Here is a 123,381-nt window from a genome sequence, read left to right as displayed (position 1 = left end):
ATGATAAGATTAGTTGGGGAGAGAGTAGAGCAACCCTCGAGCTTTTGGGTGGGAAGAAAAAGGAGCCATGGTTCTAAGAGTAACAAGAAAGATAGCTTTTTAATGGAGGGAGATTGAGTTTAAGAAGCTTTTAATGGAGGGACAAAGGTAGCATTTGAATGTATAGTAAAGTCACTATCTCTCAGTACGTGACAACTACAATGTCTCTTGGCAATGGGTCCAAATATTGAGCCGCCAACTTTGTAAAAAGAAGAAGTTACCTTCTACTGATTTTAGATTTTTTGTTTCTTATTTCTTATTTCTTATTTTATTTCATGTCCTTTCTAGGTTACATAGAATTGCTGCTTAGGACGTGCATTTTATCTCTCTCTTCAATATGGCCCTCAAAAGACCTCCAAAATCTCCTAATGATAGCCAATGGCTGCTATTGGATCTTCTTTGGTTGTTGCTATCACAGGAGCCACAACTTAATCCATGCTTATCAAAATGTTAAGCACTACAAATGGGCTCTAGGCATCTCAACACGTAGCGCATCATGTGAAGCAATGTCCGTGAAGGTTGCACGCCAAAGAAAATTTCCACTAGAACTATCCTTGTCACAAGAGTCTCAAGACGATGCCTCTAAAAACTCCACCAAGTTGACCCCATGCTCTTCGCACGCTCACTGTTTAAAAATGCTATTGCCAAACTCTACTCAGAAGCTCCCCAACTCGACTAGTGTTTTGAAACGCTGCAGCGAGTGCTGCTCAGTAGGGCACTGAGGGCCTATTGTTCTAAAACACTGCATGAACGATGCTTAGCTGGGCACCGAGTCAATTGCTAGGAAACACTTAGTGAGCTGAGCAAGAAACTGTAGCAGAAGATGCCTTGTTTTTTGAGATGCTACCTTGTAAGTCCAAGCTTTCCTTCAAGTGTTTTATAGTAATAATGCTCCACAACCCAAAACGTAGCCACCCAAGCTTCTTCTCTTCAACGCGTGCTGTTACCTCCATCTTGCTTTGATACTATTTCAAAGTCAACGATGCGGAAGCATAGAGCCAAGGAAAAATAAGAGAGAGAGAGAGAGAGAGAGAGAGAGAGAGAGAGAGAGAGAGAGAGAGAGAGAGAGAGAGAGAGAGAGAGAGATTTTGTTTTTCTCCACATTTTGTAATTGGTGACTTCTTTTCTGCTATATTGCCATCTCCTCATTCATGCTAATGGGGCCTACATTTACTTATGCCTTTCTTTCTTGGAAAATTTGAATAATGCGTGTTTGCAAATGTAAGTAGCCCTAATATTAGGTTTGAAAGGCGAATATACTTTTTATTTGGATGGCCTTTAAGAAACTTCCCTTTTCTTTCTACTCAAATTTGAAGGGCATACAACTATTCTTTCAAATCTGCTACATTTCTTTTGAAGGGTAGAATTTTCCTAGCCTTGCTGTAGAACGGTGTTGGAGCCTTCTAATTTAAGGCTAGGTTTAGACTCGGGGGCGACAAAGGGAGGAGAAGGGGCGTGAATCCTGGCTGGTGTGTGCAGATTGGGTAGAAGAATCGAGCTTCCTTTTCGGACCCCTGCAATTGCCCCCTCTCGGAAAGAAAGCCACTACTGTGCGCTTTATCAACGTAGAATGCGAATTGCCTAGTAAAAGCCTACCACGCCATTGTTAAGCTGCAATCCATTGGTTGGAAGAGGTTTCTTGCTACTAGTGTATACTTGCAATCTCCATCTAGTGTGAACCAAGGAAGTTGAGGTAGTAAAAGCAGAGTGCATTGCTGGCGGGCTAACCTGCACATAAGCACCTCCAAACAGGCAGGCCTAGTGATTTTATCGAAGATTTTATGGTCAGCTAGTAAAAGTCATTACTACAGCGATTAAAAAGAACCAAAAATATTGTCAGAATTGAGAATTGTAGAGAGTCGAGACCTGCTCGCAACCACAATGTGTGCAGGAATGAGATACAGTTCCTAAGTTTGTGAGGGCAGCAGAAACGACGCCGAAGCTGTGACCTTGTCAGCCTGTAGCTCACAGTGCCGTGGACGAAGAATTGTCCCCAGATAAGATGACCGCTACTTATCGAGGGAAATCTTGCGATCGACAGTTCGCGTAGTATCGAAGCGTGCAGGCGACAAAGCACAAGCTTTTTTCCCGAGTGAAATTTGCAATAGTGTTCCATCCTTTATTTTGTTTGCTGCACGAATTGAGCTCAATATTGGGATAGTCTGGAAAACAGTTTTGAGGTTAGGGCCTCTTAAATCTGCGATGTATCTTATCCTCTGCGTTCCCTAAGCAAACTGCAACTTCAGGGGTTTTCTGTCGTCTTGGATGCAGCAGACAGCCGTTTTTCAGGCAATGTCTCAGCCTCGAGTCACTATAACTGTTGGACAAGGCGGCCAGGTTTCAAATATGCCCTTCTCCTTTGCATGCATTTCACGCAAAACAGGTGGCAACGCCAAAACAAATACTGTCCACTCTTGCTCTCCTTGCCCTTGGTTCATGGGTGGATTGCCAGAATCTGCACTATCAGAGACTGCATCACACATGCGTTATATTTTATTGGCTTTACAATGGATGCCATTTTTCTAACTTTTAAAATTAATTATGTCTGTACAGAGGTCGGCAACCATTTCATCAAGTAAATTGTACTCAGATCATCCAAGAGGCCCAATGGCGGGCAGGAAAAGGTCCGTGAAAGACCGCCTCGGTAGCAGCTCTAAAAATGTTCCATGTAATGGTCATTTAATGACCAGTAAACGGTACACATCTATTGCTCTCTCAAGGCTTATATCCTAGCTATGATGTTTTCAAAAGCATCTTTTGTCAAAATTGACATTGTATATTCTTTCCTTTCATGTCTCAGAAGATGTACTCGATGTTTGATGTCATATTAACAAGCATGGAAATTGAATGGGTTACCAGCATTTTGCCATAGATGTGAGAAGTTTTGGTTGAAAGGACACACCTTTGTCAATGTAGCATCTTGCACAATGTGTGAATCTGATGAAAAGCTCTTTCTCACACTTAGGTTGATTACAACTGAGCACAACCCTAGGGAATTTTGGTTGCTGTCCATATATACTTTCCTTGTTTTATGGGGTTGCTGGGGCTTGGGGGGGGGGGGTGCGCTACCTATCATCAACTCTTGTTGTTGTCTCTTATTTCTTCCTATGTACTTTTGCTTGTCATTTCTTCTCTAACTTTATTGTTCTTCAAGTTGTAAATAGTATTGTAATATTAAGCCCATTACGTTGTATTGTGCGCTCAATCCAAGATTAGGGATAGAGTTTTCATTGAAGGAGGTGGTGACAACGGCACGGTGTCGTGGTTGGAGTCTTTGTAGGAGATATGTCTAATATGGCTCGAGGGTAGCACCTTTGCGAGAGGTCACCAATCCCAGTACTATCCCTACACACGCGCTTATCTGTGAGGTTTCCACAAGTTGGTCTAGCAATCTAGATCCCAAAAACTTAAGGTGTTAGGAACCTTCAATGTAGCCAATTTATGCACGCCTCATAGTTAAGTGCCACTTATAGGTCACAAGTTGGCGTACCCCAACAACTGCCTCCTTAAGCCAAGCTTGGGAGTTTCTTCGTCATTATTTTACTATGAGTTTTTAGTTTGCACCAACTGTGGGTTTTATGTTTACTCCACGACCAAGGGTTTTAGGCTCTATCATAATTTGGTGCTACGTGGAGAACCTCCCTTCAAACTAGGGTGGAGGTAAGGTAGCTACCAACATGAGGTTTTTGCTGTACACTCCAACCTTGGGTTTATAAGGTTTACCCATCGTCCTTTGGCTCTGGTACGAGTTAATATGGCATGGGGGCAACACCTTCTTGCGAGATCGCCCATGTCTGTACTAGTTTTGCATATATGCGCTTAACCGCAAGATTTCCACAAACTGGGCTATCCATTTAGACCCCAAAACCTTAAGGTGTCAAGGATCTCCTTAACCCAACAAGGTCATCAGCCATCATGAGATGTGTCAAAGTCAAGGATGCGGAAGCGTAGAGCAATGGGAGAATACACGAGAGAGATTTTGCTGAACCAACCAACCTTGGCAAAGAATTGATACATAATACAATGGGGGCTAAGTGTGGTTATATAGCCACCTCAGTAAATTGCCCTACCCAGACTTTGACAAATAAGTAAAACAAATACCTAATGCCAAAATAAATAATGGGGCAATTCACTTGAGATGCCATAAACTTTAACACCCTCTTTGCAGCTCATAGTGGACTTAAATAGTGAGACCAAGTCGATGAAAAAGCTACCATGGACACTCCAGTAGTACGTCTACTATCGGATTTGCTACCCTCAACTTTTTACCTTAGAAGAATGCAATCCTGAGCATCAATTGCCTTTTAGGAAATTGAACTGTAGACCACATTACTTTTCCATAGTCCGAACCAAAACAATGGATCGTTGTACTCATCCATAGTGTTTTAGATACATCTGATTGGTTCCTTGCCAGATGCCTTGAACTCTGACCCACGGGTTCAAACACCGATAACTTGAACTTCATCACAAGGGTCCAAACTATTTATAGGGAGCATTGCTTGCCCCTCTTTGCCACTCACAAGCCTCTCTCTGGCTGAAGCTAATGACAACAATTGCTTCTTGACTAGAAATCTTGTGTTGTGGCCACTGTGGTCGCCACCGTGTATGCCATGCCGTCTGTCAAATCTTTATCACCGTTATCTCTGTCCAGCTTGCCTTTGCCTTTGTCCTTTTGCGAGTTCGTGCTTTTGTCTTCGGCTTCAAACTCCCGAGCCAAACAAAGCGTCAGGTTGTCAGACCTCGTGGCTACTAAGGCAACTAACGGAGTATTGGTATTACCGTCCTTGTTAAGCTTGCCTTTGCCTTTGTCCTCTAGCGAACTCGTGCATTTGCTTTTGGCCTCACAATCTCGAGCCCAACAATTTGTCGGTTTCCTTGAGAACTTGGTGCGTGCATAGGCCGCTACTGGGAATTGGTCGATCCGCTTTCCATAGCCCATAGGTGGTGTTGGTCATCAATGTCGCTAGTGCTCGAGCAATAGAAGATCTGGAAATGAAAAAATTCTTTCCTTCTTGCACTCAAAAGGGTCGGAAAGAAACGCCCAAGCCGCTCCTCAAAACACTTCTCTAGCTCTTGCAAGCCACCTTCCCAAAACCGATCACAAAAAGGAACTCCTATGTTTCCCTTCTCACAACTCCAACACCCCAAGCACATCTACCCTCAACGTTTTAAAACGCTAGCAGCATGCTAGAGGTACTACCACCAAGGAAGAAGAAAAAAGGAGAGGGAGCTGTTATGTCCTGCTTACAGGAGAGAGGATTTGGCTAAGACACCGTCGGGATGGGCGTCCGATGTCCGGGCGAACGTAGTGTGAACCCGGTCAGTGTGGCTGGTCACTTTTTTAAAAGGGGGGCCAAGGTCTCATTAGCAGAGCACTAGCAGAGTGCTAGACTCTAGTGGTTAGCCCGTGAGGCTAGGAGTGGGCGAGGTCACCTCGAGGAGGTGAGGCCGGGTGGTATGGGACGCTCGGTCTTACAGGTGCACGCCAGCGTTCGAGCGCCTGCGTCCTCGGACGCTCGCCCTAGCACAGGGGTGCAACTGGATGGTGGCTATGGTCGGGTGGTTCGTCCGACGCGTATCTATAGGCGGTCTGTGTAGCTAGGAGATCCTCTTTGAATGTTCGTTTCATGGTATTAGAGCCGGCTTGGCTATATGAAGGACCACGTGCACACCTATGGGTCGGATAACCTCGGTTTGTCTAATTTTTAGTGACTAACTATTGAAATTATTTGTTTTCTTCTTGTAAGCATGTGTGCAGGTGAATATTAGCGTTCTATAAAAATCAGCAATTTGACAGATGGGAATGCTGAAAATCAGGGTTTTTTAATTGATTTTGCTGATTTTCATCGAAAATCAGTGAATAATTTATTGCTTTTGCAATAAATCAGCATACAATCTCTTATTTGATATTTTTCTGCTCTCCTCTGTGCGAAGTGCGCGCACACACACAGAGTACGTCTCTCTGCTGGTGGCTGCACCAATGCAGCGACGAAGAGAAATTGATTGCAACAAATCGATAGCAGAAGGAAACGTTGGCTTTCCGGCGTGAAGCCTTTGCAATGTTGGCTCCTACCTTGAGCGTATGGCGTGCGTTGGGCACGAGCGTACACACGCACACACGTGAGCGTTATTTTTCCACGCGTCATCCTTCTTTCTCTATGTGGGCCTCTCTTTGCTCGATTTTTTTCACGCTGGAACTTGGCCTTGCGTTGAGTTTTTTTTTAACACATTACAAGTAGCCCTTTTATTTTATTTAAGGGCCTGGACACTTTGGGGTTTTTTAAACAAAGCGTGAAATCTGCAGATTTATTAAAAGGCTCACTTACAGAGAGTGGCAAAACTGTGCAGAGAACTTATTTTCAAGCCTCCTGCTTCTCTTCGGAACCTCCTCTCTCTCTCATCTGCTTGCCCGCAGCGCTTCCGTCGCCATCTGTTCTGTTAGGTGCAGCGGAAGGATTGTTTGCGCTTTGCTCAAGATGAGTGCTCCGAGCTGTGCTCAAGGTTCCTTTTGTTCTTATGGAAGGGAGAGCCTTCCGTACTTAATGGAAAGTGCTATGATCACAAACAAAGTGAATGGACACTGTGTGTGCAAGTGTATGAGACTGAGAGATAGAGAGAGAAGAGAGATACGACCAGAGACGTTGTAAAACCCTCCTCCAAAGGCCCCACTCTTGTCGGCGAGAGTGGTCTACTATTGATTGCACAATCTGGTACAAATGGTATGCATGAGACTGATGCAAGTCTAGGTTATGTCGACAATGACGACGGTGATGACGAAGTCGACCTAAGGGCTGAAATCTGCAATCTTTCTACTGCTGTCCAAAAACGCTATGGCTGAAATCTGCAAATGTTCTATCTGCTGAATTCTCACTCTATGTCGGTGACGATGTCGATGACGAGGATGCGACGACGATGCGCTGAAAACGCAGATGCTGAAATCTGCGTTTGCCGGGCTGAAACTGTAAACCTGGCGGAAACTGACCGTGCGACGAGGAACTGCTGCGGGAAGGTGAGATCTGCGAGGTTCGGGACTTGATCTGCGGGTGCTAACTGCTGAAAACTGAAAACGCCGATGTTCCTTGACTTTTCGTCGCGGTAAAGGTGCAAAACGCCGGGGCTGATCTGCAACCATAAACACTAGGGCTGAATTTTGGTCCTTCTGTCGCCGGGATTCTGCAAATGCAAAAACGCTAGGCCGATCTGCTGTGTCTAACTGTTGCCGGGTTGATCTGCCATGCAAAACGCTGGGGCTGATCTGCAATGGAGAAAACGCCAGGCTGTCCTTGGCTGAAAACGCTAAGTCTCCTGCCCGAGGGGGGGTTCTGCTGAGAAGTTGCCTATTGAGCGTGGAGCTCCTGCTGCCTCTTCTGCCATTTAGTGCTAGTCTAGGTTTGCTTATTTACAAACTTACTCAATTTTCCCTACCTACTTTCCAACAAAAGTCACTTAAAAATAATTAGCGAAAAATGTCAAAAATAGGGAAAATAGGCTAAATGCACTGGAAAATTCCCCTGAAGGATTCTGATGGATTCTGATGGGAATGCTTATGATCATGTTGTGTGCAACCAGAGGATATGCATCTACACTAAGTGACTGGGTATGCAGATCTGCGAACAGACTGACAAAAGTGCCAGATCACTACTAAATCTAGGCTGACTGGAGTGAGATCATGCTGTAGCTTGTCCACGGACACATAGGGTTGGATGTGTCACGTGACATCCCTTCCTTTTCAAAGTGAGTTACTGGTACCGAACTGTATGGCGTCGAGGGAGATCGCCAATAGCATCCGGAATCCTGGAAGGGACTCTTCGTCGGCCCACTCTGATGTGCGGGTCATGCGGTACTTGAACTTCATAAAGGTCTGCAATACCTTCTTCTTTGGGCCGTGCCGAAAGCGACACAAAGTCTCCTGTGGCTCCTTCAATGCTTCAACTTCGTCGAGAGTCATGCTTCTTTCTTCAAGAATCTCCATGGCTGAAAATTCTTGAAACCATTTCCAACACAAAACCATGAACATACCCATTCCATGTAAAGTAAGTGGAAAAAATCTTGTCTTCCTGGAAGACTGTGCATGCAATGTAGATGAACAAATAGACGGAATGCCAAACGGTTCACCACACACATGCAAACAATGAGATCGAATCTTGTCTTTCTGATCTATATCAATCAACTCTGGCAAAACACAATGGAAATGCCGATGCTTGGTGCTCATACTTTCATGTGCTCTTTCTAATACTGTGTCATGCCAAGGAAGAGACATGGAATGTGATGTCCTTGAATGCATACTTTTCAGCTTTTCATGAACAATCCGCATACATTCGTGCTCATTCATGAGTGAAACGTGCTCAACGTACAATATGTCATGCCTAGTAAAAGGGATCACATAAAGACGCTTACTAAAATACAGGAAACGATCACGAATGAAACACTTGAACAATGGGCGCGTATGAATCATGCGAACACATAATACTTCCTGTAAGGGCTCTTTGGACCTAGGCTCGAGAGCCAAGATCGCTTCTTCTTGAATGATCGAATCGTCCTGTGGGGGTTCTTTGGACCTCGACTCGAAAGCCAAGATCGGTTCTTCGTGATTGATCGAATCTACAACGAGGTTAGCTTCGCTAGAAAAAGCATCCATTAACACATCATCCTTGTGAACAATCACATCATCTTCATGCAACTCATCATGCTTGTGCGAAATAACATCTTGATCATGCAAATCATCATGCTTGTGAGAACTCACATCTTGATCATGCAAGTCATCATGCTCATCATTATCATTCAAATCATCATGCTTATCATTGTCATTCAAATCATCATGCTTGTCAGTCAAATCATCATGCTTCTCAGAATCATGCAAATCCTGTGTGCCATGCTTTGGAGAAGAAGAGACTGAGAGAGTCTCCTTTCCCCAAATCTCTTGCATCTGTGCCTGAACTTGAGAATAGAGTCGCCATAACTCTTTGTTTTGTTGGTCGCTCTGTTCTTGTATTGCTTTGGCTTCCTGCCTTGCTGCTTCTCTTTCTGCTCTTCTTTCTGCGTGTCTGCGTTCCATTTCTGCTTTTCTTTCTGCGTGTCTTGCTTCGCGTTCTAACTTCCTTTCCATAAACATCTGGTCCAAAGCCTCCATAGGAGTTAGTGCAATTCTTGACGTAGATGGGGAAGGGGGAGGGTCGGAACAACCTCTTGGTGGGGAAAATTCTTCTTCGCCTCTCTCATGCTCATCACCTCTAAGCGAAGTATCCATTCCGCTTCGAGTGATGACCATTCTGAAGTCGTGGGTTCTTGTGGGTTCTTAAGTTCACGAGGAACTTGGGTTCTTGAGGGTCTTGGGGTCTTGAGGTTCTTGAGGTTTTCTTTCGCTTGCAAACCGTGTTTGAGAAGGATCTTCTCTTCACCCGAGTTCTACTCCTTTCCGCGGGCGCACCCCTTTGCGGCCTTGCGCTCACACCAAGGTTGCTTTTTCCCACCTCACGTCGATTGGCTGGCTGCTAAGCGCACGGTCATCTCTCAATGAGTGAAAAGAGACACAAGGGGAGGCTGGACAAGCCCTTCTTTCCTTGGATTCCTGTCACTCTTCAAAAACACGATTAGGAATCGACACGCCCAAGCGAACTTGGGTTCGTGCGACCGCAACATGCAAAAAAAATTATTGTGATTCTTGTGGTTCTTTCCTTGAGTGATACACAACACTGCCAAAGCTCTGATACCAATGTTAGGTGCCGCGGAATGATTGTTTGCACTTTGCTCAAGATGAGTGCTCCGAACTGTGCTCAAGGTTCCTTTTGTTCTTATGGAAGGGAGAGCCTTCCGTTCTTAAATGAAAGTGCTATGATCACAAACAAAGTGAATGGACACTGTGCGTGCAAGTGTATGAGACTGAGAGATAGAGAGAGAAGAGAGATACGACACCAGAGACGTTGTAAAACCCTCCTCCGAAGGCCCCACTCTTGTCGGCGAGAGTGGTCTACTATTGATTGCACAATCTGGTACAAATGGTATGCATGAGACTGATGCAAGTCTAGGCTATGTCGACGATGACGACGGTGATGACGAAGCCGACCTAAGGGCTGAAATCTGCAATCTTTCTACTGCTGTCCAAAAACGCTATGGGCTGAAATCTGCAAATGTTCTATCTGCTGAATTCTGACTCTATGTCGGTGACGATGTCGATGACGAGGATGCGACGACGATGCGCTGAAAACGCAGATGCTGAAATCTGCGTTTGCCGGGCTGAAACTATAAACCTGGCGGAAACTGACCGTGCGGCGAGGAACTGCTGCGGGAAGGTGAGATCTACGAGGTTCGGGACTTGATCTGCGGGTGCTAACTGCTGAAAACTGAAAACGCCGATGTTCCTTGACTTTTCGTCGCGGTAAAGGTGCAAAACACCGGGGCTGATCTGCAACCATAAACACTAGGGCTGAATTTTGGTCCTTCTGTCGCCGGGATTCTGCAAATGCAAAAACGCTAGGCCGATCTGCTGTGTCTAACTGTTGCCGGGTTGATCTGCCATGCAAAACGCTTGGGCTGATCTGCAATGGAGAAAACGCCAGGCTGTCCTTGGCTGAAAACGCTAAGTCTCCTGCCCGAGGGGGGGTTCTGCTGAGAAGTTGCCTATTGAGCGTGGAGCTCCTGCTGCCTCTTCTGCCATTTAGTGCTAGTCTAGGTTTGCTTATTTACAAACTTACTCAATTTTCCCTACCTACTTTCCAACAAAAGTCACTTAAAAATAATTAGCAAAAAATGTCAAAAATAGGAAAAATAGGCTAAATGCACTGGAAAATTCCCCTGAAGGATTCTGATGGATTCTGATGGGAATGCTTATGATCATGCTGTGTGCAACCAGAGGATATGCATCTACACTAAGTGACTGGGTATGCAGATCTGCGAACAGACTGACAAAAGTGCCAGATCACTACTAAATCTAGGCTGACTGGAGTGAGATCATGCTGTAGCTTGTCCACGGACACATAGGGTTGGATGTGTCACGTGACATGCTCGCCTCTAGATGCTCACGCCGACGTGCCTAGCTTCCTAGAGTTCTACTTTTTGACATTGAAAAGTGCAGAAAAGGTCCGTTTTCACGTTAAATTTCCAAATTTTCATCGCATTTCGCCATGGATTCCTCCAACTCGGATGCATAGCATGACGACGCACTAGGTAACATTCAAATTCCGTTCATGCACGCTCAGTACACATGGATTGCAAGTGCTCTGGAAATCGTAAATGTTCAAACGAACATTGGCTTGTTCTCTCTCGAAGGGGCCGTGCAAGGGTTTAACGTCCGTCTTGTTGCTCTCGAAAATATGTCTCAGTCGACGAGTGTGCGTATTTCCGAGAACGATGTCCATCTCCAACAATTGCATGAAGAGTGGGGCGCCCAAACTAAGAGGAGGCTGAAGTCTTCATTGTGAACTATTGTGTGAGTGAGTAGTGGGTGCAGGTGATCACAACTTTAATGGAAAGCTTGCCTTGTCCCTTGCTCTATGTAGCACGATGATTCTGCTCGTGCATCTCTACTTCCCTTTGAATACAAAATCTTGATGCCCTGCTCAAGGGCTTTTCATCTTTACGTACAACTGTGTGGGTTCATGCGCAATTACCGAGGCAACAGCCGGATTAGCTAATTGCTGATCCCCCGCAAATACTGGTGAATTCGGAGAGATTTCACGCGAGAAATCTCGTCCGATTCAAAGGGCAAGTAGCCCTACAGGTGCAGGAGCTGGAGGGCTTGCTACGGATGTGATCGGCATGCGAAGCGGAGCCCGAAACAGTAAATTACAGCCTGCTGTATATTTTTGCAGGTTTAGGGTTTCGGCCCTAATTGATCCCTAATACCCCCAAGAGCTTTGGGGAAGCGAGGGGATTGCTATAGAGGTGTTTTGGTGCATTTTCCGGGCAGAAAACAGAGAAGTCAGTGTGCTGCAGATTCTCGCTAAGTTTGGGAAGGTCCGTATGTGGTGGGAAAGTCACCTTTTGCATAAGGATTTTGTCCGCGAAGCCTCCTATTGTGGTTATGTTGCCGAAATCGGGCTAGAGTGGGCCAATTTCAGCCCGGTAAAAGTGGGACAGCTAGTAGGAACTTGCAGGTGTTCTCCCAAGTTTTTATAAGAATAAAGAAATACCGAAAGGGGCGCCAGTCTTTGGGGCCTACAGGGTGCCACTGTCTGCTTGGAAGCACTCTAGCTCCCAGGCCGTGCTTTGTGTGAAGTGTTTATTCCAGGCAGATTTATTTGTGAAGTTTCTTTGTGTCGTTAAGTCAAGTAAAGTTTATCAAGTAATGTTCTGGGTGAAAGCTAAAGTCCACCGCCGTAGGGGCCGGTTTCATGGTTCTGTTGCCGGGACAAAATCACTTTTTCCTCAAAGAGCGAGCCTTAGTTGGTTTGCGGCGAAGACATAGAGCATAGGAACTCGGAATCACACTATGACTGACAGGATAAACGATGCCAGGGAAGAGGGTTCCTCTTCATAGCACAGACAGGTTGTTCGTCGAGTTTTTCAGCGTGGTGATTCACGGCCACCCCTGTCTGTACCTATAGTTGATTTGAATTCTCCACAAGGTCAAGGGTTTATGATTGGGCAACTAGAAGAGGATGTGTTCAAGACAGAGTTGGTTGCTGCTGTGAATGTGTTTTCTCGATTGGTGCAAAATCCTAGGTTAATGGAATTTCAACAAGCGCCACTAGTGTCACAACAGACAAGGCAACTATCTCATGCAGTAGAGCATGTTGAGGCTCAAGCCCAGGTCCCTTGTGCCTCTCAGTAGGGCAGGGAGCACTCTCATGTTGTGGAGTCAGTGGGGCTCCAAGACAACTTCCTTCTGTCCATGAACATGTGGTGAGGATGCCTATTCCACAGTCTTTACCAGTTCAACCAACCACCTTTCAGAGTCCAAATGTTGCATTAAATAGACCCAGAACTAGTTTCCGGGCCATGTAACAGGTTTTTCCACCTGCCACGGTACATCTGGGTCTTTCAGGGGTGGATCAATGTTTCAAAGCATGGCTGGTTATGTGCCTAGAAACTGGCATTATATGCCAGGAACAATGTTTGGGGTATGCAAGGCATGCTGCCAAGCAGCAAGGGTTTCAGTGCAACCAGGGCCAGGTTGGGGTGCCACAGGGCAATTTTGGCATGGCTGGTTTTTTCGACCAACAGGCACATATGGCACCAGTGACGCAGAATGTCAATGGCCAAGGGGCGTCGATGATCCCGATCACAATGCCCATGTTGCAGACAATTCCCTATGACAATTTGGCAGCACTAGAAAAGCCAAAACCATACAACGAAGGTGGTGCAGCTGTAAAGTTTGACAATTTGATACAGCTTATGCAGGGGTGGATTTTATAGAGGTCTCCAAGGTCATGAAAGCTGCCACCTTTTTGAAAGAAAATGCGCGTTCATGGTGGACGACACTATTGATGCAAGGACATGCACCCACCACATGGGTATACTTCAAGAAAATGTTTGCATCTGCACGGCTGTCAAACGAATTTGAAGCCGATGTCATGATGGATTGGCACCAACTCATTGTGGCTACTTGCAAGAGCCTAGAGCAGTACAATTGGAGGCTTTGTAAAGCATTGCTCTCAGTAACCTCCTACAGATTTGTGCCATTGACAGAGCAGATTGAGAAGTATTGTTGTGGGCTGCCTAAAGGGCTTAGAAACTACTATATAAAGAACAGAGTGGTCACCCTTACTCAGTTTATGGAAGTTTCCAACACTGGTCATGCCTTGTTGACAGAGGGTTTTAGGGCAACGTGAAAGGGGTCAACAAAGAAAAATTCAGCAACGAAGCCCTTTGCGAAAGTGACTTCTGAAGCGTCCCAGGGGTCAGAAAAGGCAGATAAAGGTAAGGACTAAGCCGAATCTTCCGAAGGACATGTGAAAAGAAAGAATAGTTAAGAGACGGGTTGCAAAACGCTATTTGGTGAAGTTCAAGAACTATCCACCTATGGATGCAAAGTGGATGGAAAAGTGTGAACTTCTAGAGTCATCGAATGTATTGCAGCTTTACCTTCAGGCTCTTTGGTTACAATCTACGTATGCTCCAATTCAACGTGTTCACAAGAGGGGGAATTGATGGAGCTAGCACACCAAATGTACATACGGATTCAATGCAATAGTAGTGTACATCACTCTTCAAGTGTTAAGGTACAATGTTCACTTCTATGATAGATAGAAATGACAAAAGTATGAAGGTCTCATTAAGTCATTTGTATCCATGCATCATGACCTTTCTTGCGGATACATGTGATGATAAAAGGGTGCTAAATCGCACTAAATCATCTATGGCATGTATATCTGGCTTATTGAGGACGTTCGCGATTTCAAGAGGGAGGTGTGTCACGAGGCTGTGACAACCACTAACCTTAGTTGTTGGTTTCTTTCCCTTGATTTTTATTTAATTTTTGGGACCCTCTTTCTGCAGTCACAAATTGCCGGACATTGTGTGGCCAGTTTGAAATGTCCGACGGCCGAGAGTTTCACGTGCAGCCGAGAGTTTCTGTCACAAGACGGGCACCACGTGCCAATAGAAAAGAACAAACTGAACACACTTCTGTTTAGAACAGACTTTTATAACTTCAATAACAACTGAACTGAGAGAGAGAGACGACACGCGATACGGAGTGGCGAAATTCCACCCTAGAGAGTATTGGCCCCAAACCTTGGCGCCCCTTTCGGTATTTCTTTATATTGCATCAACACAGTACAAGCCGGTACTCCAGACTCTACACCTTCTCTAGGAAGCATGCCAGAGAATGAGCCCTAACCTCTTATTTAAAGGCCCTTGGCCTAAAAAGCAATTACAGTGAAAAGCCTTCAAACTCAAAAGCTTTTGGTCCAAAAAGCAATGCCAAAAGCTGCCAGCGTAATTTACGGAAATCCGTATAGCCTGCCACGTCAGCAGCCAACGTATTTTTCGAAAATATGCCACGTCATCAGCAGCTACGCAATTTTCGAAAATCTGTTGCTGCTTCTTTTTAGGTGCAACGGAATTAATGTTTGCGCTTTGCTCAAGATGAGTGCTCCGAACTGTGCTCAAGGTTCCTTTTTGTTCTTATGGAAGGGAGAGCCTTCCGTTCTTAATGAGAGAATGCTATGATCACAAACATAGTGAATGGACACTAAGCGTGCAAGTGTATGAGACTGAGAGATAGAGAGAGAAGAGAAATACGACACCAGAGACAATGTAAAACCCTCCTCCGAAGGCCCCACTCTCGTTGGCGAGAGTGGTCTACGATTGATTGCACAAACTGGTACAATGGGAATGCATGTGACTGATGCAAGTGTAGGATATGTCGATGATGACGACGGGGATGAAGACACCGACCTAAGGGCTGAAATCTGCAATCTTTTATCTGCTGTCCAAAAACGCTATGGGCTGAAATCTGCTGTAAGTCCAAAAACGCTGATTTTGGGCCTGTTTCTGTAGGTCTTTGTCGCTGAAAATCTGCAGGTTTTAGGGCTGAAAACTGAGGTTCTTAAGGGCTGAAACTGCTGGTCTTTCTGGGCTGAATCTGCTACTCTCTTAGGGCTGAATTTGATGGTCTTTCTACTGCTGAAAATCGCCAGGGCTGAAGGTGGGACCAAAAATGCTAGAGGTTGGAATCTGTAAAACGCTAGGGGTTGGGTTCTGCTGGCGATCCTTGCTTGAAAGAAAAACGCTAGGGCTGCTTGGTTTCCCGCGGTGCGCCAATGGCTGATGTTGATGCAGAAAACGCTAATGCCGAGTCTTACTTGGAGGGGAGACCACCAAGTTCTTGCTTGAGAAGTTGCCTGCTGAGGTTGGCTCCTGTTGCCTCTTCTGCCATTTAGTGCTAGTCTAGGTTTGCTTATATACAAACTTACTCAATTTTGCCCTACCTACTTTCCAACAAAAGTCACTTAAAAATAATAAGTGAAAAATGTCAAAAATAGGTAAAATAGGCTAAATGCACTGGAAAACTCCCCTGATGGAATCTGATGGATTCTGATGGGAATACTGATGATCATGCTGTGTGCAACCAGAGGATATGCATCTACACTAAGTGACTGGTTATGCATGGTCTGCGAACAGACTCACAAAAGTGCCAGATCACTTCTAAATCTAGACTGATTGGACCGACTGAACCCTTATCGTGCTGTAGCTTGTCCACGGACACATAGGGTTGGATGTGTCACGTGACATCCCCTCCTTTTCAAAGTGAGGTACTGGTACTGAATTGTATGGCGTCGAGGGAGATCGCCAATAGCATCCGGAATGTTGGAAGGGACTCTTCGCCGGCCCACTTTGATGTGTGGGTCGTGCGGTACTTGAACTTCATAAAGGTCTGCAATGCTTGCTTCTTTGGGCCGCGCCGAAAGCGACTTAGTTTGCAGTGGCTCCTTCAATGCTTCAACTTCGTCTAGAGTCATTCTTCTTTCTTCTTCAAGAATCTCCATGGCTGAAAATTCTTGAACCCATTTCCAACACAAAACCATGAACATACCCATTCCATGTAAAGTGAGTGAAAAAAATCGTGTTTTCCTCAAAGACTGTGCATGCAATGTAGATGAACAAATAGACAGAGTGCCAAACCGTTCACCACACACATGCAAACAATGAGATCGAATCTCTCTTATGATCTAGAGCAATCAACTTTGGCAATTCACAACGGAAATGCCCATGCTTGGTGCTCATACTTTCATGTGCTTTTTCTACAAACGTGTCATGCCAAGGAAGAGACATGAAATGTGACTTCCTTGAATGCATACTTTTCAGCTTTTCATGAACAATCCGTATACATTCGTGTTCAATCATGAGTGAAACGTGCTCAACGTACAATATGTCATGCCTAGGAAAAGGGATCACATAAAGACGCTGACTAAAATACAGGAAACGATCACGAATGAAACACTCGAACAATGCGTGCGTATCAATCATGCGAACACATGATACTTCCTGTGAGGGTTCTTTGGACCTCGACTTGAAAGCCAAGATTGGTTCTTCGTGATTGATCGAATCTACAACGAGGTTAGCTTCGCTAGAAAAAGCATTCACTAACTCATCCTTCTTGTGAACAACCACATCTTCTTCATGCAAATCATCATGCTTGTGAGAAATCACATCTTGACCATGCAAATCATCATGCTTGTCATTGTCATCCAAATCATCATGCTTATCATTATCATTCAAATCATCATGCAAATCATTGGCATTCAAATGATCATCATGCTTATCATCATGCAAATCCTGTGTGTAATGCTTTGGAGAAGAAGAGACTGAGAGAGTCTCCTTCTCCTGAATCCTTTCTATCTTGTTCTGCATATTAGCAATGAGAGAGGGAGAATGAACAATGTTTTCTCCACGAATGACAATGGGAGAATCACTTTTGGCATAGAGAGTGAAAGTGTTAACCTCCCAATCAATGAGAGGGTTAAGATCACGAAACCATCGACTGCCCAAAATCATATCACATCATGAGAGAGGAGAGACAAAAAATCTTCTAGTGAAGGCAGCTTGTTGAATTGTAAACAACACACCTAGACACTCTTGCGTAATGAGAGAGTCCATACCGGGAACAAAGCCGGAGACCTCGAGAGGAGATTTCTGACTAACTTCTAGGCGGGTTCTCTCAACAAGAGAGGGACTAATCACATCATGCATACTACCTGGGTCAAACAATATGACAAAACACTGCCTCGACACCTGACCATAACATTTAATGAGAGAATCATCAATGGGAGGGTCAAGAGAAACTTGGGGCACACTCGTGTTATCATTAATTGCATTGACAGAGGAAGTGGGTTCTGTGGATTCTTTAGATTCATTTGATTCAAGCTTAAGACATGTTCTTTTTATGTGACCCTTAATGTGACAATGAAAACAATGACCTTCCTTAGAATAAGTGCTTTGCTCTTCCGACGTGATGTATCCTCCTACAATTCCTTGTGCTACCTTTTCATATGGAGTAAGCTTAGGTCTATCAATTGTGTTAGCCTTACCCTTAGGTTCATTGGAAGAAATCTTTTCTGAGAGACTATTGGAAGATTGGTTAGAAGAGTTACCATTCTTACCAGTCTTACCGTTCTTACCGTTCTGAGGGTTCTGAGAAGTCTGCGAGGTACTTGTGGAAGTCTTGTTCTCCTTGGGCTTTCCCTTGTTGTGCTTCATCTCTTGTGCGAGAGCAATCGCTACCGCCTGGTTGAGATCGATTGGGTCGAAGACTTCTACATCAAACTTGATATAGTCATCTAATCCAAAAAGGGATGCCTCTTTGCGTTCATCATCCGACTTGCGTAATTGGGTACCTAGCTGCAAAACACGATTAGAAAAAGACATAACCGGCATACCATTTTGCTTGAGAGCGCGCCAATCGTCCTTCAATCTTGCGAGGTAGTGAGGTGGCATAAACCGCGCCTTGAGCTTGTCTTGGAAATCAGCCCAATTGAAGGAAAGGGACATGAATTCGTCGGCTTCCTCTAGGTATGCGGCTAACTGTGTCTCTTGCCATGCGTGGTACCAATTGATGGCATCACCGGCAAGGTACATGGCTGCCGTCAAAACTTTGCTATTTCCTGTCTTCTTGGTTGTCGCAAAATAAGCATTAAATTGATGCAACCAAGAATGAATAACTGTAGCATCCATCTTATCATCATACTTACTGAAAGTCACTTTCTCTGTGACTAGATGGTTGGAATCCGCATCGTGGCTTGCGCCACTTGAGGAACTCCCACAATCTTTGGCTGGTTCGGACTTCGAGGCAAGTACTTGTCGAACCAATTCTTGAGTGCGTAGTTCTCTTTGAGCCTCACGCTCGACCTCCAAGGCCACTCTTTGAGCTTCACGCTCGGCCTTTCTTTCTGCTTTTCTTTCGTTTCGTTCATCGCGCTCGCGTTCTAAAGCAATGCGATTTGCTTCTTGTTGTGCGGCAATTCCTTCGTTTCTTTCTTCGCGCTCGCGGTCCTTGGCTTCCTGTTGTTCTGCTTTTCTTGCTAGTTGTGCCAACGCAACTCGATTTGTTTCTTGTTGTTGTGCCATCATCTCCAACATCGACTTGACCATCACCTCCATAGAAGTCTGTACAACTCGTGGCGTAGATGGCGAAGGAGGAGGGTCGGAAAAATCTCTTGGTGGGGAGAACTCTTCGTCGCCTCTCTCATGCTCACCACCTGTATGCGAAGTATTCATTCCGCTTTGGGTGATGACCATGCACTAGGGTCTTGGGTTCTTGAGGTTCTTGAGGGTCTTGAGGTTTTCTTTCGCTTGCAATCTGTGTTTGAGAAGGATCTTCTCTTCACCCAAGTTGTACTCCTTTCCGCGGGCGCACCCCTTGGCGGCTTTGCGCTCACACCAAGGTTGCTTTTTCCCACCTCACGTCGATTGGCCGGCCGCTAAGTGCACGGTCAGCTCTCAATGAGTGAAAAGAGACACAAGGGGAGGCCGCACAAGCCCTTCTTTCTTGGGATTCCTGTTACTCTTCAAAAACATGATTAGGAATCGACACGCCTAAGCGAACTTGGGTTCGTGCGACTGCAACAAGCAAAAAAAATTCTTGTGATTCTTGTGGTTCTTTCCTTGAGTGATACAAAACACTGCCAAAGCTCTGATACCAATGTTAGGTGCAGCGGAATGAATGTTTGCGCTTTGCTAAAGATGAGTGCTCCGAATTGTGCTCAAGGTTCCTTTTTGTTCTTATGGAAGGGAGAGCCTTCCGTTCTTAATGAGAGAATGTTATGATCACAAACAAAGTGAATGGACACTATGCGTGCAAGTGTATGAGACTAAGAGATAGAGAGAGAAGAGAAATACGACACCAGAGACGACGTAAAACCCTCCTCCGAAGGCCCCACTCTCGTTGGCGAGAGTGGTCTACGATTGATTGCACAAAACTGGTACAATGGGAATGCACGTGACTGATGCAAGTCTAGGCTATGTCGATGATGACGACGGGGATGACGACACCGACCTAAGGGCTGAAATCTGCAATCTTTTATCTGCTGTCCAAAAACGCTATGGGCTGAAATCTGCTGCAAGTACAAAAACGCTGATTTTGGGGCTGTTTCTGTAGGTCTTTGTCGCTGAAAATCTGCAGGTTTTAGGGCTGAAAACTGAGGTTCTTAAGGGCTGAAACTCCTGGTCTTTCCGGGCTGAATCTGCTACTCTCTTAGGGCTGAATTTGATTGTCTTTCTACTGCTGAAAATCGCGAGGGCTGAAGGCTGTAAAGGCTGAGATCTGTAGCGGTTGAGGTGGGGACAAAAAACGCTAGAGGCTGGAACCTGTAAAACGCTAGGGGCTGGGTTCTGCTGGCGATCCTTGCTTGAAAGAAAAACGCTAGGGCTGCTGGGTTTCCCGCGTTGAAGCTTGGAGATGGAAACGCCAATGGCTGATGTTGATGTAGAAAATGCTAATACCGAGTCTTCCTTGGAGGGGAGACCACCAAGTTCTTGCTTGAGAAGTTGCCTGCTGAGCTTGGCTCCTGTTGCCTCTTCTACCATTTAGTGCTAGTTTAGGTTTGCTTATATACAAACTTACTCAATTTGCCCTACCTACTTTCTAACAAAAGTCACTTAAAAATAATAAGTGAAAAATGTCAAAAATAGGTAAAATAGGCTAAATGCACTGGAAAACTCCCCTGATGGAATCTGATGGATTCTGATGGGAATACTGATGATCATGCTGTGTGCAACCAGAGGATATGCATCTACACGAAGTGACTGGGCATGCACGGTCTGCGGACAGACTCACAAAAGTACCATATCACTTCTAAATCTAAACTGCCTGGACCGACTGAACCCTCATCGTGCTGTAGCTTGTCCACGGACACATAGGGTTGGATGTGTCATGTGACACTTCTTCTGTTGCTTTTGCTTCTTCTAGGGTTTAGGTCCCTCGACCGGTAGCTCCGTTGTTCACTAGGTCGACACGTCAGCAGTTTGTTACATCTCCCCTTCTTGAAAGAGAGTAATCGTCCGCGATTATAGCATATCTGCAAAACAACTCAAGTTAGCTCAAAAAATTTCCGAGGGTCATTCCAAGGGACAATCAGTCTGCTCTTTTTGTTAAGGAGGTAGCTTCTCCTTTCGGCTCTTTTGATGAAGGAGTTAGCTTCTCCTTTCAGCTCTTTTGATCAAGAAGTTAGCTTCTCCTTTCGTCCAGATTGGAACTCTTGATTTTTCGGCGTAGTAAAATTAGCCATCACACCCAGACCGTACTGATCTTCCACGGGTGTCTTGATGCACTAAAATTACATACCCAGGCAATCTCCTCCCAATTAGGGAATAATGTACTTGGACATCAAGCTCTTTTGATCAAGAAGTTAGCTTCTCCTTTCGTCCAGATTGGAACTCTTGATTTTTCGGCGTAGTAAAATTAGCCATCACACCCAGACCGTACTGATCTTCCACGGGTGTCTTGATGCACTAAAATTACATACCCAGGCAATCTCATCCAATTAGGAATATTTAGTAATTGGCACATCACAATGCAACACAAATGCTTACATATGTATGTTACAAAACACAACAAACAGCGCTGCTGAGCACTCCCCCGAGACAAACAGTCTGCGGTATGAAGCTACTCAATGACTACCTCGTCACTCCCCCCGTAAATAACCTAAAAAGGTCCGAGGCATGAGCTCAGAGGACTGTACAACCAAACGCTCCCCAGACCGCAGTCTGCGTCGCTTAGAGGTTCAAGCATACAAGAGAACGCTCCCCAGGCATCGGCGTGCGTCGTTCCGAGGTTTTCAAACATACAACCAAACGCTCCCAAGGCATCAGCCTGTGTCGTTCCATATCAAAACAGTATTTCTCACTTCTCCACCCAGGAGTACAATCACCAATCAATGAAACCAGTATTAAAAACCAGAGCCAAACAATTCAAATCGGCACCAAGGCTGGTACAAAACAGATACCATCCATTTCAAACAAATTCCAAACAGGATCACCAAACAAGTTCTCAAACAGAACTAAAACGAAATTCAAACTTAAAAAGCAATCTCGACATCAGCCGAGCTCGAAAAGTCGATTGCCTTTCCATCCTGAAACCTGCTCAAAAAATTAGGGTTAGATTTCTTCCATAAGGTTGTAGCCGAGCACAGCATGGTCCATCAGCTCTTGGACAAACAATGTTCCTCTGGCGGCGATGGTAGTCCCAAGATAGCAATCGCGCCGAATCTCCAAGGTCATCTGCTTGTGAAGAGACATCTACTGAGAGATGTCGAGAAATTTCAAGTTGTAATCTGCTAGGGTTTCCATGGCAAGCATTTCAGGATACCCCATTCTGCCAGAAGGCGCACTCCCAAGGAAGATGCCAGAAACCATATAACTTCGGGCAAAATTTTTCTTGAAAGTTTGCCAAGTTCTTGAAAGTGTGCGGCTTGGTAGCTATCAACATCTGCATGGTACTGTCTTCGAGAAAAACAGCAGCTCGAAACAAATCTTGGATCCCTCTCTTGCAAGTGATCTTAATGGCTTATGCCCTGTAAGACATGAGTGGTGAAGACGGGAGCGCGCCCGATGCGCGATGAAGTAAGGGTGGGAGTCGCTAATAAGCCCGGGTTGGAGGGCGAAGATACCTCGAATAAATTCCAATAGAGTGGCTAATAAGCCCGGGTTGGAGGGCGAAGACACCTCGAATAAATTCCAATGGAGTGGCTAATAAGCCCGCGTTGGAGGGCGAAGATACCTCGAATAAATTCCAATAAGCCCGGGTTGGAGGGCGAAGATACCTTGAATAAATTCCATAAGTCTCTAGTTTGTTGGAGGGCGAAGATACCTCGAATAAATTTCCATAAGTCTCTGGTTTGTTCTGTCTGCTCTTTTGTGGGACCAATATGCTTTCAAAAAAGCACACGCCTGATGCTCTGATACCACTGTTACAAGACGGGCACCATGTGCCAATAGAAAAGAATAGACTGAATAGACGTTTAGCACTTCAATAACAACTGAACTGAGAGAGAAACGACACGCGACACGGAGTGGCGGAATTCCATCCCAAAGAGTATTGGCCCCAAACCTTGGCGCCCCTTTCGGGATTTCTTTATATTGCATCAACACAGTACAAGCCGTACTCCATACTCTGCACCTTCTCCAGGAAGCATGCCAGAGAACGACCCCTAATCTCATATTTAAAGGCCCTTGGCCTAAATAGCAATTACAGTGAAAAGCCTTCAAACTCAAAAGCTTCTGGTCCAAAAAGCAATGCCAAAAGCTGCCAGCGTAATGTACGGAAATCTGTACAGCCTGCCACGTCATCAGCCAGCACACAACGCGGAAATCCGTACAGCTTGCCACGTCAACAGCCAACGTATTTTTTGAAAATCTGCCACGTCATCAACAGCTACGTAGTTTTCGGGAAATCTGTTGTTGCTTCTTCTGTTGCTTCTGCTTCTTCTAGGGTTTAGGCCCCTCGGCCGGCAGCTCCGTTCTTCAGTAAGTCAACACATCAGCAGTTTGTTACAGTTTCACCCCACGCGACACTTATAAGTTGGTGGGTACTAGGAAATTAACTCAAAAGAGGCAAAGTGGACACTTGGCGGCTCCATACCATTTTGCCAAACTCAGCATGAAGAGGGGGCCCCCAAGCTGAGAGAGGAGGCTGAAATTTCTTCATTGTGAACTATTGTGTGAGTGAGTAGTGGGTGCAAGTGATCACAACTTTAATGGAAAGCTTGCCTTCTCCCTTGCTCTATGTAGCATGATGATTCCGCTCTCGTGCATCTCTCTCCCCTTTGAATACAGAATCATGATGCCCCGCTCGAGGGCTTTTCATGTGTATGTATAGTTGTGTGGGTTCATTCGTGATTGCCGAGGCAAGAGCCTCTTCCTTGCAGGTACAGGTGAATTCGAAGAGATTTCACGCGAGAAATCTCGTCCGATTCAAAGGGCAAGTAGCCCTACAGGTGCGGGAGCTCGAGGGCTTGCTACGGATGCAACCGCATGCGAATGGAGCCGGAAACAGTAAATTACAGCCTTCTGTGTATTTTTGCAGGTTTAGGGTTTCGGTCCTAATTGATCCCTAATACCCCCAGGAGCTTCAGGGAAGCGATGGGATCGCTATACAGGTGTGTTGGTGCATTTTCAGGGCAGAAAACAGAGAATTCAGTGTGCTGCAGGTTCTTGCCAGGTTTGGGAAAGTGCTCGTATGCGTCGGGAAAGTCACCTTTTGCATGGGGATTTTGTTCGTAAAGCCTCCTACTGCGGTTATGTTGCCGAAATCGGGCTAGAGTGGTCTAATTTCAGCTTGGTAAAAGCGGGACAGCTCGTAGGAACTTGCGGGTTTTCTCCCAAGTTTTTATAAGAATAAAGAAATACGGAAAGGGGCGCCAATCTTTGGGGCCTACAGGGTGTCACTGTCTGCTTGGAAGCACTCTAGCTCCCAGGCTGTGCTTTGTGTTAAGTGTTAATTCAAGTCACAGGTTTATTTGTGAAGTTTCTCTGTGTCGTTAAGTCAAGTAAAGTTTATCAAGTAAAGATTTAGGCGAAAGTTAAAGTCCACCTCCCTAGGGGCCGGTTTCACCAAACCTCTTCAAGGATGCCAGCTTTCAAGAGTGTGTGGGGTGAACGATTGCAAACATGAACTACAGTTTTAAGTGCCTATCCCCAAAAACCTTGAGGAAGATTAGCGGTGGAAAACATGCATCGACCCTCTCACACAACGTCCTGTTATATCGCTCAGCCACACCATTAGACGAGGGATTATAAGGGGCTGATAGCTCCCTCTTGATACCATTTTCTTGGCAAAACTTAACAAATTCAGCGGATGCGAACTCACCCCCATTGGCTGTACACAAGCATTTCAACTTTCTACCTGTTTGGATAGTCACAAATGCATGAAAAGTTTTCAAAGAAGCAAACGTATCACTTATATTCAGTAAATAAACCCATATTTTCCTAGAGAAATCATCAACAAAGGAAACAAAATACGTAGCACCACCCATACTCTTTACAGGCGTGCTACACACATCAGAATGTACAAGATCAAAATGATTAGATTTGCGAGAGACACCGGAGCAATAGGAATTTTTCACTTGCTTTCCATATTGGCATTCATTACAAAAATCAAGCTTTAAGCCTTAAGTATTAACACAAGAGAAAAGAATATCAAGTCCTTTCTTGCTCATATGGGCCTAATCTTTTGTGCCAAAGACTAAAGTTCCAAGTGAGACCCAATCTCTACTATAGCAACAAACTTGCCTGGTAAGGCTTTGCAATGCAAGAAGTAAGTGTGCCTCTTCTTTGTGTCCTTAAATTTGCAAAGCACCTTTTGTGAGCTTCCAAGTACCACCATTGAAAATGGTGTTATAACCATGCATATCAAGTTGCACCAACAACGGTGCCTGCAAAAACAGAACCCGCGGTTTCTTTCTACATTTTCTCCCCATTTTTTGGGTGTCGTCTTGCACTCCTCCTCCTCACAAGCTTTAGATCTGTTGTTGCAAAGCTCTTAGGGCTTGGGATATCCACTCACATACTCCCCTGCATCAACAAGGTAAGATTCTTTTTGAAGTTTATGTTAGATTTGTTCGTTTTTGTGTGTATGTGTGTGTGTGTCAAAATGTGTGTGTTTTTTTTGCATATTTGGCGACATTTTCTCAAGTGTTTTTTGCTCACATAGGCTGCATGTGAGTGCCCTATCCTTCTCTTCTCGTGCGCGCACGCACACACTCACACACATAATCACACACATGCACATAAACACACAATGTAATGGAAATGGCCTATGAACTTTGAGAATAGCGTAATTAAGAGAATTAGAGTGAGCATTTTTGTGAGATTACTTTGAGAACATAGAGCGTGAAATTAATTGATGGTAGCAACATAAACATAGTACTTAATTAACCTGGCATGAATAATAATTTTGCAAGAGAGAGTAATAGAGAACATGACAATAGTTGAGGACCCGATTACTTGGAGCCGGTCCCCCCTCCAAAAGGCGTTTGTATTATAGATTCTCCCATCAAGAGAGACTTGGTACAATACAATCTATGTGTTCCTTGTGACCTAGGTGATGCAATGAAGATGGAAAGCTTCATGCATGTGCCTATTCCATCAATCGTGCAAGCATGATTATTTCCAAGATAGACTTTACCATAACTGCCCACATCAAAAGTGGAAAAATCTTTAGTCTTTGAGTTATCTAGAGCCTTTGTCTTGAACTTTTTCTTCTTATGAAACCGTTTTGCTTAGACTAGTAAATCCCATGTTATTGCATCATTCAAAGGAATGTGGCTTAATCAGGTTGATTGCAACAAGAGAGTGAGCTTCAAATCTTTCATGTGACGCAAGACTTCTGGTTGAAAAACTTCCAATAACTTCGAAACATTTGGCAAAGAGGAAATCTTCTTAAGGCATTCTTCAAAGGGGGTAACTTCAACTTTACTAATCATTGGAGAGGATTTTTGATTGAGACTGCAATCATCTTCCAATAATCAATCCCAAAATTCTTCAGAATCATCTTCAAAAACTATCATGTCATGACTTACAATTGGTACATCATTGTCCATCAAAGAATCAAAGAAAGCATAACAGAATCTGTGACTATATCTTTATCTTTATCTGGTAACAAAGTATCACTTGGAACAACTTTTTGCACGAAATCATCTTTGTTTTCATCAATTGATTCAAGAGAAGTTAATGAATTAAAAATTCATCAACAATAGTTTTTGCATCCGCATCAGAAATCATATCCATTGTATCATGCTGTTTGACTTGTACACGTGAGGCTTGAATCATTTGTTTCACATGATAAAGCCCGTGTAAAATCAATTCACGTCCATCATTGAACGAGACCTTTAAAGCTAATAGCTGGATCATATTGGAACAACCAATGCTGACCAAGAACCATGTCATAGTAAGATAAAGGCATGACTTCAAAATCCAGTTGTTTTGCATAATTTTGAACACCAAACTGCAACTGTTGAACTGTCTCATCACAAGTTAAAAAATGATCCATCTTCTAACTCCACATCATATAAGTGAAACGTCTTCTGAGTTGGCAAACCATTGTGTCCAACTATTTGAGTGCTGTTGCTTGCTGCTTGAACTGAGAATTTTGGCTATAGCATTCTCTATGATCGTGCTATGAATTTGGCTCAGGCGGTGGAGAGAGGACCGGACAGGAAAACTGCATTAGCAAGTTCAAACGCCTTGTGAATAGAGTGCTGGAATTTGTCTCAAGAAGGTGTGTGTTTGCCATCAGCAACCCGTCATTGCCACCAAACAAACAGTGTGTCTCTCAAGAGAGTACTAGCAAGTGCTACCTTTTCGCTCTCTACTAAATCCGTGTTGGACAAGTAGACTTCCATTTTGAACAGCTATTGGTTCAACATGTGCTTGTCGGGGCGACCATTGTAAGGCTATAGCAACTTAACATCCAATTTCTTCTTTGTGTGTAGTACTAAATTTTTTATAAAGAAGTTCACGAATGTCTACCTCAGCAATTGGGTCCAATTTTTCGTGTTCGTCCATAGAAGCTTTGAAAGAGTAGCATGGGGAGTCCGAGAAGCTGCATGGTGAGTCTGTGAAGAAGTTTGCGTCTGCAACTGCTCCAAGCAAGTATTGATTAATGTGAGGCTTATTGAAAGTACTGCTAACTTCTCTTTGAGAACTGCTATCGAGTTCTCGGGTGGAATAGAGTCGTTGCTATCTTTTGATTCGGCCATGCTGATTGCTTAGAGAACGTAATTGTTTTTCGGAATAAGCTCATGAAGGGGTACTTTGAGAGTGTCTGGACATCCCCTGTCCACGAGTGCATCAATTTAAATCTTCGTAATTCTTTGATGAACTATCAATTGATTCCCTTGGTTCTTCGAAACTCTCTGATGAACTATTAGTTGGTTCCCTTGGTTCTTTCTCAGGACATTCCCAGAAGACATGTCCTTGTTCATGGCAGCCATAACACTTGCCCTCTTTGAACTACTCATCATGCTGCTCTTCTGTCAATTTATGATTCTACTTTCCCTTGGAAGACTCTTGCTTCGTTGAGCTAACTTGCCCGTAGGATTGGTTAGGGTGCTGGCATGTCCCATAAGTCTCTGAATGCGGACTTTACTTCAGGCAATACTTTCGAATCTCTTTTGGGAGGCCGCAACAAAATCGCTCAACCTACTACTTAAAAGTGATCTTTTAAAAAGAAGATACCGAGAAAACCAAACCTAGAGCAATCGCCCTCAAATATGTTAAGAGTTCAGGCATCTCTCTGGATTTGTATAGTCGGTCCCAGTTGCTCCCAAGGACAGGTGTTAGGGAGTGAGGGTTGTTTTGTGGCTGTGCCCGGCGAGTGTGAGATTGTCTTCTCATGTTAGGTTGTGTTTAGCCATGTGTAGCTTGGGTCTTGGCTTGGTTCCATGGCCAGTTAGGCTCTTGTAGGCACATAGGAATTTTTCCGTGCTTCCCAGGTGCTCCCAAATGCCCTGTGGCCCCCCTTCAACAATTTTCTCTATTTTGTTGGTCGTGGGGGGGCAGATGTTGGGTCGGGCAGCGTGGGCCAAAGCCTATATAGGCAGGCAGGGGGGGTCTCACATCATTGCGATTTAGGCTCAGTAGGGTGGACGCCCTCCCTTGGGGCACCCCAGAGGGCTTGCGATTAGAGACCAGCCCTAGAGTTTTGACTTGGCTGGCAGGCAGCGAGTGTGAGGGAGCCCTAGCGTTTTTGGGTAGCCTCCCATGGTTGCGTTTTTGGGCAACCAGCGTTGAGCAGAGGACGGGGAGGTGTGCAGTAGGATGGGCAGCTGGTCAGACACGCAGTTGCCCTTCCACATCTGCTGCAATCTTTTCCCTATGCACCCGGAGCGGCAGTGCTAGATCGTGTGATCCTCAGGGCATTTCTACCTTTGTCAAGAGGAGATCTATACTTACCGTCCTCGTGCTTGTTCACTGGTTTCCCAGTTATTGCTAGTGGTTTCGTGTGTAGGAGTAGTTGGCAGTCTCAGAAGCAATTGCAATTGAATGTACCCAGCGAGCCTATCCATTGGGCATGATAGTTCTATGCCAGACCACCCTTGGTCACTTGTATGAGGCGCTTGTTATTAGCATGGAGAGCCTCTCTCTCTCTCTCTCTCTCTCTCTCTCTCTCTCTCTCCAGCACAGCCCGTTGCCTCAGCTTCAGGCCCATCTGCAGGCTCAGCCCGTCGCCCACAGTCGGCCAGCAGTCCCTCGTCGTCGACCACTGTCAGCCAGCAGCCCCCTCGTCGTCGACCACTGTCAGCCAGCAGCCCCCTTTCGGCAGCATCCCAGTTCGTCAATTTTCTAGCAGCCGGGGAGACTTACCTTTACCTTTAGTGTACCCCCCAAGGGGGGAGGGGGGGATCCTAATTGTTTAGGGTTTGATACGACACCCCCCCTTGCTCAGGAATATGGCCCTAAAACCAAAAACATCTGCAGCAATGGTCTCGAACCCAACCTCCGTCTCACCCCTAATCAAGCCCCAAAACCCATGGGAGATTTTCATCATGGGAGAATCGATAAAATTGCAGAAGGAGGTCTCAACCCTTAGGACGGAATTGACACACAAGGAAACAAAGATTGCTAGTGTCAAGAAACAAGGATTGCAGGCCTTGAAGCTCAATTGCAGGACATCAAGAACAAGCAGGAGATTCAAGAAGCGGCCCAAGAAGCAACTCAGAAATTACAGGAAACACAACAAGAAAGCACGAAAACTCAGGTAAAATCTGAGAATTTTGTCGGTGAAGTACTATCAGTTCTGAAAGAAAATGAAAGGGCCAAAAGCCTCGAAAATGATGTTCGAATTGGGGGTTTGTCAGAAGGTTGGTCTGTAGGTACCAACACAGACGAGCAGCTTGAGGGATACATCTTGGATATAGACATTATTAAGGAAAGACTTAAAAAAGTGGTACCTTTTATCGACCTTGGTGATCCCTTTGACATCCAAATTAAGGGGAAACAGGCCAGAGTTCGATATTATGACATGAATGATAAGATCAAGGTAATGAAGCAGACTAAATCACTACAAGGCACATCTGTATGGATTTTTGATGAGTTGACACCACTACAATTAAATAATAGAGTCGGGGAACTAGGAAAGGTCATAGAAGCAAGGAAGCAAGGCAAGTGGGCGGTCTATAGAGGAGGAAAAGCTATCATCAGAGATTTCAAGGGTCCACCCTCTCTTTCAAAGACATGAACTTGATACTTATGCACATCTAGTCACGTTTATGCACATGGTGATATTACCATTGTAACATGTAACTCTCATGAGTCATGAGAGCTTTGAAGTTAGTTTCTTTTATTCCACATGCACTTTTCTTCAAATGATACCACGAAGTAGATTGTAACCAAAGATGTTTTTTGATCTGTCCTATAGGTCAGTTTTGGCCTTGACAGGACGTTAATATATCTTTCTTTCTTTCTTTCTTTCTCTCTCATTCTCAAATGTCCTCTCTTTCTACCTCAGTGATCTCTCTTCTCCACAAGGGACTTTTCTTGTATGTGGCATTGCAGATGTTCTAGATTGGAGTCGAGGTGTCGATCGGATCACGAGCCAATTCTTGTCTTCATTGCATCTTCTGCTGCCTCCTTTGACAGATTACGCCTACAAAACAGACAAAGGAAAAAAACTAGCTCAATAGATACTGACTGAAGTGTCCAGGCACTAGATTACACACATCTAGCAAGAGCACCCAATCTTCTTCCTTCAGCTGCAAGTCGCGTCGAATCTTGTCGGTTGCCTTCTTATGCCGTACTTGAGACTTCTCAAGAGCCTCTTGCGCCTTCACAAAAGAAATATCCAGATCTAGATCATACTGATCCGCTTCAAAAATCTTATCGTGGGTCTGGGGAACTCTGGGATCTCTACTGATTCCATGTGTCCTTTCTTTCCTTTTACCCTGGGACTTGTGGGTAGCTTCGCTAGCTTCCCCTGTCCCCCCTAGACACGTCAATCTCAATCATCGGAACCTTGAGACACACTATCATCTGATGCCCTTTCTCCGGAATCCTCTGATGAACTTGCATGTGGTTCCCTTAGTTCGTCCGAACCTTCGAATGTGCCACCATGTGATTCTCCAAAATCCTGCGATGAGCTATCATCCAGTTCTCGTGATTCATTCTTTTCACTCGCAGTCTCTTGCCCTGTTGAGGTGGATACTATTCTGTCCGTAGGATAAGTCAATGAGCCGGCATGCGTTCCAAATCGTTCCTTAGCATGTTGCATAAGTCTCTGAATAGAGTCAGACTTCTCGTTTAGATAATAGTCTCGAGTTTTTTTTAGCAAACCACAAGAAAACCGCTCAATCTGGTCTTTCAAAGTAATCTTCCGAAACAAAGACACTAGCAAATAAGTATCCCAAAACCTCCGGCAGTAGTCATCCAGAAGTGCTTGATTGGTGGAGTCTGGTGAAACCGGCCCGTAGGGCGGTAGGCGTTGGCTTTCACCCGAAACTCTTTACTTTAGACACACACACAGAGCACTTTGCAAAGGTAACCTGTAACGGGGATTAACACCTAAGTACACACGGCTCGGAAGCTAGAATGCTTCGAGCAGACGCCGACAACCTGTAGGCCTCAAAATTGGCGCCCCTTTTGGTATTTCTTTATTCTTTAACAGAGGGAATAAAACCTGTGATCTCCTACAAGCTGCCCCGCACAATCTAGGCTAAGAAACACCTGTTCTGGCCCGATTTCGGCAGCATGACTGTACTAGGACGTTTCATAGTCAGTATCCCCACGCAAAGACGCATACGGACACTTTGCAAAACCTGGGGAGAATCTGCAGCACGCTGAATTCTCTGTTTTCTGCCCCGAAAATGCGCCAGTACACCTGTACAGCGGTCCCCTCGCGTCCCCGAACCTCCTGGGAGTATTAGGGTCCGTTTAGGGCCGAAACCCTAAACCTGCAAAAATACACAGCAGGCTGTAATTCCCTGTTTTGGGCTCCGTTTCGCGTGCCGGTCGCATCTGTAGCAAGACCTCGAGCTCCCGGATCTGTAGGCTACTCGCCCTTTGAATCGGATGAGATTTCTGGTGTGAAACCTCTCCGAATTCACCTGTACTTGCGGGGGATTAGCCGCTAGCTAATCGAGTACCTGTGCAAGAGGCTCTTGCCTCGGCAATCGCGCATGAACCCACATAACTGTACATTGGTCAAATGAAAAGCCCACTAGTGGGGCATAATATACTACTCGTAGGGGAGAGAGAGAGAGAGAGCAGTGCGTAGCGTGTAGGGCATCACTCCTGGCACCACACTGTACATAAGAGGGAAAGGAAGCACTCCATAGCCTGTGACAGACACTAAATGAGGCCTCTCCCAACATCAAAAATCAGCGCCCTTTTTTCTGTAGGAGGAAAGTGCATGAAAATCACTTGGCGCATTTACAAGCATTTTCCCCTTTCGGGTTCGCCGCTTAAAAATCTCCTGACCGGTTGCCCAGTTGACTTCGCGGCAGAGTTGTAAAGTGTTCCCCTAGTCATACTGGAGGTAATGATGCGGACACATTTCACGGCCCAAAATAGCAATTCCCTAAATTTTAGGAAACGATTCTGTTGGGCTCCCTGTGGTCATCTGACCATCTATCCTCATTGGGACCGCATCCAAAAGTGCAATGTGGCCCAACTGTCGGATACTTTCTGTTGGTAGTCATACCTTGACTTTAGGCCTTTATTGAGTTCACTTCCTAGTATCCACCAACTTGCTAAGTGCGATGGGGGGACCTACATGATCTTGCTCTGAGCCTAGACATCCTCTTACCATACGAATTCCAGTGCCGACCACTATCCATCTGCAGATGAAACTACCGTTCACGTTGGCCATACAATGTCCGACCGTTTGCTACTTCAAGCAAAAATAAAACAAAACCCATTGGAAAGAAACCAACAACTAAAGTTAGCAGTTGCCACGTCCTCGTGACATAGTTAACAGTTGCCACGTCCCCGTGACATACCTCCCTCTTGAAATCGCAAACGTCCTCGATTGCATACCATAAATACACGCCACTGATGATCTTGTGCTATTAACACTCTTTTATATCTCATGTATCCGCAAGAAAGGTCATACCACATAGATACACATGACTTAATGAGGCCTTCATACTTTTTTCATTTCCATCTATTACACCGAATTCATATGTACATTTGATGTACTAGCTGTATCATTACCCCTCCTTTGCACACGTTGGGTTGGGGCATAAGTAGGCTGTAACCCAAAGGCTTCAAGGTAAAGCTGCAATACATTTGGTGACTTTGACAGTTCATGCTCTTCCATCCACTTTGCATCCATAGGCAGATAGTTCTTGAACTTCACCAAATAGCGTCTTGCAACTTGTCCTTTAACTTTTCTGTCCTTATGTGCAAAAACTTGCTCAGGTACCAGGATCTCATCAAGTTCCTCAACTTCTGGTTGATCCTCATCTGGCATATCTTCTGGCACATCACCCATGAAGGGTCTTAGAAGACTCACGTGAAACGCATTATGAATCTTCTATGCATCAGGCAATTTCAGCCTATAAGCCACATCGCTGATCTTGTCAAGCACTTGAAAAGGCCCATAGTAACGCATGCTGAGCTTAGGAAACAGCCGTTCCTTGCCCTTCATCTTCTTTAACCTTGCCGTTTCGAACCTTAACAGAACCCAATCACCAGGTGATAACAGCAATTCACGACGGTGACGATCAGCAGCCTTTTTCTGCTTTGCCTGAGTCTTCTCCAAGGCAACTTTAATCTTCTTATACATCTCATCCATGTTCTCAACATATCGATCTGCCTCAAAGATCTTGTCCTTTGTATGCAAAATGGGAGGAACCTTTTTGCCGCCTTCAACAATCTCAAAAGCTGCTTTGCCAGTAGACAAATGCACCGTATTATTGTACGCATACTCAAGCATAGGCAAATACTGTTCCTACTTGCCCTTATTATCTGACACATAGCATTTCAGCAGATCTAAGACGATAGAATTAGCCTCTTCTGATTGTCCATCAATTTGTGGATGAAACGAAGACGAGAACTTGAGTGTAGTGCCTATGTTCTCAAACAATCCTCTCCAGAACAAACTGGTCATACGAGGATCACGATCACTGATAATCGATTGTGGCATACCATGGTACCTAAACACATTGTACATGAACAAGCGTGCCATCTGATCAGATTTTATCTTCTTCCTGACAGGGATAAAATGGGCCTGCTTGCTGAACCTGCAGATAATGGTCCATATATCATCACTCCCTGTTGGCGTCCTTGAAAGATCAAAGATAAAGTCCATAGCAATGCTTTCCCATGGCCTATCCGGAATCGGCAGTGGTTGTAACAACCCTGGTGCCTTTTGCCTGTCAAACGTGACCTTTTGGCAAACTATGCATGCTCGCACAAAGGCATCCACATCTCTCCTCAAGGTAGGCCAATAGAAGAATGTCTCTACCGCTTTAACTGTTGCATCAATGCCACGATGCCCTGCATACGGTGGGACATGACTCTCTTCTATGACCTAATGTCGCAGTGGCCTAGTGACACAAAGTCTGCCATGCGTCATCATAAAACCATCTCTGAGGAGGTAGTGCTCGTGATGTTGCCCCTCTTGTAACTGTTCAAAGATCCTTGCAAAATCTTCATCAGCAGTATACCGTTCCTTCATGTCATCTAACTCATGATGATAAGGAATTGACACAGCTGAAATTTGTGGCTTTCTTGATAACGCATCAACCACAACATTCTTCTTGCCTTCCACACGCATAATGTGGAAGTGGAACATGGAAAGAATGTTTACCCATCGCATATGCTTTTCGGACAACTTTGACCGTGTCAAGAAGTATCGCAAGGTCTGATGATCTGTTTGGACAACAAAATCAACACCTAAGAGGTAGTGCTTCCAGCTAGAAAGCGCATGAATCACGGCCAAGAGCTCTTTCTCATAGACTTGCATAGTCCTCTCTGGCCCTTGCAAAATTTGGCTTTCATAAGCTACTACCCGTCCATCTTGCATTAGCACTGCTCCGATGCTACTGCCACTCGCGTCACACTGGACCACAAATGACTTCCTGAGATCTGGCAAAACAATAACTGGATCTGAAGTCAACTTTTCCTTTAAGAGACTAAAAACTGAAATCTCTTTTTGGGTCCATTTGAAAGTGACCTCTTTCTTTTGCAAAGCGTGAAGAGGCGATGCTATCTCTGCAAAACTTCTGATAAACCTTGTATAGTAGGAACACAATCCCAAGAAGCTTCTGACATCGTGCACAGTCTTCAAGTTTGGCCATGTCTTGATAGCTTCGACCTTTGCGGGATCCATTCTAACACCATCCTTTGAGACTATGTGGCCCAAAAAGTGGATCTCTTCGAGGAAGAATTCACTTTTCTTAGGATTGACAAGTAACCTGTGATTGCGCAACTCTTCAAACACAATGGTCAAGTGATGCCTATGCTCCTGTTCATTCTTCGAATACACTATCATGTCATCGAAGAACGTCCCAACAAACTGTTGATGCGAGCGGAAAATCCGGTCCATCATTCTGTTGAACGTTGCAGGAGCATTTGTTAGCCCAAACGGCATCACTAGAAACTCATAAAGACCAAATGTCGTTCTAAACGCAGTCTTGTGCACATCCTCTGGCCTTATACGGATCTGATGGTACCCACTCTTAAGGTCTATCCTGCTGAAAATTGCAGCACCCTCTAAACGATCGAGAATATCATCAATTCTAGGAATAGGGAACCTATTCTTGATGGTATTCTTATTCAACGCACGGTAATCAATACACATGCGCCATGAGCCATCCTTCTTCTGCACTAGGAGCACTGGGGAGCAAAAGGGTGAAGAACTAGGCTGAATCAGCCCCTTCTCTAATAACTCCTCAACCTGACCCATAATCTCCTTCTGCTGCACCGCACTAACCCTGTAGGGAGGTCTATTTGGTGGGCTACACCCTGGTATCAAATCTATCCGATGGTCCTCAGGTCTCTCTAGCGGCAATTGCGACGGTAATGAATCAGAAAAACAGTCACTAAATGTCACGGGGACATGGCAACTGTTAACTATGTCACGAGGACGTGGCAACTGCTAACTTTAGTTGTTGGTTTCTTTCCAAGGGGTTTTGTTTTGTTTTTGAGACCCTTTTCTTGAAGTAGCAAACGGTTGGACATTGCATGGCCAATGTGAACGGTAGTTTCACCCGCAGATGGGTAGTGGTCGGCACTGGAATTCGTATGGTAAGAGGATGTCTAGGCTCAGAGCAAGGTCATATAGGTTCCCCCGTCGCACTTACCAAGTTGGTGGATACTAGGAAGTGAACTCAATTAAGGCGTAAAGTCAAGGTGGGACTACCAACAAAAAGTATCCGACAATTGGGCCACATTGCACTTTTGGATGCGGTCCCAATGAGGATAGATGGTCAGAAGACCAGTGGGAGCCCAACGGAAGCATCTCCTAAAAGTTAGGGAACTGTTATTTTGGGCTGTGAAATGTGTTCGCGTCATTACCTCCGGTATGACTAGGGGAACATTTTACAACCCTGCCGCGAAGTCAACTGGGCAACCGGTCAGGATATTTTTAAGCGGCGAACCCGAAATGGGCAAATGGTTGTAAATGCGCCAAGTGTCGATTTTTCATGAACTTTCCCCTTGCAGAAAAATGGGCACTGATTTTTAAGATGGGAGAGGCCTCATTTCAGCTTTTGTCACAGGTTAAGAGCTATGGAGTGCTTCCTTTCCCTCTCATGTACAGTGTGGTGCTAGGAGTGATGCCCTGCACACTACACACTGCTCTCTCCCCCCCCTACGTGCAGTTATGTGATGCCCCACAAGAGGGCTCCTCATTTCACTGATGTACAACTGTGTGGGTTCATGCTTTTGTGTTGAGGCAAGAGCCTCCTTGAGCAGGAACAGGGGTAGCTAGCTGTTCTAAAAAATAAAGAAATATTGAAAGGGGCGCCAATTTTGGGACCTACAGGTTGTCGACGTCTGCTCGGAGCATTCTAGCTTCCGAGCTGTGTGTGTGATGTAGTGTTAATTCCCGTTACAGGTCTCCTTTGCAAAGTGCTCTGTGTGTGTGTCTAAAGTAAAGAATTTCGGGTGAAAGCCAACGCCTACCGCCCTACGGGCCGGTTTCATGGTTCCGTCGCCGGGATATCAATCACTTTTTCCTCAAAGAGTGAGTCTGGATTGTTTAGGGTAAAGACACAGAGTGTAGGAACGTGGGGATTACACTATGGCCGACAAGGGGAAGGGAATTATGGAAGAGGGTTCCTCTGCAAAGGACAGGCAGGAGATTCCTATGGTTTTTGAGATTGGCGAGAGCTCACGGCCAGGTCAGTCTGTACCTCCTGTCAACGTGAATGTCCCTCCAGTAGTACAGGGCTTTATGACTGGGCAACTTGAGGATGATGCGTTCAAGACTCAGTTAGTTGCCGCGGTGAATGTCTTTCCGCAGCTGGTGCAGAATCCGAGGTTTATGGAATTCTTGCAAGCGCCACCAGTGCAACAGCAAAATAGGCAACCTACGCCGCGTACGGAGCTTGTTGATGCTCAAGCCCAGGTACTTCATGTGGTGCAGGAGGAAAGGGAACACTCGCATGTTGCGGAGTCGGGTGCTCCAAAGCAGGTTCCTCCTGTGCTTGAACAGGTGGCTAGAACGCCTATTCCACAGGTTATGCTAGTTCAGCCCGCCACCTACCAGAGCCAGCATGCTGTCTTGAATGGACAGGGAGCTGGATACGAGGCTATGCACTGAGTTTTTCCACCACCCACGGTACATCCTGGGTATTTCGGGGGTGGATCAGTGTTCTAAAGTATTGTTGGTTATGCGCCTGGAAGTCAGCCGTACATGCCAGGAACAGTGTTCGGGGGTATGCAAGGCATCATGCCAAACCTCATGTATGGTAGTATCGGCATGCAGCAAGGTTTCCACTGCAACCAGGGCCAGTTTACATATTTTGGTCTTGATTGGTGTCGGTCTCGGATATTTTTTGGTTTTAGTCTTTTTCCATTTTTAAAAATTTCAAAGCAAAACTCACTTTAAACTTTGAAAAAGATGGAAAAAGCAAGCTAAAAGGCTATGCACAAGTATATAGAACACTTCCTGCGATATGCCAAAAATGGCTCCGATGGAGAGTGCAGAAGACGACTTAATTCTCTCAACAGTCGCACAAAACGTCCAATAATTACCGATCTTGTGCGGGTGGTATAAGGTCTGCAATAAATTTGCTTTGATTCGGCAACGATGAGACTTCGTTCTCGACCATAGAGTGTTTGTTGGCTCTAGTCTTTGACCACATGTGGGAAATATGCCTTGCGATAGCATACAAACATAAACTATAACCTATAGCTTATGCATTATTGCGCAGAGCTGTAAGAATTGCAAGCATCGGCTAAAAGCGAGCCAGAGAAGGGAAGAAGAATGCGCTGCTGCCTTCGGTGGAGCGCAGCTTGCTAGCAGTGAAAAGTTGAGCTGTGGCCGGCGCTAGCATGCATTCGTTTAGGCCAGGGTTGCATTCTTAACACATGTAAGTCGGGTGGTGGCACATAATTAAAACTAAGGAGTTGCCGTTCGTGTTGTGTAGCAGAGAGCTACAAACTTGCTTAGTGTGATGGTTTCTATGGCTTGCTAAGGCTTCATGTTGCTCACAAATCAGCGAGCTAATATTGTAAGCATCACACACAAGCGCTATGGAGCTTTGCTTTGATACCAGTATAACGAGTTGGAGTGCAACGAAGCTGGTGAGCAATGCTATGGCGAAGCAAGCTCTGATAACGAGACTCAGCTATGGCGAGCTCGCTACCGGCAGCCCAAACACACACACACCGAAGCCGAACCGCCTCACCCCCTCATGGGCTCATGATCCGTCACCCTTTAGCGTGGCATGAGCTTCCTCCAGCCCACACTTGGCATTCCTCTCCTTATAATCTCTTGGGGGTGGGTCACACGAGGCCATGACCCCATGGCTTGCGGTGTCCCCTTTACCATAGGATATATTACAGGGGCTTTGCTTTTTGGAAACCCTTGTAAGTTTAGAAGAGCCCTTGGGCCTCTCACTCGGCAGAGCAGAGTCTGAGAGCAGAGGACCCTTGGGAGTTATACTATGTCGTGAGCAATAATAAAGAAATATGGAAAGGGGCGCCGTCTTTGGGGCTAGTGCTTCTGGGTGCGGAACTCCGCCATGCCGTGATCTCTCTCTCTCTCTCTCTCTCTAGTAAAGTTCAATGCTTTCAAAGTTTTTGTTTGTGTTTTGCTATTGATTTCTTGCTTGGAGTGTCCAAGCCTGTAATACCTTCATTCAGTCATGTTTGATAGTTCTTCTTTGGGATACATGCGATGATAAAAGGGTGCTAATTACACTAAATCATAGGTGTCATGTATAGCATGCATGCAATCGAGGACGTTTGCGATTTCAAGAGGGGGGATGTCATTGGGGCCAATAGGGTGTCTTTGTCTACTTGGGAGCACTCTAGCTACCAGGTCGTGAATTGTTTTGAAGTGGTGAATTCCAGTTGCGGGTTCGTTTGTGAAATTACCTTGTGTTACAAAGTGAAGGAAAGTCAAATGATATATTTACGGATGCAAGCTAAAGTTACTGCCCTTTAGTAAAGCTACAAGCCTGTTTCACACCCTTTTTGTGTATCTCTTTATTATTAAGCTTCTCAAGGTACAACGTTCGTGGGTCCTCTTCCTTTTGAGCGCTTCCATGCAAAAACTGAGCATAAGTGAGGCTCTGGACACGCTTATAAAAGCCTTTGGCTAGCTCAAAAGCAGTTACATAAAAAGGTGCATTTCTAAAAGCATCTAGAGCCTAAAAGCAAGCATCCCATGGGCTGCGTGTAGAACGTGGAAATCCGTAAGGCGCCATCCGTACGTTGCCACATCAACAGTCATCGGAAAACGTGGAGTGTCTGTATGGCGATGCCATGTCAGCAACTCTACGCTATTTTGGCTCCTTGCCTTATTTTTAGGGGTTTTAGGCCCCTCGGCCAAGTTCCATAAGTTGGGATGGGGTAGGTTTTCAAACTTAACACCTTTTGGGCCAATCAGTTGGTAAAACTTTTTCTGCCTCTTTCTCTAGGGTTTTGGCCCCTTTTGTCTGAGTGTCCTTTAGGCCATGCTACGCCATCACTTTGTAACATAACCTCCTCTTGAAAGAATTGTAATCGCTCTCGATTACGCCTACAAAGCAGACATTGGGCAAAACCTAGTTCAGTAGACATCGATTCTTAGTACCGACGTACCAGACCACATATTTCGAGCTCTTGCACGAAGACGAAAATCATTGAACATTCACATCACATTCAATCACTATCCTTGTCAAGATCTTAGATGAGAATCATGATCATTGTAATTTATTTAGCCCTTTATAGTAAAGCTACAAGCTTGTTTCACGCCCTTTTTGTGTATCTCTTTATTATTAAGCTTCTCAAGGTACAACGTCCGTGGGTCCTCTTCCTCTGAGCGCTTCCATGCAAAAACTAAGCATAAGTGAGGCTCTGGGCACGCTTATAAAAGCCTTTGGCCAGCTCAAAAGCAGTTACATAAAAAGGTGCATTTCTAAAAGCATCTGGAGCCTAAAAGCAAGCGTCCCATGGGCTGTGTGTAAAACGCGGAAATCCATACGGCGCCACATCAACAGTCATTGGAAAACGTGGAGTGTCTGTACGGCGATGCCATGTCAGCAACTCTACGCAATTTTGGCTCCTTGCTTTATTTTTAGGGGTTTTAGGCCCCTCGGCCAAGTTCCATAAGTTAGGATGGGGTAGGTTTTCAAACTTAACCCCTTTTGGGCCAATCAGTTGGTAAAACATCTTCTGCCTCTTTCTCTAGGGTTTTGGCCCCTTTTGTCTGAGTGTCCTTTAGGCCATGCTACGCCATCACTTTGTAACATAACCTCCTCTTGAAAGAATTGTAATCGCTCTCGATTACACCTACAAAGCAGACATTGGACAAAACCTAGTTCAATAGACATCGATTCTAAGTACCGACGTACCAGACCACATATTTCGAGCACTTGCACGAAGACGAAAATCATTGAACATTCACATCACATTCAATCACTATCCTTGTCAAGATCTTAGATGAGAATCATGATCATTGTAATTTATTTAGCAATCACATCTAGACCGTGCTGATCTTTTCATGGATGTCCTGATCTACTAACTCTTGTTACTATCACATCCACATCACTCTTCAAGTGAACAACAATGAGGGCTAAATTAGGAGATGGGAGGAGAGAAAAGCCACACAAGTGGACGGTAGTGCCATCTGGGCTCACCCCGAACCATGGTGAAGAAAGGCCCTGGGAGTCAAAGGAAGGCCTCTCTGCGCTCCCGCAAGCGGTCGGAGCTGCCCTGAAGTCTGTTGAACTGTCTCCTAAGAGTATGGATCAACTCCAGCCAAAAATCTCGAACAATCTCCGCTGCTGGCACAAGGCGAGCGTCGAAGATGTGGAAGCAACGGGCCCGCCAATGAAGCAGAGTGCCATAGACGAGCTCTCAACACACCTCTCTCTCACTGCACCACTCCTATGGGGTAATGTCATGTGACACATCCAACCCTATGTGTCCGTGGACAAGCTACAGTACGATCAGGGTTCAATCAGTCAAGTCAGTCTAGATTTAGAAGTGATCTGGTACTTTTGTGAGTCTATTCGTAGGCCGTGCATGCCCAGTCACTTAGTATAGATGCATATCCTCTGGTTGCACATAGCATGATCATAAGCATTCCTATCAAAATCCATCAGAATCCTTCAGGGGAATTTTCCATCGCATTTAGCCTATTTTACCTATTTTTGACATTTTTCACTTATTCTTTTTCAGTGACTTTTGTTAGAAAGTAGGTAGGGCAATTTTGCTAAGTTTGTATATAAGCAAACTAGAGCTAGCACTAAATGACAGAAGAGGCAACAAGAGCCAAGCTCAGCAGGCAACTTCTTATGAAGTTTAAGTACTGCACGACCCACACATCAGAGTGGGCCGGCGAGGAGTCCCTTCCAGGATTCCGGATGCTATTGGTGATCTCCCTCGACGCCATGCAACTCGGTACTAGTACCTCACTTTGAGAAGGAGGGGATGTCACGTGACACATCCAGCCCTATGTGTCCGTGGACAAGCTAGAGCATGATCAGGGTTCAATCAGTCAAGTCAGTCTAGATTTAGAAGTAATCTGGCACTTTTGTGAGTCTATTTGTAGACCGTGCATGCCCAGTCACTTAGTATAGATGCATATCCTTTGGTTGCACGCAACATGATCATAAGCATTCCCATCAGAATCCATCAAGGAATTTTCCAGTGCATTTAGCCTATTTTACCTATTTTTGATATATTTTACTACTTATTTTTAAGTGACTTTTGTTGGAAAGTAGGTAGGGCAATTTTGCTAAGTTTATATATAAGCAAACTAGAGCTAGCACTAAATGGTAGAAGAGGCAACAGGAGCCAAGCTCAACAGGCAACTTCTCAGCAAGACCAAGCCTTGGTGGACCTTCCCTCTAAGCAGCAGACCCTCCTTCCCCTAGCGTTTTCTGAAAGCATCTTAGTCTGGCGTTTTGCATCATCACACTCTCGCCAACAAGTCCCAGCAGATAGCGTTTTTGAATCAGATCTCCTTGCAGCATCCCACAGCACCTTGCGTTTTTGGGAGCCCATGACTAGCGTTTTCCACCCACAGCAATGCAACGATTTTCAGCAATGAAGTAGTTGCAGATTCAGCCCCCTAAAGGTAGCAGATTCAGCCCGGAATGACCATCAGTTTTCAGCCTTAAGAAACCTCAGTTTTCAGCCCTAAACCTGCAGATTTTCATCGTCAAAGACCCACAGAAAACAGCCCCCAAATCAGCGTTTTTGGACTAGTCGTAGATTTCAGCCCATAGCGTTTTTGGACAGCAGATAAAAGATTGCAGATTTCAGCCCTTAGGTCGACTTCGTCATCCCCGTCATCATTGTCGACATAGCCTAGACTTGCATGAGTCTCATGCATTCCATTTGTACCAGTTTGTGCAATCATAAGTAGACCACTCTCGCCGACGAGAGTGGGGCCTTCAGAGGAGGGTTTTACAACGTCTCTGGTGTCGTATCTCTCTTCTCTCTCTCTATCTCTTAGTCTCATACACTTGCACGCACAGTGTCCATTCACTTTGTTTGTGATCATAGCACTTTCTCATTAAGAACGGAAGGCTCTACCTTCCATGAGAACAAATGGAATCTTGAGCACAGTTCGGAGCACTCATCTTGAGCAAAGCGCAAACATTCATTCCGTTGTACCTTACATTGGTATCAGAGCTTTGGCAGTGTTCTGTATCACTCAAGGAAAGAACCACAAGAACCACATATTTTTTTTTTGCTTGTTGAGGTCGCACGAACCCAAGTTCGCTTGGGCGTGTCGATTACTAATCGTGTTTTTGACAGGAATCCCAAGAAAGAAGGGCTTGTCCAACCTCCCCTTGTGTCTCTTTTCCTCATTGAGATCAGACCGTGCACTTAGCGGCCGGCCACTCGACGTGAGGTGGGAAAAAGCAACCTTGGTGTGAGCGCAAGGCCGCCAAGGGGTGCGCCCACGGAAAGGAGTAGAACTCGGGTGAAGAGAAGATCCTTCTCAAACACGGTTTGCAATGGAAAGAAAACCTCAAGAACCTCAAGAATCTCAAGAGCCTCAAGACCCTCAAGAACCCAAGAACCCAAGAACCCAAGACCCTAGTGCATGGTCATCACCCGAAGCGGAATGGATACTTCGCATACAGGTGGTGAGCATGAGAGAGGCGATGAAGAGTTCTCCCCACCAAGAGATTTTTCCGACCCTCCCCCTTCACCATCTACGCCACGAGTTGTACCAACTTCTATGGAGGAGATGGTCAAGTCGATGCTGGACATGATGGCACAACAACAAGAAACGAATCGAGTTGCGTTGGCACAACTAGCAAGAAAAGCAGAACATCAGGAAGCTAAGGACCGCGAGCGCAACGAAAGAAACGGAAGAATTGCCGCACAACAAGAAGCCAATCGCATTAGCATGATGGCCAAACAAGAAGAGACTCACATTGCTTTGGAACGCGATCGTGACGAACGAAAAGAAAGAAAAGAACAAAGAAAGGAGGAAGCGGCAGCACGAAGCGCAACCTTGGAGGCCGAGCGTGTAGCTCAAAGAGTGGCCTTGGAGATTGAGCGAGAGGCTCAAAGAGAACTACGCACTCAAGAATTGGTTCGACAAGTACTTGCCTCGAAATCCGAACCAGCTAAAGATCGTGGGAGTTTCTCAAGTGGCGCAAACCACGATGCAGATTCCAACCATCCAGTCATAGAGAAGTTGACTTCAGTAAGTATGATGGTAAGATGGATGCTACGGTTATTCATTCTTGGTTGCATCAATTTAATGCTTATTTTGTCATTCATTCATTGGAGAGGACATTGTTCGTTCATTGAGAGGACATTGTTTGTTCTCCCTCTCTCATTGCTAATATGCAGGACAAGATTGAAAGGATTCGGGAAAAGAAGACTCTCTCAATCTCTTCTTCTTCCAAGCATGACACACAAGATTTGCATGATGATAAGCATAATGATTTGGATGATAATGATGAGCATGATCAAGATGTGATTTCTCACAAGCATGATGATTTGCATGATCAAGATGTGATTTCTCACAAGCATGATGAGTTGCATGAAGATGATGTGATTGTTCACAAGGATGATGTGTTAGTGGATGCTTTTTCTAGCGAAGCTAACCTCGTTGTAGATTCGATCAATCATGAAGAACCGATCTTGGCTTTCGAGTCGAGGTCCAAAGAACCCCCACAGGACGATTCGATCATTCAGGAAGAAGCGATCTTGGCTCTCGAGCCTAGGTCCAAAGATCCCTCACAGGAAGTATTATGTGTTCGCATGATTGATACGCACTCATTGTTTGAGTGTTTCATTCGTGATCGTTTCCTGTATTTTAGTCAGCGTCTTTATGTGATCCCTTGTCCTAGGCATGACATATTGTACGTTGAGCACGTTTCACTCATGGATTAGCACGAATGTATGCGGATTGTTCATGAAAAGCTGAAAAGTATGCATTCAAGGAAGTCGCATTCTATGTCTCTTCCTCGGCATGACACATTTGTAGAGAGAGCACATGACAATATGAGTACCAAGCATGCGCATTTCCGTTGTGAATTGCCACAATTGATTGCTCTAGATCGTAAGAGGAAGATTCGATCTCATTGTTTGCATGTGTTTGATGAACGGTTTGTCACTCCGTCTCTTTGTTCAGCTACATTGCATGCACAGTCTTTGAGGAAGATGAGATTTTTTCCACTCACTTTACATGGAATAGGTATGTTCATGGTTTTGTGTTGGAAATGGTTTCAGGAATTTTCAGCCATGGAGATTCTTGAAGAAGAAAGAAGCATGACACTCGACGAAGTTGAAGCATCGAAGGAACCACAGGAGACTTTGTGTCGCTTTTGGCGCGTTCCAAAGAAGCAAGCGTTGCAGATCTTTATGAAGTTCAAGAACGGCACGATCCACACATCAGAGTGGGTCGGCAAGGAGTCCCTTCGAGGATTCCGGATGCTATTGGCGATCTCCCTCGACACCATACAGCTGGATACCAGTATCTCACTTTAAAAAGGAGGGGATGTCACGTGACACATCCAGCCCTATGTGTCCGTGGACAAGCTACAACATGATCAGGGTTCAGTCAGTTAAGTCAGTTTAGATTTAGAAGTGGTATGACACTTTTGTGAGTCTATTCGTAGACCGTGCATGCCCAGTCACTTAGTATAGATGTATATCCTCTGGTTGCACACAGCATGATCATAAGCATTCCCATCAGAATCCATCAGGGGAATTTTCCAGTGCATTTAGCCTATTTTACCTATTTTTGACACTTTTCACTTATTATTTTTAAGTGACTTTTGTTGGAAAGTAGGTAGGGCAATTTTGCTAAGTTTGTATATAAGCAAACTAGAGCTAGCACTAAATGGCAGAAGAGGCAACAGGAGCCAAGCTCAGCAAGCAACTTTTCAGCAAGACCAAGCCTTGGTGGACCTTCCCTCCAAGCAGCCTCGAGTTGCGTGAAGGCCCCCATCCATTTGGGAGCTGCTCTCTCTAGAGGTGTGAGCCACTCAGCTAGCTGGTACTGCCTCTGTGATGTCCTGACACATGCTATGCACCTTTCTCATGCTCTTTTATTGGATGCTCTGTAAGTCCTTTGGCAAACCTGAGAATTGAAGCCAGTCACCTAGAGTGCGTGTTGGACCCTCTGCCATGGGACCCGAAGAAACATGAGGCCTACTACCAACCAAGTGGCCTCTTTGAGTGTTGACCATGGGGTTCCAAACAAGGGGCTGTCTCAAGCGCTCCTCCATGTAGGTGGGCTGGTGCTGCTCCAGGCCTCTCCGCAACTACTCCCAAGAGCGAAACAGACTCACAACAAAACGATCTTCCAGTCTCCTGCTCAGACCAACTTTGCGTATCTCTGTAAAGATCCATCTGACGAAAGGTCTCCAAGGGCCTCCTGCCTGAGGCACTCGAGCTCTAAGCCGTTGAAGCAAAAACTCCCTTCAGGGCTCCTCCCTTGGAAGGAGTCCTTTGACCACAAACTTCTCAAGAAGGGCTCTGCTCTACTGTGCTGGGTCTATGATCCATAACCCCCCTTGAGAACAAGGTAGAGTGACGACCTGCCATGCTACTCTGGCCTGGGCTACTCGAGTGTCGCGCCCTGACCAAAGAAAGTTCTTGATCAGCCTCTCTACCTGGCTGATGTAGGAACTTGAGAAGATCCAACAAGATGTAATGTACCACATAGTAGCCAACACCACCTGGTTGGCCACTACAACTCTGCCTGCCAAAGAGAGTCGTGCCGAACTCCAATGTAGCAACTTCCTCCTGATGGACAGGAGGAGGGGAGCAATCTGCTGCTCAGGAGACAAGTCTAAGCCAACCTGAGAGCCCAAGTAGCGAACTGCAGTCCCTAGGGGAATCCATCTAAACCCTCACATGGCAGCCAATCAAGCGTAGGAGCATTGCCAACCCAGAAAGCCACTGTCTTCCTCCAGTTGATCAATGCGCCTGATGCACAACAAAAGGACTCAAGAGCCTACTCACACATATGTAAGTTGGCCTCCTGGCCCTCCAAGTACAAAGCTGAGTCGTCAACAAACTTAGCATCCAGTAACTCATCGCCCCGAATAGGGAGCGCTAAGCCACGTAAACCAACGTGTTGTGAAACTAAGAATCTGCTCATCACCTCAGCATAGAACAGAAAGAGAAAGGGGGCTAGAGGGCAGCCCTGTTTGATTGAGTGTGGGAGCATGAAGCGGTCTCCTCTAACTCTTGACAAAAGCACCCGACTGTGTGTATGCGTGTAGAGAGATGACACACCTCTGATGCAAGCATCTGAGAAGCTCATCCTAGGTAGAGTACCCTCCAAGAAGTCCAAGTCAACTCTGTCGTACGTCTCCTTAAAATCGAGAAGAAGTATCACCAGATCCTCACCTCATAGGCGCACGAGGGCAGATGCCTCCAAAAAAGTGAAGATGTTGTCAAGGATACTGCGCTCCTTGACAAAACCTGTCTGGGTCCCATGTATAATGCTCTCTAGAAGTGGCCGAATCCTCAAACGGAGAGCCTTGGCTAGAATTTTCTAGGCTCAATTGAGGATGACAATGGGTCGTCACTGCCGAATTTTATCCAAGGAGCCATCCTCCTTGGGAATGAGGTAGATCAAGCCCTCACTCATGCTGTCAGGCATCTCTCTTGTGTGCAAGATGTACTGAAAAGCGCTGCAAAGGTCTGAGCCCAGCAAGTCCCAGTACTCTAAGAAAAAACTGGGAGTCAAACCATCCTCACCAGGACAACTACCTTGGGGAAGTGCTCTGAGGGCCGCATGTCACGAGGACGTGGCAACTGCTAGCCTTAGTTGTTGGTTTCTTTCCAATGATTTTCGTTTTATTTTTGAGACCAACCATAAGACACATCTATTTTAAAATGCTACAAAGAATAATCAACTTCTATACTGAAACAATGATAATCATTTGCAAAACACACATGAAAGCAATGATTGGTTATCTCATGGACTAACAATCTCTCATAATACTTAATGTACTCCCTATATAAACCAATGCATAAAACAAGACAATGAAATATGAGCATATTTTTGAGACCCTCTCTTTGAAGTTGCAAATGGTCGGACATTGTATGGCCGATGTGAACGGTACTTTCACGCGCAGACGGGAAGTTTGTCGGCACTCGAACTCGTATAGTATAAGGATGTCTAGGCTCAGTTCAAGATTATGTAGGTCCCCCGTCGCACTTAGCAAGTTGGTGGATACTAGGAAGTGAACTCAATAAAGGTACAATGCCAAGGTGGGGCCACATTGCATTTTTGGATACGGTCCCAATGGGGATAGATGGTCAGAAGACCAATGGGAGCCCAACGGAAGCATCTCCTAAAATTTAGGGAATTGCTATTTTGGGTATCTGTTCGCGTCATTACCTCCGGAATGACAAGGGGAACATTTTAGAACTCTACTGCAAAGTCAAATGGGCAACCAGTTGGGAGATTTTTAAGCCGCAACCCCGAAACGGGAAATTGCTTTTAAATGTGCCAAGTGGCACCTTTCTGTGTACTTTCCTCATGCAACAAAAGGGGTGCTCGATTTCTAGCTGAGAGGGGCCTCATTTGCAAGCTGTCACAGGTTAAGAGCTATTGACTGCAAGCTTTCCCTCTTATGTACAGTGTGGTGCAAGAAGTCATGTCCTGCACACCTCACACTGCTCTCTCTCTTCCCTACGTGCAGTAATGTGATGCCCCACAAGAGGGCTCTTCATTTGACTCATGTACAGGTGCGAGGTCTTATGCGTTTTTGCTGAGGCAAGAGCCTCTCTGAGTAGGAACAGGAGTAGCTAACTATTGCTCCAAAAGGAGGCACTGGTGAGGGTGATAACCTCACCGTGCAGGTGCGTTTTCAGCGCTGGTTATGCGCTGAATTTGGACTGTTTTTCAGCAGTACGAATGCCAGAACCATTGGGAACAATGCCCCACTGTTAGAGGACAGTTCAGGGACTGTTTAGGGCTGAAAACAGGGCAGAAACCAGTGAATACAGCGTGCTGAATTTACTGTTTTTGGGCAGAAATCAGAGAGTTTATGTGAGTGGAAGTGAGTTCCAGCAAAGGGAATTAGTTTCGGGCAAGTTTTGGGATTGTTATGTTGTCGAAATTTTGCCAGAATAGGTGGTATCTAGCTGGATACAGGTAAAGAATTCCCAGGCATCTTCTTGTAAGCTGCCCTCTTAAAGAATAAAGAAATACCGAAAGGGGCGGCAATTTTGGGGCCTACAGGTTGTCGGCGTCTGCTTGGAGCATTCTAGCTTCTGAGCCGTGTTTGTGTTTTAAGTGTTAATCTAGTTACAGGTTACCTTTGCAAGTTCTCTGTGCGTGTGTGTCTAAAGTAAAGAGTTTTGGGTGAAAGCCAAGGCCTACCGCCCCACGGACCGGTTTCACCGCATGGAGCTCCTCTAGCTGGAGAGGCAGCTCAAGCCTCTGGCGCATCTCCTTCCTTAGTCACAAGACAAGGCATGTGTGCCGAAATCGGCTCTCTGCATGCATCCTAACGCTCTGACTCAGGCTCTGTTGACAACAGGTCACGGTAAAAGTCAGTAGCAACTGCACGCATGCTCTCTGGCTCTGAAGCAACTGACCCGTAAGGTCTCTTCAACTGGCTGACAGTGGTGTGCGCATGACGAGGTCCCACTACCTCAAAGGACCCAGTCACCCTTTCACCCACCCGAGTCCACTGAGATGCTTGTCGATGAAAAGCAAACTCGCCTTTCCTCTATGCTTGCAAGCTCCTTGCGAGCCTCCTGCAACTGCTCCTCCAACCAAGGACCGTTTGGGTGCTGCTCTTGCATCCTCTGCAAGGAAGCAACGCCCCGTCAAAGAGGCTGCTTCTCCTCCCTCGCTGCTGCCAGGCGGGCCGTAGACTCCTGGAGAAAGAAACGACTAAGCTGAGCAAGTCCATAGGCCAGCAAGAGAGTCCTGGGTGTCCAAGCCCTCTGTCCAAAGAGCCACCACTCGCTCTTTGAGCTCGGAGTCCAACAAGATCCTCTTAGGGATGCACAACATCGTGCTCCCCCTCCTCTGTCTATCTGTCACCGTGAGGATCACTAATGCATGGTCCGAAAAAGATGTCCTAGCCAAGATGCAAACTGACCCACCCAAGTCACAGATGTGGTCACTAGCGTAGAAGCGATCTATCCAAGATAGATCCACTCCTCCCACTCTGCGGTCCAAGCGAGAGAAGGCCAAGCCGTCTGGGGGCCTCACAAAGCCAGAGTACTGCCAATCATCCGAAACCCTCAAAGTCATACATAGCCTCTCTCCAGGCTGCCAACTCAGCTTCGTGCACAATAGCATGGCTACCTCCAGTCCTGTCAAAGGGATCCTCGAGCATGTTGAAGTCACCCCCAATGCACCATTGCTCTGCATGCGGCAGAGACTCTACAATGTGAGGCCAAAACTCTGCACGTGCACTTGCCACATTGGACGCATAGATGTTCAGGAAGCCCAAGAGGCAGCCCTGAACCTGCATAGTAATCCATTGAGCCTTGCCAGACACAATAATACCTCTGCCCACAATGGCATGCTGCCAAGAGTCCGCAATAGTCATACATACCCCTCCCTGGATATCCCAGGTCCAAATCCAACTGACCAAAATGTCTCAAACCGCCCACGCAAAAGTTGACCACATCGTCGAATGCGGCTCTCACAAAGATGATGCTCGTGCAACATAGGAAGGTCAATCTCTCTGCTCACAAGGCAGCGATGAAGCTCTTGACGCAATCGACCCCGCTGGCGCTGAAACTGGGCTCCACCTAATGCTTGCACGTTCCATGAGACAATCCTCATGGGGAACGAGAGAGAACTGAAGCTACGGCAGCAGCTAACCACGCTATCTTCGAGGCTGGCTTGGATGGGGAGTTTTTGCATCCGAGTGTCCCCAAGATAGGCGTGACTGTAAGACTGTCTAGCCCAGTCCCAAGAAGAGCGTGCCGTGCGCAAGGCAACTTCCTCTGTCCAAGAGTCCTCATGTATGTATACATAGCATGGTGGGCTCTGTGTGTCAGCAAAGAAGCGTACCACAATGTGCTAGTCTGGAGGTGTCACTGAGAACTTGGCTAGCGGCCACAAAGTTTCTACGAAGTCTATAACCCCGAGGTCTCCCATGTGGTGAGAGAACTCGAGGGCATGTGCCTGCAACACTCCATTACTGAGTCCAAAGTCCACTCAGACTGGTCCCTGCCACATAGAGGAAAAGAGACGCCAACGGCTCAGTCCAGGGCCTCTATCCCTCTAGCTGCAAGGAACTGTCACAAAGTGATGACGTGGCGGACAGCAAAAATCCTAATTCCTGCCAGAAACCCTAAAATTCCTGCAAACCCTAATTTCTGCCAGAAACCCTAAATTCCGGAAATCGCGGAGGCTTTATTATTATTATTATTTTTTTTTTGGAAAAATGATGAGCGACGCAAATTTTGCTTTTTCTCTACAATATGAGAAAGAGAGAGAGAGAATGCTTTTGCTTTCAAGTTTTGACTCTCTGTGAGAGAGAGAGAGCAATTGCTTTTGATTTGAAGCTTTTGGGGCTCTGCTTTTGGGCATCCCTTGTAATCTTTAAATTAGTGGTGAGGGCCTCACTTCTCAGAGCATCTGGACGTAGAGTCTGAGAGTGAAACCCTAACCGCTCTCTTGTACTTTGATGATTGATTAATACAAAAAGAAATACCGAAAGGGACGCTAGTCTTTGGGGCCAATATCTCTAGGCACGGAACTCCGCCGGGCCAGTGCAAATCTATTGTGATCTGTGATTTGTTTTGAAGTGGTTATTTGGTGCTGTCGCGATTGATTTTTGACTTGGAGTATCCAAGTCTGTTACAGTGGTATTAGAGCTTGCCTTCCAAAACAAACTCATAAATCTGGGGTCTCTGTCGGAGACAATCGTCTCAGACGCGCCATGTAATCGGAAAATCATCGTGATCATTCTGTGTTCTTGGGAGATCAAAAATGAAATCCATTGCAATACTTTCCCAGGGGTGGGTGGGTATGGGTAAAGGGTGTAACAATCCCTGTGCCTTATGCTTGTCAAACTTGACCTTCTGGCATACTGCGCACAACTCTTCCACGTCCTTTTTGAGTCACGGCGAAAAGAAGTATCTCTCTACCCCTTTCATGGTGGTAGCAATGCCGCGGTGACCCATAAAAGGTGGACAGTGGCATTCAGTCATAACCTTTTCCCTCAACGGCTGTGTAACGCACAACATAGTCTTTTTCATCAAGTAGCCTTCCTGAAGGGAGTATCCAGCTACTGTCTCCCCATCCCGTATCCGTGTGAAAATATCTGCAAAATCTGTATCTGTGGCATACTGATCGACCATATCCTCGAAGCTCCTATGATGTATCGCGGAAACAGCCAGAACCAACGGTTTTCGAGACAAAGCATCTGCCACCACATTCTTCTGTCCCTGCACACGGACAATCTGGAAGTGGAACTGTGACAAGATGTTCGCCCACCGCATTTGCTTTTCCGAAAGCCGCTTCTGTGACAAGAAGTAGCGCAAACTCTGATGGTCTGTAAAGATAGTAAAATCCGCTCCGAGTAGGTAATGCCGCCACTGAGTAAGAGCATGGATAACCGCCAAAATCTCTTTCTCATAGATCTGTGCTGTCATCTCCGGCCTAGAGAACAAACGGCTCTCGTAAGCTATGACATGGCCTTCTTGCATCAAGACCGCACCCAGACTACGACCACAAGCATGACAATATACTTCAAATGACTTCTGCAAGTCCGGCAAAGTCAAATCTGGTCCTGTAGTCAATTTCTCTTTCAATGTCCGAAAGGCAGTCACCTCTGTGGGTCCCCACGAAAAAGGTACTCCTTTCTGTGTCAAGGTATGCAAAGGGGAAGCAACCTTTGCAAACTTTCGTATGAACCGCCTGTAGTACGAACACAGTCCCAAGAAGCTTCCAACTTCATGGACATTCCTCAAATCGGGCCAATCACGGATAGTCTCTATCTTGGCGGGGTCCATTGCACTCCTGCTGTTGACACAATGTGTCCCAAAAAGTGTGTCTCTAGTAGGAAAAATTCACTTTTCTTTGCATTAATCACTAACGTGTGATCTCGTAATGCCTGAAAGACTTGAAGCAGATGATCTCTGTGTTCTGCCTCATTCTTGGAGAAAACAATGATGTCGTCAAAGAAAGTGCCAACAAATAGCCTGTATTCTCGAAAAATCCTGTCCATCATCCGGTTAAATGTCGCAGGAGCATTGGTTAAGCCAAAAGGCATCACGAAAAACTCAAATAACCCAAAAGTTGTCCGAAAAGCTGTCTTGTAGACATCTCCTGGCGCTATCTTGATCTAGATGATGATATCCACTCTTCAAGTCAATCCTGCTAAAGCACGAGGATCCTTGTAACTTGTCGAGTATATCATCGATCCTAGGAATCGAAAATCTGATCTTGATGGTGATTTCGTTGAGAGTGCTATAATCGATGCACATTCTCCAAGATCCGAATGAATGTTGAATGTCCTGTGATGTCTGGTGATGTCCTGTGATGTCGTGTGATGTGACTGTCGATTTTGTACATGTGCTAGATGTGTGTTCCTAGTACGTAGGTACTAACAGTCAGTGTTTGCTAAGACGGTTTATGGCTTTTGTCGGTTTTGTAGGCGTAATCGTGGTTGATTACAATGCTTTCAAGAGGGGGGTATGTCACAAAGTGATGATGTGGTGGACAGCCGAAACCCTAAAATTCTTGCAAACCCTAATTTCTGCCAGAAACCCTAAATTCCAGAAATCGCGGAAGCTTTATTATTATTATTTTTTTTTGTTTGGAAAAATGATGAGCGACACAAATTTTGCTTTTTCTCTACAATATGAGAAAGAGAGAGAGAATGCTTTTGCTTTCAAGTTTTGACTCTCTGTGAGAGAGAGAGAGAGCAATTGCTTTTGATTTGAAGCTTTTGGGGCTCTGCTTTTGGGCATCCCTTGTAATCTTTAAATTAGTGGTGAGGACCTCACTTCTCAGAGCATCTGGACGCAGAGTCTGAGAGTGAAACCCTAACCGCTCTCTTGTACTTTGATGATTGATTAATACAAAAAGAAATACCGAAAGGGGCGCTAGTCTTTGGGGCCAATATCTCTAGGCACGGAACTCCGCCGGGCCAGTGCAAATCGATTGTGATCTGTGAATTGTTTTGAAGTGGTTATTTGGTGCTGTCGCGATTGATTTTTGACTTGGAGTGTCCAAGTCTGTTACAGGAACAATACATGAACTCTGAAACAAGCTGCCTCAAAGTCTGGTGAAGGGTCGCTGAGAAACCGCGTGAAGTCGTAGGCAAAGAAATCCCACCTGCGAGACGAATGTCGAAACTTGTCAGTCCCCGAGGAACTGTTGCAAAGGGAGAGGTCTGCACCAGAAGGGGGGCACGCAAGAAGAGCTGTCCCTCTCTTGCCAAGCGACTCGTGGCAAAGCGCTGCCAAGAGATCTCCTAGCAGCCGAGGAAGGTCCTATCCCATGGGTCGGTTGTGGGGTAGGAATGGGGGGAATTGTGGAGATGGAGGAGTGGGGGGGCGGGATGCGGCATAAGAAGAGTGGCGAGGCGGGGAGGGGGGATGTCACAAACTGGTGACGTGACAGAGCCTCCCGGACACACACACGACTGACAATACGGACGTCTGGGCTGTGCGCTGACTGCTGATGTGGCAGGACAGTATGGCAGCTGACGTGGCAGGCTGTACAGAAATTCCATCTTTTGGGCTGACATCTGACGTGGCTCTGTATGGAATTCCGCAATCTCTGCTGCTGCTTTTTTCTGGCTGATTTAGCGCTGGCAGCTTTTGGGACAGTTAGCTCTTTATTTTAAAAGCTTTTGGGGCTCTGCTTTTGGCATCCCATGTAACCTTTATAACTGGCCTTAGGGGCGCACTTCTCAGAGAATTTGGACGCAGAGATTGAGAGTGAGCACCCTCGGGCTCTTTGTACTTTGCATACAAATTAATATAAAAATAAATACCGAAAGGGGCGCCAATCTTTGGGGTCAATACCTCTTGGCACGGAACTACGCCGGGACGTGTCGTCTCTTGTGACCTGTTTTGAAGCGAACCTCTGCTGTGTCGTGGCAGAATCTTGACTTGGGGTGTCCAAGTTTGTTACAGGGAAGGAGGCAGGGGCGGAGGAGAACTCGGGGGGAGGAGGGTCTGTCGAAGGTGAGGCTGAGGTGGAGGGTAGAGCTGGAATCTCGTCCTGCTGAGAGGGTCGAAACGGTTCCCTGAGGGACCCCATTGCTGTTGACCTGGACCTGGCGACCACCCGGAGGGCCAAGCTGACGTGGTGGCCCCTGTCGACGTCGACCACGAACATGCTGCCAGCCCTCCTCTGCGTAAGCCCCAGACTTGGAGGGTGACTCTGCCTGAGTACCCTCTGACTCCGTCTGCTGTTGTTGACCAGTCCTAGGAGGCTGGGGCTGAGCCTAAGGTGAAGGTCGAGGCCTCCTCGGTGGACAAGCCTTCGCAAGATGGCCCCTCAGACGACAAATGAAACATTGATACGGGAGGCTCGAATACTCCACGCTCTGGCGGAGCCAATCACCACTCACCCGAGGTAGTAGAATGGTGTCTCTAGAACAGTTCCAGTCTTTGAGCCTATCATGGATAGAAGCGGAAGGTACTCCCTCCTCAGGCCGGGGAAGCAGACTGAGATAGGAAGGTCTGCCTCCTCGACAAGAACGTTGGTAGCTGGGTCGAAACCATGGCGCCACTGTCGAAAATGAGCTCGAACTGCTCGGATGGCTAGGGTGCTCATCGCAATGACCTTGGACGCCATCTCGGGTGTCTCAAACTTTATATGGTAATAGCCATGCCTGAGAAGCTGGACGTTGGGGATCTTGCCCACCTCTGCTAAAAGGCGGGCGTGGAGGAGATCACGCACCTCTCCTCTGCTAGGGCGGGTGCCGATGATCTTGCAGATGACGGAGGTCGCCTGGAGGCGCTCCACCTCTGCTGCGAGGCTTGCTTGCTCTGTCGGCGAAAGAGCAAGTCGGATGGTGGGCTCTGCAGGGTCGGGCAAGGGGGCTTCTTGAGAGTCCCTCTAGGGTGGAGCATGAGCCTCCATCTGTGTCTGCTGTTGTGATGGAAAGGGGCCGAGTGAAGACAACCCTCTGAGAAGCTCCGACGGGTAATGTCAAAGAAACGTCACTGTCGAGGCGAAGCAGAGTGAGGCTTGGTGAGTGTGTCGAGACTGTCACCGATAGGCTGTAAACAGCCCACCACAACGGAGGCGGGGCGGGCGGGCAATGAGGCGAAACGGGGGGCAAGGGGCGGCAGTGAGCAGAGAGCGGGCAGGTTCCGGGTGGGAGAGCAGCGTGCAGGTGCTGGGCGGGGGGCACCACGCTGAGGGCTGGCGGGGGGTTACGCTCAGGGCACAGCACGCTGGGGCGGGCTGAATGGCTGCGCGCAGGAGGTGGGGCTGGAAGAGGCTACACGAGGGCAGCGATGGCGGGGGGGGAGCAGGCAGCAGCAGCGAGTGCGTATGCGACATTAAATGGGGGCGATTATACAAAGCTAGGTGAAAAAGTTGCAGTGCAAAACAGATTCTCATAGTCAGTTATAGTTGTTCATTGTCTTGTGAATTGTAATGCTCAATTGGAGGATAGTTATTGGTCTGATAAAGTTGCAGATTGATAGATGAACTTTATTGTAAACCAGATTGTGCTGAACTGGGGTAGAGGACTTGTGGTGCTGTGTTCAACATGCATTTCCTGCTTTTAATCATGTTTTATTTGGACTTTTTGGACAGTAATATTTTAGGCTTGTAGCTATCCTTATTCTTGTTTTCCTTCATGTCCAGGCAACAGCTAGAAACTGGTTGGAAGCAAGAAGTCTACGATGAGGAAGAGGAGAACTTTATGATAGCAGAAAATTTTCATAGTAAGCTGCTTTGTGGTACTTGTTGTGATGTGTTGTTTGAAGTCGAGCTGACTTTCCACCTTTTGCAGAGATGGAAAATCTCAGACAGGATCTTAGATACAAATTAGACCAAAAGTGTCCCTCTAAAAGCAAACAGATCTCAAGTAGCTCAACAGATTTGGGGAATGATCTGCGTGAGAGAATTTCTGGCCCTCTTCCTCACGTGCAAGGACAGAGAATTGTTGTTCGAAGGCATCCTTCCTTGCCTTCAAAGGCTATGCCTTTCTTAGGGCCTTTGCCAGCTGCAGCGGCCATTGGCTCTCGTGTCAAGGCAGTCCATAAGGTTTCTGTTGCAGTAAGTGTGCATAATCGAAGTCAAATTTATGGCTCCAGAACTTGTTGAAGTGTTGGAGTGAAATGATCAGGAAACTAGTCTTGCGTCATTTTGTTTTGCCAATCTGTATTGTCCAAGTAAAATTTCAAGTAGCTGTTGGTTTTTTTTTTTTTTTTGATCATTGGTTTTGTGTATCTTGATTTTGTGCTTTGTGCAAGTGTTTCCGCCCCTCTTATCCTTTCGTAGTTTCAGAAACTTTCAGGCTTAATAAAAGGGTGTGTGCGTGCGTGCGTATTTATGTGTTTAATTGTAGTGTACAAGTGTCTGAATTTGTACTTGTGTCCTGGAGATGTTTTGGCCAGAAATTGGTTTGTGTGTTTCAAAACATGCACGATAAAAACTTGCTGTGTTTTGGCACTCAACGTTGAACAGTTTGTCAGCAAATATTGTTATATTTTCAATGTTAAGAGTTCTTTATTGTCAGATTGAAGTGAGATTTCCATCATGAATATCAGCTTTGCAATGGCCATCTGCTTGAAAGTTTTTTGTGCTTATTTGTTGCAGGTGCTTCCATCCTTGTTTTTTAGCCCTAATTGCTTATGTACCCCTCTCCCCCCTTTTCCTCTATGTATAATAAAACTTTTCGTACATTTTATAGATAGTTATTTTTGTTCATAATGATCTGCTTACGTGAGCTTGGATTTCAGCCTGCAGTCTATACCTAGAAGGGTTTTGATAGAGACAACCAACAGGCAAAGCAAAGTTTCCAGTAATTTGGTTTCATGGTGTCTGGCATAGTTTTGCACACTCCGTTTCCCCTTTTTTGGCCTTTCTTTTTGTGGGCCTTTAATCTTGTTGTATCAAGCACTTGTACATGCAAGGCAAGTCACATGTATAATGTCAGATAGCGGTTCAATTAACGTGCCCATACATGTACTTCTAGGCGCTTCTTATATAATTGAAACTTGTGCTGTAAGTGAAGGGACGGCGTGAAAGTCTCAGGCGTCTGCCATCTTTTGGTCATTGGTGTCTAGGTTCCACTCTTCCACCCCTTGGTCATCTGGTAATAACCAGTTGGGCGTTCCCCCTCCTTTCCTTCTGGTCAAGGATTCTGTCTCCTCCTCTATTCGTATCCCAGCTACATATTTATTGTAAGGAGTGAGTGAACTGGCTGGGATCTGATCTCCTTCAGCTATCGACTGATCAACGTCTTCAAGTGTGTGCATTTTGATTCTTGAACTCCGTTTCAGCACCATCTGGTCTGGCCATACCTGGTGCTCCGCTGTCTGAAGTTGTGGCACCATCTGAAGTGCCCCTCCCAAAGGTCTAGTTCCTTGCTTCTCCCATCCAGACTTACTGGCCGTTCCTCTTGGTTTAATTCGGTAATTTTGTCAGGGTACTGTTGCTGCTACTCCGTTGAGGTCAATCTCAGCAGTGGGAAATGTATTCATGGAGGCTAGCATTCTTTCAATCTTCTTCGTGCCATACTCCTTCAAGTCGCATTTCTTTCTTCCATGTTCTGGTCTTTTCGTATGGACCTGAATTCTTTTGTTTGTGTAGTTAGTATCAAGCCAGCATAATCATGTACAACCCTTGCTACGGTCTTCCCAACACCTTGCACGTCCATTACGAGGGGGCATCACTGTCTGAACTGTCATAGAAGGTGAAAGAAGGTTTCCTTCTGTGAATTGCTAGATTGCTTTTTTTGCTTTCTAGAATTTTTCTTTGATTTTCTTTTTTTTTTCCCCATCTCTTTTCATCCTTGCTGGAACGACAGGAAGAACTATCGGAACTCTTTGAAGTAGAAGAAGAAGTGGGATCGTCCTTAAAGCTAACATGCTTCTTTGATCCTACGGGCAGACCGAATCAGTGCCTTAGATGTCATGAGATGGGGCATTTGGTGAGGGTTTGTCCTAGAGGGCGATAGCAGAGACAAAGTGGTCGGAGGAGGAGACAACCCTCACAATCACAACAGAGTTCTGTTCGACTGCAGAACCACACACAGAGTCAGCAGCAGCAGAATGCTGAGCAACATCATAATGTAGAACAAACACAGAGACAGAGACAGGCAGGTAGACAGGCTATCCTTGTTTACAGTCAGTGAGACAGAGGTTGGCGGAGGCAGACCAACCCACAGACAGAGCTCCAGAGGAGAGACTACCAGACTAGGATTGAGAGGAGGTTTCTAAGCAGTTGGACAGAGGGATAGAGGAGGATCAACAACTGAGGGCAGTTTTGGAGCAGCCTGAGTTGCCCCAGGAGTCCAGTTGGTTTGGATCTCTTGGAGATGCAGTCACATGTACTTCTCACAATAGGCTTTGTTCAAGGGGAGCAAGAGAGTGAGTCTTGGCAGTTTGTCAAGGACTTTGACTATTCAGCAGGCTTTGCATCTCCAACAGAAGTCCCACTCTCTGAGTTCTTGCCACCTCAGTTCTTTGCGGTTGGTGCATGGAGGTCTCCAGATGTTTCATTGAGGAGCGGACCACTATGTGATGACATTCTTTTCCTTCAGTTTTTTTTTCCCCGAGGAAAAGATCCTTCATTAGTTAACAAACCTGCCCAATGGGCTACAAACTGCCCCTGTAACAGAGGGCTACATCAGCAAATGGGGAGACTCTCCCATAGCGGCCAAGGAACATAGATGAACCCTAACATTGTTCCCATGTTTCAGTCACTTCCATATGACAACTTAACGCCGCTGGAGAAGCCAACTCCGTACAAAGAAGGTGGCAAAGGTGTGACGTTCACCACCTTTACAGGGTTTGATGACAGGAAGAAGGCTCTCTCATTCTCCAACAGTTTGACAAGGCCTATGCAGGAGGAAACTTTACAGAGGCTTCAAAGGTCCGCAAGGCAGCCACCTTCTTGACAGGGAATGCGGGACAATGGTGGACAACTTTATTGCTTCAAGGGCAAGCTCCGTCCACATGGATTTACTTCAAGCAGATTTTTGCATCAGCATGGTTATCTGATGACTTTGACGCAGATGTCATGACAAAATGGTACCAGCTTAATGCTGCTACTTGCAAGAATCTGGATGACTTCAATCGGAAGTTTTGGAAAGCTCTACTTCCAGTAACTTCCTACAGGTTTGTGCCATTGACAGAACAGATTGAAAAATACTGTTGTGGCTTACCCAAAGGATTGAGAAAGTACTGCATGAAGACCAAAGTCACTACTTTGACGCAGCTCATCGAGGTAGCAAACACTGGCAATGGTTTGCTCAAGGGAGAAGATTGTGAATTCAATACTGGCGTCAAGGAAGGATCAGCCAAGAAAAATTCAGCGAAGAAGTACGTTCTCAATGAGGTTCCTAGAGTGACTCAGGAGCCAGCCAAAGCATGGAAAGGCAAAGCCACGACTGAACCAGCAAAGGGACCAGCAAAGAAATGGAAAAGACCTTTTCCTCGCAAGTCGGAAGAGCAAAGGTAGGTCCTGAGGTCAGAGAACAAATGCTTTATCTGTGAGCAGCTTGGCTACATTGCTCAGAATTGTCCTCAAAAGAAAAGGCCAGCTGATTCTGAAGACAAGGGGGACAGGAAAGGAAAAGGTCCATGGCTGGTCTAGTGCCAGATATGGTGGGCGACAAGCCAAATTCAGATGCAAGTGAGCTTTGCAGAGCACGGGGAAAGGTCAGGGATCAAACAATGCTTATCTTCTTTGATCCAAGTGCCAAAGCCAACTTCATTTCCCCAGAATTAGCTTCAAAGTTGGAAATCAGACCTGAAGAGATGGGGTATACAGCAGAGGCAGGTTTGCATGTCCTGGCCATACAAAGGCTGTGACACCCATCATCGGAAAGTTGCGCCTACATATCCAGTCCTATGTAGATGCTGAAGAATTTTACATCATGCCACTGGATGGATGTGATGTGTTGCTAGGCATTCCTTGGTTGTTTCGTGTACAGGGAATCATGGATGCCTACAACAAAAAGATCACTGTACAGAGCAGGGGAAAGACTCACATTCTGGATGTAAAGCTTAAAGGGGAGTCTATTCCCACTACTTCTACTATTACTTCTGTAATGAAAAAGCATCTTTCTGCGTACTTGGTTTTTGCACATGAAGTGTCAGATTGTGATGAATCAAATTTATCTGTGTTAATTAAAGAAAGGTCACTATACAACAGTATAGTGACTGTTTTTCCGATTCATTACCGTCTCAATTACCGCCAAAGAGACCCGAGGACCATGCGATAGATTTGGTGCCAGGCAGTAGCCCACCAAATAGGCCTCCGTACAAGGTTAGTGCGGCTCAGCAGAAAGAGATAATGAGCCAAGTACAGGAGCTGTTAGAAAAGGGGCTGATTCAGCCCAGTTCATCTCCATTCTGTTCTCCAGTGCTGTTGGTTCAGAAAAAGGATGGCTCCTGGCGTATGTGCATCGACTACCGTGCACTGAACAAGAATACCATCAAGAATAGGTTCCCTATACCTAGAATTGATGATATTCTGGACAAATTAGAAGGAGCAGCTATGTTTAGCAGGATAGATCTAAAGAGTGGGTACCATTAGATCCGCATTAGATCAGAGGATGTGCACAAGACTGCTTTTAGAACAACGTTTGGCCTTTACGAATTCTTAGTGATGCCCTTTGGTCTCACAAATGCTCCTGCTACGTTCAATAGGATGATGGACAGAATTTTCCGTCCACACCAGTAGTTTGTTGGTACATTCTTTGACGACATGATAGTCTACTCAAAGAATGAAGAGGAGCATAGGCTTTGGCCATTGTGTTCAAAGAGCTACGCAGCCATAGGTTGCTCATCAATGCAAAGAAAAGTGATTTTTTTCTGGAAGAGATTCACTTTGGGACACATTGTCTCAAAGGATGGTGTCAGAATGGATCCTGCTAAAGTTGAAGCGATCAAGTCATGGCCAGATTTGAAGACGATGCACGATGTCCGAAGCTTCTTGGGACTATGGTCCTATTATAAAAGGTTTATCCGAAATTTCGCTGAGATTGCTTCACCTTTATATGCTCTTCAAAAGAAGGCAGCCACCTTCAGATGGACACAAAAAGAGATTTCAGCTTTTAATCTCTTAAAGGAAAAGATGACTTCAGATCCAGTCATTGTGCTCTCAGATCTTAGGAAGTCATTTGTGGTCCAGTGTAATGCCTACGGTAGTAGCATTGGTGCAGTGCTAATGCAAGATGGCAGGGTAGTAGCCTATGAGAGTAGAATCTTGCAAGGGCCAGAAAAGACTATGCAGGTCTATGAAAAAGAACTGCAGGCCGTGATTCATGCTCTCTTAAGTTGGAAACACTACCTGCTAGGTGCAGATTTCGTTGCTAGGTGCAGATTTCGTTGTCCAAACGGATCATCAGATCTTGCGGTACTTCTTGACACAGGCAAAGTTATCTGAGAAGCACATGCGATGGGCAAATATCTTGTCCATGTTCCATTTTCAGATTGTGCATGTGGAAGGCAAGAAGAATGTTGTGGCTGATGCCTTGTCAAGGAAGCCACAAATTTCAGCTGTTTCAATTCCTTATCATCATGAGCTTGATGATATTAGGGAACAGTATGCAAATGATGAAGATTTTGCAAGGGTCTTCGAGCAGCTAATGGATGGGCAACGTCATGAACACTATCTTCTCAAGGATGGCTTTATGATGATGCATGGCAGATTGTGTGTCACAAAGCCATTGCGACGCAAAGTTATGGAAGAGAGTCATGTCCCACCGTATGCAGGGCATCGTGGTATCGATGCTACAGTTAAAGCGGTTGAGACATTCTACTACTGGCCTACATTGAGAAGAGATGTGGATGCCTTTGTGCGAGAATGCATAATATGCCAGAAGGTCAAGTTTGACAGGCAAAAGGCACCAGGGTTATTGCAACCACTGTCTATTCCAGATAAACCATGGGAAAGTATTGCTATGGATTTTATCTTTGATCTTCCGAGAACGCAGACAGGAAATGATGGTATTTGGACCATCATTTGCAGATTTAGCAAGCAGGCTCATTTTATCCCTGTCAGGAAGAAGATAAAGCCAGATCAAATGGCACGCTTGTTTATGAGCAATATTTTTAAGTATCATGGCATGCCACAGTCGATTGTTATCGACCGTGATCCACGCATGGCAAGTTTGTTCTGGAGAGGCTTGTTTGAGAATATGGGCACAACTCTCAAATTCTCTTCGTCATTTCATCCTCAAACAGATGGGCAGTCAGAAGAGGTAAATTCTACTGTCCTAGATCTGCTGAAGTGCTATGTGTCAGAGCATAAAGGAAAGTGGGAGCAGTATTTGCCATTGGTGGAGTATGCATACAATAATACAGTGCATTCATCAACTGGCAAGGCACCTTTTGAGATAGTTGAAGGTGGCAAGAAAGTTCCTCCCATACTGCATACAAAGGACAAGATATTTGAAGCAGATAAGTATGTTCAGGACATGGATGAAATGTACAAGAAGGTCAAAGTGGCCTTAGAAAAGACTCAGGCAAAGCAAAAGAAAGCAGTTGATCGTCACTGTCGTGAAGTGGTATTTTCACTTGGTGATTGGGTGCTTCTGCGCTTTGAAAAGGCAAGGTTAAAGAAGATGAAGGGCAAGGAAAGACTGTTTCCAAAGCTTAGTGTCACCAGCGTGTGACTACTATCTATCCTTTTTGTTGATTTCTTTCTTATTATCTATTTACTTTCACTTTTTGGAAACACCCCTCGGGAAATCTAACTGCCCTGCATTGCATAGCTGGTGTGGAACTGTCTAGAGGGAGTCCAGGCCTGAGGGCAAGAGAGCACTAAGGTTGGACAAGGACTATGGTTAGCCAAGTGGGGTCATTGACTAGCCAAAGTGGAATCCTTTGCTACAGAGGCTACATTTCAGTTCTGGATGTGGCCACAGTGTACAAAGAGGGTCAGATGACCTAGAAAGATACAATGGCAGCATCTCCTAAAATTTAGGGAACTGCTATTTTGGGACCTGAAAATGTGTTGACGTCATTACCGCCGGAATGACAAGGGGAACATTTTCTTACTGTGCCGTGAAGTCAACTGGGCAACCGGTTGGGATATTTTTAGGCGGCAACCCCGAAACGGGAAAATGCTTGTAAATGTGCCAAGTGGCACATTCTGGTGCACTTGCCTCATGCAACAAGAAGTGGCGCTGAATTTGAAGAGGGGAGAGCCTCATTTTCAGATTTGTCACAGGTTAAGAGCTATGGAGTGCTTGCTTTCCCTCTTATGCACAGTGCGGTGCCAGGAGTGATGCCCTGCACGCTACGCACTGCCCTCTCTCTCCCCTTTGGCAGTATGTTATGCCCCTCTAGTGGGCTCTTCATTTGACCAATGTACAGTTGTGTGGGTTCATGCGCGATTGCCGAGGCAAGAGCCTCTTGCACAGGTACTGGATTAGCTAGCGGCTAATCCCCCCGCAGGTACAGGTGAATACGGAGAGGTTTCACGTCAGAAATCTCGTCCGATTCAAAGGGCAAGTAGCCCTACAGGTGCGGGAGCTCGAGGACTTGCTAGGGATGCGACCGGCACGCGAAACGGAGCCCGAAACAGTGAATTACAGCCTGCTGTGTATTTTTGCAGGTTTAGGGTTTTGGCCCTAAACGGACCCTAATACCCCTAGGAGGTTCGGGGACGCAAGGGGACCGCTGTACAGGTGATCTGGCGCATTTTCAGGGCTGAAAACAGAGAATTCAGCGTGCTGCAGATTCTCGCCAGGTTTTGCAAAGTGCCCGTATGCGTCGGGAAAGTCGGCCACTGCGTGGAAATACTGACTGTGAAGGGTTCTAGTACAGTGATGCTGCCGAAATCGGGCTGGAACAGTGGAAATTCAGCCGAGTTTGTGCGGGGCAGCTTGTAGGAACCAGAGCCGACGTCATGACAGATTGGCACCAACTTACTTCAGCTTCGTGCAAGAGCTTGGTGGAGTACAATAGGAGGTTTTGTAAAGCGTTACTCTCAGTGACCTCCTACAGACTTGTGCCGCTAACAGAGCAGATAAAGAAGTATTGTTGTGGGCTGCCTAAAGGGCTTCGCGATTACTGTACAAAGAACAGAGTGGCTACCCTTACTCAGCTTATGGAAGTTGCGAACACTGGTCTTGCCTTCTTGAAAGGAGAGGACAGTGGATTTCCGAGCAGTGACCAAGGAGGGCAGCAAAAGAAAAAATCAGCGAAGAAGCCCTTTGTGAAAACGGCTCCTGATGCGTCACAGGGGTCAGAAAAGGCCACCAAAGACAAGGATTCAGCTGGGACTTCTGGAGCGCAGGCAAAGAAACAGAAAAGGAAGCCTTTTGTGCGCAAGTCGCTCGAGGAAAAGAAGGTCCTAATGGCTGAGAATAAATGCTTTATATGTGAGCAGCCTGGTCACTTTTCTATCAATTGTCCACAAAGGAAAAGGCCAGATGACTCAGAGGATAAAGAAGACCAGAAAGGCAAGAAGCGAAAACCCACGGCAGGTTTAGTGCCAGACATTGTGGGTGACAGGCCCAACACAGATGCCAGTGAGTTATGTAGACCTCCCTACAGGGTTAGTGCGGTGCAGCAGAAAGAGATTATGGGCCAGGTTGAGGAGTTATTAGAGAAGGGGCTGATTCAGCCTAGTTCTTCACCCTTTTGCTCCCCAGTGCTCCTAGTGCAGAAGAAGGATGGCTCATGGCGCATGTGTATTGATTACCGTGCGTTGAATAAGAATACCATCAAGAATAGGTTCCCTATTCCTAGAATTGATGATATTCTCGATCGTTTAGAGGGTGTTGCAATTTTCAGCAGGATAGACCTTAAGAGTGGGTACCATCAGATTCGTATAAGGCCAGAGGATGTGCACAAGACTGCGTTTAGAACGACATTTGGTCTTTATGAGTTTCTAGTGATGCCGTTTGGGCTAACAAATGCTCCTGCCACGTTCAACAGAATGATGGACCGGATTTTTCGCTGGCATCAACAGTTTGTTGGAACGTTCTTTGATGACATGATAGTGTATTCGAACAATGAAGAGGAGCATAGGCGTCACTTGACCATTGTGTTTGAAGAGCTGCGCAGTCACAGGTTACTTGTCAATCCTAAGAAAAGTGAATTCTTCCTCGAAGAGATCCACTTTCTGGGCCACATAGTCTCAAAGGATGGTGTTAGAATGGATCCCGCAAAGGTCGAAGCTATCAAGACATGGCCAGACTTGAAGACTGTGCACGATGTCAGAAGCTTCTTGGGATTGTGTTCCTACTATAGAAGGTTTATCATAAATTTTGCAGAGATAGCATCGCCTCTTCACGCATTGCAAAAGAAAGAGGTCACTTTCAGATGGACCCAAAAAGAGATTTCAGCTTTTAGTCTCTTAAAGGAAAAGTTGACTTCACATCCAGTTATTGTTTTGCTAGATCTCAGGAAGTCATTTGTGGTCCAGTGTGACGCGTGTGGCAGTAGCATCGGAGCAGTGCTAATGCAAGATGGACGGGTAGTAGCTTATGAAAGCCGAATTTTGCAAGGGCCAGAGAGGACTATGCAAGTCTATGAGAAAGAGCTCTTGGCCGTGATTCATGCGCTTTCTAGCTGGAAGCACTACCTCTTAGGTGCTGATTTTGTTGTCCAAACAGATCATCAGACCTTGCGATACTTCTTGACACACTCAAAGTTGTCCGAAAAGCATATGCGATGGGCAAACATTCTTTCCATGTTCCACTTCCAGATTATGCATGTGGAAGGCAAGAAGAATGTTGTGGCTGATGCATTATCAAGAAAGCCACAAATTTCAGCTGCGTCAATTCCTTATCATCATGAGTTAGATGACATGAAGGAACAATATATTGTTGATGAAGATTTTGCAAGGATCTTTGAACAGTTACAAGAGGGGCAACATCACGAGCACTACCTTCTCAGAGATGGTTTTATGATGATGCATGGCAGACTTTGTGTCACTAGGCCACTGCGACATTAGGTCATAGAAGAGAGTCATGTCCCACCGTATGCAGGGCATCGTGGCATTGATGCAATAGTTAAAGCGGTAGAGACATTCTTCTATTGGCCTACCTTGAGGAGAGATGTGGATGCCTTTGTGCGAGCATGCATAGTTTGCCAAAAGGTCAAGTTTGACAGGCAAAAGGCACCAGGGTTGTTACAACCACTGCCGATTCCGGATAGGCCATGGGAAAGCATTGCTATGGACTTTATCTTTGATCTTCCAAGGACGCCAACAGGGAGTGATGGTATATGGACCATTATCTGCAGGTTCAGCAAGCAGGCCCATTTTATCCCTGTCAGGAAGAAGATAAAATCTGATCAGATGGCACGCTTGTTCATGTACAATGTGTTTAAGTACCATGGTATGCCACAATCGATTATCAGTGATCGTGATCCTCGCATGACCAGTTTGTTCTGGAGAGGATTGTTTGAGAACATGGGCACTACGCTCAAATTCTCGTCTTCGTTTCATCCACAAACTGATGGACAGTCAGAAGAGGCTAATTCTACTGTCTTAGATCTGCTGAAATGCTATGTGTCAGATAATAAGGGCAAGTGGGAACAGTATTTGCCTATGCTTGAGTATGCGTACAATAATACGGTGCATTCGTCTACTGGCAAAGCAGCTTTTGAGATTGTTGAAGGCGGCAAAAAGGTTCCTCCCATTTTGCATACAAAGGACAAGATCTTTGAGGCAGATCGATATGTTGAGAACATGGATGAGATGTATAAGAAGATTAAAGTTGCCTTGGAGAAGACTCAAGTAAAGCAGAAAAAGGCTGCTGATCGTCACCGTCGTGAATTGCTACTATCACCTGGTGATTGGGTTCTGTTAAGGTTCGAAAAGGCAAGGTTAAAGAAGATGAAGGGCAAGGAACGGCTGTTTCCTAAGCTCAGCATGCGTTACTATGGGCCTTTTCAAGTGCTTGACAAGATGAGCGATGTGGTTTACATGCTAAAATTGCTTGATGCATGGAAGATTCATAATGCGTTTCACGTGAGTCTCTAAGACCCTTCGTGGGTGATGTGCCAGAAGATATGCCAGATGAGGATCAGCCAGAAGTTGAGGAACTTGATGAGATCCTTGTACCTGAGCAAGTTTTGGCACATAAGGACAGAAAAGTTGAAGGACAAGTTGCAAGAGGCTATTTGGTGAAGTTCAAGAACTATCCGCCTATGGATGCAAAGTGGATGGAAGAGCATGAACTGGCAGAGTCACCAAATGTATTGCAGCTTTACCTTGAAGCCTTTGGGTTACAGCCTACTTATGCCCCAACCCAACGTGTGCAAAGGAGGGGTAATGATAGAGCTAGTACATCAAATGTACATATGAATTCAGTGTAATAGATGGAAATGACAAAAGTATGAAGGCCTCATTAAGTCATTTGTATCTATATGTTATGACCTTTCTTGCGGATACATGCGATGATAAAAGAGTGTTAATAGCACAAGATCATTGTTGGCGTGTATTTATGGTATGCAATCAAGGACGTTTGCGATTTCAAGAGGGGGGTAATTTCACGGGGACATGCCAACTGTTAACTATGTCACGAGGACGTGGCAACCGCTAACTTTAGTTGTTGGTTTCTTTCCAAGGGGTTTTGTTTTGTTTTTGAGACCCTCTTCTTGAAGTAGCAAACGGTCGGACATTGCATGGCCAATGTGAACGGTAGTTTCACCCCCAGATGGGTAGTGGTCGGCATTGGAATTCGTATGGTAAGAGGATGTCTAGGCTCAGAGCAAGATCATATAGGTTCCCCTGTCGCACTTAGCAAGTTGGTGGATACTAGGAAGTGAACTCAATTAAGGCGTAAAGTCAAGGTGAGACTACCAACAAAAAGTATCCGACAGTTGGGCCACATTGCACTTTTGGATGCAGTCCCAATGAGGATAGATGGTAAGAAGACCAGTGGGAGCGCAACAGAAGCATCTCCTAAAATTTACGGAACTGCTATTTTGGGCCGTGAAATGTGTTCGCGACATTACCTCCGGGGGAACATTCTACAACTCTGCCGCGAAGTCAACTGGGCAACCGGTTAGGATATTTTTAAGCGGCTAACCCGAAACGGGCAAATGCTTGTAAATGCGCCAAGTGTCGATTTTTCATGAACTTTCCCCTTGCAGAAAAATGGGCACTGATTTTTAAGCTGGGAGGCCTCATTTCAGCTTTTGTCACAGGTTAAGAGCTATGGAGTGCTTCCTTTCCCTGTCATGTACAGTGTGGTGCTAGGAGTGATGCCCTGCACACTACACACTGCTCTCTCTCTCCCCTACGTGCAGTTATGTGATGCCCCACAAGAGGGCTCCTCATTTGATTGATGTACAACTGTGTGGGTTCATGCTTTTGTGTTGAGGCAAGAGCCTCCTTGAGCAGGAACAGGGTAGCTAGCTGCTACTTGAAAGCAGGCACTGGTGCGGGTCATAACCTCACCATACAGGTGCAAAATCAGTGCTGTGTATGGGCTGTAATTTTACTGTTTTTCAGCCATACGGACGCCAGAACCTTTGGGAATCGTGCCCCACTGGTAGAGGACAGTTAGGGGACTGTTTGGGGCTGAAAACAGGGCAAAAACCAGTAAATACAGCGTGCTGAATTTTCTGTTTTTGGGTAGGAATCAGAGGGTATACGCCAGTAGAAGCGAGTTCCAGCAGGGGAATTGGTTTCGCGCAAGTTTAGGGGCTGTTATGTTGCCGAAATTTGGCCAAAACAAGCGGTATCTAGTGGGATACAGTCTAAGGATTCCCAGGACTCTTCTTTGTACTTTACCCTCCTAAAGAATAAAGAAATACCGAAAGGGGTGCCAATTTTGGGGCCTACAGGTTGTCGGCGTATGCTCGGAGCATTCTAGCTTCCGAGCCGTGTGTGTGATTAAGTGTTAATTCACGTTACAGGTCTTCTTTTGCAAAGTGCTCTGTGTGTGTGTCTAAAGTAAAGAATTTTGGGTGAAAGCCAACGCCTACCGCACTACGGGCCGGTTTCAGATGCAAACGAGGACGTTTGAGATTTCAAGAGGGGGGTATGTCACCAGCATGTGACTACTATCTATCCTTTTTGTTGATTTCTTTCTTATTATTTATTTATTTTCACTTTTTGGAAACACCCCTCTGGAAATCTAACTGCCCTGCATTGCATAGCTAATGTGGAACTGTTCAGAGGGAGTCCAGGCCTGAGGGCAAGAGAGCACTAAGGTTAGACAAGGACTATGGTTAGCCAAAGTGGGGTCATTGATTAGCCAAAGTGGAATCCTTTGCTACATAGGCTACATTTCAGTTCTTGGTGTGGCTGCATTGTACAAAGAGGGTCAGATGACCTAGAAAGATACAATGGCAGCATCTCCTAAAATTTAGGGAACTGCTATTTTGGACCTGATAATGTGTTCGCATCATTAGCTCGCGTCATTAGCTCTGGAATGACAAGAGGAACATTTTATTGCTTTGCTGCAAAGTCAACTGATGCACCAGTTGAGATATTTTTAGCCGGGAATGCCCAAAGTCGGAAAGTGTGCCATGTGGCACTCTGTGAGCATTCTGCTACTTCTGGCTAGAGAGGGGGCGCCTAAAATGAGAGAAGAGACTCGTTTGCAGCTTTGTTACAGGTTAAGAGCTATGGAGTGCTTGCTTATCCTCTATGTACAGTGAAGTGCAAGAACTGATGCCTTGCACAGCTCGCACTGCTCTCTCTCTCTCCCCTCTTTGCAGTTATGTGATGCCCTCTAGTGGGCTACTCAGTTGACCAATGTATACAGTTGTGGGTTCATGCTTTTGTGCTGAGGCAAGAGCCTCTTGAGCAGGTGGGGACCTCACGTAGTAAGCTGAATCATATGGAAATAAAGCATAAGGGGAATGTAAAGCACATGTGAGATGAGTAAATGCAGATAATTATGAAATGTTACACTTCCATTAAGGTCAAATAAATTACACTTTGTTGAAATTAATCAATCAAGAGTTTTGGGCTTATGGATGAGTCTCTTGATTAGTTAGCTATGTTCTAACCCTTAGCTATGACTAAAGGTTAAAACACTCACTTTAGAACTAGCTAAGCTAGGAAGATTATCTAAATGCAAGATTCTCTAAATTGTATCTTTCAGCTTTGATTGGCTAACTAATTTTCACAACTCCAAACAAAATCTTGAATTTTTCTCTTAAAACTTAATGGAAGTCTTTTTCATGTCATTTTGGTGTAGCTAACTGCTACACCAAAAGCAGGAACCGGTGAGGCTAAATACCTCACAAACAGGTGCAAATTCAGCGCAGCTGGGCTGCTGATTTTTGCTGATTTGGGACTGTTTTGGTGCCCTAAAACTCTCCAGATTCAAGGGGCAGCTACTTCAAGGTGCAGGGGACAGTACAGGGGCTACAGGGAGCTGAAAACAGTGAAAAATCAGAGAAAAACCAGAAATTACAGAGACTGGTTATGCTCTGTTTTGCTCAGTTTATGGTTGATTAGGGACCAGGACAGTGGTCTCCTTAAGATTCCCTACTTGCAGACTGATTTGGGCAGGGTTCTACACCGTTATGCTGCCCAAATTCCCACATACAGGTTAAGAACTGCGGGATACAGGTTAAGTGCTATAAGCACTCTTTGTACTTCCTCTTAACTGTTAAAGAATAAAGAAATACCGAAAGGGGTGCCTATTTAGGGGCCAATCTGGTGTCGGTCTTCTCATACAGGTGCAATCTAGCAACCTGTATCCCTTTCCCCTTTGTTGTGTCTTGAAAGTACAGGTAAAGTGGGCGACAAATTAAATGGGTGAAAGCAAATAAAGTTTAAGTCTATGGTCTACCGCCCTTTTTGGATTAAACAGGCAGGTGTCAGCCGAAGACTGTCCAGTCCCCTCTACAGGTGGGGCGCGTGCTGGGTCAGGAGAAGCGACTGAAGACTTAGTGGAGGGCGCCGGGGGGGGGGGGGGGGGGGGGGGGGGGGGGGGGGGGGGGGGGGGGGGGGGGGGGGCGCTTGTGGGTGAGGGGGCTGGTGGTGACGAGGCTGCAGTGGCGGGAGGCTCCACTATGTCCTCCTGCAGAAGAGGGTTGAAACCCTTCCTTGTCAGAACCCAATGCTGCTGGACTAGCGCAAGGTGGCCACTTAGGGAGGGGGAGGGGGGGGGGCACAGGGGGGCGAGCACCCCCCTGTCGTCGGCGGCCATGGACTTGTTGCCAGCCATCTGCTGCCTGGGCACCTGGTTGTGCAGAAGTGCCAGCCTGAGTGCCCTGTGTACCTGTCTGTTGTGCCTGCTCCGGCCTTGGGGGTTGGGTCTGCGCCATAGGTGGGAGTCTCCGACGAGGACATGCCCTTGCTAGATGGCCCATCTGTCGGTAGATGAAGCACTGATTCGGGAGACCTGAATACTCTACCTGCTGGCGGAACCAGCCACCACTCACCCTCGGAAGGAGGAATACTTTCGGGAGAGCGTGGGTATCCCGAACCAGAACGCGAACTGTGGGAATGCCCGCTGCCTTGGCAGCAACTGAAGCTGTCGTGGGTGGAGTCTCCAAGTCTCTTCCAATCGTGTAACCAATCCTGGTGATCCTCTTGGGTACTAGGGCTACTTGGAAGTTAGAGAAGGTGGTGCAAGTCCTAGCAAGTATAAAGAAAATGAGGTTGAAGATAAGAAGAAAATAAAGCATGAGCAACAATAGAATGCAACAGATTCACCATTGAAAGAAGTGCAACTAAGCGGTTTTGTTCCAGATCTGGCCATCAGCACGAGCATTTTCAGATTTCAGCCATAACCTCGTTGTCCCGTTGCAGATCCAGCCATCCTTACCAGTGTTTTTAGTTTTGAGCCCAAGACAGCAGATCAGTCAACGTTTTCAGATTCAGCCCTCAGATCAGCCAGCATTTTCAGATTTCAGCCCTAGCCTCGTATTCAGGTTGTAGTCCCAAGCGAGATCAACCCGTTTTCAGGTTCAGCCCTTGGCCTCTCAGATCTAAGCATGAGTTGCTAGCAAGATCCCATTAGCATCTCAGCATCTAGGACGATTGTATCAGCATTTGTGCAATCTAAAGCAGATACATGTCTAACGATAGAGAGGGGGGGGGCCCTTGGAGGAGGTTTTTGGGACCCCATCTTGTGTTAGTCTTGAGTTCAACTCTCGTCGGATACCTCTTTGAGGTTTCCTGGGATAGTTTCCTACGACGTTAATATTCTCTTCTTCTTCTTCTTCTTCTTCTCTCTCTCTCTCTCTCTCATTCATAGAACATGCATTGAGCACTCATCCTGAGCACCATCAATCACTTCCGTTGCACATTACATTGGTATCAGAGCTCTTTGGCAGTGTTCGGTGTCACCACTCAAGAAAAGAACCTCTTTTATGATTGATTCATGTTCAAAATGCTAGAGCTAGAGGGAGAAATATTGACGGCTAAGACAACGCTTCAAAACTATACGTTCTTCTTCCCCTTCTGATAGTCCTACACTGTTTTCCCTCTGGCCCCCTTTAAGATGGCATGTTAAAACGTCGTCGATTAGCGACGTCCCCCGTTGCCAACTGATTGTCTCGATACAAAGAAACGTTTAGATCTCCTTCTTCTCATTGTGCGTGGCTCTCATACTGCCCAATAGGCGACAACGTGCCCCTGCTAGAGAGGGATACATCAAAATGTGGGGAGACTTACAATGAAAAGGTAAGATATGTACAATGATGGCTAAATCAGGATATGGAAGGAGGAAACACCAGACTGGTGGACGGTATTGCCATCTAGGCGCGCCATAAACCATGGTAAAGAAGGGCCTTGGTCGCCAAAGTAAGAAGAAGGCCTCGCGGCGCTCCCGCATGCGGTCAGAGCTGCCCTAAATTCTGTGAAACTGGCCCTTGAGTGTATGGACCAGCCCCAGCCAATTGTCATGTATAGTCTTTGTCTGTGGGACGGGAGACTAATGGTATCCTGGCCTCTCTTTTATAGGCACCTGGCCCCAAAAGCCCCAAAGCAACTTAAAATTATTGGTTATTTTTACAAAGTGCTAAAAGCACGTAAATCTACTGGTAATCAATAACCGATGCCCAAAAGCATCCAAAAATTACCATAAAATGGTTGCCAAAAAGCAATTCCAGCGCCGGAAGTGCCACATCATCCCGATCCGTATGCTGCCATGTCAGCATGTTTGTTCAGCTACCGTGTCAGCACTTTCACATCAGCATCCGTACAATCCCGTGATTTGCGGTGCGAAACCTGGCTGCTATGTTGAGATCTGGGCATCTGGGTTCTATTCGTGTCAGCCTCTTCACTGCTCCAGTATTGATAGTCATGACACGTCATCCCTTTTTGACATCTCTTCTGTGTGGGTAACATTGAGAGAGAAAAGAGGGAGAGAAAAGAGGGGGAGCTGGCCTTTTGGGGGAGGGGGAGCACAGGGGGCGGCGGAGGAAGGGAGCTTGGAAAGGTGCTGCTGTATGAGGGTCTTTAAATGCATGTTACTTGAATGCCAGTCCACTTACAAGACATGTTTTTGCAGATTGAGCAGCCAACTGTAGCAACTCTTCTACAGTCCCTTGGTCTTGGCAAATACTCTATAACATTCCAAGCAGAGGAGGTGCAGTTACTTGGTGTAGTTGCTCTCATGTTCAATGTAGGATACTGTTGAATATGTGGGAGTTTGACAGAATATTTGGTAACTGCAGATAGATATGACAGCCCTGAGGAATATGAATGATGACGATCTCAAAGAGTTGGGACTCCCAATGGTAAGTTATTTACTGAATTGAGCTTTTGTTGATGGAGAATGATTTGTGGTGTGCTTGTGTGGTAAACAGCATTAGTGAATTTGAGGTGAGAATGCCCATCTTGTTTTGATCGTGTCATAGCTGGAATAAACGTACCTCATATTCTGTGGTTTGAGCTGTCTCATGATTTTTCAGGGACCCAGGAAGAAGATACTCATAGCTCTGTCTTCGAGAAAGTAATTAAACAACATTCAGGTCTTTGAGCAGGCGTTTTTTTTTTTGGGAGGGGGGGTTGAGCTCTTCAAGGCAAGTGAAGTTTTGGTTGCCGTCCGATTCAAACATTCCAGTGGGCATAGGTAGACAGCAAATTTTACTGGGAGGGCCCCTCTGCCTGCTTTGGCATTTCTTCACTCTGTACATGTAATGATTAAAGTTGTCCAACTCCCCAGCTGGTTAGACACTGGCAATCTATTTCTTTGTATTGGGAGGTAGCTTTGTAAATTTCTCATAGGCATCAAGTCAAATGTCCATTTCATTGCAAGGCCCTGCTAATCTGTGAACGTACACCCAAGCTGTGAGGGTGATGAAAGTGATGTTCCTTGTGGAGCAATGACATGCAAAAAGTCCTTTTCTGCCTTGAACGGCATGCTTTTTTGTTTCTTTGAATTTTTAATCTTTCCTATGTTGCTTGTATACAGATACTCGGCATCTTTACATCTGAAGTGATCAGATTTCACAACAATCCTTACTGCCTTGTGTTTTTGTCACATTCCTGATTCTTCAGTGTTTCTTCAAAGTTTAGTGGTGCATGTGTCGTCTCCAGTACGGCTTTTCTGACTCCCCCCCCCCCCCCCCCCCCCCCCCCCACCCCCACCCCCAATCCAGACAAGATACAGGAATATTTCGGATGAAAGATCCAGAATCACTCAACGGTGACAGGAATGGGTCTTGATTTGTGAGCTTACTTATGTTTGCTGCATCATTGGCTCTTTATTGTGCCTCTTGACCAGGAACTGCCTGTTCTTAGCTCATGGATGTGTACAAGTTTCAAGATCATGTAATGTTGCTTGTACATGCCACCTTTCAAAAGCACATTCTAGAAATTTGTAAGAGCATTTTTAATGTCTTTCCACGTGCATTGGCTGCATCTACGGTTATGGGTAGCAAACCCTCAAATGGGTTCGCAAGTCAAATTGCATTCTCTGAATGTGCAAGGTTTAATTCTATAAAACCAACATGGTGCTCATCAAATCTCAGGACTAATATTAGTTATTATTACAATTTTTTTCTCCTCTAAAGAAGGACTGCAGGATAGAAATGAAGCTGTCATGCATGCTGCTGCTTTTCACTATGTGGGCGACTCATGATGAGCCTTTTGTTCCACTTCCTATTTTTAGTAGAACAAAGTGTTTGATGCTTAAAAAAGAAAAGAATATTGTACAGGAACTTTGAAACACACGTACAAACCCTATGTACAATGGCCTCATAGGTAGGGAGAGGCATCCCATCACACGCACACACCCAATCCCCAATGGTGGAGGCATATGGGAACAGTCCCTAAGGACTCAGAACATGTCTTAAAGGTCGCCAGAGAGGGGGGGGGGGGGGGGGAACCCAAGACCTTAAGGCACACATGCTACGACTTTACCAAGTGAGCTAGCACCCGTTGACATGCTTCTTTCATCTTGTTTTTATCGGATATATGTGAGTCGGAAAGGGAGTTAATATTTGTTATTATAATAAGCTTTCATAATTGTTAAGAGGATGAGATCTAATTCAAATGTATTGCACACATCTCTCCTACAGTGACCTCTTTTTCTTGCATATTTCTCCCTAAATGGGCACAGATTCCGTGTCCATGTACACACTATTTTTAAACAAGGCGTCGTGGTTGATTGCTAATAGGTGGGAGGGAGGCCAGCAGGCGAAGCAAAGCAGAGTAATTTTACGCTGTCTTGATGAAGAAAACACTTTTGAGGCGAATATTTTGTTTTATTGTACAAATATTTTAATTGCCAAGCAGGGAGGAAGGTTCGTCTTGATAATTCAAGTCCAGATTGGGGAGAAAAGTATGGAAACTTTAAGCAAATAAGCTGAATTTGGCAAATTATTGATCAATTTTTTAAACCAAACTCAACCAACGTGGTTTGCAATGATATGGTCTAAGTAGAGATTGCTGATTCTCAAAAGGAAGGAAGAACTTTTCGATTCAATCCATAGTTACTTTTGCTTTTTGTAATTTTGATTTTAAAAAAATTCAGTTCAATTTTTAAAGCAAAATGCAATCGTCACATCATTGAAGGGTGAAGTCACCTTGAAAGTTTGAACAAGTTCGTAAGGCGCAAAATTTTAGGTCAGTACGGCTAGGGCAGTCAAGCTGTTGTAAAATGGACTCGGATGCATTCATGATGGTTTAATAGAAAAGTGGGCAGGGTAAAGTGGTCAATGTAGTATGTAGACATATTGGATTCCAAGAGGGTTGCATAAGTGAGTGACCAAACCTTGGGCCTTTTGTGAACTTTGTGAGTGGTTTCTTGGATATTTTAGAGTCCATAATCCTTAGAGAATACCTCTCAAAGCGACTCTATTATCAAAACAACTTCACATCAAAAGCATTGTGATTGAAATATAAATTTTTTCCTCGTTTAGGGGACACCAATCAATAACAAAATGGGATATAAATGTGAAACCAAGCACATAAGGATAAATGTGGTTTCAAGGGATAAACACAAAAATAATTATAGTACGCCGTTATGAGAAGTCCAAAAAATCATGATCTTTCGACTCCTCTACAATAAGGTGCGTAAGAAGTTTGTTTTGAAGATCATCATATCTTGGGCTGTTTTTGGGTTGAAGGAATCATCATATGGAACACTAAAACCATTAGAGAAATACATTTAGCAAACTCCTCTCTTGACAAAATAGAATCTTCAACTTTTATGGAGAATAGACACGAGAAAAATTCATCTACTTTGTAGTGATGTAACAATGCAAATGTATTTTGGAGCCCAAAAACTGCAAACTTTGGGGCTCCAAAGTACATCCACTCAGAAGGTTTTCAAGGAGATTCTACAATTGTTGATCAATTATAGGAAGGTGTTTTGAGAGCTTAGAGAGTGTTGGTGCGCCTAATGCATAGGACATCTTTATTGTCAATCAATAACATTAAAAGGTGGTAGTCTTGTCTTATCTACACCTTATAAAAAAGGATTTGACAAAAAATCAAAGGATGTAATCATCCCAAGTCTAGTGCAAATTGAAGCCTACAATTAATTCCTCAAATCATGGCACCAGTCAAGACTAAGGCACCTCAAGTAATATTTTTCAATAAGTTCAATCTATGTCAATTTAGTCTCTCATTCATTCGGGACATCTCTAACTAGTCAAATTAATTATTGTTAGTATTCACCAAGTATGAATGGAGCATTAGCTCATCCATCATAGCTATGATCCCAATAAAGAGGACATTCTAGACTGGCTGGTGGATTCAAATAAGGGTTTGAAGTTATGGAGGAACTTATGGTCAACTCGCTCAAACATTCTTATCCAAACCATTGACTACTAACTCAAGAACTAATAGGGAAAAGATCTTGAACTAGTGTGTAATGTCTCCAACTTATATCCCAAGGGACTTACAACCTTACACAAAGCTGATTATCATGAGATAGATATAGATGTTTTTTGGGGAACTTAGGGTTGTAGCTTGTAGAGGTTGTGTATCATATAAGTCAAAGCAAATTAACGCCCTCAATACCAAAGGTTAGAGCTACCAAGGGCTTTGGGAAAAAAGTCATATAGAATTGACTACGCTAACTTTACTACGGGTGAACAAGGCTTCAAGGGATTTTCCTTGGTGTCTTCATGCGTAAAAACATGTGGTAGTAGATGTACTTTTAAAGAACATTCATAGAGCTATGCAAAAAAAAAGGAAATTCGCAGTCTATAATATAGCATAATTGTGTGCAATAATAATGCAACGTTGTTCTACAATAGTGCAAATGGTGGTGTGTAACCAAAAGAAAGAAATCACAAATAATGTAGTGGTAAAAATAAAACATACACAAATTAAGATGGCATCAATAAAACTTGATTGGACAAAATGAATAAGAATGTGGCATTATACAGCTAGTTACTACTTATGAAGGTCATTTGAACAAGCTCACAAATCTATGAACTTCTCAACTTGAGATTACTTGATCTTTGCATTGACAAATTACACATTATGTAGATTTTTACATAAAATTATGTGTCCTAAAATGTCTTTAAGATAGTGTCAAAGACACTACTTTTTGACCATCTTTACCCCTTTCACCTTCATGCTAGACCAATTCATGATGCCATTCAACCTTATCTAGACCTATCTTCTACATCTCTTGCCCAATCAACATGTATGTATGCAAGTAGCCTCATATTAGAGAGCTTCATAAATGAGACCATGATGAAGTGTTCATTTGAAATACATACTAGTGTGAGTGCCTTGTTGCTTCCATGAAGTGGGTTACAACACCCACACCATACGAAATGTTTGTTCTTGTGATTGTAAGATAGAGGAGGCTTCAAACTAGCTTCCTATATATTGATAAGCATCCACTAGTTTGGATCCATTGTATTAACTGCAATTGAGGTTCGTTTCCATTGGTGTTGGGGTTGGTTTCGGCAAAAGTTCTTGAGCATGCTTCTTTTTTGAGAGTGTAATCTTCTCAACATCCTTGTTGTGTGGTCGTTTGAGTTGGTCAATTCTGATAGCTATTATGGAGACTTGGAGTTCATTATCAGATTAGATATAGAGACCAGTCAAGACTTTCGTAGCACAAAAATAGGAAATTGAAATGGAAGTACAAAGATATAAATTGAACAAGCGAGCTGGAAGTGATATATTCATAAACTGAAAAGAGTACAATAGCACCAAGTAAAGCTACAATGGAGCTTAATGATGCTAAGAGCAACTGCTTGTGATGATTACAAGTGCTTGCTATGGTCTACATCGTAATGAAGTAGTGGGTCCTATTTATAGGTACCAAGAATGAACTTTGACTGACTGTGTATTGTATGATTAATGCGATAATTACAACTGATAATGCCAACTCCAACTAGGTAACCTGATATGAACTAGCACCTGAGTAAATCATGCTCCCACCATCTACATTCCATCTCCCATTTCTTTAAATTTGACGTCTTCCAAAATTCCATATATGATGTTAAATAGATCCACAAGGATGGTTTCATGAAACTTGTAGGTGGAATCTTGGTTACTCCAATATGAATTGTGCACACTCAATCCACCCAATTTCCTTCCAAGTCGCTCTTTCTCTTGTGAAATGTTACTGCTTCCTTTTTATACGGAGCCTTCTTACATGTTATCTTCTAAATTGTCTGAGGTGGAGCGTGAAATGTCCCAAGTTGACTCGTTCCTTGAACACTAGAGTTAGCATTGTTCTTCTCATTGAGCTGTAGATAGCCTCCTGCTCCATCTGCTCCCTTCGGTTAGTCACAATCTTGACTTTGTATGGCATCTTTGTATCAACATCATAGAGAGTTTTCCTTCCTTTGGCGAGTCTGGCTCTGGCCAACTTATGAGAAATCAATGTGGTATGGATCTAACCATCTGGATCTAGCTAGTTAGCCTTGATCCGAGCCTCAAAATTTCAGTCAGTTCTTTGACCTGAGGTCCATTGGCTTCTTTGGAATCTTTGATACTTCAATAGATAGTTGGAGTAGCTTGTTGCCGCTTTATGGACACAAAAACAGTAATGTTTACACGATATTCATCAACCATGAAAACGAGCATTCCATACCTCTGCCCACTTGCGACAACTCAAACTCATGACGTGTTTTTGCGCTGGCTACAAGAAAATGTTCACGTTTTACTTGGAAGTTCTCACGTCGTAGCTCAAGGTTCCATTCTCTGCTAAGGTTCACCCATTCGCCATCGCCACTGCTACTGATTTTGTCTCTCTGTGGAGCTCGCTGAAAGTACTTTTGCAACGTCCCTTCATAGTCGTCCTTCCGCCTCGTGGACACAAACAAAGAAAAAATGTTAGATGTTGTTGACTATTGTGTTGCTAAACACGACGTTTTTCACCAACGGCCCCGGAGTAACAAGCTCATCGTGAATTCTCCTACCCATGGCGATGTCTTGCATAAGGCCACATGCCTTCAAGGTTGAGCAAAGGTGATTGCATCTGGAGAGCGGATTTCTCTTGTATCTGGCGAAAATAGCCCAGAGCTTTTTTGCCACCATAGCCATGTTGCGCATGTCCCATAATTAACACATTCCAAGAGAAGACAGTTTGGACAAAAAGCTCATCAAGAACTTTGTGTCCTTTAGCGTAAACACAGGATGAGTGACCTATAATGATATCTCTCACCCATGCAAAGGCCTTTTGTGAGGATATATGCTTTCAATGTGAAAGCATAGCTGATTGCATTTGAAAGAAAGGACTTCCCTTTGTATCTGATTAAAAAAGGTAGAGCTACCTTGCCACATTCATGTTGGGCATATCATGCAATCAATATGTTCCAGGAGACAACATTCTGAAAAGGGTGCCCATACTCTTTGTACTTTTGTGATGGCACCCTATTTGGCCGTTGCATAAGGCCATAGGTCTCCAAGGTGCGAGCATAAGTGACCATATCTAGACAAAGGTCTTCCCTTTGCATCTGGTTAAAATAGCCCAAAGCTTCCTTTCCATAGACATATTTGGCATATTTGCAATCAACACACTCCAAGAGAGGAGGTTTCGGACAGGAAGCCTAGCGACAATTTTTTGTGCTTTCTTAAGGGCACATACTTTGCATGCAGATCAACCAACACATTGCTAAGCATACCTTCGTTGCATGACAAGCAATCACATAGTAAATTCTCTCACAACAGCTAGAAATAGGTGGTTGAGAGTAGGTAGAGATTCCTTGCCAAAACCATGTGGGGAATATCCTCCAATCAGCATGTTCCAAGAGATGACATTCCAAAAAGGATGCAGTAGATTCTTGAGGCTCTCCCTTTCTGCTTGTACTAATGTATCATACCTTATTTGAGAAGCTTATAGATATCTTGTTATATCCAGATGGTTCACTTTAGAGACCTACAATGACACTATCTGGTTTAGGATCTGAATCATCATTGGGAAGATCCCATGCCAAAAATAGGAGAGCAACATCTCACTCAAGAACTTCTTTGTGTAGGGCTCTTTGAGTATGCAGACATGCCGGAGTGAAAGAAGGATACATTGGGTAAGGCACCCACATATGGACATCAATCAAAGCTATCAATACACGAGAAAAGAGAAACTGGTCCCAATTACAAGCTAGAAAATAACTTGGTTAGAGCAGTCCATGACAACCAAGTTTTGGTTGTGATTGGAGGAACTGGTTCAAGGAGAATGACATTGGTTACATGATATCTATGTTAGGAAATAGGACTTAGCTAAGTAGATATTAGAGTAGTTTACTCAATGGAAAGAGATAATTTTCACACATGAGAGATTATAGAGTAGAGAGAGAGAAAGAGAGAGCGCACACGATATACGTGGTTCACCCAATGTCGGCTACGTCCACAAAAAAAAATCCACTCAATGGCTTAGTACTTCAAACTAAAAGTAGGTTACAAAGGGGGTTAAACCCTTAATGGAACTTCCACCTTCCTTCACTCTCACCACCTCACATGCACCTTGCTTCATCAACTTCAAAATGCATTTTGTGTGTAGAAGAGGCCTCTTTTCATAGGCCAAAAGGGCTACCCTCTCTCATGAGAGGCAGCCGTGTGTAGCCACCCTTGTGTAGACAAGTCCAAGTTGGACTCTCCCATGCGCCTATGTGTGGCCGCCCTTGAGAAGATGAGTCCGCCTAGAAATTGGCCACCAGCCATTGAATTCAGTTATTGACCATTGGCCATTGACTTTCGCCAACCGGCCATTGACATCCAGCCACCAGCCAATCAACCAACCGATCGATTTTTTTCGGATCACTTTCCGACCGTCGACCATAATATTCTGAAGAAAAGGAAATGTTTTGGCGAGTGATTTTTCTTACACACGATAGCTTCTCCTCATAATACGAGCCTCACAAATGTGCGTTTTTAAGACTAAAAGTTCAAGGGATAAATCAGGCTCCATACTTAACAATCTCCCACTTGGAGACTGATCTCCACACCAAACCTATGAGTGCTTTCCATCTTGGGCTTCTTATTCTTGAATGCCGATTGAAGATGAGCAAAAGCTCAACTTCTCCTTATTGACCACCTTTGTAAACATATCTACAGGATTTTCACTTGTGTACACCTTTCTTAGCTTTAGTTGTCCCTCTTCCAAAAGAGTACGTATGAAGTGATATCTCACATCAATGTGCTTTATCCTTGAGTGAAAGACTCAATTTTTTGCAAGATGAATGGCGCTTTGACTGTCACAGTACAAGACATACACAATTGTCTTGCCTGTATCCAAGCTCCTCCAAGAATTTGTGAAGCCACAAAATCTTTTTGCTTGCCTCCATCATTGCTATATATTCTTCTTGCGTGGTAGAAAATGAGCCCACTTTTTGCAGCTTTGAATCCCAACTACTGTTGTGCCTCCAACTGTGAAGACATAGCCAGTAGTGCTCCTTTGAGTATCTTTGTCACCTACCATATCTACATCAGCATACCCTTGCAAGAAAAAAATATGAGTGTTTCCAAAATACAAAGCATTTGTTGTTGTCCCTTTTAGATACTTAAGCATCCACTTCACAGCTTGCCAATGCTCTTTACTTGGATTATCCATGAATCTACTCACAACTCCCACTACATGTGCAATATCTGCCCTTGTCTAGACCATAGCCTACATTAGAGAACATATTGCTGCATCACATGGAACTTTATACATATAGGCTATCTCTTCTTGTGTCTTTGGACACATTTCCTTCGTTAGTTTAAAGTGACTAGCCAAAGGTGTAATTCGCATCTTGCGTTGGAAACTTTTCTAGTACCTTCTTGATGTAATCCTCTTGAGATAGCTTTACTATCTTCTTCATCCTATCCCTTGATATCTTCATACCAAGTATTCGCTTTGCAGCACATAAATATTTCATTGAAAAGAATTTAGATGGCTCCTCTTTTAGGTCTTTGATATCATGCATGTTAGCACTTGCAATTAGTATGTTATCAACAAACCATTAGGATGATGAATTTCCCATTTCCCAAATTCTTTGTGTAGATGCAATGATATAAGTTGCATCTTCTGAATCCGTGATCCAACATCCATCGATTGAACTTCAAGTACCACTGTATTATTGCTTGCTTTAGACATACAAGCTCTTCTTTAATGTGCAAACCATTTCTTCTTACCCTTTACTTCATATCCCTCTGGTTGAAGCATGTAAATTTCCTCCTCCAAGTCACCATGAGGGAAAAGCCGTATTTACATCCATTTGCTCAAGGTTTAAGTCATGAGCATCCACAAGGCTTAAGACAAGCCTAATTGAGTTCATTTTTACAATGTGAGAAAATATTTCATTGAAATCAATACTTTTCTTTTGAGAAAACCCTTTTACCACAAGTCTGCACTTGTACCTTTTCTTCCCACCTTCTTCTTCCTTCAACTTGTACACCCATTTGTTTTGCGGTGCCCGCTTACCTTTAGGCAACTCAACCAACTCCCATACTTGGTTGCAATGTAATGAGTCCATCTCCACTTGCATGCTCCTCATCCATTCTTCTTTGGATTCATGTTGCATAGCTTCTTTGTATGATTCCGGCTCTCTAGAATCTAAGACCAAGAGATGGTGGTTGAATGAAGGAACAAACCTTTCTTGAGGTCTACTTGCTCTCATAGATGGTCATAGGTTGAGCCTCCTCGTTTGGTTGGTGTTGTTGCACGTTGTCACCATTTGTACTCCTTGAGTCTTCATGGTCCTCAAGCTCCATGTACTCATCACCTGTATCTGTTGTTTGTTTTCTTTCCAAGTAATCTCTGTACATATTTTGTTCATTGAAAGCTACATCCCTACTTCTAAAGAATTTATCATCTTCAGGATTCTATAGGCGATACCCAAAGTCAGCTTCTCCATAGACAATGAAGAAACACTTTTTGGAATTTGCATTAAGCTTTGACTTTATGCTTCTATCTATGTGCATAAAAGCCTTGCATTCCTGATTTTTGAAGTTTTATCCTCTTTTGTTTACCGTAAACAAAATCTTCACAGAAATCTAAGTCCACTTCTTTCAAACGTAGTAGAAGCTTCTTTGATTGAGATTTTCATTCCTTTGGAGCTCATATGCTCAAGCCGGTAGTGCTAGACCGCACTATCGACATTTATGTAGCTAGGAATATGTGCATGTGTGTGGGGCTATGTTGTTGGGGTATACAAGTTATGTTTTGGATCACCTATGCAAAGGTAAAGCTGGACTTGGTAGCTTCCAAGTGTGTGAAGGTAAGTGGTGTAGATTGATAATAGTAAAACTTAACTGAGATTTTTGTTCCTTTCTGGTTTGATGGTCACTTCAACATTGCTTTGGGTTGAGACCAAAGGTTTTTTGTAGGGAGGTTGTCGCTAGCAATTTGTAAAGAAGAGGTAAAAAATTGTTTGCATTGCAAATGTCTTGAAATTATCTCATACAGAGCTTCTAGATGATATGATACCTGGCAAAGTAAGGCTGGGTTGGTACTTGCCTATCTTGATAGTTACTGGAGGTGGTATCAAGAAAACCTTATGTCGGGTTGACCTGATAGAATAACCAACTTTGGATGGTTCCCTCATATTTTTGTGGTTACAATCTAGTTGGAAAAACAATTGCACCAAATTAGAAGTCATCCTATTCTACAATCACACTGGGTTAGGTCATAACTGACTGAGTAGGGAGCATATGTGAGCTATGCCATCAGAAGATTATCTTTTGTCTTGGCGGAATAAGGTTTAACATAATAATATGGTAACTATTCAAATCACTTATTATTGACAGTAAGTTCTTATACAAAGGTTTTAAGTAACGATTTGTCTGAAATAGCAATAGATAATATAGGATCCTGCTAAATAATTTGTACTTGCTTGTGCCACGTAAAACCAAGGTATAGGCTGACTACTCGAATGAGTACAATCTTGGATCCAATGAAGAGGGTGCAAGTATAAAAAAAACTAAAAAATGCTAAAGCAAAATATGTTGCCTACTTTGTGTCTAAAACCAGGCAAATTGTAGGAAACGGCACTACCTTACTAGGGTGTGTAAGGAAACTTTTATAAACTACAAAGATAACTAACAATGGTGTATCCTGGAAAGATTAACTCTGATTGTGGAACCATAGGAGATGGGTGTTGGAATAATTATATTGATTAGTGATTTGGGTTATAAATTGAGTCTTTCTAAAATGTGTTTGTTTTGTATTATCTGTAATAAATCATACTAATTTGAAAAAAGAGTCATATAATGTGATAGCATCTACATTTGGGATTAAGTGACGTGGATAACACTTGGATGCACGTGCATCACCTGCATAAAGAATCAATTCCAACTGAATGTTGTGTTGTTTCTATGGGTGCAGGTGAGGGCCACTCTCCTCTCTTGAGTCTCAATTGTTAGGTATTGCTATCAATATTTGGCAAAGGGAAAGAAAATAAGTGTTGTGTATTGAATATTCTTTTATACTGCAAGGACGGTGACTCGTATGACCTTGAGTATATCTAAGATTTTTTTTGCAGATCCCATGTCCTTTGTCTAGTAATCTTGGTCTTTTGAACATGTATATGTTCTTTTGTGTACGTTTAAGTAAAAGTAACATAAACACACACAAAAATGTCTCATTTGACCCTTTTAAATCACAGTATTTCATTAGGTCTCCCCAATCTCAAAAAAATAAAAACTCTTTCAAAACATTAGTAAGTGCATAAGTGAAGGGTGAGTTTAGGAAATAAAAAGACACATGAAGGTGGAAAGTCAAATGACAAATGAAGATGGAAAGTCAAAAGACCTTTTGTCTCCATATAAATAGGTGTTTCTCTGCTCGTCCATTTTTCCTTTAGCGTTTTCTTTTAAGTTCTCTCTCTCTCTCTCTCTCTCTCTCTCTCTCTCTCTCAATGTTGTATTCATCTTTCTTAGGTAATATTGTTGCAAATCTATGTGCTTTGTCATTGCCTGTTGTTATGTGCTATATATAGATTAACGCATGTTTTTTTTTTTTTTTGAGTTGAATCTTTGAAAGCGGGAGAGAGAGAGAGAGAGAGAGAGAGCACACGATATACGTGGTTCACTCAATGTGGGCTACGTCCATGGGAAAGTAGCCACTCAAAGGATTTAGTACTTCAAGATAAGAATTAGACTACAAAGGGATTATACCCTGGAGCTCCCGCCTTGCTTCATTCTCACCACCTCACATCAACTTCACAATGCACCACAATGCTTCACAATCCATTTTTGTGTGTAGAAGAGGCCTCCTTTCATAGGCCAAAAGGGTTGCCCTCTCTCATGAGAGGAAACCGTGTGTATCCGCCCTTGTGTTGACAAGTCCGACTTGGACCCTCCAATGCACCCATGTGTGGCCGCCCTTGAGAAGACAAGTCCATCCTGAAATGGGCCACCAGCCATCGGCCATTGACTTTCAACCATCGGCCACCGGCCCATTGACTATCGACCATTGGCTAACGGACAAGGACGTTTTTCGACTACTTTTTGGTTGTCGTCCGGCCATAATATTCCAAAAAAGGAATATTCATGCAAAGCCAGTCTAGAGCAAAGCTTGCGACTGGCCGTGAAAATTTTGGTTTCCGACAGGTGATTTTTTTTCACGCACGATGGCTTCTCCTCATAACGGGGGCCTTACAAATGTACGTTATCAATAAAAAAAGTACAAGGGGTAAATCAAGCTCCATACTTAATAATCTCCCACTTGGAGACTACTTTTCACATGAAACCTGTGACTGCTATCTATCCAGGCTTCTTATCCTTGAATGGCGATTAAAGATGAGCAAAAGATAAACTTCTCCTTGTTGACCACCTTTGTAAACATGTCTACAGGATTTTCACTTGTATGCACCTTTCCTAGCTTTAGCTATTCCTCTTCCAAAAGTGTGTGTATGAAGTGATATCTCACCTCAATGTGCTTTGTCTTTGAATGAAAGACTGACTTCTTTGCAAGATGGATAGCACTTTGGCTATCACTGTACAAGACACAATTGTCTTGTTTGAATCCAAGCTCTTCTAAGAATCTGTGAAGCCACATAATTTCTTTGCTTGCCTATGTCATTGCTACATACTCTACTTCCGTGGTAGAAAGAGAGACCACGTTATGCATCTTTGAAGCCCATCTTACTACTGTGCCTCCAATTATGAAGACATAGCCAATAGTGCTCCTTCGAGTATCTTTTTCACCTACCATATCTGCATCAGCATACCCTTGCAAGAAAATCAGTGCCTCCAAAATACAAAGCATTTGTTGTTGTCCCTTTTAGATATAGTAAGTACCCACTTCACAGCTTGCCAGTGCTCTTTACCTGGGCTGTCCATGAATCTACTTACAACTCCCACTGCATGTGCAATGTCTGGCCTTGTCCAGAACATAGCATACGTAAGAGAACCTACCGCTGCAGCATATGGAACTTTAGACATATAGGCTATCTCCTCTTGTGTCTTTGGACACATATCCTTGGTTAGTTTAAGATGACCAGCCAAAGGTGTAGAAACCATTTTTGCATTTTGCATTGTAAACCTTTCTAGTACCTTCTTGATGTAATCCTCCTGAGATAGCTTTATTGTCTTCTTCGTCCTGTCCCTTGATATCTTCGTACCAAGTATCCTCTTTGCAACACCTAAATCCTTCATTGAAAAAGATTTAGACAGCTTCTTTTTTTGGTCTTTGATGTCGTGCATGTTAGCACTTGTAATCAACATGTCATCAACATACAACATTAGGATGATAAACTTCCTATCTCCCAAATTCTTTGTGTAGACATAGTGATCTGAGTTGCATCTTGTGAATCCATGATCCAACATCCATCGATCGAACTTCAAGTACTAGTGTCTTGCTCGCTTGCTTTAAACCATACAAGCTCTTCTTTAATATGCAAACCATTTTCTCCTTACTTTTTACTTCATACCCCTTTGGTTGAATCATGTAAATTTCCTCCTCTAAATCACCATAAGGGAATGCCGTATTTACATTCATTTATTCAAGATTTAAATCATGAGCAGCCACAAGGTTTAAGACAAGCCTCATTGAGTTCATTTTTACAACATGAAAAAATATTTCATTGAAGTCAATGCCTTTCTTTTGAAAAAACCTTTTTACCACAAGCCTAGACTTGTACCTTTTCTTCCCACCTTCTTCTTCCTTTAGCTTGTACACCCATTTGTTCTAAAGTGCCCACTTACCTTTAGGAAACTCAACCAGCTCCCATGTTTGGCTGTGATGTAACGAGTCCATCTCCATTTGCATGCTCTTTATCCATTCTTCTTTGGATTCGTGTTGCATAGCTTCCTCGTATGATTCTGGCTCTCTTGAATCTGAGATCAAGAGATGGTTGAAGGAAGGAATAAACCTTTCTGGAGGTCTACTCGCTCTTGTAGATCTTTAGGGAATAGGTTGAGGCTTCTCATTTGGTTGACATTGTTGTACATTGTAACCCTTTGCACTCCTTTGAGCCTTCACTGTCCTCAAGCTCCAAGTACTCATCACTTGTTTCTTTTGATTGTTTTCTTTCGAAGTAATGCTTGTACATATTTTGCTCATTAAAAATTACATCCCTACTTCTAAAGATTTTACCATCTTCAGGATTCCATAGGTGATACCCAAAGTCTCCTTCTGCATAGCCAATGAAGAAACACTTTTTGGACTTTGCATCTAGCTTTGATCTTAGGCTTCTATTTATGTGCATGAAAGCCTCACACCCAAATACTTTGAGAAATGAATAATTCACTGGTTTACCTGTCCATGCCTCCTTTGAAACTTCCCCATCCAATGCTGTTGAGGGTGACTGGAAAATCAAATACAAAGATATACGTATTGCTTCTGCCCAAAGCTCAAGTGGTAAGCCTGCATGTAGCCGCATGCTTCGTGCTCGCTCCATGATTGTTCTATTCATCCTTTCAAAAATTCCATTTTGTTGAGGTTCCTTGGGGTTTTCCTTTGCCTCCAAATGCCATTGCTAGCACAAAAGCTTTCAAAAGCTTGGCTACAATATTCACCTCCATTGTCAAACAAAGGATGTCCACCTTTGAAATATGAAAAACACATCAGATTTATTCTTCATCACATAAACCCATGTTTTCCTAGTTGCATCATCTATGAATGCTACATAGTATAGTGATTCACCAAGGGATGGTGTACTTGCAGAACCCCAAACATCAGAATGAACCAACTCAAGTTTTTTATTTTTTATTTCATTTCTTGGTTTTTAAAATTTTACCCTCTTTTGTTTACCGTAAACACAATCTTCATAGAACTCTAAGTCCACTTTTTTCAAACCTTTGGCACACATATGCCCAAGTAGATAACGCCACACCGCACTATCGACTTTTGTAGCTATTGCACAAGTTGAAGAATGCTTGCTGACAGCACACAAGTAAAGTGTACTGAAATTTTCTCCCTTGGCAAAACCACCAAATATCCCTTTGAGATCTTGCACCGTTTGTTTCCAAATGCAATGTTGTGACCTTCATTGTCCTGTAGAGATCAAATTTTTGCAAAGAGAAGGAACATGCCTAACATCTTTAAGCTTTCATTCATTTCCATTAGTAGTTTTGACACAAATTGTACCTTTGCCGACAATTTCACAAACTTCATCATCTCCCAAGTATACATACCCAAAATTACCTTTGGTGTAGTCTTGGAAATGTTGTTTGTGTGGTGTCGCATGGAATGAAGCCCCAAAATCTACTATTCAAGAATTAGACACATTGTCCAATGAGAGAATTAGAGCATCTTGCTCTACATTACGTGCCACATTAGCCTTCGTTGTTGGCTTGTTGTCTTGAGAGTCCGACTCCTTCTTCTTCTTGGATCAACAATCCTTCTTGATGTGGCCCTTCTTGCCGCAGTTCCAAGATTCAATAATTGACTTTGTGCGTGACTTGCTCCGTCTTGAGCGATCACGACCCTTTTGTTTTTTGAACCTCTCCTTAGGCCTTCCTCTTGTTTCCACTGACAGTGCAATACTTGATGATTCTCCTACGCTTCTCCTTTGCATTTCCTCGCTTAGGAGAACACTCACAACATCATCAAACAAAAGAGTATTTGTGCCAAAAATAGAATTACTTACAATCCATCACAAGGCTGTCCCAACTATCTTGTAGAGACGATAGTATAAGGAGAGCTCACACTTCATCATCGAAATTGATTTTCACCGATCGAATTTGACTTATATTGGTGTTAAATTCATTTACGTAGTCTTCAACTGAACCAATCTCTGCCATCTTTAGATTGAACAAGTGCTTCATGAGAAATACCTTATTGGATATCGGTGCTTTCTTGTAGAGGCCGTTAAGTGACTTCATCAAGTCCTCCGTAGTCCTCATCTACAAAACGTTGAAGGCCACCGTTGACACCAAGCTTAGCCGGATTGTTTCTAATGCCTTTTGTTCAAGGAAAATCCATGCTTCATCTGTCATTGTTGCGGTCTTCTTTACAAGACCGCATAGTGGCAAATAAAGGTCCTTCTGGTAGAGATAGCCTTCAATCCGCATCTTCCAGTGTTGGTGATTCTTGAAGTGAACTTCTTGATCTTGAGCTCCCCTTCCTCCGCCATTACTCCCACTCAATTCAAGGAATCATTTCCTTAAGACAACTTAGCATGAGCGCACATTGCTCTGATACCAGTTGTTAGGAAATATGACGTAGCTAAGTAGATAATTGAGTAGTTTACTTAATGGAGAGAGAGATAATTTTCACACATGAGAGATTATAGAGTATAGAGTATAGAGTATAGAGTAGAGAGAGAGAGAGAGAGAGAGAGAGAGAGAGCACGATATAAGTGGTTCACCCAATGTGGGCTACGTCCACGAGAAAGCAGCTACTCAATGGCTTTAGTACTTCAAAACAAGAAGTAGATTACAAAGGGATTATGCCCTTTTGGAGCTCCCACCTTGCTTCACTCTCACCACCTCACATCAACTTCACAATGCACCACAATGCTTCAAAATCTGGTTTTGTGTGTAGAAGAGGCCTCCTTTTATAGGCCAAAAGGGCTGCCCTCTCTCATGAGAGGCAGCCGTGTGTAGCCGCCCTTGTGTTGACAAGTCCGACTTGGACCCTCCAATGCGTCCATGTGTGGCCGCCCTTGAGAAGACAAGTCCATCTTGAAATTGGCCACGAGCCATCGGCCATTGACTTCCGATCACCGGCCCATCGGCCAACCGATCGGCCGTTTTTTGACCACTTTTTGGTAGCTGTCCCGGTCATAATATTTTGGCAAAAAGGAATATTCATGTGAAGCCAGTCCGGGATCAAAGCTCACAACTGGCCGTGAAAATTTTGGTTTCCGGCTAGTGATTTTTCTTCATGGGCAATGACCTCTCCTCATAACGGGGGCCTTACAAATGTGCGTTTTTATTACAAGGGGTAAATCAGGCTCCATACTTAACAACCCATACAAGGTAATTTTAGCATACTAGGGGCATACTACCATTGAAATGGGTCATGTTTCGCTTCATATAATTAACCAATCTGGGACAACATTCATTGAGACACTTTAGGGCACCCACACAATGGACTTTGCGACACACTCCAGGAAATGCGATGTTTGAGGTTTGCAGTTTGGTTAAGTGGTGTTTAGAAGAGTTAAGACTATTTTATAGTAATCCTAATATTTACAAGTATTATTTAATAATTTTTAAAATCCAATTAAATTATTAAAAAAAAAATTATATTCCATTATGTGAGAGGGTTCTTTTGGACGCATAATGTCATTGCTCATTAATGTTACAAAAAAGAAATTGGCACCTCTAATGCATACAAAATTTTGCACGTTAAAAACCAAGAAGAAACCATTACAAACTTAGATATTTCGCATTAGGAAAAATATGAACCCTCTATGGGCTCTTTGGGATTAAGGTTAATTAGAGGCCAGCCAAGGAAGAGGGTGGTGGATGTTAGGAAATAGGACGTAGCTAAGTAGATAATTGAGTAGATTACTTAATGGAGAGAGATAATTTTCACACACGAGAGATTATAGAGTAGAGAGAGAGAGAGATCACACACAATATACGTGGTTCACCCAATGTGAGCTATGTCCACGAGAAAGCAGCCACTCAATGGCTTTAGTACTTCAAACAAGAAGTAAGTTACAAAGGGATTATACCCTTTTGGAGCTCCCATCTTGCTTCAGTCTCACCACCTCACATCAACTTCACAATGCTTCACAATCCATTTTTGTGTGCAGAAGAGGCCTCCTTTTATAGGCCAAAAGGGCTGCCCTCTCTCATGAGAGGCAGCCATGTGTAGCCGCCCTTGTGTAGACAAGTCCAAATTGGACCCTCCAATCCGCCCATGTGTGCCCGCCTTTGAGAAGACAAGTCCTCTTTTGAATTCGGCCACCGGCTAACCGGCCAAACGTTTTTTGACTACTTTTTTGGCCGCCGTCCGGCCATAATATTTCGGAGAAGCCAGAATATTATGGTCGTCGTGAAAATTTTAGTTTCCGGTGAGTGTTTTTTTTCACGCACGATGGCTTCCCCTCATAATGGGGGCCTTACAAATGTGCATTCTTAATACAAGAAATTACAAGGGGTAAATCAGGCTCTATACTTAACAGTGGACACACTCTATACCTCAAAAAAGTAGGGGGACAAAGTAGCTTTACACTTTTTAATGGCCTCTTACCTAGAGAGAAGGTAAGGGAGGTGGCTAGGGGAAAGGGATGGAGGGGGACCACTTTGACCTCTTTTCCCCCACTTTTGGCCCGGATTTAAAACACACTAAAATTTTGACATCCAAAAGTAGAAAACGTGCACTAAAAAAACCCGAAAAAATGATTTTTTGAAAAAAATTCAAAACATCATTTTCCACCCTCCAAAGCCTTTCCAAACCTATTCTATAGCTAGAAAGTAATTTTCTCTCTCTACAAACCTTTTTCCAAGCTCTCCATTGCTGCAACAACCACATGCACCCCACCCCCTATAGTCCAACATTATCTCTGTGCTAGCTTTCTCCCACCTCCATTTGTAGCACCAAGCAAGCTCCTCCCCCATCTCTTCCCCTTGCCCACCACATAGTTTCATACCAAGCTAACTCCTCTCCCTTCTCTCACCTCCATTACAACATGAAAAAAGATTCTACTCCGTCTACTTTCATTCACTCACACCACTACACCGAAACCTCTACTCCCAAAGGTGAAAAAAGTATGAGCTCACATGACTTGCATACCACAACAATAGGAGGTGTGAATAGTGAGTGGACATTGCAAGGGTTCACCTCCAACATAAAGATAGAATGGTAAGAAAAACACCCTTGTAGCTCACACTCAAAGATTAACAACATCTCCATCTTTATGTTTATCATGCTGGAGAGAGTTAACCTCTTTATGGATTTCAATGTTTAGGGCTTCACACCTCATGAAATTTGGGTGTGCTATTTTGTTGATGGCTTTGGTGCACCATCTATGGTTGTGTAGCATGTGATTGAGTCTCACAATGCAAGTAAGTTGTGTTATCTATGGAGAGTTATCAAAGATTCTCCTTCTAATTTCTTCTTTGTATAGTTGTCACTAGATTATTAGAATGATATCATCTTGTACTTTATAACTTTTTGCTCACAAAATTTGACGTTTACTTACAGAGTCAACTTGTTTTGAGAGGAGATGAGGAAGAAACCATGTGTAAAGATGGAAATCACTCTATTCTTGGTCCGTGAGGAACCTTTCACTACCATGTTAAAATATTTTGATAAGAATAGTAGAATTTGTGTAGAATCTTGAACCAATGGGTAATCTATAGGAGCTCTTAGAAAATCCATCCATAAAGTACTACCATATTCCCTAGTGTCATAGACACACAAATAGTCAAGTGTATATGAATCTCTAGATGAGGAAGACAAATACTTGTAAGAGAAGCTAGACAGCAACAACATTGTCTCCATTCGTAATTATTTTCATGAGCTTGGATTTTTCTATAAATGATTTTGTATTTATACTCATTTTGGTGCAATATAAATATGTCTTTTTGTTAAATGGTGTCTCATTGAGTGAGAGTATTTAATTTGGATTACTAGAGTTTCATACAGATTTGAGAAAATTGTTGACTTTTATGGATATTTTGATTTGCCTGTAAGATGTTTCAAGTATCAAGTCTTAACCACTCCACCATGAGGAAATTCAAGCAATATTAAAGTGGATCATAACCTTTTGTCAAGATGTCCTCATTTGGGGATGTTGAATATATCTTGCTTCATTAGCAACATTTCACAAGTTGAGAAAGTTGAATTCTTGCTTTCCAACATGTTATTGTTTCCATACTATGCCTATGCCAAGCTTGACTTAGAGAAAGGACAACTTGAGATGGAGGTGTCGATGTATAGCGGTGATTGATAGAACAATTAACTTATTATTGATTCGTGCTTCAATATACATATATTGTAAAGCCTTTGAGCTCCACCTTTTTGAGTAATGTTGACAAGTTTTTGGTATCAGATCTTCTTAAATATCCCTATTCATTAGCTACTGATAGCTATTTCTTCGGTATTGCTAAAGATGATACCAATAGCTATAACATTGTGAACTTAACTGTTAAATTGTGGATTTGATTTTTACTATGTAGCTCATTTGGATAGAGAAAGTGTAAACATAAATTATAGATGCATGCATTGTTAACATAGAAGATATGTACCACTCGAGCCTATGTAAACTGCTTATCAAGAAACGTTTGGTTGGATAATATAACAATACGAGGGTCATATATGGTTTCAAATACCAAAGAAATGACTTTACCAAAACATTCCCAAGAACAAGGGGTGGACACAAGGAAGTAAAAATTGCTCCTTGTTTGGTTGATTTCTAGTGCTAAATGTTTAGTGCACAGGGTTTGTGAGGCCTTTGACCTAAGGAGTTCACTAAGTATATGTAACATAGCACATGTGTTCAACAAAAGGGATTTTGTTAAAATTAGGGTTGCAAGAAAATACACACAGCTTGGAGAAGACAAAGGAAGCTCAAGGCACACAACAGAGAGTGTATTACTTATTGTGAAATGGAAAAATATGATAACCCTAGAGTGATGGGCGTATATACAATGCACGGGGGAAAAAAACCTCCTAGAAAGGGAAAAAATACCCCGTTGGTCCTAAGTGTGTTCACACACATCACTACCACATGTATATGGTAACAAATCCCCCTAGGAGTGATGCAATGAACGAGAGCTGGCACATAGAGTAAAGGGAAGTTCCATGCCCTGAGGACACGGTCAGTCCACAAAGGGGAGTAAGCCCACAATTGCAAAGCTTCAAACTTCTAACGAGAAAATACCTTTGTGAAAAGATCTGCAAGGTTGTCCTGTGCTGGCACATAAGCCAAGCTGATCTCTCTAGCTAAGAGGATCTCCCTGACATAGTGGTAATGCACCTCAATGTGCTCTGTGCGAGTATGAAAAACTTGGTTCCTCGCAATTGCCAATGTGCTTTGGCTATTAGTACAGATAGTGTTGGCAGTGTCCTGTCCAACACCCAAATCAGCGATAAGGTGTCTGAGCCATACACACTCAACCATAGCTGTGAAGACAGCCTTGTATTCAACCTCACAACTAGAAGTGGCCACAATAGGTTTCTTCTTGCTCAACCATGATATACATGAATTGCCAACCATGAAACAAAAAGCACTTGTGGACAATCGCGTGTCAAAACAACCTGCCCAATTTGAGTATGAAAAAGCATGTAAGTTTGGCAGCAAGGATCCCCCCTTGGGATAAAACAAGCCAAGATGTAAAGTGCCACTCAAGTAGCAAAAAATCCTCTTGATAGCCTACCAATGCTTAGACCCTAGGCTATGCATAAATCTACTGACCTGTGAGATTGCAAACTGAATATCTGGCCTCGTGTTGCATACCTAAATGAGGCAGCCAACAAAAGTTTTGTAAAGAGTGATCACTAGCATCATGAAGACTTAATTTCAAACCTGTTTCCATGGGAGTGGGAATAGGTTTGCAATTCTCAAGTCCACACTTACATAGCAATGTCTCTATGTAACTTTTCTGACACAAGGCAATACCACCATCACACTGCTTAAATTGTATACCCAAGCAATGATGCAACAACCCCAAATCTTTCATCTTGAAAGTGGCATTCACATCAGACTTAAATTTAGCGATATGTCTCTCCTTTGGTCTAGTGATCAGCAAATCATCCACATAGAGAACCACACTGAGAAGTACATCACCCTCACGCTTTACATACAATGTGCTTTCTGTTGGACTCTTATAAAATCCTTCTTTGAACAAATGAGTGTCAGCTTTCTCATACCAAGCATGAGAAGCTTGCTTCAACCCATACAAAGCTTTCTTACATCTACAAACTTTATCCTCTTGTCCTTTCTTGACAAAACCACGAGACTGCGCTACATAAACTTCCTCAAATATGTCACCATTCAAGAAAGCAATAATAATGTATGATTGATGTACATTCCAACCAAAATGAGCTTCCAATGCACATAGAAAATGCACAGTAGTCATATGACAAGTGGGAGAAAAAGTCTCTTCATAATCTATGCATTGTAAACCCACTTTGTACCAATGGTCTTTTTTCCAGGAAGCAAATCACATAAAGTCCATGTGTCATTTTCTATAAGTGCATCATATTCTGATTGCATGGTAGCCATCCAATTTTTTGAAGTCTGTGCTTCATCAAAAGACAAAGGTTCCTCAACATCATGTAAGCTAGACACAACCAAAGCATAACAGTCTAATACATAAGATGCATGGTGAGAGCTTGAATGAGTGGGACTAGACAATGGTGCATCCAATTTACTATCATGCAATGTATGCACCATCCATTTTGGCATACTTCTAGCCTGCTCATTTTTAGCCCTTTCCTCATCAAGTACATCATGTACATCTGCATCAACAATAGGCTGATCTGTAACATTTTTAGAAACCCCCATAGGCTGTACATTTGCCTCATTAGAACTTACATTTGGACTTCCACCACTAAAAAAAAGCAACAAAGTGTCATAAATGTCCTGTGAGCTTACATTACTATCTCTAGTATATGAAACAAGGGCTGATAGAATCTTCCACAAACACAACATCCCATGAAACCAAAATACATTTTTTTTTGCGAAAAACATGTAACCTTTGCTTTCAACACTATAACAAAAAAAAAAAAATTTGACAGCCTTATCATCCAATTTTTTGCGCTGTGTTTGTGGCACCAAAGCATATGCCAAACAACCAAAAACACGCACGTGCTCAATAGAAAGCTTTCTATCATGCCATGATTCATATGGAGTAATAGACTGCAAAGCTTTTGTAGGACACCTGTTAAGTACATAAGTGGCACACATGATGGCCTCAAGCCAAAACGAATGTGGCAAAGCTTGACTTTTGACCATACATCGTGCCATTTCTGTAAGTGATATGTTTTTCCTCTCAGCAATACCATTTTGCTGAGGTGTATAAGGCACTATACATTGGTGTTTTATCCCACCACTAGCCAAAAATGCATTAAATTTATGAGACAAATACTGCCCCTCTCAATCAGAACGGAGGGTGCCCATAGTACATTTTGAGACATTTTCAGCCATAGCCAGAAATTGTTTGAAGCACATGAACACTTCGGAATTTGATTTAAGGGGATACACCCATGCATGCCTGGAGTAATCATCAATGAAAGTTACGAAGTAAAGGTAATTGCCCAAGGAAGGAGTTTGCATGGGCCCACAAACATCACTATGTACAAGATGCAACCTACATGTGGCCCTAACTAAACCATCCTTTGGAAACTTAGAATGCTGCATCTTACCCAAAATAAATCTTTCACAAACATGTTCAACAAGTGCTTCAAGAGGCGGCAAAGAAGCAACCATATTAAATTTCTACAAATGCAGCAAACTAGAAAAATTTAGAGGTCCAAAATGTGCTTGCCAAAGTTTTGCATCTGAAATAGCCTTAGAATCCACAACTACATTTTGCAAAATTCTGCCCGCACTTGTCATACAAAGTGAGCTTATACAACCCACGACATAAAATGCTAAATGTAATAATTTCATCACCAAACTGAGATCTTGTACTGTACATCTGTCATCCACAAATTTGAGTACAAGACCAAGTCTAGCAAGTGGAGATACAGACAAAAGATTCTTATTGATCCCAGGTACATAAAGTGCATCAACAAGTGTGAAAGAACTGCCATTTGCAGCACTAAGCACAATCTTTCCAACTCCCCAAACCGGATAAGAGGCATTGTTGGCACAAGTAATTGAATTCCCATGAGGGACAAACTCAAGAGAGGTGAACAAATCACGATGTGAGGTAATGTGCTTTGTAGCACCACTGTCAAAATACCACACATGTGAATCTGTAACAGCTGCCATGCATGCATCATGGACATCAAGGGAACTATCTGAAATGACTTCACATGAAAAAATAAGTTGCTCATTGATATCTCGACACCAACAAGAAAAGTGTCCATATCATCTTCCTCATGCATAATCTTTGACTCCAGCTCTTTACGCAGCAATTCAATTTTTGCCTCATTGTGCAGTCATAATATCCCAAGCCTATTTTGTAAATTTTATTGAACAAATGTGGGGAATAATAGTGCGCTTCACAAAAAACGCAATCAATGCATGAGTCTACGCATCTTTTACATCCCAACGAGCTTGTTCAGCCGTAGGCAAGACAACTCTAACAACAACAATCTTTGCAGCAAGACCTGCAACATCCTCAACATCGCTTGTATCCTCAAAACTAGGACGTACATCAATGCCCTGCACAATGTTCAAAATTCCCTTCACCACAAGAACATGTTGCATCATATAATCCCACATTTGGTAATTGTCCCCATCCAATTTTTCCTCAGCAGCAAACATCTTGAACACATTTGTGTTGTTGTCAACCATGATATATGTTGCACCTAATATGAAAACTACCCAAAAAGAGGAGAAGGAATGCAAAAAATGACACTGACAAAATTTTTACACAACATGACAAAATAGCCTGCACAGTACTGTGCCAAAGCTCACATAAATAGGAGAAAGTGAGCAGGTGTGTACTAGAGCTCATTAGGAAGAGGATGGGGACTAGAAGGGCCTCTTTATTTGCCATGAGATTATGGAGGCGATTAACATTTGAAAAAGTAGAAGCACGCCATGTGTGCAAGAAGGATGGGTGTGTAAGAGAGGTGTAAGAGTGGTCAAAGGATGCACTTTTCCCCCCAAAAAAGGAAATGGACAACTTTATGATTTTGGCCTTCCATAACTCCTACATATGATTTTCGATTTGAGGTGGAGATTATAGATCTGTAATCTACACCTCGAGATCTTTCCATAGATATGTTACATGATATGGTTTTCTTGCTAGAATTTAAATTTCATTTTGGAGGGAAATTTTGAATTCAAATAAATTAGCCGTTTGTCTGTTTGAATTCGAAAGCTGTTCTTTGATTGCTTTCTTAATCTAAAGGTTTGACTCCCTTGAACTGACAAATAAAGAGGCCCTCCTAGAACCAATTCTCTTCCTAATGTGATGGCGACTAAGCCTAGGAGGATGCAACCTGCTTTGATACCAATTGTTGGAATTAGGGTTGTAGAAAAACACACACATCTTGGAGAAGACGAAGGAAGCTCAAGGCACACAACAGAGAGTGTATTACTTAGTGTGTAATGGAAAGATAAGATAGCCCTAGAGTGATGGGCATATATACAATGCACGGGGGGGAAAACCTCCTAGTGAGAGAAAAATGCCCGGATGGTCCTAAGTGTGTTCACACACATCATTGCCACATGTATATGGTAATAGATTTTATATTCTTGTAAATTTACGAAACATGTGTAGATAAGTCCTATAAGAGGTACTTTTAATCCATTTTGGTGAATGCACGTGATATAGGAAAATTTTACATAGTGAATTCCTCAGGGCCTTTGAACACAAAGCAAAAAGTGGGTGGGTGGGTGGGTTGGGGGCCAGGGGGGTGCTATGAGTACATCAAATACTACACATCTATCTCATGCTCATGCATTAACCCGTTTGTAATTTTAAGGCCCTAGGGACCCTCAACAAGAGGGGCCACAAGGGCGCACAAAATGGCCAAACAGACCTCTGTTTGGCCATTTTGTGTGCCCTTGTGGCCCCTCTTGTTGAGGGTCCCTAGGGCCTTAAAATGACAAATAAAATCATATTTTAGTTGTTTGGCCATGATTCAAGTTTTAAGTTTGAACTTTTAGGATGTTTTCAATAGCTCGTAGCTCCCAATCGGCTTTAAATTTGTCTCACATGAATTTGTTCATCTTGTTGCGCTCTTCGACCATCGTGTGATGCAAAATGGTCATATATGGCTTGGATTCTCCAAAAATCAATGTGCAAGTTGGCAATTTCTAAAAAATGATGTAAAATAGATATTTCTTACTTTTTCCTTAATCTACGAGCTCCAGCGAGTATCAAAACCATGGAATCTAAAAATACTCAAAGAACCAATGTTTTTCATTTTGTTAAGATCTATATTTCCTACATACTTTTCCCAAAATCTCACTCTAACACCTTCAAAAGTGGCTTCCAAGGAGTGCCCTCGATCAAAATTTGAAACTGAAGGAAAAAAAATAGAATGAACTCTTCGACTGTGTACAAACTTTAAAACAACCAAAATTTCCTTCAAAAAAAAGTTATTGCTAAAATTTGAAAGTAGGGTCCCCTTGGACTCCCCACAACGATAGAAATCAAAGGGTTCAAAGAGAGAGATGGTGTCACAAGTGCATGGTAGGAATCTCACCGAGGTTTATTCCTTAAAGATCTTGTTTACTTTATCATGTTTTCTCATGTACAATCTTACCAAACAAAAACAAATTTACACTTTAAATGACTACAGATCTTATTTAACTTATCAAACAATCTCAAAATATGGTAGACCTAGAGTGCTCTTACACATCAACAAACAAAAAAGTCTAAATTTCTTCTCATTGAATCTGATAAACATACATTCATGAACAACTTCCAAGAGGTAGTGCGGTCATAGTTCTTGCATCCATTACTCCATGACATGGTATGCTCATGGGGTGGCGTATCACATACAAATATCTTTGGTGGGGGTGCCCTCATGTTAGGAAAGGGTGTGTTGCTGATGGAAAGTTGTTGTATTTTCCTACTAGGGATCCCTCCATGTTAGCATAATTATACTTGGTGTAGTGGGATCCACATTGCTTGAGGAGTGCTTTGTGCCACCGTAAAAAAATTCATATTAAGCCATTTCCTTGAGCCACTGTTGCAAACACCACCACTCAACTAGCATAGTAAGAGGTCACCTTGTATGATGACACATTAGAGATCTGTTCTTCAAACAAAAACATGTATAAACTTTCAACATTTGCAAGTTGCATAATAAAGACACTTGTTAAGAAGATGATGTACAAATTGCAAGTATTTCCATCCAATTGGGAATAAACAATCCTAAAATATACATTATGATGAGATTACCCTCCTCTAATAAGCATGTAATTGAAGCACTTACTTGCAAGATGTGACAAAGAAGGTCATTTGAGAGGGAAAGTGGTGACACTTAACCTATCTAACCTTCGAACTTTCACTATTTAACACTCATCGACTTTCAACACAAAAGCAACCTTTGTGCCAAGCACTGCAAAACAAGTAGAGGCAAGAACTTAGAATTCAAAGTCTATGATAAGAAGAACACAAACAAAAGTAAGAAGGATCTTGTTCCCTTGCACCAAGGTATGTTTCTTTCAGATATGTGATGGTGTTGGAAAGCTTCATAATGTGGACATCCTTTTCTTGGATTTTATAGACCTCAAGATATTTTCATATTTTGTACCAAAATTGGGGTTAATGGGGATGTGCATGGGCGGTATAGATGCATTTTCATACAGATTAACTGCATTATGACTGTGTTTACCTTTATTTTTGTTAGTTTTAAGTCTGTTTAATTAGATTTTATTAGTACTATTTGAAAACACATTCGTAGTGGGCTTCAACCTAACCTATGGCTCTAACCTATGGCCGTAGTATCAATTTCTGTAAGCTACTTCTAGCTTCTTTCTAGTCAAGCCCATAGGATAGTGGGTTTGCACAATCATAGAGGTGATTAGAAACCATGAACACTGGATGTTTGTAAATGGGAGTCAAAGGTTGCAAATAAGAGGGAATTAAAGTAACTTTATTACTCCTGAACGTGTGGATTCGGTGTCTCAATTCCACTTGGGCAAGATATCTTAAGTTCAATACTTGCTAGAATAGATCTTTAAAGTCCTTTGGGATTGTCTTTATGAGGTTAAAATATTATCTTCTCACATGAATGTGTACGAATAGGATCCTCAAGAAGAAAGTGAGGGAGAGGAGAAGTGGTCGGTAGAGGGGAAACTAAGAGAAAGAGAGAGGATGTTTTGAGCTTGAGACGATTGTCGAGTTTGAAACTCATAGGAGGAGATCTTTGAGGTCTCAAGGATTTTAACCCTTTTTCAAGGCGGGAAGGAGGTCTTAAAAGACCATTGGAAAAAATTAAAAAAATCTTTTTTTGATAATGATGTTGGCTGGCAGTTATGAACCGCTACGTGTAGAGAGAGAGAGAGAGAGAGAGAGAGAGAGAGAGAGAGAGAGAGAGAGAGAGAGAGAGAGAGAGAGAGAGAGAGAGAGAGAGGTCTCGACAATGTGTGAGGGGGTTGCGAGTCCGGGGAAGTTACCAGGCAAGCCCGAGAGCATGGTGAGTTCACTTGAGTGGCCAAGAGGGTGAGGATATGGAGGCCGCCATGAGCGCCAGTGAAGGGATTAGAGAGAGAGGATGAGGATGACCCTCCGAGAGAGAGAGGGCCTCCTTGCACTAAGGAGAACGAAGATGTAGAGATGTGTCCCTAGCAAAGAAGTTTCTTGGGAAGCGAGTGGGTGAGAGTCGAAGAAAGAGAGAGTGAGAGAGCGGCGGTGCATGAGGGGGGTGCTGGCATGCAGATGGCCGAGAGGATGAGGAGCATAGAGAGAGAGAGAAGAATTTGGCCCTACGGAAAACGAGGGTGACGAGGAGAGCAAAACTCTCCGTGGCTAATCAAAGAAAGAGATAGAGGGAGAGCCTCTGTAGCAAAAAAGGAGAGAGAGTGATTCTCTCTATGTGGTTGTAGCCGGGTTGTGAAGTAAGGAGAGAAAGAGCGAGCCCTTGTGGGCTGCAACAAATCGATAGGGAGAGGGGAAGCTTCTGTGAGGCTTCATTGACAAAGAAAGAGAAGAGAGAGGGGGCAAGCCTCTGCACAAAGCCAAGACGAGAGAGAGAGAGAGAGAGAGAGAGAGAGAGAGAGAGAGAGAGAGAGAGAGAGAGAGAGAGAGAGAGAGAGAGAGAGAGAGAGAGAGAGAGAGAGAGAGAGAGAGAGAGAGAGAGAGAGAGAGAGAGAGAGAGAGAGAGAGAGGTCTCGACAATGTGTGAGGGGGTTGCGAGTCCGGGGAAGTTACCAGGCAAGCCCGAGAGCATGGTGAGTTCACTTGAGTGGCCAAGAGGGTGAGGATATGGAGGCCGCCATGAGTGCCAGTGAAGGGATTAGAGAGAGAGGATGAGGATGACCCTCCGAGAGAGAGAGGGCCTCCTTGCACTAAGGAGAACGAAGATGTAAAGATGTGTCCCTAGCAAAGAAGTTTCTTGGGAAGCGAGTGGGTGAGAGTCGAAGAAAGAGAGAGTGAGAGAGCGGCGGTGCATGAGGGGGGTGCTGGCATGCAGATGGCCGAGAGGATGAGGAGCATAGAGAGAGAGAAGAATTCGGCCCTACAGAAAACGAGGGTGACGAGGAGAGCAAAACTCTCCGTGGCTAATCAAAGAAAGAGATAGAGGGAGAGCCTCTGTAGCAAAAAAGGAGAGAGAGTGATTCTCTCTATGTGGTTGTAGCCGGGCTGTGAAGCAAGGAGAGAAAGAGCGAGCCCTTGTGGGCTGCAACAAATCGATAGGGAGAGGGGAAGCTTCTGCGAGGCTTCATTGACAAAGAAAGAGAAGAGAGAGGGGGCAAGCCTCTGCACAAAGCCAAGACGAGAGAGAGAGAGAGAGAGAGAGAGAGAGAGAGAGAGAGAGAGAGAGAGAGAGAGAGAGAGAGAGGTCTCGACAATGTGTGAGGGGGTTGCGAGTCCGGGGAAGTTACCAGGCAAGCCCGAGAGCATGGTGAGTTTACTTGAGTGGCCAAGAGGGTGAGGATATGGAGGCCGCCATGAGCGCCAGTGAAGGGATTAGAGAGAGAGGATGAGGATGACCCTCCGAGAGAGAGAGGGCCTCCTTGCACTAAGGAGAACGAAGATGTAGAGATGTGTCCCTAGCAAAGAATTTTCTTGGGAAGCGAGTGGGTGAGAGTCGAAGAAAGAGAGAGTGAGAGAGCGGCGGTGCATGAGGGGGGCGCTGCCATGCAGATGGTCGAGAGGATGAGGAGCATATAGAGAGAGAAGAATTCAGCCCTACGGAAAACGAGGGTGACGAGGAGAGCAAAACTCTCCGTGGCTAATCAAAGAAAGAGATAGAGGGAGAGCCTCTGTAGCAAAAAAGGAGAGAGAGTGATTCTCTCTATGTGGTTGTAGCCGGGCTATGAAGCAAGGAGAGAAAGAGCGAGCCCTTGTGGGCTGCAACAAATCGATAGGGAGAGGGGAAGCTTCTGCGAGGCTTCATTGACAAAGAAAGAGAAGAGAGAGGGGGCAAGCCTCTGCACAAAGCCAAGACGAGAGAGAGAGAGAGAGAGAGAGAGAGAGAGAGAGAGAGAGAGAGAGAGAGAGAGAGAGAGAGAGAGAGAGAGAGAGAGAGAGAGAGTATTGCTTGTTGTTTGGGAGCAGGAGATTAGAGAGAGAGAAAGACTGGCTTGTAGTGTTAAATAGAAAGAGAGTGTGTATGCCTGCTTGTGTGTTACTTTAAAGAGAGGTAAGAGAGGAATTTTAGGGAGAAAAAGATAGCGGAAATGGAGATTAAAAAAAGTGAGCAGAGAGTAGCTTGGCAGAGAGTTCTTGAGTGAGTGCAAAAAGCTAGAGAAAGTATCTTTTTGGGAGCGAAGGAGAGGAGATTTCACTTATCAAACGTGCAAGAGAAGAAGACGATGGGGAATATGAACCGAACCGAAGCTTTGCGAACGTTGACAAAAGCGACGATAGCATTGACATAAAGGTAATTAAACATTTTGGTTAGTCATTTTCAATTCGAAAGGTCTCTGGTCTGTATTCAGCTCTTATGGGGTCCGACTGTGACTTCACCTCATGCAATAATTCTAAACGACATCGATAGCATTGTAGTAGTAGGATAGATGGGTGTGCATAGATTTTGCAGCATGTAGATAGATTGTTTACACTTAAACACACAATCGGGTTCAATCATTGATTCAAAAATTTAAGGTTAATTATTATTTTTGCCTTTTTGAAGGTTGCCGGTCTTTTTAGGATGAGCAGATGACTAAATTCTTTGATCAAATGGTTGACTACTTAGACTCCTTATACTCGACTATATAGTATTACATATATACCTTGGAAGCATATTATCTCTTAGTAATTTTAGAATCTTACCCATCTTTTTGGAGTAACAGGGATGCTAACCATAGCAGTAAGCAATGGCGTGCTTGTTATGAGGGTATGGAACAATCTTGTTATGAGCATATGGAACATTGTGGTGACTCTACCAAACTTTAGGGTTTGGAAGAGGATTTGTATAACATTTGAACTGATTTTTGATACACCTTCTGGGTCCTATAATGCATTTGGATGATGTTCTATTTTTATTTTTGTAAAAATGGTCAGATGTGCAAGCAAATTGCTGGCATAATTTATGCTTAGCTGAAAGTCAATGAAAACAGTTTCTTTATCTACATTCAGCCATAGAAGGATTTGAGAAGTCTCAGCAAAAAGTTAAGAAAAAGGTTTTTTTACTCATTTGGATCTATATTCAATTGTAGGAGGCATATTCCTATTACTGTTGGAATTAGGGTTGCAGAGAAACACACACAGCTTGGAGAAGACGAAGGAAGCTCAAGGCACACAATAGAGAGTGTGTTACTTAGTGTGCAATGGAAAGATAGATAGCCCTAGAGTGATGGGCGTATATACAATGCACGGGGGAAAAAACCTCCTAAAGAGGGAAAAAATGCCCCGGCGGTCCCAGTGCGTTCACACACATCACTACCACATGTATATGGTAACAAATCCCCCCTGGAGTGATGCGGTGAACGAGAGCTGGCACATGAGTAAAGGGAAGTGCCATGCCCTGAGGACAGGATCACTCCACAAAGGGGAGTAAGCCCAAAGCTTTGCGGAAAGCTTCAAGCTTCTCACGAGACTATGCCTTTGTGAAAAGATCTGCAAGGTTGTCGTGTGTTGGCACATAAGCCAAGCTGATCTCTCCTGCTGAGAGCTTCTCCCTGACATAGTGGTAATGCACCTCAATGTGCTTTGTGCGAGCATGAAAAACTGGGTTCCTCGCAACTGCCAATGCGCTCTGACTGTCAATGTAGATAGTGTTGGCAGTGTCCTGTCCAACACCCAAATCAGCCATAAGGCGTCTGAGCCATACACACTCAACCGTAGCTGTGAAGACTGCCCTGTACTCAGCCTCACAACTCGAAGTGGCCACAGTAGGTTGCTTCTTGCTCAACCATGATATACATGAACTGCCAAGCATGAAACAAAAACCACTTGTGGACACTCGCGTGTCAAAACAACCAGCCCAATCTGAGTCCGAAAAAGCATGTAAGTTCTGCGGAAATGATCCCCCCTTGGGATAAAACAAGCCAGATGTAAAGTGCCACTAAGGTAGCGGAAAATCCTCTTGATAGCCTGCCAATGCTTAGACCCTGGGCTATGCATAAATCTGCTGACCTGTGAGATTGCAAACTGAATATCTGGCCTCGTGTTGCATACATAAATGAGGCAGCCAACAACAATTTGGTAAAGAGTGACATCAGCAGGATCACCAGCATCATGTAGACTCAACTTCAAACCTGTTTCCATGGGAGTGGCAATAGGTTTTCAATCCTCAAGTCCAAACTTACATAGCAATGTCTCTATGTAACTTTTCTGACACAAGGCAATACCACCATCACACTGCTTAAAATGTATACCCAAATAATGATGCAACAGCCCCAAATCTTTCATCTTGAAAGTAGCATTCAAATCAGCCTTAAATTCAGCAATATGTCTCTCATTTGGTCCAGTGATCAGCAAATCATCAACATAAAGAACCACAATGAGAAGTACATCACCCTCACGCTTTACATACAATGTGCTTTCTGTTGGACTGTTACGAAAGCCTTGTTTGACCAAATGAGTGTCAGCTTTCTCATACCAAGCATGAGGAGATTGCTTCAACCCATACAAAGCCTTGTTACATTTGCACACTTTGTCCTCTTGTCCTTTTATGACAAAACCGCGAGGCTGCGTTACATAAACTTCCTCAAATATGTCACCATTCAAGAAAGCAGTAACAATGTCTGATTGATGTACATCCCAACCAAAATGAGCTGCCAATGCACATAGAAAACGCACAGTAGTCATACGACAAGTGGGAGCAAAAGTCTCTTCATAATCAATGCCTTTTTGCTGTGCATAACCCTTTGCAACAAGTCGAGCCTTATTGCGATCGATCTCACCATCCGGCTTGCGTTTCAACTGGTAAACCCACTTTGTACCAATGGCCTTTTTGCCAGGAGACAAATCACATAAAGTCCATGTGTCATTTTCTATAAGTGTATCATATTCTGATTGCATGGCAGCCATCCAATTTTCTGAATTTTGTGCTTCATCAAAAGTCAGAGGCTCCTCAACATCATGTAAGCTAGACACAGCCAAAGCATAACAATCTGATGCATAAGATGCATGGCGAGAGCCTGAACGAGTACGACTAGACAAAGGTGCATCCAATTTACTGTCACGCAAAGTGTGCACCAACCATTTTGGCATACCTCTAGCCTGCTCATTTTCAGCCCTTTCCTCATCAAGTACATCATGTACATCTGCATCAGTAATAGGCTGATCTAGAACATTTTCAGAAACCCCCATAGGCTGTACATTTGCCTCATTGGAACTTACATTCGTATTTCCACCACTTAAAAGAGGCAACAAAGTGTCATAAATGTCCTGTGAGCTTACATTATTGTCTCTAGTACATGACAACAAGGGCTGAACAGAATCTTCCACAAACACTACATCCCGAGAAACCAGAATACGTTTTGTTTGCAGATGATAAAACCTGTAACCTTTGCTTTCAGCACTATAACCAACAAAAATACATTTGACAGCCTTATCATCCAATTTTCTGCGCTACACTTGTGGCACCAAGGCATATGCCAAATAGCCAAAAACACGCATATGCTCAATAGAAGGCTTTCTATCATGCCATGCTTCATATGGAGTAATAGACTGCAAAGCTTTCGTAGGACACCTGTTAAGTACATAAGTGGCACACATAATGGCCTCAAGCCAAAAAGAATGCGGCAAAGCTTGACTTTTGACCATACATCGTGCCATTTCCGTCAGTGACCTGTTTTTCCTCTCAGAAACACCATTTTGCTGAGGTGTATAAGGCACTGTACATTGGTGTTTTATCCCACGACTAGCCAGAAATGCATTAAATTCATGAGACATATACTCCCCCCCTCGATCAGAACGGAGGGTCCATAGTACATTTCGAGACATTTTCAGCCATAGCCAGAAATTGTTTGAAGCACATAAAAACTTTGGACTTCGCTTTAAGCAAAAATACCCATGCATGCCTGGAGTAATCATCAATGAAAGTCACGAAGTACAGGTAATTGCCCAAGGACAAATTTTGCATGGGCCCACAAACATCACTATGCACAAGCTGCAACCTGCATGTGGCCCGAATTGAACCATCCTTTGGAAACTTAGAACGCTGCATCTTACCCAAAATACAACCTTCACAAACATGTTTGACAGGTGCTTCAAGAGGTGGCAAAGAAGCAACCATATCAGATTTCTGTAAACGCAGCAAACTGGCAAAATTCATATGACCAAAACGTGCATGTGAAAGTTTTGCATCTGAAATAGCCCTTGAATTTGCAGCAGCATTTGAAAAATTTTGTCCACACTTGTCATACAAAGTGAGCTTATACAACCGACGGCACAAAAGCCCAGATGCAACAATTTCATCACCAAAACTGAGATCATGAACTGTACATCTATCATCCACAAATTTGACTACAAGTCCAAGTCTAGCAAGTGCGGATACAGACAAGAGATTCTTCTTGATCCCAGGTACATAAAGTGCATCAACAAGTGTGAAGGAATTGCCATTAGCAGCAGTGAGCACAATCTTTCCAACTCCCTGAACTGGATAAGAGGCGTTGTTGGCACAAGTGACAGAATTCCCATGAGGGACAGACTCAAGAGAGGTAAACAATTCACGATGTGAGGTAATGTGCTTTGTAGCACCACTGTCGAAATACCACACATGTGAATCTGTAGCAACTGACAAGCATGCATCATGGACAACAGGATTGTAAGTGCACTCTGCGCTAAAAGCCCATTCTGCATCAACATCAGCAACACAGTCTCCTTTCACAGAAGACTCAACAATGGTTGCATTTGTAGTGGAACCAGCATTTGCAGTGGAACCACCCTCTTTCTTCTTAGCCTCTTTGGCCTTCAACTTAGGACATGACTTGATCAAGTGATCATTGGCTTTACAATAATGGCAACGCATCTTCTTTTTGCCCTTATCACCAGAATTGCAAGACGAAGTACTGCCAACAGAAGCATTAGGAACAGAATTTTTTCCACTCGCAGCAAAACCATACGAAGTGGCTGTATTACTGTTACCACCCTTTCTTTGAGAAGCAATAAAAGCCTGTTCAACTGCACGCTGCCTAGTCGTGTTTTTTCTAGAAAGTGACTCTTGCAACAACAATGTGCATAATGCATCAAACTTAACAACTTCAGGATTTCCTTGGCTCATCGGTCTCCAAGTACTAGCAAAAGTCTGGTAGGAATCTGGTAAGGCATCAAGAACAGTCTGCACAAGGGAACTGTCTAAAATGACTTCACCTGCAGAAATAAGCTGCTCATTGATATCCTTGACACTAGCAAGGAAAGTGTCCATATCATCTTCCTCATGCATAATCTTTGACTCCATCTCTTTACGCAGCAAAGCAATTTTAGCCTCATTGCGGCTTGCATAAAGACCTGCTAAAATATCCCAAGCCTGTTTTGCAGATTTTGCTGAACGGATGTGAGGAACAATGGTGCGCTTCACAGACAACGCAATCAATGCATGAGCCTATGCATCCTTAACATCCCAACGAGCTTGTTCTGCCGTAGGCAAAACAACTCTAACAACTGCAATCCTTGCAGCAAGACCTGCAACATCCTCAACATCGTCTACATCATCAGAACCAGGACGTACATCAATGCCCTGCACAATGTTCCAGACACCCTTTGACACAAGACCATGTTGCATCATATAAGCCCACATAGGGTAGTTGTCCCCATCCAACCTGTCCTCAGCAGCAAACATCTTGAACACATCTGTGTTGTTGTCAGCCATGGTAAATGCTGCACCTGATGTGAAAACTGCCCAAAAATAGGAGAAACGGAGCGGGAACAACCTGTGCTATATAGCACAAACCGTAGAAGACTATAAGGCACATGTAATGCAGGAAACAGCACTGACAGAAATTCTGCACAAAATGACGAAGTAGCCTGTGCAGTACTGCTTGTAGTGGAAACGGAGGCCGAAATGAGCCCAAATCAAAATTCTGAGCAGACCCAGCTCTTCGAGCTATCCCAAAATTTTTGTCGACTTGCCAACGCTCGCCAAAGCTCACTGAAATCGAAGAAAGTGAGCAGGCGTGTGCTGGAGCAGCTGGCGACTAAGCCCGGGAGGACGTGACCTGCTCTGATACCAATTGTTGGAATTAGGGTTGCAGAGAAACACACACAGCTTGGAGAAGACGAAGGAAGCTCAAGGCACACAATAGAGAGTGTGTTACTTAGTGTGCAATGGAAAGATAGATAGCCCTAGAGTGATGGGCGTATATACAATGCACATGGGAAAAAACCTCCTAAAGAGGGAAAAAATGCCCCGGCGGTCCTAGTGTGTTCACACACATCACTACCACATGTATATGGTAACAATTACTGTATGTGTACAGGATAATGATAAAGTTTGCATATTTGTACTTTTTGATGCACTTTCTGGATCCTATAATGCTACCTCTCTTGAGTTTTAATAGTAATTGAAGGCTGACTGTACAGAACAATTTAAACATTCGCCTCACAATATGGTTTTGGTAGACCTGAGTTGGGGATCCATTGGCACTGTTATTTGCCTGGGTTGCTAACTACGTTAGTCATTTGGTTAACAAAAGATCTTGACCAAAATGTTATTACCTGGTTCAAACTTCTTGTCACCACATGGTTTTTTGCAGTTGATGCTGGCCTTTTCACGTTTATGGTGGTAGGTGTATGACTATGGTGTATTCACTTTGTAAATTTAGTAATGGGAAATGCTTTTCAACACCTTTCTCCTTGTTGAATAGATGCATAACTTTTGAATTTAGTGTAAGTGCTTTACTTTGAACATACTCCAATGTTCTTAAATAGAGCCTTAATCCTCATGTGAGGGTCTCAGATGAGATGGCAGTGGACTGAACTTTTGAAAATTGATTCAAAATACAAAGGAGATGCTGTCCGATTTTTGGAATTTGTGGCCCTTAAACCTCTATTTCTTATGGCAAAATAGAGTAAAGTAGACATACCACCTTTGTGAAAGTTTAAAGATTCTCATATGAGGAACGAGATCAATAATATCCACTTTAAGCTTGTAATACACACACACACACACACACACACACACACACACACACACACACACACACACACACACACACACACACACACACTTGTCGACATATAAAGATGTCATGAGTGTTACTCCTGACATTTGACCAAGACTTATGCACACACAATATAGACTTTTTTATGCCCTATAATGTTCTCACTTACTATCACCAAATGAAGTTCTCCTTAGGGATGAGAGAAGGCCACACACACACACACACACACACACACACACACACACACACACACACACACACACACACACACACACACACACACACACACACACACACACACACACCATAAAAAAAACTCATGTAGGTAACCTAAGCATGTCCCTCGTTGTCTTTACATATACCCACACATGGTAGAAATATCAAGTTTAACACAAGGTACTAAACCCTAGCTTCATTTGGTCCTACTTACAAAACTGGCTTAACACCATCTTGTATATATGCGAGCAAGCACATACCACATATACATGTTCGCAATCAGACACATGCTTAGGAATGAATACCCACTTATAAGATTGTTGAATCACCAAGGTCATGAGGCCATATTATCTATCCTCTGCAGGGGAAACATTAAAGGGTGCATGTTTGACCCACTCTCGTTTTATGTTATCAAATTCATGGCAAAAGTTCTGGTATATTATCTCTTCTCTTGTTGCATCCTCATAGGACTAACAGATTACCCTTCCTTTGTCGTAGCATGCTCACCAGCTTGCCCATTGTGCATATGTTGCTCACTTGCCTTTCCACTTTGGTAGATCGCTCTCTCTCTACTACACGCACACGCGCGCACGCACACACACACACACACACACACACACACACACACACACACACACACACACACACACACACACACACACACACACACACACACACACACAGGATCATGCAAATACGAACACACACAATTAGTATGGTACTTCAGGGCGTTGCTCCTGGCTCTCACTACATAACCGCATGACTAATGTGTTACCTGTGAAGCGTACACACTCACACGTCCACCTCCACATAGGTTTTGCTCTTGCGAATGGTCTGTATTGTTGTGAAAACAGCAGATATGCATACACACACTTTTTCACACACACACACACACACACACACACACACACACACACACACACACACACACACACACACACACACACACACACACACACACACACACACACACACACACACACACACACACACACACACACACACAAGGTTGCTCCCATAGCCATTGGTTTCTCAGTGCATACAACAAGTCATCTTGGCAAGCAAGGTTGAATCTCCTGCAATATCTGGTGTGGAGTATCTTTGGGCTCCTGTTGCATACGTTCTGACAACAACACCTGCTTCATCAATGATGAAAAACAGCATCATCCAGGTAGGTGCATCTGCACCTACTCAGTCCGTCAAAAATTATATATTCTGGTGGTTTTTTCAAATACATTTTGACAGATGTTTTTAATCTGCTGAATAGAATCTTATATAACTCTTAATGATGAGATTGTTACTTTGGGAATAGGATAGTTACTTTGGGCAACTTTTATGTGGTGGTATGCTCAAGACTTATTGATCATGAGGATATAGTGCTTTCTTTGGCTTTGTTAAGGCACCCCCCCCCCCCCCCCCCCAATGTTCTGTCTTCCCTTGTCCCAATCCACCCCTTGCACCCTTCGTGCCCTCCTCTTAATTGTACGCATGTGTATTCTACTGCAACAGTTTCATACTGCAATAAGGGAGAATATTCACATTGCATGCGATACAAATAGGACGGAGCTTGATCCAAATCTCCAACAACTGAAAATTTCTTCGATTTAGCATCTCGAGTCTTAACAAACATACCACTTTAGGCTGGTTTGGTGCTTGACCAACATGCATATACTGATAGGTGTGATCTTTAATTTGGTTGCCCCTATGGCCACGATGTTTATTTAAGATTATGCAAGATAAGTGCTTGTCTCATAAGAATGCATAATAATATCATAATTTGGACATACTGCTTGCTTTATGATGTGGAAAGTTGGCAATGGCATATCATTGGCATATACATACCAAAATACGCCACTCTGATAACTTGATTGTGGTTTGTTGATTTTGCAAAATCTTCAGATGAGATATCTCTCAAAGAGAGACGTGGTTAGTTTAAAAATGGTCCATTTTATAAACAGAACTTTGGTTATTTTTTACAGAAGTTCCTCTCTTTTATCACATAGAGATCATTTTGAAAATCGTCCTATAGACATGTACTTCTATCTTTTTATGTAAGAACGCCCTTTTGATCATGAAGGTAAGTGTATAGTGGTGAATTCACAATTGTAAAATACTTTTTGATGTTATCCCTTCTTGGTGGATAAATGCATAATTTTTGAAACAAATGTTTACTTTCAAATTAGTTCAATGAATGTTAAAAGAGCTTTAATCCTCAAGTGGGGATCTCGGATGAGAGGGAATTAGATTGGACTTTTGAGGCCATTAAACAGAAAATTTGTCAGGACTTCTTGCATGTTCAATATAATCCCTTCTGGATTACAAAAAACTCTACAGAGGTCTCACTCAAGGCTTCCTCAATAGATCTTCCACATTTTTACTGCTGACATTACACAATGTTACGAAAACATTCCCCTTGATGGGGATCTTGGCCTTAAGGCTGTTCTTGTCAAGGTAATTAAAATGGCTTTCTCCAATGCTAGAAAGAAGAAGTTTTTTTCCATCTCTCTTTCCAAAAAACCCAGGTGGATTCACTTATCTCACTCCGAACACTCCTTACACTTTCATGAAACTAAGCTTTGCTCCTACATCTCCTGGCTGCTGAGTAACTGTACTATAGTTTCAGGTGGTCTTTGCTTTAACCAATGCCTTGGCATCCCCATGGGATTATCTTGCTCTCCACTTATGTGTAATATTTACCTTGCTTTCTTTGAATACAAGTGGTGTCTCAAGGCCATGGAATCTTACAAGAATAAGTTTTCACAGTTCAGACATACTTATGGATGACTTACTTAGCATCAACAATAGTGACTTCCCCAATGAAATCTGTCCGATTTACCCTCACTGCCTTAAAATTGAACCTACCTCTCTCCATGAGACCGTCACACCCAATGGGACTTTTTGCACATCTATCCAATTTCTTAACCTATCTATTTCCCTTCATGTCCCATCTGTTGGAGGGTATGATCTTAGGTTTGTGTGGAAAAGGGATCTCCTGAAACTACCACTTAGTGAATTCATTAAAAGGAATAGCAATAGGCCTTACAAGGCAGCTTTTAGCTCTTGTATCGGCCTGCTACACTTAATTTGCTATTCTTCATCTAACCCTTTTCTTGCCTGGGAGGAGGTTTGGTTACTAATTAAAAGTATTGCCTGGGAGGAGGTTTGGTTGCTAATTAAAAGTATTGCCTTAACGGGTCTAATAGAAATCAGATCTGTAACACTATTATACATGCTCTCACGCAATATAACTGGCCTGGGTTACACTTTAAACAAGAGAATCTCAATTCTCTAATTAGGTAGTAGGCCCATACACAATGGGCCTACTACCGACCCATTGTGTATGGATCCTGGGATAGGGCGGGTACACACACACACACACACACACACACACACACACACACACACACACACACACACACACACACACACACACACACACACACACACACACACCACACACACACACACACACACACACACACACTGTTATACTCTTGTGGTTTTATAAAAAAACCACCTCCACACACCCCCCAACCTACCCCCCCCCCCCCACTTGGATCTAGCCTGGATTTTGCTGGGTCACTTTAGTGATATTGCTCAAAATATGTCATTACCCTGTTAAGACCATGGGGCCTAGCCCTTGAGCAATAAACTAAGATATATAATACCCCCTAGCGTGCCGAGCGTGATTAAGGTTTCTATCCTCATTACGCCCTGAAGGCGTCCTCTCCTCCCTGGCTTTGGATCTCCACATTCATGGGTATCTGTGTGCCGTTTTGTGCTACCTCACACTCACAAGGGAAGGTGGCCCGACTCACTCATTACTCTCGCTTAGAGGACTGGCAGTCCACCCTCCTTCCGATATTTAAACAGGTGAGGGCGCATCTCTGCCCCTCACTTAGCCAGTGTTGTTCTGTTGTGTTTTTCTAATAAGTCTTACTGCGTGCTTCAGAAAATGCAGCTATGGATCTCACCACTCGGGTGTCTCAGGTTTTTCTCAGCCCTAGCTTGCCTCATTACTGGCTATACTGGAATTTTGTATAGTAAGCTTTCTTCTGACACTGAAAGGTTAACATTAGATGTTTTAGCATGGTGGTGGTTGTTTTACCTTAGGTGTATTCTGCTTGCATTCATGATGGGTTTTACAATTGTCGGGGACTGTCGGATTTCACACAGTGTGCATCTGGTGTTTTTATTTGTTCATAAATGATAGGTTGTACCATTTTATTCAGCATGGTAATTGTGGTTAAGGATGGTCGGTATAATTTGTCATTCATTGGAAAAGGAGGAATTGGGTTTTGCTTGTCTAGCTTAAAACTGGAATTCACTTACTGTAATAGTGCTTTTTCCCGGGTGCTAACATATACTATATTAGTTCTCTTGCTCTATTGAGGTGACTGCTTAAAGAAGGTATGGTTTGGGATTGGATTGATAAGCATGGGGTAATGGTTCACTGGTAATTTGGTGATAATACAACCTGGTAAAACTCATCGTTTGGTTTTTTGGAATACAAGGAGTATTGATGTGGCTTCATGCGCACTGTGTGCGGGGTTGGTTGGCCCGACTGCATACGATTGCTGTACCAAAATGTTTAGATTAGGTGGTCTATTACCTCTGTCGCACTCGCTGGGCAGTTATACTATTTTGTTTGTAAATATTCCAAGACCTGTTGCATCTAATGCTTTGTAACATACCCCATCTTTCTTACTAAAGAACCTTTACCTATTTAAGGCAAGTATACACTTTGGGACTATTTTTTTTGACTACATTTGAATGCATATTATGTACCCCTTGGATTGGCATGAGAATGATATGATATCGGACAATAAACTTCATTTGATTGCTTAATTTTTGGGTTTGCTCCTTGGTTTCCAGGGGCCTAGCTATGTACCCTTCACATGAACACCTATGCGCGTGTGTGCACACATGCACACACACACACACGCGCGCACACACACACACACAACACACACACACACACAGTACACTTCATTTGATTGCTTAATTTTTGGGTTTGCTCCTTGGTTTCCAGGGGCCTAGCTTTGTACCCTTCACATGAACACCTATGTGCACGTGTGCACACATGCACACACACACGCACACACACACATACAGAGCACATATACACACACACACACACACAGTACACTTCATTTGATTGCTTAATTTTTGGGTTTGCTCCTTGGTTTCCAGGGGCCTATCTTTGTACCCTTCACATGAACACCTATGCGCGCGTGTGGGCACGTGCGCACACACACACACCCCAGGGTTTGTACACGAAATAGACTGGTACTGCTCTACTTTTTATGCATGCTAACCCACCGTCTAACATCTGCATGGCTCGAAATACTAACATCAAGGCAACACGATTACATACTGTACACACATAAATACTAAACTGAAGTTTGGATCTGATCGAATACACAACATGTACAATCTGGAGATTGATGGATGGAGATGATTGGCATAAGTCTACCATTAATACCTTAGGATCGTCGACTAAAATCACACAGGTAGGTGCATCTGCACCTATTGAGTACAACCAGATTTTAAAATAGGTTTTTGAATGAAAAATTCTTTGTTGTGCATGACTACTTTTATAAGTATTTAGCTCATTTGACTGAAAAATTCAAGTGGAGGGGCATTTGGATTGATACAAGCTAGGCATCTTGCTAATGTCATCCTCCCTAGTTGTTAATGAATGCTTATTGTTAGAATGATTATGGTTCTGTATGGATATCACTACAACACGTCGCATAAAAATCGGCATAGATATCGACGAGAAAAGGTTTTTTTAAAAAATAAAATACGCTGGAATAAGCATCGTAGTAAACGCTGATATTGTAGCGTTGGTATATATACCGGTAAGCACCGTCAAAATATGCCAAGTTATAACAGTTGAAATATATGCAGTGATATATTCTTGTATGCACACAATTACACGTGCCGGAAATTAAATCAATACCCACGGTTCTTCTGAGGCCTGTACCGGTGTATATACCGAACTCTATTCCGACGACCAAACCTACAATTTTTTTTTGGGTAGAGAGGGCTGGGAATTGATGCTGCATGTACTGCAACAATAGAAAATAGCCCTCTCTACCCAAAGGAAGAGTGCACAAGCAACTGCACTCCACCTACAAGTTGACGCTAAAGAGCGGGTCTATGCAGATTAGCAAAACTGTAAAAAGAATTACAAAACCACAAAATCAAAAGCTTAATCATGACAAATTCTCCAAAAGAATAACCATAACGTCGACTCCCAAACCATAGGCACAACGGCATAACCATAACCATAACCATAACCATAACCATAACCATAACCATAACCATAACCATAACCATAATCTGATTGCCAAACCATAACTATCACTTGATTGCCATACCATCACTGAAAATCATAACCATAACTTGATTGTCAAACCCTAACCATACCATGATTGCCACATCATTGCAAAACCATAATCATAACTTAATTACCAAACCATGACCAAAACTCTTTGCCATACCATAACATAACTTCTGTGCCATACCATAATTACAAAACAAACCATAATCACAAACGGAATGCAAAACCATAAACATAAGCACTACTAAACTGTACATGCAAACACTCACTGAGTAAGACTGTATTAAGAAGACCACAACTACAAAAAAGAATATAAAAAGAAGACTGTATGAAGATGTCTGAGTAAGATTGTACAAAGAAGACCGTCATGGTAATGCCTCCCAATCGACTTCCTCTCCCTCCTCCTCCAGCTCGGTCAAAAGGACCACAAGTCCATGCTTGTACCCATACTTCTCCTCTCGGCGTGTCGGAAGGAGCTTCAAGGCAACTTCCTGCAAAATTATGATTTAATCATGAGATAAATCTTCAAACAACATATATATTTTCAATAATTTAAAGCATACGTATGATACTTACAAACTTACGTCGAAGCGTGTCATAGTCTCTACAACCAAGATGTGACGCTCCAGCAGACTCTAAACGTGTTCTGGCTGCATCTCTTTGCTGTTGAAATCTCTCAAGATTTTCTTGTGTCTCTCGTGTAATCCCTACCCACTCCTTTATGTCCAACCATGCCGGCTTTGGACTGCCAGCATTGTACCTATCTCTCGCCTTTGACTGATAGTGTGACATTGTGGCCTTCGCCACACCCAAAAATCCAGTCATTTGAGACTTGATCGTACCCCTCCACCCACTTGTACTCTCTGTGAACGGCCCTGTCAAATCCTATGTCGCATGACCTTTTTTACCTTATCCGCTACAACAGCCCCATCCCTGCTCTTGTACACCTTGCTAGAATCATGCTCGTGCGATTCCCAAGCTGTACGTGGTGTGCCAATTGGTGAACTATCTACTGAAGAGAGTGGGGGGTGCTCTCTCAGTGGTGTGGACGCATCGGTAGAACCGCTACCACAACAACCACCACCTCCAGAACGATGCCTACCTCGTCTCGAGGATGAACCACCCGTTGGTGTATGGGGCACAGTAGGGGGCACACTCGACTGAGGTGTGGGTCCGGTCGGTGTAGGGACCACACTAGTCCTAGGCATAGGGTTGATCATAGTAGGTCTAGAGGAACCTGCTGCCCAAAGGTTCTGTGCCATCACGATCTGCGGTGTGAACTGTGTCAAAAAAGCCCCATCTACTCGGGTGACATGCCGGCCGGAGTGGCAGGAAAACTAAAACTAGGAGAGTATGGCTCATCGTCATCGGCCATGGCTACATATACACAAAATACACCCACAAAGTATGTTAGTTTACAGAAGAAACACTTAATCAATACAAATAACATATAATCGAATCGCCAACACAAATGAATGAATCTAAAGTGTATTGTAGACTAATAAAAATAGTTTTACAAAAGAGTTCCTAGCAAAAATCATTAGGTAATCTCTCGTCTTCTATGAGATTTGATGCACCAAAGATGTCTATCTCAATTTGTACTTTTGTATCTTCATCATCAAACCCTACTTCTTCATCGCTCTCCGCATTAGCTTCAGTATTTGACACTCATCTCTAGGTTTAAACATATGCTCACCATTGACCTCCAGCTCAAAATCCAAACTTATATGTCGGCCCTACACTTTGTTCATGCATCACCTCTTCGGCCTCACCATCCAATCCTTCACACACTTACTTGCTCCATGGAGCAACTTGAACAACATAAAGCCAGTGCTCTTTAGACAAATCGTTTTCATCATTGTCTCTCCACACTGGATCTAGTGTGAACACAACTTGTTCACAATGCTCCAGAAGTACGAATGCATCCCGTGCATTTGTCCACACCCGCCTAGAATTCACTTGAATCAATCCACTCTTGTCTTTGTGCACAATTGTATTAGGGCCGCTGGTTATCACTTTGAACCACTTGACATCAAAGATAAAAATATCAAACTTTCTAAAGCTAATCTTCAAGATGTCTTGGATATAGCCAAAGTATTCAAGTTGGCTAGTCTCCGTGTTCTCATCCCTGGCACTACTCCTACTTTCTTGGACGAAGCTTGCCCTAACACCACTGTCAAAAGTGACCCTTTGTTTGTCGATCCGTTGCACTCTGAAGTGCTTCCCATGTGACCACAAAGCTCCATATTTCCGATACTGTAGCCACCAAATTGAAACAGACTTAAAGTTATTAAGGTAATGCTATCATATGGAGCTTGAAAAGAAAGTTGTGAAAATATACATGCCAATTGCAACCCCTTGACATCTCCTCTTCCTCTTCAATAATCAACACTCCATTCCTCTTTGCCTCTGAGATTGTCGCATCTAACCACCGGCCAGTTGGAAAGTTAGGCAATTTCTAAAGATGATTTGAAAAAGGAAGGTTTCTAGTGGCAGGGTTGCGCTTGAATTGCAGGTGATCTATCAAGCGTTGTTTCTTTTCCCCTTCGTACCTCTTTAGCCACTTTTGCATGATGTCCGAGTTGAGAAGGCAAAATCTGATAACCTTTTCTCGCATTGTGATGTCCATCTTCCTAACGATGGGTTGTCCCTGTGGCTCGTCCCCTGTCACCTTTACATTGATCTCAATAGTCCACATTCAGGGCATCTCTTGATCATTGAGACCCAAAATTCACTAATGAGGACAAGAGACTCTTGTACAAGTCATCCTTCGGCCATGCTACCCTCGGTACGAGCCCTTTGATGAACGAAACCCTTTAAAGTCTTCATAAATCTCTCCAAGAAGAACATCCACCTGCTATGGACTACCCCAGCAAAACTGCAACTTCATCGACCACATGCACAAGTACATACATTTGGATGGTAAGAATGTTTGTTGGAAAGTACTTCTCCACCATGCACATTGCTTCAATAGCATTTAAGTTTGCTGCATCGATGCTCTCTTCTCTTATCTCTTTTGAACTGATCCAACGTGCCAACTCACTGATTTTGTAGATTTTTCTTCTAATGTCATCTGTCAAACAATCCTTTATGGAAATTGGTAAGATAAACTATAAAAATTTGTGCCAATCGTGGGGCTTAAGACCACTGAGATTGTCATCTCTTGTAAAAGCCATTTTCAAACATTGCATGCACCCAGTGGGAGTCTTGAATGAAGATATAGTCTTCTTTACTTGTTTCTCTTCTGCACAACTCAAAACCCATGGTCCTTCTGGTATAGCAAACTTCCCATTGGGTTTAAGTCGAGGCCACATCTCTGGCATTCGACCCACAGCCTGTAGGTCATCTTTTTGGGCCTTGCTCTCCCTTTTTCCAGTGATGGTTTTCCGTATGATCTCCCCCACATTCTTGAAGATGTGCATTGGGTCAAGCAAATGATTAATCAATAGGTCACTCCAGTACGGGAGTTCATGGAAAATAGAAAGTCTTTCCATTCTAGGTGGCATGAAATCTCCCCTCTCCAGCCACATGTTTTTCCAATCGCTCGCTTTCAGTGGATGCATGTTTTTTTTGCATATGTTTGGTCCAGGTAGCTCATGTCGTTAAGGAAAAAATCTACCATGCTCCTCGTAAACTGTCTTGCTCAAATGCTCAGAGAGGTGGAAGCCAAGTCGGGAACCACATTTTGGACATGCATGATTGCCCGAGTAACTCAAGCCTGAAACATCACAACATTAAAATATAAAAGGGTTGGCATAGCTAGGAATAACATGTGTGTGAGGGTTTCAAAGGCACTTACCTGAGCACTCACCGAAGCCTGGACAATCATGCATGGTCCACATGAGAATACCTTGCACATGTACATTCCATCGTCCGATTGGTTGGGACATATCAACCACATTCATTCCTGCCCACAAGATTTGGAGCTCTTCTATAAGTGGTGCCATATAGACGTCCATGTTCTTTGCGTTGTACTTTCCTTGGACGATCAGTGAAAATAACAGATGGCCCTTCTTGATAGCTAGCCATGGTAGAGGATTATAATTAAACAGACAGATAGGCCACATGCTCCATGAAGAACTCCGTAATCCGAATGGATTTACTCCGTCCATTGCTAGAACAAAGTGGATACATCGAGGCTCGTTCTTAAA

The 123,381-nt window shown here is 43.9% G+C and overlaps 1 protein-coding gene across 4 annotated transcripts; it reads left to right on the top strand.

Moving 5' to 3' along the window:
• Positions 1-1,847: 1,847 nt before the first annotated feature.
• Positions 1,848-75,529, top strand: LOC147435269 (uncharacterized). 4 transcript variants are annotated; one of them, XM_086488345.1, is made up of 8 exons: positions 1,848-2,219; positions 2,286-2,376; positions 2,593-2,735; positions 56,822-56,901; positions 56,970-57,235; positions 74,580-74,657; positions 74,746-74,808; positions 74,983-75,529. In XM_086488345.1, exons 2-8 carry the CDS (start codon positions 2,305-2,307, stop codon positions 75,025-75,027), a joined length of 747 nt encoding a protein of 248 aa, XP_086344471.1. In that variant the 5' UTR covers positions 1,848-2,219; positions 2,286-2,304; the 3' UTR covers positions 75,028-75,529. The 4 variants fall into 4 exon arrangements, with proteins under 4 accessions (XP_086344471.1, XP_086344470.1, XP_086344473.1 ...); XM_086488347.1 differs by having other exon boundaries at positions 1,850-2,219; positions 2,311-2,376; XM_086488346.1 differs by having other exon boundaries at positions 1,851-2,219; positions 2,314-2,376.
• The last annotated feature ends 47,852 nt before the right edge of the window (positions 75,530-123,381 follow it).

The sequence above is a fragment of the Adiantum capillus-veneris genome, chromosome 18, assembly GCF_014529385.1.
Source record: "Adiantum capillus-veneris isolate H3 chromosome 18, ASM1452938v2, whole genome shotgun sequence".
NCBI lineage: Eukaryota > Viridiplantae > Streptophyta > Polypodiopsida > Polypodiales > Pteridaceae > Adiantum > Adiantum capillus-veneris.
This window is presented reverse-complemented; position numbering and strand designations above follow the sequence as displayed.

Bases quoted from the DNA above. Each gene is read 5' to 3' on its own strand.
- LOC147435269 (XM_086488345.1), top strand. From the start codon at position 2,305: ATGCAGCAGACAGCCGTTTTTCAGGCAATGTCTCAGCCTCGAGTCACT. The intron at 57,236-74,579 runs GTAAGTGTGCAT...ATGTTTTTGCAG, and splicing joins TCCATAAGGTTTCTGTTGCA to ATTGAGCAGCCAACTGTAGC. The intron at 74,809-74,982 runs GTAAGTTATTTA...ATGATTTTTCAG, and splicing joins AAGAGTTGGGACTCCCAATG to GGACCCAGGAAGAAGATACT.